The following is a 138743-nucleotide window of genomic DNA, read 5'->3' as shown; positions in this document are numbered from 1 at the left end:
CCGGGGTTGCCCTAGCTCTCTGCTCAGCCAGCTCGCTGCCGGGCTGCGAGGGGCACGGCGTGGGGTGATGCTGGGCACAGGCCACTGGTGTCTGCTCACCCCGTGCCTCCCCCGGCCCCGAGCTGGTTACAGAGTTTGGGGTTTTGAAGCTGTTCCTTCAAGGATAAAAATAAGCTCTGGAGTTTTTAAGGGTTTTTTTTTGGTTTTGAAGAGGTGTGGATGCTTTTTTTGCTGTTTCCTTCCTGCATCCCCATCAGTCTCTCCAGCTGGTTCTGCATCCTGCAATCAAACTCTCGGTCCTAAATGAAGTGCCAGGGAAAATCATGGTGATGGGCAGCAGCCAGCATGCAGCGAGCAGCGTGGAGGCAGGACACGTGCTGCTGTGCTCCCCCGGCCATGGGTATCCGACATGGGCCGTATCCTGGGCCACTCCATGAGCTGCCAGAGAGTGCCAGTCCAGCTGATGTCCATCTGGCTGCAGAAATGAAGACAGGCACACTGTGCTGTGAAGGGTTAAGCTACAGCTCGTTCCACTCAAGAGGAGCATCCTACCACTCTGAAAGCTGCTTTGCCAACAGTCAGACCTACGCATGATGCAGAAACGTGCCCTGTCGCCCAGTCAAGCCGAGGAGGGGGTGGCCCATGGACACTCAGCTCTGACCCTCTTCTGCCTCGGAGTGGATGTGGTCACACCTCGGTGAGAACTGGTGTGGACCTTGCTCCCGCAGCACTGTCTTCAGTCCTCAACCACAGCAGCAGCTTCGCTAAACCTATGGATTGGGAGAGAAAGCCACGGGTTCCTGGGTCCCACAGAGGACACTGCCTTTCACTCTCCGCAAACCTAGGGACGGCTCTTTCACTGGCCACCTTGGAGAGGATATGGGCTCTGCAGCGCTTCTGGTGAGGCAGAAATTCCTCCATGCCCACAGCAAATTAACGGTTTTACGAAACACATCAACCCTGGCAAGTGCCGTCTTATTATATATTCAATTTGCAGCACCAACGGCAGGAGACCTTGTGTGTCACCTCGGCCTGTGCATGCTCTCTGAAGGCTTTACCCGCTTATGAGCATCATATATTTTATTTCAAAGTGACTGAGGAATAATCAATACTCTGCCTCCCTTCTCCTTCCCGGAGGTGCAAAGCGAAGTCAATCAAGGGCAAACGGCATCAGAGCTTTCCTCCCGGCCACATCATAACCGAACCTCAGCACAAAAGGTAATGTGCAGCCACAGCTTTGTTGCAAATAGCACGTTTAAACAAAGCAGTAAATAAAGCTGGGGAATGCAGACTTCTTACCAAACAGCCGGGGCTGTCCCGCAGGCGAGGCTGGTGCGGACGTAACGCCAGCGCTGCTGCGAGCGCTCGGCGCTGGGTGCTCAGGGCTTCTGGCGGTGCTCAAGAAGCCATCAAGTGCTGTGAGCTGCTTCGGTTCGAATCCCCCACCCCACCGGGCTTTTTTTGGGAAGCATCCATCTTGCTGCCCAAATCCTGACGTCTTCAGGAGGCATTGCTCAGCTCTGAGAAGATGCACCCAAGGGGGATCTGTGGCACTTCAGCACAGCCTGGCCATGGCGCCTGTCCCCAGGGATACCCAAACCCATGGACTTCAAGCGATGTGAAGGGTTCGACCTGCTCCAGGCTGACTCGGGCAAGGGATGAGCCTCGCAGGGGTGAGCCCTGCCGAGCACATGGGGCGGCTCCAGGCCCCAGGTGCTGCTCAGGCCACGGAGGTTCCTTCCATTATCGCTTCCTATTGTCTCCTCCTGTGAATTGTGCCTGAAACTGGGACTGGGGCAGTCCCGTAGAAGTAAGAGGAATGTGCATCGAAGCGCAGAAAGTGGGAGTTTGGAGATCCTGCCTGCATGGTTCAGCAAACAGCGTGTGGGTGGCAGAAGGAGCAGGGGCCGGGTCTGGCACTGGAAACCAAACCTGGGCAGCGGGGAAGTGCCACGACAGGGACCTCCGAGGTGGTCCCCGGGAGATGCTGCAGGTGGGTACCATCCCTGTCCGATGAAGGGGTCGGCAAGGCGATGCTGTGAGCTCAGCACGCTGGGAGTCTCCGTGTGGAGGCACCGTAGTGACCTGCTCCGGCACCGCGTCACCGTGGCCGCCCCTGTTGGATTCGAGTTTGTGCACGAGGGAAGAAGCTGGGGTGCAGAGAGGAGTGGTGATGCCGGGGACGCTGGAAGCTTGGACGCAACCCTCCTGAAGAGGGGTTAGATCGGGGGCTCAGGGGCCCCGGGGTATGAAGCCTCATCAGTCGGGTGACGCGCAGGCGGCCGATGCTCAGAGCTGGTGCTGAGGGTCACCATCCCCTCCGAGGCAGGGGCCATGGGCGTTAGTTAAAGTCCCACTCCAGGAGCAGGAGATGGGGGAGTTTTCCTGCAACCATTTCTGGGGCTGGGAGAGGCAGCAAGAAGAGGGCTCTGAGCTGGGAGTCCCGTTCTCTCCAAGAGTAAAAGCCTCTGCACCTTTTCTTGCAGAGAATTCAGCAGTGGGAACAGGAGAGGGGCTGAATGGGGAGGCAGCACCCTGACACCGACACCGCTATCGTGGATCAGAGGAGACCCATGTAATTGCTCGGAGGCGGGCACTGGGACGTGCAGGGCTCTGGCCTGGGGGACTGTGGCTGCCGGAGCCCAGGGGCTGCAGTTGTGACCCACCCTGAGGGCTGGTGGATGCAGGGGCTGCTCCCCTTCTGCCCCCAAGCCGAGAAGGCAATGCGGAGCAAAGGAGGCGCTCACCCCGGCTCGCAGGGTCTCACTCTGTGTCCCAGCAGCCACCTTTCCCATCCCCTGGGGATCTTACAGCAGAGCGGGAGGCACCCCAAGAAGCCCCCTCCCAGAAGAGCCCCCTCTACCCCCAGGCTCAGGCCTGCCTGGCCGTGGGGTGCTGGTTGTTGGGGGGGGGGTGATGGGGAGGATGGTGGGGCAGAGAGCCAGGAAGCAGGGCACAAGCCAGGCCGGGGAGGGGATGCCAGCAGGTACCCAGGGGGTGCGTGCCCAGGCAGGGGTGCCCGGGAGAGCTGCCCAGAAAGGGGGTGCCTGTGGGGTTCCTGTGCAGCGGGTACCCGGGAGGGGTGCCTGGAGAGAAGGTGCCCCTGCAGGGAGTGCCCGGGGAGGGGGTGCCCAGGAGACTCCCGTGCAGGGGGTACCTGTGCAGCGGGTGCCCGGGGAGGGGGTGCCCGGAGAGTACCCATGCTCGGGATGCTCATGCAGGCTGTGCCCGGGGGGTGCCCGGGGAGGGGGTGCCCGGGGAGGGGGTGCCCAGGAGCTGCCCGTGCAAGGGGTGCCCGTGGAGGGGGCGCCCGGGGGTGCCGGGGCGGCGGGACGCACCTGTTCCAGCGGGCCGCCTTCCGCCGGTAGTAGCGCAGGGCTTCGCGGGCGGCCAGCAGCGGCTCGGCGGGGCCCGGCGGGGCGGCGGGGCGGTACAGCGGGTGGGCGAAGAGGCGCCGCAGGGCGGAGGCGGCGCGGGCGCGGGGCGGCGGGGCGGCGGCGGCGGCGGCGGGGCGGCGGCGGCAGGGACAGCCCGGGGCGCCCGCCGCCAGCTCCCGCCGCGCCCGCGGCCAGAGGTGGAAGTAGAGATCGGCCGCCAGCAGCGCCCCGAGCAGCAGCAGGACGGCCGGGCGGTCCCGGCGCGGCCCCGGCATGGCCGGCGCGGGGAGCCGAGAGCGGCGGGCAGGGACAGCTCCGGGCGCGGGCAGCCGCCGCCGCCGCCGCCTGCCGGGGCAGGGCGCACGGGGGAGCTCGAGCGGCGGAGCCGGGGGGTGCGGGCACCTCGGGGCGGGGACCGGGCAGGGCGGCTCGGGGCCCGGGGCGGGGGATCCGGGACCGGCCCGGGGCGGGGGATCGGGGATGGGGGACGGGGTGAAGGTCCCGGGGAGGGCCGCGGGTCCGGGTCCGGCTCCGGGGCGGCGGCTGCCCCGGAGGCGGCGTGGGGACCGAGCCGAGCCGCCCCGGGCTCTGCCGCCCGCCCCTCGCAGCGGCCGGAGCTCCCGGAGCCGCCCGGCCTCCCTCCGCCTCGCCCCGGGCGGGCTGCAGGCTCCCCCCGCCTGCCCTCACCCTCGGCCCCGTCGGCGGGGCTTTGCCCCCTCTCCCGAGGGCGGAGAGTCCCCGGCCGGCAGCTGTGGCAGGAGCTGGAAGCTGGCGGGTGTCGCTGCTGCAGGTGACTCAGGGCGGTGTTTGAGTCGGGGTGCGGGGATGAGGTGCCTGAACACCTCTGGGTGTCTGCGGAGCTGGGCTTGCAGCCCTTCTGCGGTGCCCTTCGGCACATGGTGCAGCCTCTGCTTTTATTTTCTTAATTACTAAAATAATAGTCGAGGAAACTCCTCCCTGCAGTTTGCTGGGAGAGGCTTGGCAGTGGGGATGCGCTTGGGCTGGGACCCATCGAGCTCACCCTGGGGGGAAGGAGAGCACCGCTGCGAGCGGCGGGGAGAGCCCAGCAAGGAACAGGTTGAGGAGCACCAGGCCAAGGGAGGGAACTGGAGGAGAAACTGGCTGTAAACAAAAGGAGCGTGACTAGGCTAGCCTGGCTCCAGTGCTCTCCTGAAGGGAGAACAAAAAATAAACTGCAGAAAGAGGGAAAAGTCAATTACGTTTTCAGCTGGCTGGAGCAGAGTTCAGTTTTGCATGCAGCAGTGCTAAGGGAGGCACTGGGAGGTGTGCTGGGATCGGGGTTTTGGGGCCGCACAAGCAGACATCAGTAGAGCTCTTGGCCGAGCATCTGTCCCGGAGCCTGGGATGCTCCTTTTGCCGAGGAGGGGCAAGGAGATGTCCCCTGGGCTGCCCTGGGTTATGGCTGCAGGGACCTGGAGCACATCTGTCCCCTCAGGCTCTTGATCTTTGCAAGACAGGGGCTAGCTCGTGCTCTCATTTAGAGATGCAACTTCAAATCTTTTGATATTTGAAGAGTTTGGGTTTCAGCTTTGGGGGGCTTGCTCTAAGCTTTTTTTCTCTAATACCAAGTTTTAAGTATTTTCCACAGTATGTCAGAAAAATCATAAGCACAAACTGGAGCTGGTACTTCTATGGACCAGCAAGGACCAGTGGGACCAAGTGATAAGCTCCCCATGCTGCTCTGCTTCTGCTCAGGGACACTGACTGTGCCCGCACTTCCATGCCCTTTGAGGACGAAATTGGTATAATGATTACACTCGCATTCCTTTATGCTCTAAACCAGACAGGAGGTATCAAGAGGGAAAATTTTAGGGTCCTGCCTGTATTGGAAAGGCTTGGGGGCACTGGGTGGGCAGGGGCTCTGCTCAGAGGCACTGGGTTAGGGTCTTCAAGACGGGAAGGGCTCCCACCAGCTGATCCTCCTGATATCGAAGGAGAGAAGAAGCTTTCAGGACATAAAATCGGATGTAAAGAGGGGAAAAATGATCGCCAGCTCGCTGGCCATGTTGCTTAGGAGAGAGCAAAGGGGTGTTGTGCTGCAGCGGCACGCTCTGCCTGGGGACGCCCCGGTCTTCAGCCCTTCCACGGGCCAGGCAGCTTGGCCGCTTCCCCAAACCAGCCTCATCATAAGCCTGATAATAAGCAACAGCTTGACACTAACAATAGGATGATTCTTTTTTTTTTTTTTTATTTTAAAAAAGATGAGATGAACCAGCTGAAGTTAACAAACTCTGGAATTCAACAAACCCGAATGAATCACCAGGAACAAACACTGCTCTGTGGCTGTCAGCCCTCTGAAGGGCACTCATTGACTCACTTTAAACTTAAAGAGCAACTTTTGACAAACACTCCATCAAAAAACTGGCTAATACTTGCTTTGCTGTTAATCCTCCCTGAGCTGTTTCCCTGTTGCTAATCTCTCCCAGAAACCATTGTTAAATCTTCCCTGGTTTGCAACGCTAATTCTGAACAAATGCATCAGGAACAAAACATCAGCTGGGCCTGTGTCTTTGTGTTATTTGCATACTCCACAGGAAGATCGTTTTGTTTTTTAATGAGACTAATTAAAAAGAAACAAATAATAAATCAATCCCATTAATCTGTAATAAATTGAAGCACTACGGTCCGTCCCAAAGCGTTAGTGACTGCCAGCTCCTAACACGCTGGAACGTAAAATCGCTCTTCTCATTATTTAAACCATCTCAGCGATGCTCCCGTAATGCCAGCGCTACCGGGGCTTTGCCGGCACGGCCACCAGCCCAGCACCGCTTCCCCGCTCAGCCCTGGCTTGGCGCCCCGTGGGAGCAGCGGGATCTCGCTGGAGCTCGTCTGCATCCCACACACATCCCTCAGCACCTCACCGTATTCCGGTTTCTTGGCTCTTTGCTTTCGCTGCCAGGCTGTACCTGGGCTGGATGCAGCCGCTGTGGCCCCTGGGCTGGAAGGTAAGCACCGCTTCCCACCCTGAGTCTCGGCAGGGCTCATCCGAGCAGACTGGAACGGGTAGATGTGTTCCTAAAATTAACTTGCAAAACCTGATTTGATAGGACACTGACAGCTAAAGCGGAATCAAATTATCATTTGGAATTACCGTGAGATAATTGGCCTCATTTGCTATTTTAAGATGAAAAAAAAGGCTCCCTCTTCCAGACAACTGCAATGGAGAAATATTCAGGCGTAGATGATGTCCCAAAACATATCATTAAAGCTTTAAATAAATGTATGATGACATCTCGTGTTAAAAAAGACTTCCTTTGTATTTCAGATAGCAACCAGCCAGGTCATTTTCAAAGTCATTTTTTAATAAACAAAAGATATTCCTCTTCTTTTTCCAGACACACAACTTAAAATATCTGGAGATGTACGTATGTAATTTGAATTCTTTCACACATTATTGATTTAAAAATCATCTTCCTTAGAGACGTGTCTTACTTGCCAAAAGGTAAATGCCTGTGTCTGCTGCTTTTTGTCTTTTTTACTCTACTTGAAATGCTACAGAACTGACCCAGTCCCACCCCGCAGATTACAGTGTTTGTAAAACGGAGAAAGAGATGAGAACTATCCCCTTCTCGTTGTCTCATTAATTACGAGGATTAAATGCCAAGGCAGCTACACACCATTATAAAGAAAATAAAAATATGAACTGGAGGAGCCAAGTTCTGCATTTGCTGCTTCACTATCAAGATGTGTCTGAGCACATCGCAGTGCGGGAACGCCAGAAGCACATCCTGTGCCTCCAGTCCCAGTCCCGGCCCAGCTGGTCCGGTCGGGGTGCAGAGCACCGGGTCCAGCTTCTTCCTCTTTATACACCAGAGCTGCTCTGTGCCGGGGGTGGCCCTGGTTTGAGGGAACTGGGATGTGATGAGGAACGGGGAGATCACGGTGCAGCAGGGAAAGGGGTTTGGTCTGCACATGGAGCTGCTGAAAAAAGGTGATTCCAGTTTGTATCCCTGGTGGGGAGGGAGGAAAACCCACAAGGAGCAAGGGAGCCTGGGGTCACGTTAGCACAGGGCTGGAAGTAGAGGCAAAGCCTCAGCTTGGACCCTCCCAGGGAAAAGCCAGGCTGATCTGCAGCTCTTCTGGAACACAAGTTCATGTCTGAGGTCTTTGCTGTTTCCTTGACCCCATGACGCAGACGGTTTTGGCTGCCCCCGTGGCTCCGTGGCCGGGGCTCTCTGGGCTGTCCCTGTATGTCTGGCTGTTCCCTCCCATCCTCTGCAGGGCTTTGGCTGCAAGTCCCGGCTGGAGCCCGATGGGAGCCCCTCCAGAGCTGGCCACCTCTGCTGCCCTCCTCTCGCATGCCCTTTCCACCCTTAACATGATTCGGGAGACGGAGCTGCTGGCTCGGGCTCCCACCCGGCATCAGATGTTCAGCGGCTGCATCTGACCCGGACGTTTGGCGAGGGAGGGCTGCAGATAGAGCACAGATGTGCCGGCTGCTGGGCTTGGGGCTCAGGGAGGTGCCCGAGACCCTTGTGGGGCTTCATCTCCCCTTTCCCCTTTGCTCTTGGGGCCGAGTGCCCGCTCACAGCCCGGCTGCCGGACCTCAACCCCCCGGCTGGCAGCACACGGTGTGAGTTCCCCTCCCGCCTTCGGAGCAGCGGATCCCCCCTTTGCCAGCTGCAAAGCCTCCGGCAGTGCAGGCAGGGACTGCAGGCAGGGGTGGTGGGCAGGGGTCACTGCCAGCCCCTGGGGTGGGGGGAGGAGCCACGGCCTGGGGGAGGAGCCATGGCTGGGAGCCCCACCCAGCAGGCGTGGTCAGGAAGGGCCAATCAGGGAGCAGTGCTGCCTATAAAAGCCCTGCCTGTGAGCAGCTGGGGAGGGCAGAGGGAGTTGTGCTGGTGGCTCTTGTTCCCAGAGCATCTTTCCCAGCCTGGGCGCAGCCTTGTGCCCTTGCAGGGGCTGGGGTTTATTTCCCAGGGAAGAGGGAAGGCGAATGTCACCCAGGGTGTTCGGTGGGGTCCCCTCTGCCTCAGCCCCCCAGGGCTGGGGGTTTTTCACCACCGGGGTTGTGTGAAATCCCTCCCTGGTCTCTGCTGTGCTGGTTTGGTGGGGGAAGTGCTCGCTGTTGCTCTGCTGTCTTGCGCTCTGCCTCAGCTTGTAATGAAAAGTGGAATATTTGGGCTAAGTGCTTAAATTAAGAACACATTTTTGTTAGTTAACAATACAGAGAAAAGCCCTGGAGACCCTGATAGGGCAATTAGTGCCTCTCCACTTGCATTGGAGATGAATCTTTTGAGAGAGGAAGCCTGTTCGCTCCAGAGGATTTTTTGGTACAAAAATACAAATATAGGGTATAAAAGGAAGCATTTAGAAATATGCAAAGTAGGAATGAGGTCTGAAGCCTCCTTTGCTGCAGGGCAGGGAAGGCAGAAGGTGAGACGTGCCCCAGGCACAACAGCCCCTGAAGCTTCGCCGTCCAACCTGCCAGGCCCTGGCAGCAGCTCCCATCAGCTCGTCGTTTCATTTTCCTCCTCCCATCTACCTCTCCTGGCTGCTCTTCAAGGCTCATCCCCTTGGCCTCAGCAAGCTCTCAGCCTCTCTGGGCTTGGGAGGCTGGGCAGTTCCCATCCTACTTGGCAATTAGCTTTTGCACTGCTAAGCGCAAACAAGATGAAACCACCTTCACGGTCCAAGAGAGCAGCTGTTGTGTGCTGGGGTCATTTCTGGGCTGTCTCTTCCAGTGCAGCTTTGCTTTTCCCATCTCACCTCTCTCCCTCTAAGTGTCTCTGAAGCTGGGGTGTGTATTTAGAGCAAAGCCTTGGGTGACTGTGGCAGGTTCCTATGGTCAGTCCCAACACCAGACCATCCTGTCCCAGGATGGTGAGCAAGTCATGAAACCTTTGCCCAGTGCACGGCCTCTGAGAAGGCTCCGGCTGCGCTCCCTGCGCTCTCGTCAGAAGGCCGGCTGATGGACACCAAACCTTGGAGCCTAAAAAAAGGTTTGTAACAAGCAGAGCTCATGGAGAAAGGTGGTGGTGACCTGCATGCAGCCCAGCACGTGGGCAGGGCTGCCTGTTCTTGCTGCTGCCTGTACAATCCCTGCAGAGCGGGTGACATGGGCTGTTTGTCTTGGACGTGCTGGGGTGGACTGGAAAACAGCATTGACCTCTTAAGTAGCACTGGGGTTTTGGCCGTCCAGCCGGTGGCTCAGCTTGCGTTGAGTTTATGAGATCTGATGTCCAAGATGATAGTAAAAACAAAACAGCCGGACTTGCTGGCTGGCGTTGCCTTTGCCAAGGAGGAAGGGAACAGCGTGTCTGTGTCGCTAAAGGTTAAATAACAGCACATCACATTTCTTTCTGCAAATGGCGCTGGGCTGTGTGCACGCATTCTTTAATCAGTATTTAGTTTGTTGAATTACTTTTATTGGTAGTTAACTGTGTAATGGTCTCAGTGGAACATCTGGTCCATGATTTGAAAAGAATATTCTTCAACCCTTGCTGAGTGCAATTATTTTTGGATACAAGTGGAGGCTTTAGAGCCATTAAGAAGATAAAATGCAGATTGTTTGCAGAGTTTTTTAAATTTTAATGGCTTCCAAAGAGAGGAACTTTTATTACTTTTTTCTATTGTTAGCAGACAGTGCAGTGGAAACCCAGCAGAAAGGCTGGGAAGAGGCACAGATGTTCCCTTTGCTGTTGGCTGGGCCAGGCACCCAAACCCAGGGCAGAGGGTTTGAACCTCCATCCGAAGCTGCTGTAACATTTTCCAAATCTTGCAACAGATCATCTGCCCACCAGTTTCTTAGTAAAACCACTGAGGGTTGGTGTGGGACTCCCTATATAATGATTTAAAAGCGTGTCAGTGGATGGGACAAGGATTGTTTACAAAACAGAGAAAATGAAGGGCTTTGCTTTCTTCCATTGATGGGAAAATCACAGATAGATCCCAAACCTCTGACGCCCAGCCCAGTACCAGCTCATCCAGACCACAAAAGAAAATAGCCAATCTCCATTTTTTGGGCATAGAAGGCTGTGACAGCAACCTTTATCCTCGAGTATACATTATCAAAAAAAAAAAAAAAAGGCATTAATTTATTAGTAGATAATAAGTTATCTCATGAGTTAAATGTAGTTTGTACATTATGACCCTCCATGGAGGAGGCTGGCTGACTCCTCTTTGTCTGCAAGAACAGTGCTTTAAATTATGAAACTATACAATCTTGGCTGCTGTTTGCTATTACGATTGTGCATCTTATCCCAGTGAAAACCACAGGCAGACAGGCTGTAAAATTACAGCTGTTTTTTAGTAGGAAGATAAAGTGAAACTGTTAAACCAAGTAAGGATGGATGCTTTTAGTTTATCCTGGGGACATATTGTTATAGGCGAGACCATGGATTTGAGAAAGACCTTGGATGGCATTGGAAGTGCCAAGGGATCAGTCATGGGATGAAGGAGAGACTTTGCCTCTGTGTGTTTTCCGATGAAAAGGGCACTGCAGAATGAGATGGGGGAAAATGATGGAGGAGATGGTGGCTCCCCAACCCTCCCCTAAAAGCTTAAGAAGAAAAAGGGTAAAAACCAGCCACAACCTCAGGGTTGTGTGGGCACTTTGCTTGTGGCTGGTTCATTGGTGGGGGCATCTCTGCCAAGGCAATGGTTGTGTCAGAGCAAGGTGTGATTAAGGGCAGGAGATCCTGGAGCCCTGAACCTCCAGAATGCTTCAGACCTCATCTGTGGTTGCATGCAGAGGCAGGCTGGGGGCAGAGCTGGGTCCCCCAAACTTCAGTCTGAAGTCAACCATTTGGGTTGGGGCTTAGCAATAAGTTTCAAAAGGAAAGACTATGCCAAATTAATAATAATACTCATCATCATCATCATCATATCATCATCATCAGTGTTTCGTTCCAGCACCTCTGTATACCTTGATTTTTTGGAAATGCCCTCATGTTTCAAAACTGCAAGGGAAAGAAAAGGAAAGGGAGCGAGCTTCTCAATCACAAACTTTGATGTTTTTCAGTATTGTTTGTTTTACTGAGGGGAGTGGGGAAAGCCCTTTCAGCTTCAATCTGCAATTAAATTGATAATTACAAAGCACCAGTAAATTGGGATGGTCAAAACCAAACTGCAGCAGCAATCTGCTGCTTCCCGCTAAGGTGAGGATGCTGTAGGTGTGTGTGGAAGCACGATGTCAGCCGGTGGGGAAGATCCTTCCTCTTCCCAGGCAGCCTTTGTGGCACCATATTCCTGCTCAGCTTTTCCTGAACTTTTTTTTTTTTCCTTTTTTTTTTTGTGTTTGTATTTGTTTTTCCCCCTCCTGACCATATTAATCTCTGCCACTGAACTGGGGTCATCTTAACCTTGGCTCGGCGGCTGGCCGCCAGGAACGGGCTGTTTGGCAATAACTCTTCTGGGGGAACTCTCTTTGTGGACATCGTATTTGGTAATAGAAGTAGTGATTTTGGAACAAAGCACTTGTGTAGGGAGCTACACCACAAGAATTTATTAAATAACTTATTCTGCAATAAATGCAGCATAAGTTAAAAAAAAAAATCAGAACAAATGGAGGAGCTGGGAAGGACCTCAAGAAGACAACTGCTCCATTTCTAACGATGCCAGAATAGATGTGTTTGCTGGATCTGGGTGATCGACATCCAGATTGATTGCCTGCTGGCTCCTCCTCCAGCTTTCTTGCCATCAAAACAGCTTGAACTCTTTGGGCCTTAACTGCTTGTCAGCTTTGCTTCCTGTTTTCTCACTTTGTTGGAAGTCAACAGTAATGTAGGAGTTTTTTTTTTTTTTACCAGTAGGATGTAAAAGAAGGAGAATCAGTGAATCTCTTGCACTAACAGAAAATTAACGCCCTGCTGAAGAGCCGCTGAGCCTGCATGTGTTCGCCCGGGAGGAGCCTGTGTCTGTCTTCAGCACAATCGTGTGTTCAGATCAAATTAAGATGCAATTATGGCACTGGGACTTCTTGTAGGTTCAAATGTCTCTGTATAAAATGCCTCTAGCATTTTAAACGTGGGTTCTTGAGCCAGAAAAATGATCTTTGACTTCATCTGCCCTCTAGTACTGCTTTAAGGGTCAGTCATAGTTGGTTCATCCCTGCACTGTGGGGGATGCAGAAAACTTGCTGTCTTCCTGGAGACCCAGCAATAAGATATTTTTTGAAGCAAAAATAATCAGGATCGTCTTAATGAGGCTCAGACGGAGGAGCCTCTTATCAGCAGAAAATTCAGCTGTTATTCAACTCAGTCCTTCCTTGAGTTCCTTATTAACCCTTAGCCACCACCAACGGGTGAGCACCAGGGCAGGGAATACCGCGTGGAGCAGAAAGTGAGTTGCTGTCTGAAGGGAAAAGGTTGATCTGGAGAACAGGGTGAATACAGAAGTACCTGGACTGCTTACAGCTGCACTGATTTTTCAGGTACATAGTCAAATTAGCAGGTTTTCCTGATAGCCCCTGAGAAAAACACTTGAACAATGCTGTTGACTGAAGCAGGTTGAAGCGCACAGAAAAGGACCAGGATGGGTGTGGGGGTGGCTTATGAAGAGGAGACATGGGAACGAGGTGGTAACCTCAGCCGGGTGAGCTGCCATCTCTGCACCTGGTCTGGAAGTTCTGGTGGTTAATCCTTGATTCCTACATGGCATATTTTGCTGGGATTTAGGGCAATATTAATCACTTCCAGCTATGCCTATTTCTGCTTCTCTTTCTGCACTGTGTCCCTGTTTTGGGTGCTGCAATGAAAGCCTGGATAGCCAGGGTGCTGCCAGGGTCTCTGGACAGGGCCTAAGGAGGTCACTTTTCTCCTCTCCTAGGACCTCCAGGAGTGGAAAACGTCTTTGACCTTGTTTCTCTCCATATTTTCAAGCCTTTGCAGTCCATGGGAAAGGACATGGATAGACTTCTCCACCCAAGCACAGTGTGCTCAGTGGAGGGAGCCTCGGAGAGAGGTGATGCCAATTTTAGTGCAAGTTTCTGCAACAGAATTAGATCTTCCTGAGCGCACACTTAAATCTTAGCAAATTATATCTCAGGTTAAACTGTTTGTTAAAGTGCCACAGGGGAATTTCAGGCTAGCTATGTACATCATCACAGGAGATAGGCTGAAAATTACAGTAATTTGGAAAGAACATGGATTTGAATCTTAGGGCCTGTGGTGAAAGTCAATGCACAATGAATTATTCCACTTAACGATTCATGTTCACACATGGATTTAGCTGGAGCCAAAGTATTCCTGTAGCATCACATTTCTCCAATGAGCTACTGGGCGTAACACAAGAGCTCTTGCAGGGAGGTTTGTGCTTGTTCTTGGGTTTTTCATTTCTGCCTTTGTTGCTCATCTGGAGGGAAATGCCTATGAAATGGACTTGTGCCTCTGCTGTGTGCAATAACCACAGAGAGGGAGTATTTCCTCCTGCCCTTGGTAGTTAGTCTTCTGTGATGGTGGGAAGCAAAAGGCTGTGGAGCCCTTGTCGTTTATGTCCTGGCTGGTGGAACTGCAGAGCCACATTCATATGTAGGGATATCTAATCTTCATATAAAAAATGGTCAGGGAAACTGTTTAATTGGCAGTGAGAGAAGTCCCAGCTGTTCCTGCAAACTGCTTAAATTGTCTCCTTGCATGCTGCTGCTCCAGATGTTCCCCTGGGTCTGTGTGTCACCCTAGAGCGATCTCTGAAGGCCAGAGAGTGATGGGCAGAGCATGACTGCTGGGAGAAGGACAGATTGGGCTCGGAGGGGTGAGGGACCTCCCCTCTACATGGGTGCTGGTCTCACAACAAGGCTACCTCCCCATACTCTCTCCCATGTTCCAAATTTGATCAAGAAAGTGGGATCCTTTGGCTCCTCTTTCCCGTACACCATCTCTCTGCTCCCATGAGAGGTGTTTTAGGTCACGTATGAAAATTGCCTTCAAATTTTGATGCTTGCTTGGTGGAGATGGCTGGAGTTTAGCATGGTTTCTGTAGCACATGGTGGGGTGGAGGTCAGCAAAACCTCATCAGCTCGATGCACGATCATCCTGGCCTGAGTGTGAAAGCAATTCTTATTGCATTTCTTATTGCACTCCTCCAGTGTGCAGGGCTGAGGTCCTCGGCTCGGCTGATTTTCTGTCTCTCAGCACCAACAGCTAGAGCTCTGGAGGGAGATTTAGCAAGATGTGAAGAAGTCTGCCACACTCAGGAAGATTTTTCTCCTTTCCCCAGTCTTGCATTTAATTTAAAATAAGTAATTATTAATGCCAGGGTCTCTTCAGTCTATGTACAAATGAGATACTGGGAAAGAAGGAGCTATGAGATCACCAAATGACCATTTTGTCCATCTCTGCTGCTACTATGCACACAGAGGCATTTGCAAGCACTAAGAGTTTTAGAGAAAGGTTTGAACTGTATGTAATTTAATAAATATCCATTATAACCAACAGAATCATGTGTATTTAGCAGTGAAAAATCTTGAACTTGGCCTTATCCTTTCTGTTTTGCCGTGGAGCATTCAGTCATTGTGTTTAAGTCATGTGCTGGGGATGCCATCCTGTGTGGGATGTTTTAGCACAGTCAGGAGGTTTCTGTTGATGTGATTTTTTTGGTGGGAATTGCAGTCGTAGGAGGCCTGTGTTGTCTGTGCAACAGCTTTGGCTTTGCTGGATTTGATCTCTGAGGACTTGGAAAGGTTTCTTTTTGAGTGGGTTCAGAGGTTGATCTGTACCTGCCTTGTGGGGAGCACAGCTTGGGGCCTCCTGCTGTACAGGCGTGAGTCGATGTTGTTGACATGGGTGAGTTGTGGCTCCTGGGCTGGTGTCATCCTCAGCGTCACCTGCGCCCAGGGTTGGTGTCCATTTGGTCTCCCCGTGGACAGGCTCCTGTGAGCATTCCCGTCTCAGTCCAGTGAAGGTACCAAGCATTTTAAAGAGCTGAGCTTGGCTGCAGAGCTAACCTGGCTTGTTTTGCCAAAAATAAGTTATAGAGGAAACCAGCTGATGTGCAAAGATGTGATGAATAGCTGCAAGTAATAACCTTTCCTAGGAGAGCTGGGAGGTACAAGAGGTGTCCATTTTTGTCCTCCACCCTGGCACTGCATTGCATTGGTTGGACGGGGCCTCTCATCGTTTCCAAATCAAAATATTCAGTACTTTTTCACTGCACAAAACATGAACATTTAGTCCGTGCATACAAAGCGAGATCAAAATAGCAATTTTTCCCCTTGGCCGTGGTGTGGGTGCCCTGTTGGCTCTGACTCTCATGCTCTGAAAGCTCTTAAAAACATCTGTGAACCAAATGGCTCAAAGAACAGCAAGAGAAAAGACTCAATTTTAGTTGTGGTTAAAGTCTTTTTTTCCTTTTCCAAATTACCCACCTTTCTTCCCAGCCCTCAGCTCGCACTGGGGCTGATGGGTTGTTTTGAGGGTGTGCAGCAGGTAGCTTGGTGAGGAAAGCCTGCGCGTGTCTTTGCTCTATTTGTTGCATGGGGCCTCCACAGGAAAAATATTAAAGGTTTGTTGATAGAAAAAGGTTGAAAATTACTGAATATTTGCACAGCACTCAATTGCTGTCCATCTTCCCCACCATTTTATTTCAACGCAAAGAGCAAATAACTGTGTGCAGTGATTGCGGCTATTGCTGAATTACGTAGTTATTCATGACATGCAGATTACAGGGCAGTAATTACAGCTGAGGTTGCTGTCATTTTACTAGATCCCTAAGTACCAAGATGTCATAAGCGCTGGGGTTTTTTGCTCATATGGCAATGTTTAGCTTTAGCTGGAGACACAGTTAAGTAGGGTGCTTTCAGAATGTGTCTTAACTGCCAGGGAATCACAAGTGCAAAATCTCCTTGAAAATAAGGTGACAACTGAATCTTTGTTTGTCTGGACTGAGCTTCTCCTGTTATATTCTGGATGTTATTCTGAGAGCTGGCACAGGCTCCGAGGGGCATTAGCAATGCAATGGGTTTGGCCACATCCGCTTTGTTGGTTAGGAGCCCTTTGGTATTTGGGTGATGGTGGAGAGGAAGGGCTGAAGATGGCTGGAGTGGAGGCTGGAGAATTAATTTGTTTTTACTCACCACAGGATCTCACATCAGCAGGTAATCTTTTCTCATTAAAGACAGAAAAGCTACAGTGCAGAAAGGTGCATTAGAAAAAGAACTCTATATGCTTATCCAAGGGGAATTTGGTCCTGCAACTTGGCATGGCTGGCCAGGGGATGGCTGCTTGGGCAGCAGGGCAGGGAGCTGGCTGGTTGGGAGGCTTAGTTGTAAAGACTCCGTGTTACAAAGCATTTCCTCGCTCAGCATCTGGGAGGTCATGGGTAAGCCCTCGTGTAAGGTTGGCTCCTGCACCTCTTGGGGGACAGGAACCCACAGGGAGAGGTGGTCATCACGCATTTGTCTACCAGCATCATTTTAGGACCCAAGTGTGTGGGTGTGTATGGATTCTGCCTAGGGGAGCATTGCCAGAGTGCATTTCTAATTATAGCTAATTGCAGGGTTGATACTCTCTGGATTTGGTCTGATACAAGTCAAATGATTTCCTGTTGTTCAGCACTTTACAGACACGCACCCAGAGGCAACGAGATGGACGTGTTTTCTGAAGGCATCCAGCTGGGCAAACACACACTCTTCCCTTTTCTTGCTGTGCACGGACGTCAGTGGAGCAAAACACCCCACCGCAGCCTCGCTCTGTGGTCTTGGGGGATGTTAACGCTGGATTTTATTAAACAGCGTAGAGGTCTCTAGACCAGGTGAAATGGTCTGGCTTAGTTAAACTGAGTGCTCGTGGGAGGAGCAGGGTGACTTGGCCATGCTGGGCCCTGGGCGTCTGCGGTCGGACCTTTTCAGGTTGCTGTCCCAAAAGCACAGCACCTTTCTCTGCACAGCCTTGCAGCTGGTGCTGCTGACAGCACTTCGCACAGACACTTAGCAAAGCTCTGTCACAGGCACACTTTCTGAAAAATGGGAGTCAAAATATCTTAACTGTGTTCCCTGCAATGGGACTTTGTGCATGAATTGCTGAAATATTTACACAATGCTTTTAAAGTCAAATATTGTGTATGTTCTAAATTTTATCCTGTCATTAAATTCATACTTTAAAGCCCATTTTTAATGTCCCCTAATGGGGAAATTAAAAGTCTATTTCATGTAGTTGATATACTTGTAACACTGGGCTGTCAAAGATCCCAAGCGATAGAAGGGGAACTTCTTAGCCCAGGTAGTGCGTACAGAAAGAGATGGGCAGATCTCAAACACAGAATGGATCAAAGTTAAACAAAGGTTTCAGAAGAAAAGCAGCAGCTTCTTGAAAGGAATGTGATTTTTCCTTTTTTTAACTTTGGCTTTCACACAAGCTAGGATCCAGAATGATGGTTGCATAGCCCTTAAGATGTTTCAAACGAGCGGTATCTAGGAAAAAAACATCCCCCTCTCTCCCAGGCACCCTCTGCAAATTGAATCCACAGTACTGAAAACCTGGAACTGATGCTGAGCATTTTAATCTTACCAAAAGTAAACAATGAGCATAAATTTACATAAAAATTGACTTTTAAAATTATTTCATTGTTAACATTGTAAGTGACACTCTAAGTATATTCTGTGACTTTGGGTCTGCTCAATGCTTTTTAAATGGATGCTGCTGTTACAACAGATGCTGGTCTTTTTTTTTTTTTTTTTTTTTTCAGATGTTTGTAGGAAATTACATGGAGAAAAAGCCCTGCTTTAGGAAAAGCCCAAAGGAAAACAGAATGAAAAGAAGGAGCAAGTTCTCCAGGCACTGTTGAGTCTGGAGGTCTTCTGGAAGTCTTCCTGGCAGGACACGTTTCAGCAAGGTCAGAGGGTTGGGAGCCTGGGAGGATGCTCTCCGTGATTGCCAGGACCTCCAGAGGTGAGCACATGGTCCCAGATGGGTGGCGTTTGCTGGCACTGATGGTTCCCAATGTTTGCTCACCGACTTTTCTTCTTGCTAGTCTCTTCTTCAGCTTGTTTTCCACATGTGAGAAAGCGCTGGGAAAGAAAATGGGAGTAAAATTTGTTTGTGAGGGCAGGGACTGAATTAAAGAGCAGCCTTTGCGGGAGAAGGGCCTTGGCAGCGAGAACGGGATGGAGCTAGGCTGAGTGAAGGCTGGTGTGTCACTCATTGCAAATGGCTCTAAATTATCAAACCTCCAGCCCTGTTCAGTTATTGGATGAAACATTTCCACTTGTGGTGGAGAGCAGCTCATATGAGATGTTTTAAGGGCTGCTTCTGATCTTAAAACCAATGAGTCCCTGAATTGCTATCCAAACTGAGAAAAACATCCTTATAGCTACACTGGCATTTCCCACATAAAAATGTACCGAAGTATATCTAAGCACAGAGTCTGCTTTATCAGACCTTTGGAGATTACTTTTATCTTCTTCCCTCTATTAAATATAGCTCAGCTCTGCTGCCTTGCACACAAATAAAATTTGCTGGCTATTACTTCTAGGAATCATCCATTAAGTATTTTTAAAATGCTGTTCAGCCGCGTGTTTGCCCCTGTGTTTGTGCTAGATGGGATTGCTGCTGTGTAATCCCCAGCATCCCCTGTGCACGATGATTATTTTTTGGCTCATTTAGGAAGTAACCTTCACTGCTTCACCACTTTGTATGTCTTTTAACAAATCTGAACACGTGGCGTATTCTCTTATCTCGAGCTGTGGGGTTTTGCCCTTGGCTGGAAGCATGGAGTGGACAAGGTCAGAGAGAGGGAGATGGTCTCACCTGGTGGTTTCTCTGGCTGGAGGTGCTGCTTGGTGGGTGTGCAGGGTTGCTTTGCACAGTTCCCTCTGAAGAACTGTGGCTGGGTGATGCTGATGGGGTTGAGGGATCAACACGTGGTAGCTGGATTTCGGCACAGAAAGGGCAGGGTCAGGGGAGCACAGCTCAGCATCCCTCTGGAGTAAGGATGCTCTGCTCATCTCCTCCCGAGGAGAACCCCCGAAGGGAGGAGGAATCGCATTTATCCAGTGCTAAATGGTATATGACTCAAGCGAAAAAAAAATCACACCTCTTTATTACATAGATTTATCTTGCTGTGTTGGGGCCTGACAACCACCACCAGATGCTCATTTTCTCAGTTGCTTTATTGGATTCTGGGACATCCTCGTAATTGCCATAAGTGGGAGATGATTCCTCAGCATCTGGCATGTGTTAATACTGATTCAGAGCGCTTATCAATCCACTTAAAGAAAGAGCGTACGTGCTCAGTGTGCAGTCAGAGGCAGCCTGGAAAATTCTAAAGGATTATCATTTGATCCTATTTTTTCCTTCGAATTGCTGCTGAATGACTGAGTCCTTGCCACTGGACCCTGCTGCAGTTTGAACAGTTAAAGTTGGTGAGGCATTGCCCAGATGTCATCCCCGTTTCTGGTGATGCCCCATTTCCCCAGCGTTGCCCCCAGGCTGTATTTCAGGAGCTGCTGAAATGCTATCTAAGCACAAATTACCCCTCAGCTCCTGAAAAGTGCATTTAGCAGTTAAAGCCCAATAAAAATCTTCCAATAAGTTAAAACTACTTCTGTTTTAATTTCGGTTTAGGTTCAAAATGTCTCCTGCTCTCTTTGAGGCTGCAGATATCGATGAGCACAGCTGCTTGGACACTTTTCAGCTGGGCGTCTTTTAACGGAGGAGGGAGCACTGCTTGGAGGTCTACGGAGACAGTGAAGTCTCAGGCAGGTGGGTTTCCCTGATCGTCTCCGGGTGAGGAAAAGGGAAAAAAACTAGCTAAAAGCAGATATTTCAAGAATTGCTCCAAAGGTGCCGTTTTCATTCCAGGTAGGAATAAAAACATGGGGTTTAGGCAGTTTTTAAAATTTTTGTTCCCTACTTCCTTCCTCTGAGAAACGTGGCAGCGTTTGGTCAAATGAGAGTTCGTGCTGGCGTGCGTGCAGCAATGCCGGCAACCTCCCATCTTGCAGGCAGAGCTTTGGAGGTGGAGGTTTTTGAGGGAGACAATGGTGCAAAACAGTCTGTTTGAACAAGGGAATTAAATATTTCCCCGCATCGCTCCTGGTTGAGGAATGCTGCTGGGTTTTGAACAGCATGCGAGGGCAGGGAAAAGGCATTCTTCAGGCTCGCAGGGCTCCAGCGCTGTCTAGACTTCATAATGCAGCGGTGCACACCGCCCTGCCTTGAACTCCTGCCACGGCGTCTCTCAGCGCGTCCTATAAATGGAAGCTGAGAAGCCTTCCCTCTGCCAAAGCCTCAGTCACGCTAATGAGACCCTAGTTCCTGTCGAATTTGGCATTTTGTCCCACTAAACCGGTGAACTTGCAGCAGGTGGTAGCAAAGCTCATTTCCTAAAACCACATCCTGCTTGAAACAAAAAGCCACACCTGATCTCCCGCGGCGGGGAGATCGCATCTTCCTCCAGGCTAACGGAGATGCCCAGGTGTGGGGATGGATGCTCCTGCACAGGGAACCTGCAGACCACTGCTCCAGAGGTGGTCTTTGGACCGACACATCGCTTTCGAGTCAAATCACTGTCGAGTCATCTTAGAAAAGTGACACTCGCTGCTCAAAGCCCGTCCCATTGAACATGGCACTGTCTGCATGAGGTTGCAGCAAAAAAGCGCAATCTGTTCTTTAGATGTTTCTCTCCTATCTGGCTCCATGAGTCTGTTGGCAGAGCTCGGCCGTGCAGAGTTGGTTTGGGTCGCCCCCAGCATTAGGATGCATTTCCTTCTCCACCCTCCTTTCTCCTCTTTCTGGGATCAAGTTTCTTGCAGCTAAGCATGCTCTTGTCTCTCTGTATTTCCTACTGAAGGCTGAAGCAGGGCTTGGTCACCTCTGTTTTTCTAAACCCAGCCCAAGTAATGAGCATCTGCCAGGAGGCAGAGGTTTTCCCTAAGCTCGTGGTTTGAATAACTCATTCTTCACAGCCTTGCTCCTCAACTAAGTGCACGCTGCCCACGAGGAGTGGGAAGGACATCTCTAACCGCTGGATGCTGCCCCTGCGAAGCCCACGGCAGCACATGGCCATTAGCACACAGCGTCCTCGCTGGCCTGAGCAGCCCCGGCTGACGGGAGCACAGCGTTGGCCAGGCTCGCTGCCTTCACTCCGGCACCAAGTCAAAGCCTCCTCATTTTGCTCTCACTGGAGTTTGGGTATGACCTTTCCCATGGCTTGTGGAGTGGAGAAATGTCCTCCCTGCTTTTACCACCAGAGAAGGTAATGAAGTGAGGGTGCTGAACAAAGCTGGGGGCGTGGGGTTGAGGCAGAAAATGAACCAACATCTTCCAAGTGCAGCACTCTCGTGCCAATGCCTTCCACCCCTGACTCGCAGACACCGGTACCTGGCACAGCGCTTCCCTAAACTCACCTGACAGGCTGCAAGCCCAGAGAAGCATCGCTGCTCCTATTAGCGGGAAATTAGGATCTTAGCTGTTGTATTTTAAAAGAGCTTGAAGTTTCTCGGAGTGCTTTGTGGTTTGTGTGCTGGCATTTTTGGGTGCCTGGGAAGACACTCCTTGGAGAGCATCAGTTTCCAGAGGTTAACTCCCAAGAAATGCAGATCTCTGCTTCTTTGTGGGAAAATGGAGGCAGCTCAGATCTTTTGTCATTTTGGTGAATGCTCCTGCCCTCCATCTAAAGACAGTACATTCCTGTGCAAAACCGTTGGCTGTAACTGAACAGGCAGAAGTGAAATCAGTGAAATTCTGCCTAGATCCCAGTAGGAAGTTCATCCCCAATATGAATTTGAATTTTGGATTAACAGTCTTTTCAGACCTGCTGAAACTTCTGGTTTGCGGTATTTTGCCTCTTGGACTGACATGTGACATGTGGGTTTTGCATCAGGGACTAACATGTCAGGACCCATAATGAAATCTTGTTGCCCATAGGAACGGGCTAGTCCAACTTGCTATGGTGTTAGGTCTGTCTACCCCAGGAAGGATGGAGGAGTGCCTAGACTGAACAGAAAGGTGGTCGATTAGGGCCTTGCATCTCAGATGAGCAGTCAGTTCTTAATTTACATGCAGGGAAATGGGCACAGAGAGCTTCTGTGCTAAACTCTGTAACAAATGCTGAGAAAACCTGCAAAGTCCTGCTCCCATTTCCTGCTCTAAATCCCGCACAACAGACCCTGATATCCAGGGCCGGGAGCCAAACGCTCTCAAGTCAATGGAAAGATTCCCCTTGACTTTAATGGTCTTTGCATGAGTGCCTAATTCCTTCCTGTTCACAGGCTCTCTTGGACCTGGTTATGGAAACAACTGCAGATATAAAGTGCTGCAGTGAACTGTAAACGCTTCAAAGCAGTGCGATGGCAGATTTTGCTGTCCTCCCAGACGGCTGGAGTGGGTTTTGTTTGACAAAAAGCCTGATATATGTTCTTCCAGCCAGCGCCGTGGCTACAGTGTGAATGAGTGTTTTAACAAATATATTCATGCAGACAGGGTTTGTGGTCAGCCCGCTGGGTTTGGAGCCAAGCTCTTCCCAGCAGGACGGGAAACGCAGGGAGCCTGTGTCCGTGCTAGGTGAAGCTGAACCTCCGCAGCTTTGACAGCCAGCAGCTCTCAGAGCTGTGGTCTTGGGTCTTGCAGCTTCTGGGGATTGGTTCAATTCCCTGCCTGCAAAGACCATGCCACTGGTAGAGACTAGATGTTGCCCAATTTTGTCAGTTCTTAGTGAAATGTAAGGTTTTTGCCCCAGACTGTACCGCCGCTGGCCACTCTCCCACCTTGGGCAGGGCTGGCATCTAAAACTGCCGAGAGAAGGACATGAGACCCCAGCTCAGGGATGCACTTGCTTAACTATAAAGATGTTGTGAAGGCCCAGTCCCATTCCTGCGCTGAGCACTCTCCCACCTGGACCAGGCATCACACATGTGCCATCAGCCCACCCCACGTGGTGGAGGAAGCTGAAGGCATCATCTCTGTCACCTTTGTGGCTTGCTCCACGAGACTTTGTTTGGCAAAACTCATAAAGAGGTGCTTAACTTTAAGGACATAGGTATGTTTCACTGACTTCCATGGGGATAAACCACGTGTAAGTGTTGGGCTGGGGAGGGATCTTGGCTGTGCCGTGCCATCAAGGGGTACACAGGATTTCATCCCTGACACCTGGGACTATGGACCAGCGTCCTGAAGCATGAGATCTCCGTGCTCTGATCAAATCATACAAGGAGCAATAACAGCAAACAGATTATTTAGTCTTCATAAAGCCCACAGACACCATATCTGACTCTGTTAGAGGTATAGTGACTTGCACAGGGGATCTGAGTGTTTGAGAAAAGCAGAAACTGTTTTCTGATGTGGAAGGTTACTCAGCTGACTCTCAGGGGAGAGGAGGCTGATGATGATTGCTGTTTCTTTCTCTATCCCCTAGAAACTTTCTGGATGTAGTTAAGGGTTTAGGTTATTTTACTTGGCTGTTCAAACTCCAGATAGGCTTTGCTGTTTCTTTTTTCCACGCACCCAAAGGCAACTGGGTGCCTGCACCCCCCACCCGCCCGTCCCTCACTCGTACGCAAATTACAGCGGGGCCTCAACGGCTTGGACACAAATCCACACTCCTGGAGCCACGTTCTGCAAGAGGAACCGAGACCTCACTTTCGCAGCTGTGCATTCCTGAGATGAAAAGGGCAGCTCAGGCCCAGGCTGTTTCGTAGCAGAAAGTCAGACCTGGGCAATCTATGGAAAAGTCTGGCAGCTGCAGGAGCCGTCTGGCTGCTGGAAAAATCTGTAGCTAGTTCCGTTGGGGTCCCCTTTTGACACCCTGATTTGGGGAGCGCTCCCCCTCAGATTTCTAAGATTTTGAATGCTTGCCCATCGGTCTCACTAGAAACGTGGCTGTATGAAGAATCCCAGTTCAGAGACGTAAGAATTATAAAGTGCTGGTCTGGCTCTTTTGGAAGGGTTATTTGCTTTTTAAAGTCATTGACTGCAGCCTAGGCTGATCATTCTGTTGCAGAGGAAAAGAGGCAGCAGACTGAGACGTGGATGAAGTAATGAGTTCATCTCTCTGCAGTTCAGCCAGGTACACATTTTTTTCCCCCGGAGCTTAATTAAAATGCATACATCTTTCCTCACATTTTTATGAAGCTCAATGGCAAATAACGGTCACTCTCTAATTACACCAACATTGACTTGTTTTCATGGCTGAAAAGGACAGATCCAAGGGCAGTATTGTTCCCCTGCATTTGGTTACTCTGGGATGTGCTATCTCCAGCAAGCAGCTAGAAACCCAGGTTTTGTAATGTAGGCCAGCACTCCCAGGGGCTGGACTGTGCTGGTGAGAGAAGGATAGACTTGTCCAGTGGAAAATATATGCATTAGTCTGGGCTAGCTGATAAATCCTTACCCGGCTGATGCTCTTCCTGCTCTGTTTTGCTGGCATTGGCACTGACCTCATGGACCTCCTCCTCTCTGGGGTTTGGAGCTCCCCTGGTTGGAGGAGCAGCCCATCGGCCATGGCTTGCTGCCTGCTCAGAGCCCCCTCCTGCCTGGACTCCTCCTGGTGTCCCCAGGGCTCACTGAAGAAAAAAAAAAAATCCAAGCAAGTTTGATTGAATAATGAGTTAAGTTTCTTTACCCAGCCACAAAACTGGTCATATATAGCCAGAGCAAAATTAAACAGGGGCCCTCCTGGTGCAACAGAATCGTCCGTCCTACAAAGGAAACCACCAGCTCCGTTGTGGGAGGGATGTAAAGTTGTTGATGGGAACAAGCACACCGTGATGCTATGGCTTCCACTCCACTGTGATTTCAGTTACTCCAGACTATGATCAGACCAGTCCTTATCCCAGTCTGGTTGGCCACTGGCATCAGTAGATGCTGGTGAGCGTGGCTGGCTGATGTGCCTTGTAGCAGGCTTCACGGATGGTTGATGCAGTCCCAGAAATATCCTTGTGCTCCTTTGTAATATCTGTCCAGCATGGTTGCATCCTGCAGGGTTATTGGTTGTGAAATGGCTGGTTTTACAGTGATGTTTTTAAAATAGACAGCTCTTCTTAATATGGAATTGGTTTTTACTAGTATGAATTTTGCAGCATTCTGTTCTGCTTGAAATTACTGCTGCTCTGACATGCCAAAGCTCAGGATGTTTTGTTCCATTTTCTTGTCTAAACCTGACCAGTCCCATGAAATCAAAATCTAACCTGAAATACTCAAATTTCTCAAATTGCACTGCATACATGGGAAATGAACACATTTAGAGGTGTTGCCAGGACGGTTGCACTGTGAGAGAAGGTTATGCACTATGAGAGAGCGTGCAAGTCCAACGTGACTCCGCTGGTGGGTGGTTTGGGTCTCGGCCAAGGCAAGGAGGTTGGAAGGAAGCATGTGGCTTCACTTGGTCGCTTTGTGGCTTGACCATCTGCAAGGAGAATGAATAGGCACCATCGCTCACATCCACCCTCTCCAATTTAATGCATGCCTGGAAAAAGGCAGTGGTAGGTGCTGTCTGTATAATAAACGGCATTTGTGTGACAAATGGTGCATCTCTAGGGCTTTCCTTTGCAGACTCAGAAAGTTGGGGCTGGAGTGATGGGAACAACAGAAGAGGTGACTGCAAGACCAGCGGGTTCAATGAGCTTAGCTCGGCTGCCTATTCTGGGCATGAGTTAATCAGCTATAATATGTGAGGTCTGCAAGGCATGGTGATGAACGGGAGCATACGGAGGGGGAAGGCTATATAGTTAAAAGAGCATTGGTGATAGCACAAAAGTCCTTCTGGCAATGTGACTTATTAGGCTGTGATGGTGTCTTTCACATTAAGTGGCAGATGCCTCATCATACACGACATTTAATGCAGGATGAGAGCAGTTTCACTGTAGGAAACCATTCTCTGTCTGCAAGGAAGGCGCTGGGCAGGCTGGACCAAGCTGGCAGTGCTGGTTTTGTGACTGCTGTAGCTTGCATCACACTCGCAGTAGGAAAGGGAATTTTTAAAATCAGATTTTTATTAGGTGCCTAATTGACTCATTATCCCTGCCCCTCCATGCACACACATTTGCTCTGCCCTGAAATGTGAGCTAAACAAGGCTGGCGAGAAATGTTTTCTGAATATAGCTGGGGAGAGAGAGGACTGAGGAGGGTGAAGAAGGAGTGAATTCATGCCATTTTTTAAAGCAGAAGATTGTAAAAGACTAAAAAAATATAAAACCCATACAAAAAATAACAACAACAAAAAGAAGTTGTGGTTTCTTAAGCCAGTTTACATTCCTGGAAGTTGATGGCGCCCTGGATTACTGTTGTTTTTTTAGACCTCCTTCAATTTTTTTAGGATAGTTTGTCTGTAGTGTGGGTATGTGTGGGTAGAGAACTGGGGAATATGCAGAGGGAAAAAAGCTAAAAATGGGCAGGAACAGGCTGACTGCATACACTTTTTTTTTTCCCTTAAGTGAAAAAAAAGAGCTTGAAGTTGTTAAAGATTTAGGTGTGTAGGGTGGAGCACAGGCATGGCAAAGGAATTCGATCCTGAAGACCATGTCTAACGCAGGATCTTTTACGCTTCATTAAACATCGTGCCTCCTCGGCTATGGGAGAGCTGTGTCTCAGTTTGCAAACTAATCAATCCAGATTTCTGATTTATGTCCCTTGAAAGCTGCCTTGCTCTGCAGAGAGGAGAAGGGATGCAGCCAAGCTGTCTCAGGCCAACACGCTGGGAGCGTGACGGTACGGTGGTCGTGCAGGTCTTGTATCGGTGCCACCAGGAAATTTGTTTCTTTTTGCTGTCCGGTTTTGGTGTCACATCTCATTTTGGCATTTTTGCTTACAAAACAGTCGTCTTCTTCAGAAAGTATTTCTTTCTCCATGTTACTCATGCTTACACCGAGCTGAGCCCCACCGGTCTCCACGGGATGCTGCTGCTTTGCGGGAAGTCCAAAAAATGGAGAGTTAGCGCAGCTGGTCCCCGAGCGGGACAGAGGGAAGGTGGGGAGTCAGAGGGCCAAGGTCTCCGCCCGTTTACGTGAGTCTGTAATAGCCAGAGCACGTTCTGGCTCTTCTGCTGATTTCCTGATGGTTGCTCTGGATTTTTGTTGCTTGCACTAAAAGAAGGGTCCGGTCTGTAGTTTGAACATCTAGAGGGAACTTAGAGAAAAAAAAAACAGTTGTTGCATTAGTGTCTGAAGGAGAAATAACTTTGCCCACTCTGCCCGGGTGTGCGATGGTTTCCTGGGGAGAATGGCTCTGCGCTGGCGGGGGCTTTGGCTCGGGCACCCAGCGGCCGTGCCCTACCCGGAGGTGGCAGCTGTAAGAGGTGCGGGTGCTGTCACTGCCAGGTGAAAAACACCCATTAAATTTTCACTCCAAGCTCTTCTCCACTCTGAAGCTCTGTAGACGTGCCAAGATCACAGGTTTTTTTCTTCCCTGTTACCAAAGCAGAGACTGACGTTCCCAGTAAGTGTATCCAACAGCTCTGTTCTTTGCTCCTTTCCAATACAATAAGGCCTTACTGGAAAATTTCAGACTAGCTCTCTTCCTTTTTTTCTCAACTGGAAGCTTCCTTTTAAAACATTACTGTCCATATTATTTTTTTCCCCCAGCAGGTTAATTAATACTTGATTAATCACCTCCAAAGCTAATGGATATTTATCCAGATCGTGAAGGAAATGAATGCCTTCTATAAATAACTGCAGCAACACTCAGTAGCGCTCACTGACAACGCATCTTTATTTATGCTCCCTCTTCTTCAGGAAATGAACTCTGCTCGGCTCTAGAGGAGTTAATCCTAACCTTTTCCCAGGGTTGGTTTTGCACTGGCCTGGCTCAATGTTTTCCTACTTGAGCTTTACTTTGTAAACACGGTGCCTTTTTCTGAGGGAAAACGGCAGCGTTTGTGGAGGGAGACCCAGACAGCATGGTGTAATCACTCCAGCCAGGGCCAGCAAAGGCCATTTGAGACCTTGGGTGTTTTCATGGGCTGGGCGGTCTCTGGCACTCTCTCTGTTTAGTTTTGGCTATTGAAAAGAATATTGGAGAGCCCTTTCTGAGTTCCCATCTGCTTCAAATAAATGGTGTTTATTGTCTTTGTCTCCAGCTATTGTCATCAGTGACCTTAATTAGGAGCATATTAAAAATCATGTCTAGTTTGTCGCTCACGCGTACAGAATTAAAAAGTAATTATTTACTTTTATTGTTAACTTGCACGTTCCTTCTGGGTGCTGCTCTGCGTCCACGAGAGCATCTGGCTGCTGCACTGCAGTAAAACCTGGTGGACAGCTTGCCCTGGGGTCTGCAGGGTGGACTTTTTGTCACTTCAGCAACGACGCTTGTTTTGAGGCAGGAACCGAATGAGGTCGCTCCTCCTGTATTGCTCAGTCTCTTGGTTTTCATCACAAGTGATGCAATTTGTGAGGCTGCCTCCAGGAAGCACCAGCCTCTGGAGTCACAGGATTGTGTAAAAATCTCAGCTTTTCTTCATTTTCCTATCCCTCATGAAAATGTGAGCTGAAAGCTTCAAGCACAAAGGAGCTGCTAGACATTTTTTATGATACTTTTAAAACTCTATGCTGCTTAAGATGAACTTCCAGGTTTTTGTTTTTTTTTTCAGGGACATTGGCTCATGAATTTTTAATTCTTGAGCTTGGCAGCAGTGGTTGAATTATAAACAGAACAACTGATTTTAATGAGTGTAAGATTAATGCAGATGAGCTTGGCTGAAACTGTGATCCAGCTGAGGAGAGAGGATTGTCTCACTTCACCTACCAGCTCCCTCCTCGGTGGGCTGTTATGTTGCAAGCATTACCATAGCAGAGCATATTCTCATCACTGGTCATTACCTGGGTGAAGGATGCTCATTAAACAGCCCGGATCATACAGGATATTTTGCATGTTAACCCTTGGCAGCTGCCCTGGACCCTCAACAGTCCTGCAAGGCGGACTGTGGCTCTTGAGCATGCAAGCAGGGAAGAAGGGAGGGTGTGGATGGATGTGCACTAATGGAGGAGAAACCTGCTTTGGCTCTGGGTCAGTGTCCGCTGGATGGGAAGGAGACGACTTTTGGCTGTTGCGTGGAGCCACCAAGGCTCCAAGCAAAGTCATGGTCTACACCTGTTGCCTGTCCTTTGGTGGAGAGGTGTTGGTTTATTTGTTTCATAAAGTGCTTAGCACTCTGCATCATATAAAGAGCAGTTACCAAGATGAGAGAGCCGGTGCCCCAGAACACCCCTGCACTGGGCAGAGCTCTCCCGCTGCCCCAAGTAACCTGTCAGCTCAATGACTTGCTTTCCTATACACCTGAAATTAGATATTTGTATAGTGAGTGGTTTTATTACCTGAGCAATAAGGAAAGATGGGGGAGGCTGAGCTGAACTAATTTTATTTGATTCTGTGGGCAACTGGCAGTTTTATATCTCTGTTTTATTTTTTTATATGTTTTAATCAGGTAGTGCTTTCAGAGATCACATCGCTGCAGGTTTTGTCTGCTTGGGCTGTCAAGCAAATATAGCAGGAGCATTCATGAGCGGAGTGTGATGAACCATACATAATGAGGAGTCTCCCAGGAAAGCATCAGGGGAAAGTGGAGGAGAAGACTGGCCTGGCCGTCGGTGAGCTCACCCGGTGAATGGTGTCCGGCTTTACAGGGACCTCCTGCCTGACCACGGGTAAGCCGCGGCATCGCGCTCTGCTTCAATATCCCACCCTCAGAGTGCAAAGAAGAGCCATGCAAGATGTATTAGCAGCCCCCAACCCAAGGGCTTCTTGGTGTCTGCATGACCCTTTGCATCTTATGGGGATTAAATGATCGGACAGGCTGCTCAGCAAAATAGTGGAACCGCAGAGGAAATGAGGAGGACATTATTATGAGTCTGTTTTGCAGCCGCAGTTTTGCAGATCTCAGGGGTCTAGTAGGGAAATCTGTGAGGGCAAAGGGATACCTGGGACAAAAGTGCTGTACCCCAAAATTAGAAGACCCTGAAGACAGCATCCAAAATAACAGCACACTCACTGTGCTCTTCCCAGGTGCTGGAGGGCCAAGGATGTCTCTGTGCTGGGGCTTGGGAACGCACACGCGTGGGACTGCCCTGCAGTGGGAGGCATTTTTCTGAAAGCTTATCCTGAACTTATAAAGTTTTTTTTTTTAGCTTCAAAACCTGTGTATTATAAAGCAAAATTCCTCATGTTGTTAGCATCACTTTCAACCACCAGCAATCACTAGATCCTGAGTCTGTTGCCAGCGGCAGCGCCGCCGATTTACCTCGTTTGCTGCAAGACTAAAGGACGAGCCAGTTTCCCGCTTTGCTGAGCTTCCCATATTGCCTCTGCTCACGAGGAAGCAAAATCCCTACAAAAATTGGGCTGCCACCACATCAGGAGACTGCCAACAACCGCCTCCAGGTGTGGCTGTCTTGGAATGCATTTAAAAACCCACCCTGAGCCCATTTCTCCTCCTCTGCCATTTTTCCCAATACATTTTTCTCCCCCGGCCTGAGCTCCTGGCACTGCCTTGCAGGGGCAGCCACCCTTTGCTGCTGGCTGGGTGGCCGGTGGCGTGTCTCGTGCCAGAGCAACCTGTCCTCATCCGCTGACATGCTTTGTTCGCCGTGCTCAGTTTTGCTCCCCTGCTAAACCCATCGCACTGCTATTTTTAATACCAAGGGATAAACCTGCCTCTTTGCTGCATCTTGCACGCGTTGCAAGCGGCACAAGGTATTAAGTTGAGCATGTCTGTGTTTAGCACCTGCCAGGCGGGTCCCGGCGAGGAATGCATCGGCTCTTCTGTGTTGCCAGCCCCGAATTACAGCATTTCTTCTTCCTCCAGGGGAGATGCCTTCCTCGGCTGAAATGACAGCGCCAAATTTTCCCTGCCTGACAGAAGGTTGGGGTTTTTTTTACTTGCACTGAAAAGCAGCTCCTGAAGCAGAGTTAATTCATCCCGGTGCCAGAAAAGGGGAGGAGGCAATGCGAATGTTGCTGTGTCCCAGTGTCTGCCCTGGTTTGGTGCAGGTAGCAGCAAGCCGTGGCTTGGGGGGACCCCTCCAACCATGGGTGCTCCTGGGAAAAGTGGGTGCCACTGAAATCTGCAGCACATTTTGTTCCCTTTTAGCACACCAATTCCCTTTATTTTTTCCTGGGCTCAACTTGAAGTTTGTGCTTTGTTTTTTTCATTTTTGTAGGGCTTTTATTGCCATGACAGGGATACCAAGGTGGAACATCGGATCACGGGGATAAACACGTCCCAAAATAAAGGGTTTGCACATCCTGTTTTTAAAACTGGTCTTGCAAAATGTTCAAAAGCTTTTCCACTTAGCTAGCATTTCAGTGTCCATAAATGGCTTAAACTTTTCCTAGCTATTGTTAGTGGCAGTATCTATAACTCAGCGGCTCTGATATTGCACATTCAAAATGAGGAAGAATAAATGAATACATGAAGTAAAACACAATGGCTCAGCTACGTTCCCCAGTGTTACGCTGGGAAAAGCTGCTGACTACACGGCCCAGGAGCTCCTGTAGTTATTTCAGGGAGAACGGGTTGCAAACAAGCCAGGAAAACTTGTACTCTAGGACTTTACCCTCCTGGGACGTATCCTGAAACGGACAGGGTGCTGGCCCGGGATGTGAGACTGGGTGAGTTTTGTGTCTTCACAGCTTCAGTGACATGCTCCAAATGCTTGAGTCAGGACCCTGGTCCCCAGTGGTCCCCACTGAAGTAACTGGAAAAAGTCCCAGTGCTGCGATGGAGTCAGCATCCCTGCGGGTCTCCAGGTCAGGATGTTAATGACATCTGGCTGACGGCAGGATCAGAGCAGCTTTAACAGCCTTACCAGGCCCACGGGGCTCCCCAAGGGCACTACTCCACCGCAGCATCCCTGCTCAGAGCTCACAAGAATTGCTCTGCCTGGAGCCATGCTGGAGAAGAACAATTTATCCATGCTTTTTCCTGAGGTTTCTTCAACAAACAAAAAACACACATGCATTTTAAAATGTTTTTTTTAGACTCTTTGAGTCAATTTCTAGAGAAATTTCTCCTGCAGCAAGCAGCCAGTGCTGGGAGCTGTCAAGGACCATGCCTGTTATCCCTTCTATGTGTGTGGCTGATGGAGAGGCAGTTGGCACCCAAATCAGCGTCCCACACAGTGACGGTGGAGCCATCAGATCCTGTCCCCACCTACCAGGAAAGGAGAACTTGCTGTGAAATGTTCTGCTTTGCAGTACTTTGCCTTTGGTTAATGAAGAGTGGCCGGAGAAGGGAACTGGCACCGTGCCATTATGTACCGGAGAATTACCTCTTCTTTGGCTGGTTGATGGGTTCCTTCTGCTTTTGAGAGGGAGAAGCCCCATGGCCATGTGGGCCATATCAGCCACTGCCCGTGGGCTTCTGCGTGGGGAGAGTGCCACTTGCTGTCGGGCTGGGGAGGCAAGGCATGCTCTGGCCACACGCTGAGCCGTGGTTAGTGTGGTACCCGTCCTGCTGCAGCCAGGAGGAAGCCCCAGAAGGTAAATGCTAATTTATGCTGCATACGGTCCCTATTAGACCCTGCATTGAGCAGTCAGTAACACAGAGGTCATGTGTGGGTTGTGCTGGGTTTTACTGAGTGTGAAAGTGGGGAATAGGCCAAATATACCCATAAAAGATCAGAGTCGGGTGCTTCATTGCTGCAGTGAGTTAGGAGCGTTTCGAAAGGGAGGCATGTGTTGGGCTGGTAACGAGCCCTCCCTTGGTGCAGGCAGAGTGTTGAATGGGTGTGAAAACTGGAGGCCAAAGGCAGCAGATGCGAGAGGTGAAGAGGAGAGTGTTTGCAGCTGGGGTACCGGGGTGCCCGAGGCAGTGCCTGCTGCAAGGGACCCGTGGCAGAAGGATGCTGCTAGGCTCCGCGCTGGGTGGTGGGTCCCAGCCCACCCAGGATGGACAGCAAGCTGGAGGCTATGGATGGCTGCAGGGACAGGAGAGGGTGGCAAACCCCTCCTAATCTCATCGAAGAGGTTGAAGTGGACATTGAAGGATCCTAGCAGCAGTTTCCAGTTAATGCCATGCACAAGACTGACTTAACGCCAGCCGGGGGGTTGGGTTTTGTGGACTGTTTTTCAGTCTCGCCCAAGCACTTCTCACCCTCCCAGATCCCAAATGATGATGCTGTGCTGAGGCCAAACATGACATGACAGGAGCCAAACCATGACGAACTCAGGGACCCGCAAAGGTGGAGAGTTAAAAGGCACTTGGGACTTGTTTTCCAGGTGAGTTTACGGGATGTTGCTTTAGCCTCACCCTCTCTGTTTACTGCAGGGCACAAGTGGCCTCAGAATTGGTCCATTTGTTTCTTGTGGCTTCTGACACCAGTCTGGCAGCAGAAAGGCTGGAGTGTTGGACCTGTGGCTGTGTTTTTCCAATGGATTTAGGAAGCCAGTGACTAATGTCATGGTAAACAAGCGGGGCTGGATGTGCTGCACTGCTCAGCATCCCGCTGCTGCCGGCATCCATGGTGGGATGGGCTGTGGCAGCTGGTGGCCTGTTCTTGGTTTGGGAACAGGTTAAAATAACAACATGAGGAGTAAGCGAGGCACTGTTGGTGGGTCTCACTGCATTGCGATCTCCTTGTGCTGCAAAAATAATGGAATAGGGATGTGTACCCGGCTCCTTCCTTAACACCTCCTGAGCCCTGGGCCAGCCATGGCACTGTCCCCTTCTCAGATCCCAGAGGATGCTGCAACCCCCTCACTGCAAGGACTCGTTCTTTGCAAGGCACAGCACAGAGAAGTTAAGGTGTCTCATTACAGAGGAAAAGATGTGGTTCTGCTTTAGTCTGGCTGCATGTGGAAGAGCCCTCCCTGGTTCTCGCAGAAGGGCTCCTCTCTCCTGCAGTTAGTCATGCAAAAAAGATTTCTGAAGAGTCTGCTGGAGTCTCTCCCACTATGTGCATTTGTACTGCAGTAACAGTCATTACTGGCTGCAATTGCAGATTTTTCCATTATTAGGGGTGATATGTGCACATGTTCTGGCCCCCTCCTCCTGTGTGCAGGCACCAGCTGACCCTGCCCTTCGGTGTCTGTAGGAGCAGTCCGTGTGCCAGGGGCAGCGCAGGAGCAAGGAGAGTCCATAAGAATCTGTCCCAGCTAGATTGCCAGCTTTCTCTTGGGAGAAAACATCTCTCTGGTGCCTGAAACCCCCCCTTGTGACTTATGACTTCAGCAGATTTCTTCTGAGGAAAGTCTTTATGAAAGAAGAAATAAAGGCAGGCTTTGCAGTTCTTCTACATGCAATTTTTTAGACCTGGTTTCTAAAAAAGCAGCGGGGTCCAAGGCAAACGCTGGGCAGCATTGGAGAGAGCAGCCTGGAGATTGGTTCATTCTTCACTAACCGCGGACAAAAACATGTGTGGCGTGTTGACAATTAGCAGGGCTCAAATTCTGCAGTTCTGTTGAAATTGGACCGTTGTCTTGGGAGAAATCCCTCTGGCGCTGCTGGTGGGAGTGATGGGGGTGGCTGACCTGGGGGGTGGAGGGGCTGTAGAGAGCACAGCACTGCGAGGCTCCGTGGGTCACTGCTTCTTCATACCTGCTGCTATTGGCAAGCTTTAACATCCTGGTGTATGCTGCAGATGAGCCTAAGAGGAGGCAGGGAGGCTGTCACATGAGCACGAGGAGAAAATTCCCCTTCTCCAATGTTAGTCCTGGCTGCAGACATGGCTACTTCAGCACAAGAGCCTACAGGCAAGTCTCCAAGAAAGCACTGCAGACTTGCAGCACCTGAGGAGGTAAGAAAGAGATAGAGAAGCTGTGATTCCTTCCTGCTGCTTGTAGCTGGAGGTGGCTGCAGGGGTCAACCCTGTAGTCGTGGGAAAATTCAAGTCTGAGCTGTGTGGCTTCATCAGATCTGGACTTTGAACATTTACTCTAATATCTATGTAATGAGAACAGCAAGAAGCTATCACGATAGCTTCATGAAGCTAGCACCAGCAGTCTAAATACGGCCCTGTCTTCCAGCTGCTCATTACTGCTGTCCTACCCAAGGGCATGAGCCTAGGGAGGCAGAAAGCCCCAACCAGCCAAGCTTCTGCCTGGAACTGTTCGCTTTGGATCATTACTTATTTATTTCTTTTTACACCCATTTTCCAGCAGAATTAAGGGCAGTAATGGGAAGAGGCCTGTAACACTGCCTGCACAGTCTTAAAATGCTTTATGCTCATTGCAGTTCTCATCCTTACAGCACCTTTGGGAAGACAGACAACATTAAAATGCCCATTTTACAGCACCATGCACTCAGCACTGCTGAAAAAGAAATCCTTAGTAGTGTTGGCTCTGGACACAAAATATGAATATATGTGAGTTGCACGTATCCAATCTCATTGCAGTGAGCTCAAGAAGATGCAATTATTCTTATTTTTATACTCATATGTGATTTAGAGTGACTAATGGCTGAGAATTCCTCCCTCCTCCTAATTGTCTGCAAAAGGAGTGATTTCAAAGCAAATAATTCTAGCTACTGCCAAAGGGAATAAGAGATAAAAGCAACTCCTATTACCTCCAAATGGCCCCACATGTGTTCCTTGAACATAGCAACAGACACAGTTTGTACTGGAATAATGCATCAACTATATAGTTAATCTTTCACCCAAGGATCTAAAATTGCTTTCCAATGAACCGTTAGCTGAAGGATCCCCACACAGCCCTGATTAGATAGGTGTGAAGACATGGAAGTTGTGAAACAGCCCAGCTTTGTAGCACTGGGAGGGAAGAGAGCTGTACTGTGATTGTGCTCCACAGGGAAACTACAGCTGGAGGAGCTGAGAAGGGACAAGTAGGTCAAGCCCGCTGTTTTGAAGATGTTTCGGACACATCACAGTGATGCTACGGCCTCCTGCTCTGAGCTCGGTGCTGTCAGTAGCCAAATGAGGTAGTTTAAAGGCTGCTGGATGGCTTTCTATGCGGCTCTGCAGAGAAATGAAATACCCTCAGCGAAATGGTCTCTAAAGGGAGTGTTGCAATGCTATGCAAGGACCCAGCAGCTGTGCTGGGACTACCAGCCCAACAGAAAATCAACTGCTAACAAGACTTCTGCTAAGATCTGGGGTGGCCCAGGAAATGGGGCTGTGAGTGGAAATGTTTGAGAGCCACCACTTTCAAGTCTGCAGGACCACAGATATCTTATGCCTCATCTGGGTGTAGGCCACCTCCAGCTCTGCAGGAGCAGCGGCATCATGATGGGGAGCATCCATCGCAGAGTCCAGTGGTACCATCTGGGGCTTTTGGAGACCTAATTCCCAAATCCCAGCCTCCCTTCTGTGTTCACAGCCCCTGCCACCAAGCCAAGAGACTCAGAGACAACCAGTGCTGTGGGCTAGCACTCAGCATGAGTCCTGGCAGCAGCTGGATATGACACCTTGGGCTTCACCCACGTCTACCTCAAAAATGCTTGGACGGGGGGCAGCACTTGGCCAGGCTGACACATAACAGCTCCAAGGGCACACGGCACGATCCTCCTCCAGTGACTGGGAGATTCAGGGGCCAGTAGTCATCAAAGCACTTAAACACAGGCAAAGCCTCCTCAGCCGTGTTGTCCACCGGTGTCCTCAGCATCTCCCCAGCCTGGCCGGGACCGGTGCTGCGCTGCCAACCTCGCCGGGCAGAGATATTACGGGAAGTAATTTTTTTTGGCCTTTTCACATTCTGAGTTTGTGATTCAGTTATCAACTGTTGTTACCGTCACATCTCTGGCAGATCAAGAGAGGACCACTGCGTTAGTTCTGTGTCGCCAAGGAGAGCTTAAATATTGTGATTAAAAAATTCCAGTCTCGCATAGCCTACTCAGACATGCAGGAAGAAACCTTTGCAATTAGATTCCCTGTGCGCCAGCAGGAGGGCAGAAGTTCCTCCTTTTTTTCTCTTTTTTTCCATGACTATATTCTTCTGTGATTTTAGAGCAGCAGGTAAAAAAAAGCCTGTTTGATTTTCTTCATTATGCTAAGCCTGGTTTTACTTTCTGATTGATAAATGGCACAGAGATTACCTAGAGATTTTCAAAGATTTGCTTTCAAATTTTATTTTTCCTGAGCCTCATTAAGCTTGCAGGTTTTATCTACACTTTGTTCTTACGGTAGAACGGCATTGCCATATATTAAGAGCCATATTTTTTCATTTGAAATTAAAACCAGATAGATGCTTCTCCTACATTGCTTTCAAATCCTATTTTAAAAAATATTGATCATGTGTGTGTTGTTTTTCTTTTCCTCTGACCCTGCTGGCTCTGTAAAGGACAGTCACTAATGAAATGCTTTCAGTCCTGGATCTCTGTGCAGTTTTGTAGATTTAGGAACAGATTTTAGAAAGTATAATGTATAGATAAAAGAAAAATGTGGTTTCCAACAGAGAGACAGGCAAGAAAAATGAGATTTAAAAGCAGGACCTCTACAATTAGGGGGTACAGATCAGCTTAGACATGATAAGATAGCCCATGATGTGCCTAGGCACATCTTTCAGGAGCTAAATGCTATTAAAAGATCGTGTCTTCCATGACTTAAGGAGAAATGGCCAAAAGTCATCTCATGGCTGAGACCCCCCAGGCACAGCCAGTGCTGCTCTCTAGGAGAGGTTTGGAGGAGGGTGGTAGGGGCTGGGCATGAGGACAACATGGGGGGGGACACACAAAAGCCACCCTAACATACCTGATTGATGGTGTTTCTTCTGCTGGAGCCAAGAGAACTAACCCACCTTCTGGGTTTTCCAGGTGTGCATCTTCCTCTTTCTGTGCCCATCCATGAGCACACAGAGGTCTTGGAGCAGCTTGAAGATGTGATGAAAAGGTCTCCTTGTGCCACCTACCTGGTGTGGGGAACAGATTCCTTATGCGCGTCGGGATGGTGTGACAGTGCAGGAGCTGGCTGTGTCCTCTGAGTTTCTGGGGAAGATGCTGGAGATAAAAGTCCCAAGGCAAGTTTCTCTGCTGCCTTGTTATCATAGGAATGGGAAACATGGGTGCACAGAGTGGGGTGAGGACAGACCATCCTTAGGGTGCCACTGCACCAACCCCAGCCACGCTGGGAGCACCATGACCCAGTGCAAAGGTGAAGCCCTTCGTGCTCGGACCAGCCCAGACCTTTCTCCAAGGCTCAAGGCAGTCCTAGTGACATTCTCCTCCAGACATGGCCCCAGGAGCTTTGCTTGAACTGGAAAGCAGCTCATTTGGAAGGGTTTTCTGTAGTTCCTCCAGACCCACTCCACAAGCTCTAATAATAACTAACTGCCTTTCTATTTATAAATAAGAACAGCAGTGAGGAACTGGGCTCACGTGGCTAGGGCCACCGCAGCCCCAGTGCTCCCGCACCACACCACGGCTCTCACCCTCTGCCATCGAGCTGTTCCCCTCCGCTGTCCTGCCGGAGCCCCAGCAGCCCTGCCGTCGTGCATGGGAAAGGGCGTTTCCCAGGGCTCTTTCCTTTGGATATGCACTTTTTTTTTTGCTTGTTGACAAGGGAATATTTTAGTTTTAAAAACAGGGCTTGTTTTTGTAGCCGTTCTTACCCCACTTTGTAAAACAAACATTTCCCAAGTGCTTGATGTTTCAAATGATGTTAGTGTTACTGGAATGTCAGTGTGAATATCAGAAAATGTATTTTGTAGTGGAGCCTGGGGATTTTGTGCTGCCTGTCTCCCAGCGGTCAGATGTGGTGCAGAGGGCCGATGGATCCTCTCGGCCGAGCCAGCTGGATGTGGCCTGTGTCGGGGCTGAGTTGGAAACGCATTTGGGTTTAGATTAACATGCTGTAGCCCAAGGCTAGCTCTTGCCCAGCCTGCATGCAAGAGGGGAACATCACCTCCACTTCGGCTGAGTCAGCTTGAGCCGAAGCTCGAGTCAGGCTGAAGCTGCCTTTGCTGGCTCCGGTCTGACGGGGACTGGACATCTGCAGCCAGCTCTGCTTCTACTCACAGCATTGCCTCTGCTCCCCTTCCCGACAGCGTCGAAGCCTGTACCTGCACTTCTGGGAGAGGCTGGAGAGAGTGTTTCCACTAATACATCCTCTCACTATCTCTGCTACATGCAGGATGCCAGATTTCATGAAAATGCTCTGATCTATTCTGACAAATCCTCTGTTCCTAAGTAGATAATAACCAGAAAATCTTCCTAAATAAATCCTGGTTTCGGATCTGTGCCCACACTTGTTATTCCTTTCGTACCAATTAACTGCTCCTTCTTGCCCTGAATTGGGACATCCTCAGCCCCTCGAAGGAGAAAGGGGGCACAGATTTATGGCTGCTGAAGTCAGCATGGGACCGGGCAGAGTTTTACAACTGTAAAAAATGAGAGTCTGATTTAGCAGCATTAATGCCCAAGTGACCAGAAACCCTCTCCTTGGCTAAGCAGAGATTAAAGGTGGCAGATAGCTATAATCCCAAACTGCAGCGGAAAGTGCTGGGACAGCTTTTCATATCAGTAGTGCAACGAAGCTGGCACGTGGCTCTGACCTGGAGGAGAGAAAAGGAATATGTTAGAATAATACCCGTTTACTTCTCCTCTCTCTTCAGCATCAAGTTGATATAGTTGATACTGAGACCCCCTTGGCAGAGGGGGGGTCTTGGGCTCCATCTCCTCTCAAACTCGGACCAGGTCTGGTGCTGCTGGCGAGGTCTGTGCAAGTACTGAACAAATGAAACTTCCTCGGGGAGGTTCACCGCGGACATGTTGAAGTGAACATCCCTGCTGGTGGTGGCTGCTGCATCCCTGTGGACAACAGCCACGTCCGCAGCATCTGTGGTCCAGCTTTTTGACCTGCTTCTTCCATCTGCAAATCCTCAGTGTGCATCCAAAGCCATCGGACAGCGAGAAAGCAGAGCTGCAGAGCGAGGCTCTCGCTCATAAGAGAGGCAGCGGTGCCACCTTCAGCACAGAGCAGCCAGGCCTGGGGGGGCTGAGCCCCCCTCTCAGCGGCCGGGGGCTCTCCTGGCTGGGCAGCGGTCACTTGGGAACTGGGGCTTTCCCTCAGATGGGTGCCTCGGCAGAAAATTGGAAATATTCTGATGAAAGATTCTGCTGCTGTTCTGTTTTCCCTAAGAAAGGAGAAACTCTGAGCAGCCTTTTTTTGAGTGATACAGCATTACCTGATGAGTTGTCCTCAGATTCAGCCCAATCCTTTACGTTCCTCTTCACCTCCCGTGTTTCTGCCTCTGGAATCTGTGGGTGCTCCTGCCTTGCTGGTGCTCACAACCCATGGCCCTGGGATGAGGGTATCACCAGCTCCTGTCTGGGAAATTAGGGTGTAAGTCGGTCTTGCATCAGAGTCCTAAATCTTTTCCAGGCTGGGCATGATCCAGTTCTTCATTGCTCTCATTTCTCATTAATGCTGTCTCTCTAGTAGAGCAATACATGGTGGGAGCCATACTCCTTTGGGATTAGGGAAGTATTTGTGTGAAAAAGCAATTCTGAAACAAGCAGGCTGGGATGTTCCGTCTGCCCAACCTCCTGGAGCAACATACTGGGCCAGGACTCAAGTTGTGGCAGGGGAGGTTTAGGTTGGACATTGGGAAAAACGTCTTCCCCGAAAGGGCTGTCAGGCCCTGGCACGGGCCGCCCAGGGAAGGGGTTGAGCCCCATCCCTGGAGGGATTTAAAAGCCGCGTAGATGTGGTGCAGGGCTCAGCGGTGGGCTTGGCAGCGCTGGGTTAGCGGTTGCACTTGATGATGTCAAAGCTCTTTTCCAACCCACCCGATCCAATGACGCAATGCAGCCCTGCCGCTGCCGGGGTGCTGGGGGCGGGGCTGTCGCGGGCGGGCCCCGCCCTGCAGCGCTGCGGTGCCGCCAGCAGGTGGCGCCGCCCCAACGGCGAAGCTGCGGGCGAGCGCCCCCGGGCCGGGCCGGGCCGGGCCGCCGCGCCCCCCCGGGAGCGGGGAGATCCATGGGGGCGGCTCCAGGAAAGAGAAGAAACGGCGCCTATTTTCTTTCTCGGAAACCCATTGTGCAAAATCCTTTCGCTTGCGAAAAAAAAAAAAAAAAAAAAAAAGGGGCACAAACCACACATTTCATTTGGAGAGAAGGGAAAAAATGAGCACATTTCCCCCCTTTTGAAAACACGCAGCTGTCAGGACATCCACTGTCTTGTGTCCCCATGGCCTTTTCGCATGAGCAGAGCCTCTGCTGACTCCTGTTCCTCTGCCTGGTGCCCTCGTTCACTGCCCTGATATCCCATCTGTCAGTACATTCCTTAAGGAAACATCATTTACGGCTTATATCATATTTATAGCCCGCAGCTCGCAGAGGTTTTCCCTGGAAAAGCAGACGCAGCAGCAGTGCGACGCCCGCAGCTCTCCATGGCTGAGCAAGGAGAAGCTCGTGGCCCCTGAGCCTCCCACTTGCAGGTCTCGATCTGCTGATTTCCAGACAGGATCTAATGCATTTTCCTCACAGGGCACGTTTAGCCCGTCTTCATTTGTGGGAGCACTCTTTAGGTGCTGAGGTCTGAGGTGATACAGCTGGAAATGGCAAACCAGTATTTTTTTTCTAAACACTGACAATTTTCCCTTTCTAGCAAAGGCACAGAGGATATAGAATCAAGAGATCAGTCATTACAGACCAGAAAAAAAGATTTGCTTTCAATGAAACACTGACCTGCTAGAAATGTTGCACTTTGAGAAAATTATTGTCTATATTTCACTTGAATGGGTGATTTTGAAATACAGTGCTATTGTTGGTAAACCATATACCATATCACTTAGCTCATGCCCAGTTTGTAACCAAAAAAAAGGTGATTTCTTCCCAGGAAAGAGTTCCTTCTCTCCCAGTTTTCCATTTTCCCTTCTGAGTTTACATATCAAAAGTAAACCGAAACAGTCAACAGTGACTTAATGGGGTCCCAAGCATCTCCTTTGGCCCCTTGTTGGGGTCCTTTGAGCACAGGAGCACAAGGACAGGGCAAGCGGCTGCTGCCGCTTCCCCGGCTGCTCCCTGGCTCAGGGGTCCCCAAGCCTGAGGGGCTTTAGCAGCTCCCCATCGTGGCTTTTTCTTGCATTAATTTGTCCAGCACTTTTTAAAGCCAGCTCAACTTTTAGCTTTCACAGCATCCTCATGGAGGCAGCTAACTACATGTCATGCCCTCCGATCTCAGGCTGGAAGAGCCAGTGCAGGACACCCCCATGCAGGGCATACAGGGAGGACAGGGAGCTGCTGCTCTCCGTCTCTCCCACTCAAAATGTCCCCATCTGTTTGCCCCTGTAACTGCTACGGCCAGTCTTCCCGGAAAACCCCAGGACAGCAGATAGATGTTCTGCAAATGCAAGAAATCAGATGTAGAAGATGTTGTGCAATCATTTGCTCACCGGAGCTCATTTCTCGCTTTTCAGTCCCTTGTGAGAGGCAATTACAAATCCCCATGTGAAATGTGGTATAGCCATGCTACATCATGTTGGCAGGAGTCTTCTGTCCTATCCTGAGAGGGAAAAAAACATAGCGGTTCCAAGGCCAGTTATTTTTCAAATTAAAGCAAAAAAAAAAAAAATTCTTGCTTCTTTTTGTTGTTCTTTCTGAATTCCTGCTTAGCATCCTGAAAACCCTTTAGAGGATTTGCATTTAGAACATGAAATGAATTTCTTACAGTAAGGCCAAAGAAAACCAAGGTGTGTGGGTGGAGGAAGCTGTGGCCCACACCAGCAGCCAGCGCCAGCAAGAAGATGTCCTCAGCTGCCTAAGGTGAGGCCGAGCACTACCTCAAATCCTCCTTGCATCCTATGGCACTTGCTTTAAAGTCAGATAATAAATGTTTGCTGGGACTGGGAACATAGGGAATATTTCCAGTGCAGCCCAGTGCAGACCTTGCTTCTTAGTCCACCTGTGGACACAGCACTTAAAATGCTGAAGAAACCTAAAAAGGACCCTTTACAACTCAATCCTGACAGTACTCCCTCCCTTTGCTGCTATCAATTACCTCCTTGGAGACCTGCTGAGCCTGATGTCTGGTTGATGGAGGCTGGGATCCCACCATGGTCTGGGGCAGGTGATGGTGGGCAAAAATAGCTTCCTTCACATGCCTGGATGGGAAGGAAGGTGTCTTAGGTCATCTTGGCCGGTTTTGTGGTTGGAGGAGCTGATGGCTGGGCTGGGTCTTGGCTCTCAAGGCTGTGGGACACGGAGTGAGAAGACTGTTGCAAAGAAGAAAGTTGCTCAAAGCGAGGGCCAGGCTGGTGTGGCTGCCTGCAAGAGAGCTGATTATTTGTAGGCATTATAAATTCCTATAACTGCATCCATTTACCTGGGAGAGACAAGGTGGTTGATGGTAGTGAGAATTCTTCCAGCAAACCCACGATATTTTACTGCCACAATGACATAGAAGGACCTATTCCAGCATGCCCCAAATCCATGGGAAGGATTTGCCTTTGGCATCTGGGCTCCCACTGACATCCATCAACCATCTCTGACCCAACCCAAGACCTCTCCAGGGACATTAATTACTGGACTAGATGATTTCTGATATTTTCAAATAGCCAAAATTCATTCAGAAAAGCATAAGACCCTGCAGGAGGGATGTATTTGGTCCCCACGCCAGTGGCATCCACCACGACCACAGACACACAGGTATGTTTCTAGCTCATCTGCTGCAGAGCCAATGTCCTTCCTTACCTGTCCATAAAACACCATCTGACATCTGTGCCAGGATGAAGATGCACAGGGACAAACAGGATACCTCCATTTTGCCTAGAACATAAGTTCATGAACTTCTGTTATCATTCAGGCATGATCTAATTAAAACATCAAGACTTACACAATCATCTCCCTCTCTATCCCCCTCTTCCACTCTTCTAAAAAACTCTTCCTGCTTTTTCCAGCTGGACAAGCTATCCTTCCGTCTGCTTTGAAGTAAATATTTTGTTGGGTTTGGCTGCTATCACAGCCACACATAGTCCTCTGCCTGATATTTTATCCGTCTGCTGCTAAAGGACTAGAGAATATTTTGACCCGAGAGTCTCAAAAGGGTTTTGAGGTACTGAGTAGAATTAAGGAGTACCAATGCAAGAGAAAAATCTTCTTCTCAGCTTTCACATGCACAGTAATTCAAGCTGAAATGCCTTAAAAATTAAATACTCTGAGAGATGCTTGTTACGACATCCTGGTACTCGTGTGCTGCAAACTGGAGAGCGTACGCCGGTTCACATTAGCTGAGGACCTGATACACCCTGTTCACCCCCTCCACGGTTCACATGCCGAGATGTAATCCAACACTGATTTCCTCTTCTGTCTCAAGCGAATGGAAAAAGAGAATTGGACTCTCGCGCCATCGAGGTTGCCAACATCTGCCTTGCCTCATTTCTTCTGCTTGAAGAACATCTGGCTCTGCTCTGGGACAGCCACGTGTGGCCGGTTGTGTTGCACAGGAATGGGCTACGCTCACTGTGATAAAGCCTCTCACGGGTCTGCTGGCCGGAGCGCAGTGTCCACCTGGCTGGAGATTCTCCTGCCCTCGTGGCATGGGAGACCGCGTGTTCACGGTGCCTTTCCTTCCAGAGCAGACACAAATAATTTTCTGTCTGACGGTGGTCCTGTCTCCTGGGTTTTTTTCCCCCGGGTTGCTCTGAAGAAAGGATATTTTTTGTTCAGTTGAGCTATGAGATCTGGAGGTGCCTGCCTGGGAGAAAGCACACATGGCTGTGGCACTGCTGCTGTGCAGGGGGGATACAGGAGGGGCTGCGAGGACGGCACAGGACTGGGGTACGTTGCCTTTACCCCGCAGGGTGTCTGCAGGCAGGACACCGTCTTGTAGGCCACCGTGGCCAGCCCTGCTATGGGCTTCCTGCAGGACACCAGTCCTTTGCTTAACATCACTCAGTTTTACCCTCCTCCTACTCCGCAGAAGTTTGTCTCATAGCTACTTTGAAGCCTGTATCGCTGCTTTTTGTGAAGTTCCTCGAAATTCTCAGAAATACCACTTTTTGTTGTTGCTTACTTGCACTTAAGGGGAGTTGCTTAACTAGCATTTGGACTAGACAACGTTCATATCTCTATCACAGCTGCGAGAGGATGAGGAGACCTGGAAAGCCCTGTCATTCCTGTCCAGACATTTTTCAAATACCCCTTTGCTCCCCAAAATCTTGCAGGGTGAGATGCTGTCCCTGAGCTCCCAAACCTTGAGCATGCATGTGCCTTGCTCCCCTGGTCCCCAGCATTCAAAAACTACCAGCTGGCACTGTTTTTTTCACCTAACCTGAAAGGCATGGGCTGCTCTTTGCCGTTGCTCCAGGACGCCTGTTTGGGGCATGGTGCCTGGGGACCAGCGCTGGAGGCGGCTGGTGGTGAATGGCCCTTTGTGAGCTTTGTCGCTTTGCTACATAAAGAGAGCATTATTAAATCTAATAAAGAAGAATCTCCCTGTTAATAAGACTAAGTTATTGCATGAGTTACTGCAGGAAATGTGCAGCATCCGCAGCAGGGAGCTGCCTCACCCGCTTTGTGCTGGGATGATGGACGCACCCTGCAGCACGGCTGACAAACTCTGGCTCAGGTTTATCAGCAAAGACACCGTGTGCATGGAGGGCTCGTGCTGTGCTGGAAAGCAAGGAGAATAACCAAAAAGTTAGGCCAGTTTTGGAGCTAGTTTGCATGCTGGAGCAGGGTGCTTCCCACTGCGCTCCTGTCAGCCCCTGCACTCGAAGAGCAGGTAGAGTGATTGCAGCTGCTGGGGGATGGTTTTCCCCTGCAGCCCTTCAGCTCAGGGCAGGGGAAAGGAGAGAGATGGAGGTGACCTCTGAAGGGAATATCTAAGAAGCCGGTTCATTTCTAGGAAATCTCTCTCTTGTTCTTTTTTTTTTTTTTTTTCCAACAGAAAAGCTAAGTCCTCATGAACTTTTTGAGAACTTTTGTTCATTCCCTCTTGCCAGCTAAGCTCCACTTTGTGCTGGTGACAGAACGCCTTTCTCCAAGCGCTGGCCACAGGCCAGGACCTGAAAATCTCGACTGTGTGCTGCCACTGCCACGAGCCCTGTCCCCCTTCCCTCCAGGCTGATGCAAAGCCCCAGCTCCAACCAGCTCACCTTTGGGGGACTCTCTGTGGGTCTTTTTCCTTCTCCTCCTTGTGCAGGAGATGATGGAGCCAGCTCTGCTTGCTTCATATTCCCCTGCAATGGAAAGCCCCAAATATCACGGAGAATAATCTGTCAAACCTGTGGTAGCAGAGGGTGAACTCTGAGAGTTGGTGGTAGTTACTTAGAAGAAAAAACGGTGCAAGTGGTGTTGGAAGGAATAGCCAAGGCAGGAGAGGCTCTTCACCCCAGAGAAGGAAATGCAATTGCCGCAAGAAGATTTCACACCTCAGTCCTGCTCTCTGCTTTCTTGTCTTCCCTGCATCCCAGTGCACGCCTCTTCCTCTCTCCAGCTCCCAGAGATGCTCTCTCTGGGACAGGACTTGTTTGCTGGGGCTTTTATTTACTGTTTTGTCTTTACATCATTCAAAGACCTCCAAAGGGACCCGGTCCCCCTCATGCTGTGTGGTAGAAAAGAGATTTCCCAGTTAAAGAAGCAAAGGTCTGTGTGTAAGAGCAGAGGTACAGAGGGCAGACGAGAGGGAAGCCAGTGTGTTTTACAAGTCCACTCAAACCAGCAGCCACCACAGCAGAGGGGCCTCTCTCACCAGCAGCATCTCCAGAGGCGCAAACCACGAAATACTGATGAAAAAAACCCAACAGGACTGGATCGTATAAACTGTCATTATATCAGGAGGTTCACGACTTGAGCTCTCCACCACCGCTGATATCCCCAGGACACTAAATAAAACTCTTCCCTTTCACTGAATTCCCATTTCCCAGAGCTGAGTGCATGAACAGGTGACTGAAATGTTGGGTGATTTCACTTACCCGTTTCCCGGGGGTGGGGAGTAGAAACAGAGCTGTTGTGCAACCAGGAGGGAAATAATCACGATCTCTCTAAATATGTGTCCTCCAGCTGCCAAAATATGTTTTGAAGCTGAGTGGGGAATGTACACAAGCAGTGATTGCAACACAGCCACGCTGCAGATTAAGTAAAGAGAATTGGACTTCATATTTTCTGTGAGAGCTTTAACCTTTGCAAATGAGCTGGGCACAGGGATAACCTGTGCCCGAGTTGTCAGGAGGAAAATCATAGAATAGTTTGGGTTGGAATGGACCTTTAAAGGTCACCCAGTCCAACCGCCCTGCAGCGAGCAGGGACATCTTCAACTAGGTCAGGTTGCTCAGAGCCCCGTCCAACCTGACCTTGAATGATTCCAGGGACACGGCATCCACCACCTCCCTGGGCAACATGTGCCAGTGTTTCACCACCCTCACCATAGAAAATTTCTTCCTTATATCTAGTCTAAATCTACCCTCTTTTAGTTTAAAACCATTACCCCTTGTTCTGCCACAACAGACCCTGCTAAAAAGTTTGTCCCCATCTTTCTTATAGGCCCCCTTTAAGTACTGAAAGGCTGCAGGGAGGTCTCCCCGGAGCCTTCTCTTCTCCAGGCTGAACAACCCAGGCTGGTTTCCAGAGGTAGGAATGACAACCACTCGCCCCAGCGTGGAGGGAAGGCAGGGGTGAGCACGGTCACCGAGCCAGGCTGCCGGTGATAGTCAACGCGAGGGACTACAACTGCCTGGCAAGCAGCCCTGGGGCCTCTGCAGCCACATCCATCCCCAGGGGAAGGGGTTTGAGCTGCTCAGCTGTTCCTGACGGTCCACAGCAATGATGACATATGAGGGTGTAACCGTGGTTTCTATAGAAACATTTATTGGAAGCGTATAAAAATAGAGTGCAAATTTCAATAAGATGTATTTAAACACGTAGTAGGCAAATAGTCCCACACATTAGTGGGAAAGGAGCCCAGAATGTTGGCAGCGTGTCCAGATTCCCTGATGCACCCAGATCCACCGAGCAAAGCAGAGCCTCAATCCCCAGAGACGGGTTATGACCCTTCTTTCTGCAAACCTTTCTGTCCCTCCGCTGCGCACTGCTCTGCTTGACGAGAGCTCCCACCAGTGCAGGCACTATTTCACCAACCAGCCATTGGAAGTGCAACTTGGGGCAGGGCTCAGCGTAGACACCTGCAGAGTCCAGGTGAAATGTCTTCTGCATCGGAGAGGAGCCCTCAGCCCATGCTCGCTGGAAAGGCAGAGCCTGTTCCTCCTCTTCGTGATACGCTGATAATGGTAGTAAATATGTGCAGTATCACATCAGTTAGGTTAATACTGAGTAATGTGTAAGTGAACATCTTAGATCTTTAACAGTCCTCCTGCTGAAGTTGTTTCCATTCGAAAGTCCCATCCAAAGTCAGATCAAAATTATCCTTTTCCTGCTCCCGGGAGAGTTCCAAAAATACCTGAAATGGGCAAGATAAAGCTCTGATTATTTCTCTGACATTCACTAGGCACTGCGATGCTCCTTTACAGGAGGTACAGCTCCGCAACCCCCATGAGAGGTATGTGAAGTAGCTTTATGTGGGGAGCACATATGCAGTAGCCGAGACTCCCGTGATCTCTGCTATAACCTGCTGAGAGGCACTGGCTGCCCATAGGTATATCCATAGAGTAGGTTTTACCCACCAATGGATTGACATAAACATTCCTCATCTTTGCCACCAGCCTTGTGCAAGCAGCAATAATCTGCTGCTTCAGGATCAGCCATAGAGGCTGGGCATGGGCATCTACCAAGGGCATCCATCGCTTGGATGTGCTGTGTGCCTGTCTCGGGTGAGTGGACCCATGCAGCAACACTTTGCCTAGGTTTGTTCCCACCATGCTAAATCCCAACAGTGAAAAAACCCAAATGTTTTTCACCACTTTCCTGGCAGAGAACCCCTCGCCCACCACCCCCAGGCAGTTTTTTGGTGAAGCAGCCTTCTGCCACTGCACGGGCCCAGGTCTCGTTGCAGCTTTTGTTCCTGCTCACGCCTTTACAGCATGTCTAGCCTTGAAATCACATGCCTGAGCCAAAGTATTCAAAGAGAAGCTGTACTCCTCGAAGCTGAAGTTTCGTTTGGCTGTGGAGAAATGGAAAGAGAGTTGGAAATTAGCAGTCTGTGTTCCACCTTTTCAAAAAGTCATCTTGTTTTGCTCTTACCTTCTTCTAGCTTGGAGAAAGAGTGAGACAGGGGCAGTGCATCTTCCATCGGAACCTTGTAGACCAGCAAAGAGGGGAACCTTGAAGAACAAGAGGAAAAGAAGATTCTTGCTCTGTATTGAGGTTCTGGGATCAAAACTTTATGTCACGCTATGAGTTGGATGCATGGACGTTTTGCAGCAGGGTTGGATGTGGTGACATTATCAAATCAGATCCCTGTATAGAGACTCTGAGCTATTTGTCCCTCTCCAGCAGAGATCCTGTGTCTGACCATCACACTGGGCACATTTTTAGGGCTGAGGTAGTGTTGGAGCCACTGTTCATCCCATATTTTATAGTTACCGCTCCTGACGGGCTGCACTTGGGAAAATCCTCAAAATCTCAGCATGGAGAAGATCAGTGCACTCTGGGTCCTTGACCTTAATTTCCAGTAGATAGCCTTTGCCAAACTTGTTCTTCAGGTACTGAATGGAGCCAATGCATCTGCAGGGGAGGGAGGAAAAAAAAAAAGAGATGTCAGTGTGAAACCATTGATGCCCCACCATCTGCTCCTTCCCAAATTGTGCTGCTGGCGAAACCATGGGGAGCACTTCATAAAACCCAGGGTGATGGGCTCGGGTAGGTGAGGCCAGAGGAGAAGCCCTGCTGCTACATGGACCGAAGAGGGGCCAGGAGACATTTCCCAGCTCAGCTGTGCACCGGCCATGCTGCCACCCACCGTAGCTGCCCGGACACCATGATGGCCACGCGGTCGCACACTGCCTCTGCCTCCTCCATGTAGTGCGTTGTCAGAATGGCTCCTGTCTCCTTGGTTTTCAGGGCAGCACGAATCATTTTCCTGAGGCCCAGAGGGGACAAAAAAAAAAAAAAAAAAAGAAAAAGCTAACACTCCCTAGGAATATCAGACACTTTTTCTTATACCTTTGTCCCTCCAAATGCTTCTCCCCTAAAACAAGTGTAAAAACTTTACATACAGCAACTTTAGACTGATGTGCACATGGTTATACTTTGAAATAATGACAAAAAGGAATATTTTTCACTCAGGTCCATTTGTGGATTCTTCCAAATCCCATACATGACTATCCTAAAGTTTGCAACAAGGATGAAGGTAAAATGTTTTTTCTCTCTCCTTGCTCATGCTTCAGCTAGAGAGAACCAGGAAAATGGAGTTTCCAATAAAACCATTGGCACGTGATGAGCAGCACTAACCGCAGATGGCAAAACACTCTTTACCTAACCTCAAGCATCTACTTTTGGCTTCCAACCCCTTTACCACCATGGTGGCTCAGTGCCTGGGGTCCTACTCACCAGACACAGTGCTGCCCATTAGGGTCCATGCCAGTTGATGGCTCATCCAGGAGCAGGACCGCAGGGTTGCCCAGCATGCACATTGCGAAGCACAGCTACAACAGGGAAAGGGGTTTGAGTCAGATCTTTTGCAGTCCCTGGCACTCTGTCTACAAAGAGCTGTGGATAGCATCGCTCCATTTATGGGAATCAAGGTTCTGATTTATAGGAAATGTGGTTTTGGAAAAGGCTAATTTCCATCACCCCACGATGGGAGAAAATACAATGCTCTCCTGGGTAGCTCAGAGCACAAGTATGTCCCTCTGCTCACGGAGGGGATTTTTGATTTGTGCTATGAGCATTGCAGTGCTCATTATAGGTAAAATAAAACACACCTTTCTGGTTATCCCAGCAGATAATTTTCTGGTTTTTTTTTTTAAATAGTCTTGAAGCTGCAGAGCATTCACTATTCTGTGGGGAAAGGGAACAAGTGAAAAAAGAACATTTCTGTTATTCCCAACACAATACTCTCATCAAGGATTCCCAAAATGATAAGAAAAAGGAACTTTCTTCCCCTTGCTCTTGACTCCTGCTTGTTTTCATTAAACTTTTATTGTGTTATTAAAATGTAAGTGAATATTTGAAGCAAAGTGTACTGAATAAGCCACAAGCTCTTTTCTGAACCCATCATTAGCATCAACAGCATTATAAATCCATTCCACCTCGCCAGTGTCAGCTGAGCAGGCAGTACTTAAGAACCCTTTCTTGTAGCACCAAACTGTAACATCAGAGATTTTAGAAATGCTTCCTAAAGATAACATATTTAAAAGGACATTAGTGGTAAATTTATCCCCACTAAATGCACTTAGGCAAATTGGAGATTTTCTTAACCCACTCGCTTAATCACGGCATTTAGCATAAAATCCCTTTTGCATTTCCATTTCCTGAGTTTCTTTCAAAGTTGCCTCTGGCTCACAGTGAATTTTGACTTTCTGGTCCCCTCCCCGTGCCCTAGGACTAGGGGATAAAACATTGACCAACCCCAGGAAACAATTTCCATCCGTACCGGTTGACAGCAGCAGCCGTATCCTCCTTGCACACCCCTTTCACGGCCGCGTAGACCCACAGGTGCTCGTGCACGGTGAGGTCTGGCCAGAGCGGGTCCTCCTGTGGGCAGTACCCCAGGAAGGCAGGCGCGTGGTCCTGGAGGTGGGAGGTCGCTCCATCGCCCGTCTTCATCAGCACCTGCACAACCAGGCTGATCATTTTGCCCTCACACAGCCTTGCCCAGATACAAGGGTATGGTTCAGAGGAAGACTATGGGTTTCATTGGGATTTAGGCAAGGAAACTCAAAGAGCAAGGGAGTGATTTTTCAACCCTCATTTACTTGGTTTCTAGATATAAACATGGGCAATTAGGGTAGATGTAACTGCTTGTCAAAGTTAGAATTAGCTCACAGGTTTTTTTTATTAATACATTGTTTAACTTAATAGCACAATGCATTCAGTTAAAACCTTGATACCTATTAATAATGCTTTGAAAAAAACTATAGCTTAGCCGAGGTACAAGGTTTGCACTTGCACTTTTATCATGGATCTATCCCTTTTCTCCAGATGCTTCCTACCTGCCCAGCAGTCAGTGTCGTCTCTCCAGTAATCATTTTGATAGCTGTGCTTTTACCAGCTCCGTTGGGCCCCAGAAGTCCTAATACTTCTCCTGGAATCAATACATATAATTTCTTAGTAATACTTCCCATTCAACAAATATATCAGGCACAGCCCATTAAAGAAAAAACATAAAAGAGAGCATGCTAATATCAAAGACCATATAAAAGTAAACAGTATAAATATACGCTCTGGGAGCCCATAACATTTCAACTCTAACTGATGCTGTGAGTCTAAGCATTGCTCCAAGGCCACTCAGAAGCCACTGCTGAAATGGATCCTGGAGAGAGGGGGCTATGTTATTTTAGATAACAGAGAGTCAAAGGTAACTAATAGGATGCATCCACATCATGTTGTTCATTAACACATCAACCACAGACTGAATATGCCTTAGCCACAGAGCAAATAGATTTGACCTTTATGTCCTTGCTCAGATAACTGAAAATCTGCAGAGAATTAACTCTGCATTAACTCCCTGTATGATCAGGGGTACAAAACAGGTCTAGGAGAACAGTTCCAATTCTCACCTTTTTTAACACAGAAGGAAATATTTTTGGTGGCCATTTTCTTCTTCTTCTTAAAAACGGAACCAGCTTGCTTTATTTTATATTCCTTGCACAGGTTGCTGACAATAATGACTGATTTCTGAAAGCGAGGAGGAAGAAGAAAGATCAGTCTATTATATTGGATAGCATTAATCCTTCAGGAATATTTTTCCATTAAAAAAGGCAGAAAACCTTCTAAAGATCTTTGAATTTGTTTCATAGTTTACTGAGAATTTGAGGTGCAACAGGACACTATTGTCCACGTTCCTCTTAACAACTTTCTTCTCTATCCTGATGGGACCCACACTGTACATTTGGGAGTTTGATTTTCCCAGTGAGAATAATACAGCCAGAGCACTGACTTGACTTATTGATACTTGGTGGTTTGATTTTCACCAGTGGGCTTCTTACTGGTATAAAATAAAACGAGAAGAACAACACTTAGTCATACCTCCTCCTGACTCGGAGCTGCTATGGCATTTCTCACTGCTGTTCTTTCAGCTTTAACATCTTCATCTTCCTCTTCGAGCTCCTCAGGGTGTTGGTGGCTGCTTTCTCTTCTTGGGGAAATCCTACAAACCCACCAGATTCGTCTTAGCATTTTGTTCTTTACCCTTGTTCTCCTCCAATGCATTTTGGATAGATCAAGAGTGAATGTCCCTCTGGTTCAATGTTTCTTGTGGTTTTTTAATTACTTATTATTATTTGTTTTATATTTATAATCTTTCTATGTTTTACAAAGAACCAAACTGGTGCATCCACACAGCACAGACAACACCATGTGGAGGTACTAACAAGCTTGAGAGCTGTTTTATATTATCATATCACTGCAGTATTTAAGGGGCTATTTTAGTTATAAAACATCAACAGTATTAAAAAAAATATTTAAAAATAAGGACACAAAGGCAATGATATCTGATCAAAATGTTGTCTTCAAGGAAAAGCACTGTGGTAGGAGTTTTGACCTTGCATGTGCCTGTGGTGCCTGTGTGTTTATACAAACCTAAATATTGGGTCCTTCCTCAGAACTGCTCTTCCATATTTTATCTCCAAATATCGAAGAAGAAAAATGAAACCCACAGAGTGGATATAAGGCTGAAAAAAAGAGATTTCCACATTAACATCCTTGCCTTTATCCTCCTATGGCTGAAACTGAGAAGTCCATTAATGTCTAAACTCAGGGTAATCCTGAAGGCTGTGAACCCTACTATCACTTACCAATACTGCGAAAAATACCAATCATAGAAGAAAAACACAATTCATAAAATAACAGGTCAGCATTAAGTGATCTGGGCTTATTTCATTTTCCCTTCCCCATTTCAAAGGAGCGAGGTTACTTTTGCACGGGTGTGTGTGTGCGTGTAATCTGTCATCCAGACCCACTGAGATCCTCCTCCTGCATGAAATGAGCTCAGGGTTCTTGCCTGCTTCCTCATAACTGAGGATGGGGTTTAGGAGACACACATTCCTAAATAAAAGTAATCTTAGAATTTTTCTTACTGCAAAGACAGCTATTAGTACATCATTCCTTGGAGCCACACCAAGTATGTCAGCGCCTTCTATAAAAATCTAGAAGAATAAGAAAAAAAAAAATACACAATGAAGACCTGTAATTCTTTAGTATAATGCTGGCTAATTTTGGAAGGATTAAAGCAAACAACAAATACTTTGAAAATGTACAAAACCTTCTGATTAACCCAAAATATTCACCATAGAGATGAACAAATACAGATGTTTGAATTTGGGCATCCCATTCCTATACCAGAAAATGGAGGTTATGGCCTATCACAGGAAAACATCCAGTGTCCTCTCCTTTGGGGTCCCAGCAGAGAAGAGGTGGAGGTGAGTGGGACAGGACAGAGGAGGAGTCTCTTCTATTTGGACTTCACTCCTAAGTCATTTAAGCCTCATAAACAGTCTTGCACATAGGTGGAGGGTTTTCTTAAATTCTTAGCTGACTTTCTACAACCACCCTCAGCTGACATGGAGTAAAGCACCTTGTGAGTATTCTTAATTCTTACTCAGTTTCCATGCAAAATCAAATGCATAACTTCAAATTTTCTCTTATGATTGTTCGAGACAAGTTGCTCAACTCTGCATGGAAAGAATTAAGAGTGCTTACCTATCTACAGTCATAGCTCAACTGCACGAGAAGTAGCCCCTAGCCATAATGAACAGCTGGAAAAATGAGATCTGATCTGAAACGGTCATCTAACGATGCACTCTGGCCATTTGGAAAATACCACCTCTTAGAGGAAACTAATGAGCCTTCCCAGAACGCAGCATGCGGTTACCACCAGACTTTGCTCACGAGGACATATAGCTGTGTTTTATGGTGGGGTGCCTCTCCTCGCCCAGCACCACCGCTTACCTGCTGGCAGTTGCTCATTACACCCAGCAGTGGGTACACAGGAATCAAGAGAGACATAACGTAGAGGGAGACACTAGTATTGATTGAGAAATCCATGACTCTGCTGATGATATAAGAAACAAAGCATACCTAAAAATAAAACAAGAGGGTAACTTAGCTGATGGGAAGGGTTATGCTCCTCACTGGTCTTAAAAATTGTGTGGGTCTACCTTTTCAGTTTCCTGATGAATTTCTAAAAATGATCAAGAAATATAAAGATGAGAAACGATAAGGGTTCAGGAGGTCCTCAGCCATTTCTGCTTGATGGTAGGCTGCTGGTTTGGGTCAGCTGGGGAAACTCCTTCCCAGACACAGGGCTGCTTCGGGCAGAAGAACAATACGGGATCCCGTCCTGTTCTTTCCCATCCCAAATAACCCACTTCCTTCCAGGTCAGGCTCGGGCTATCTGCGTCTAACCTGATGGCTCATGTCTCAGCACCTTATATCTCTTGGATGTGAGGTGTTGAACAGAGTGATAAATAACTTTTTTGCCTCCATTCCTGCACCAGCTCAGGGTGGATCCGAGCATTTCCCCGTGCCACAGCAGGATTGTGGGAACAGAACATGGTGAAAAGAGCTTAATATAGAACTGACTGCTATAAAACACGTGCCCATATTTATGTTCTACCTCTATACTTGGTGTTTTGACCTCTAGTTTATCCTTAAGATCACAGAATACATTTCTGTAAATGCTACAGCACATTAGCTAGCCATATGCTTACCACTATCAGGATAAAAGACCAAAAATCACAGTTCCATCCTTTGCGAAAGACGAAGGAGATCAAGTAGATTAAGAGAACGATAGAAATTCCATAACCAAAAGTACCCAGGATCTGCAGCAAAAAAAAAAGGGCTTTCATGGGAGAAAACAGAGTGATCTAAACAACCAGAAACCTATATATAGCAATGTGGTTCAGTTTAAACAATCATACATTAAGATCAGGGTATTCAGAAATTACCACAATTTTACTGCTAAGTGTAAAGGAGTATATTAAGGCAAGATTTATTGCCTTTTATTTCCAGCTGGGGAAACCCAAATGATAGGAGGTGAAACAAGGAGAAAGTCAGTAAGCATCTGGGGACCCAGAGGTGTGCCAGCACCATCTGCACCCACGGTGCCTCAGCTACCTGTACACATGCTCAAAATATTACCCCAATCACTCCCTAGTGAACCAGCAATCACCAGGACAGAATATACCAGCAAGAAGAAGCTGTCGATGTTCCTGGAAACATTGTTCCTCAATGCAAACTGAAACCCGAACATCGAGAAGAGAAGGACACAGCACAGTGGGACATCCACCAGCGCCTGGCCGCACCAGTATGCCGAGGGAAAGAGCCCCGAGATCCGCAGCTGGGCACGAGCTCCCACCTGGGAAGGCACAATGCAAAGGGCAGTTTATTGTTGGTGCCTGGTTGGCCAACTGCACCCATGAGAATGGCTCTAGGAAATAAAAAGCTAACAAAAAGCTGTTACTATTGCGATACTGGGGTAAAACTCCACCTCTTTTTGTCTTTAGCATTTTGTGCTGGCTGCAAAGCTGCTCATGGCAATAGAGAGAAAAACACCTCAAGCTGCCCATCATATTCAAATGTCCTTATGGCAATGCAGTTGTAACCCCTTCTGCCCACCCAAAATCTCCTCTGTTTCAAAGAATTTACCTTATAATCCTGCATGTAGCCCATTGCAAAGTGAGGAGGAAAACCAGGGAATAACAGCAGCATATAAACAAGGTAAAAAGAAACAAAATAATCCCAGAATTGTGGCTCATCTATCTGAAAACAGAAGAACAAAAGCATTTGTAGAAAACATCCGCAATGTAATGGCTAGATGCCACAGTTCATCTTACTGCATTTCTCATGAAGAACAGGGCAGTATGAACACAAAGTGGGATTTGAAACCAAATATTGGCAGGAGGAAGTGTTTCCCCAAACCATAGCCCTGCAAAATGCTTGCCACCAGTGAGATGTGTGGTGCAGGTCTCACTCCTCTGTCCCAGACTTGTGGTGAGCTCTCTCTTCTGTCAATTGATGGGCCACAGCTTGAATAACGTGACATAAAGAATAAGGAACCTCCTGAAGAAACCCTCCCGCCACCCTCTCCATTCAGCAGCCCTCGAGACTCACAAGGGAAAAATTAACTTCAGTTTTCCTGAAGTCAAACATGATGGTTCCAGAGCCACCACCGAGGAAGGTGGGTCTACAGGTTCAGACAGCCCCACATGACTTCCCATTAAAATCTGATGGCTTACTGAGACCTTAAGCAGATTTAAGAACTATTTTCTGACACCTTCTGGCTGCCAGGCTCTGACACTTACAGAGAAAAATGGATGACTCCAGATCCGAATGTGCACGGTGGAATTGAGGGCTCTCAGCAGAGTGTTGCTAATGACGTTCACAAGCACCGGGAAGCAGTTGATGGCCTCCATGTGGCATAACACGGTAAACCTGTAGCTCTTCAAAGAGCAAGACAAGAAGATGAAAACTCTTGGCTTTTGTCATCTGCAGGGAAGCAGTAGAAAAAGAGTACGCCAGGAGAATCCAGGCCTGAAATAATTCATTTTGCCTATGCTTTGTTTGCTAAAAACCTAATTACTAGGTATTGGAAGTCTGTATAGCTGTGCTACAAAAATGAAAAGTTTGAGGTGGAGGATGAGGGAGACAAGGTCTCCTCTAGCATGTAGTTTACTGGTTAAAACACTTCCAAATCTTTGTACCTGTGGGCTTTACTCAATAGGACCATCCCACAGGTAGAGCTGATGGAGGCATTTTGCTTAATTATTCAATTGTTGGGAAGAAACAGGAGGAAGAGAACAAAAATCCTCACCTGGCCTTTGCGAGACACTTTTATAGCCCCATTGTGCTTTAGGTCCTCTGTGATATTTTCCTCGCTTATTTCCACTGTGAGATCTTGGCTCTCGAGCTTGTGGATAAAGTCTTCAATGCCTGTGCCTGGTGTGAAAGCCAAAAGCAGAGGAATCATAATACTGAACAACAAGAGAGTCTTTGATGGTTTGGTTTTGTTTTTTTTTTTAAATCCATGACCACCAAACAAAACCAGAGAAAGTCTAATAACTGTGGATGTCAGACAGCACATATACGGTGGATCATTGCACATTGATTTATGTGAATTTAATGGATTTCAGTCTTGACTGAATCTTGCATTGTCATTTTTTTTTCTGCCTTTCCTGAGTTACTACAAAATGTGTTTTCCTTGCTGATGGTCTGATGAAGCCAACAGTATCATACTTTGGCAAAATAACATAAAATAATATCCACTCATAGGAATGTTGAAGGTAAAATTCTGGAAGTAGACTGTTAATTTGACTCTGGATTTGGGACAGGGAAAGAACTGCATCCCTTGTAATCCCATCTGCTACAATATCCCTTTTCACATCATTGCATCAGGATCTCACCAGCTGCTGAAGCCAAAGTAGGCTTTATTCACAACCCCTTAAAAATGACAATTTCCATGCTCTTCTGTCACTGAAACCTTCATCCCTTGGATCCCATCCATCCCACAACCATCTGCTCTCTCCACTTATTTTCCTTTGCAACAGCAAGAAGCCCCAGAATAGGAAAGGATGAGGAAAGGCTCGTTCCCCTCACCCGTGTTGTTGTGGACCAGGAGGCTTGTTGTCTCCGAGTGAGCCCTCTTCCCCAGGGGCAAGAAGTACCGCGCAGACGAGAGCTCCCAAGCACTCACGCTCTGCCAGGCAGCGACCAGGGACAGTTGCAAAACCAGAGGAAGCAGAAAAACCACATAGAGCAGCAAACTACATTAAGAAAGAGATGAATAAACACTTTAAAAACAGATATTCAGCAGAACGCATTTGCATATTGGGAATGGTATACTTTAGTCAGGTTACCCAACACTTTTTCTGTTAAAAATTTTTTGGTAATTTTATTTTCAGAAGTCTCAAACCTTGATCATTCACAAAGGCCCTCAAAATTTAGCAGCGAGAGGAACTCAGATCTGGAGTGCTCAACTTTTTAGGCCATGAAGTGTCTTTCAGACTACCTTAAGATATAAGTTTTTCATAATTCACCATCTCCCTTCTGTTTCTTGTGCCCCACCAGTAAACGCCAGCATGTGAGACTGAAGAGCAATGGGGCCAAATTATTCAGACAATGGCAACATGAGAGATGTTTAAAAAAATTATAGAGGAAATCTGAAAGTAGTGTTTTCCCCTCCTCTCTCTGTACACACTAGTTTATTTTAAAACTTCCTCCTCCACCTGAAATAAAAGTGTTTCTAAATTATTCTTTTCTTCAGAAAGAAAATGGGTTTCCCTTGCATAAATCACTCAGTATAGAAATGAAAATGCACAAAAGGGAGATTTTATATTACTGGCACTGGAAAGGAAGCTTTCCTCTCCTCTGAGTGCAGATTACCAAGATCATTCATAGTCAAGACCTGATATCAATTAATCCAAACTGTCATCAAAACAGGGGGGTGAAAATTGTCCCCCCTGCTGTGACTGTGTCCAGTTCCAGATCTGCAAGAGAGAATCGCTTTGGTACTTACATTGACCGCAGGTTTTTCACCGAACCCTTAAGCTTTAAGAAATGCACCCATGCCATGGCAGAGACCTGCTGCCTCCAAAGAGCCAAGCCACTGACTGCTGCCTTCCCGGTGTCTGAGAGCAGCAGGGAGCCTGGCTCCATCTCGTCGGGGCACTGAGGTCCTGCTTCTGCCCACTCCTCCTCAAGGACGCGCTCATCTGCAGAGAGTTTTCCACATGCACATTTATGTCTGAGACCAGCTTCTATGTTGTAACGTGTGAAAAATTACGAGCCACCTCTTAATCAGCTGTTGGAGGCATGGCCAGGTGTTATTGTAAAGTAGCTGTTCTCTTTGGCTATGGATTGTATATTTGCAGCCACGATTGTACCTTCTTGATCCATGGTGGCTTCTTCCTCCAGTCTCAGGAAGACATCCTCCAGGGTTGTCATGCTAACTCCATAGTTGATAATTCCCTGGTCAGAGCAGCTGTCGAGGCCACGGAACAGATCTGCAGGACAGAGATAATACAAGTGATTTCAAACATAAGCATGTATCTCCACACCAGACTTCGATTCAGCTGAGTCAACCTGACTGGAGCACCTCCAGTCACAGAGGAAATGATAAAGCAGCGAGCTGCCAGGATGCAAAGGGTCTGGAGGAACACAAAACTGCCAGATGCATAGCTCATTGAAGATGTTTTTCTACTTAGCACCAACATTTCAGACTCTGCATCGTCTGAGGCAGCAGGGCTGTGGGACTGTCAGACTGAGTGTGATGGACACGGTGAGTGAGGGTCTGCCTCGTGCCACTGCGGGTATGGCGCGGTATTGGTGGTATGGACTTTTCTCTTGTCACTGTCTTCTCTTTTAACAGAAAGAAAAATAAACTCTCAGTAGCACATGTAGCCCAGTTTAGCCTGCTAGGTTCTTCATTACAAACAGTAGAAAAGCATTTGTTGTACATTTTGATCTTAAATGTATGGATGCTAAAATTGTGGGGGGAAAACCAAAATGCAACAGTTCTAAAGTCCTTATGTGACTCCTGTAGAAAATCTCCCTCTTCATTTCTCTTTCCCCACATTGGGGATTATTTTTTCTCTATGGACAATTCTCAGTTATTTTAATATACATTACCTGGGAATTTATTCACGTTTTCTAATGGCAGTTTATATCTCAGCTCATATTGACTGTGTCCTGAGAATATGATATTGGGGATGTACCGTTTAACCAGAGATGTCACCTTCTCTAAGTCACAAGACTCACTGACATGGATCCTGTTCAGTTGAAAGAAAAGAGATGCTTAGTTTTGGAAAAAACAAAAATAAAAAAAGCCCAAACAAACAACAACCACCAGTGTATTTGCTAGGATGCATAAAAAAAAATTCTAGCATACTTCATTTATTCCTTGCTCTGGAGTGAAGTGCTGTTTCAGTTAATTTAACTGAATATTAATTCAGTTAATTTTCTTGTTTTGATGACATCTGCTCTACGGTTTCCCCCTTACAGTCATTCTAGTGGCTCCTTGTACATGCATGTTCCCAGACACCAGTTGTTGGGGCTGAAGTAGATACCTTAAATGATAGCCAATCCCCCATTTTTTTTTCAAGAACAGAGAAGAACCGACACACTTCAGCCTCCCGTGCGAGATAAAAGCCTTGCGGTCTAAAGAAAGAAAAAGCCAAAGGAATTTATACTGTAGAGCAGTTGTTCCAACCTTTTTTCCCAACTGAACCTCACATGGGCTTTCTGCTCCAGGGTTGTTCTGCAGAGGTGCTACAGGCTGAGCCTCTGCTTACCTGCGAGGATATCGGCCTCATCCATGAACTGGGTACTGAACAGGATCACCCGTCCAGCTCTCTGCTCCTTGAGGAGGCTCCACACTTGGTGTCTGGAAAGAGGATCCAACCCAGCCGTTGGCTCATCCAGGAACAAAACCTGCAGAAAGGATGAAATCAGATATTCCTCATTGCCGGAGCAATTGCGCATCTGTTGGGTTTGGTGTTCCCCTGAAAGCCTCAGGTCCTGAAGGCAAGAGACCCAGGCCACCTTTTATGCAAGGGCAGCTATTCTGGGAGCTGTGCAGAGGTCAGGGAATGATCTATCTGCTTTAAAACTAGGCTAGCAAGATAGGTTATGAATTTAATGAAATGAAAATATTAAATTTATTAATAATTATGAGTGCTTTAAAGAGGTCTGAAATCACGCACGAACTTCCAGCCAAGTACATGCATGAGGTTTTAGTTATTCTGGACCTGAATATTCCCTATGTTACAGAGCCGTGCCTGCTGCTTTACCTGGGGGTTTCCAAGCATGGCTATTCCAATGGATAGCTTCCGCTTTTGCCCGCCGCTCAGTTTCTCAGCTTGAGTGTCTTGAATGTTACTGATATCCAGCAGTTCCAAAATGTTTTGCACCTAGAACAGCACAAGGATGTCCATTCTCGGCACCAGTTGTCCTTCCATCCTTTATTAGCCATGAAGGAGATCTGGCTGGGACTGGAGGCAGTTTCTAAGAGCAGGTACTGAGGTCTACCACCACCAGCAGGAGCAACCACTACGGGGGCTGCTACATCCCCTCTTCTCCTTGGGTTGAGCAGAGGAATCTCTGTGGTTGCATCAAGGCCACAAGCTTGCTTACTAACCTGGTTGAAGCTCGACACCAGCTTCGATTTTCAGAAGACGCAGCTGGGAGGACCCTTTGAGCTTCCCAGTGCAAAAGGAGTCTTTACTGAAATGTGGGGTTTGCCTACAGCCTCACGTTGCTGTGCAGTGATGCTTTTAGGGGGAACACACACTTACCTCTCGCTCTACATCTTTGGACTTGATGCCCTTGATTTCTGCAAAAGTTTTCAAGTTTTCTTTCACTGTTAAGACTTCAAACTGTATGTTGAATTGTGGGCAAATGCCAATCATCTCTCTAATCTCTTCCCTATCTCCTGTTTCAGAGAGTTTGTGGTTGTATATGGTTGCAGAGCCTGTTTACAGGAATAAACATGATGAGGTGAAACAAACTGGTCTTTACAGCTTTTGAATCAAGCCCACCCCATCCCACCATTTGCCGTCCTACCTTCAGAAGGCAAAGTGAGTCCACTGAGCACGTTTAACAGTGTTGTCTTTCCAGCCCCACTGTGGCCAAGTAAGGCAGTGATCTGACCCTCGTAAATATTTAAAGACAAACCTAGAATGAAAATAACATCAAGTTTGGGAAGAAATGAGGTTTGACTTGCCTCTACTCATTATTGAAGGCAAGACAAGTCAAGAAGTATAAGAACTAAGTAGCAATAATAAGCTAAAAGTGTGTTAAGCAATGTGGGGCAAAGTTCTGCAAACCTGTAACTAAAGGCATAAGAAGCTGCTCTGTATTTAGCAGAAAAGACAGAAATACAACAATAGAAAAAAAATCTTTCTTCTCTTTAGTCTTATTAAAAATGGAAAATCAGTAAAAACTGAACAAAATAATAATCAGTCACAGCAATTATTATTTTACATAAATTTTCAAGCAATGCAAGTGTTGTTTTATTTCTTTGACTGACTGAAATGTTTGCACAACTGTTTTTCCTCATCTTTAACAGGAATCAATATCACAGCTTTCATACCTCTTAAAGCTTCTGTCTTCTTGTCCTTCTTTTTATATGCTTTTTTAATATTGTTGAGTCTAAAAGGAAGGTAAGGAGGATATTATTTCAGGATTCCTGTAAGTACATTTCCCTGGTGCCCTTTGTCATTCTTATGTGCCTTAATTTAAAATGACAGAAATGGCATGAAAAGTAAGAGGCACTGGGAAGCAGCCCTGAGATTCAGCAGGGTTTGGCATGCTCTGTACACAGGCATGAACATCACTACCTGGCACGCAATACTGGACCACCAAGCCTTGCAAAGACAAGGTCAAGCCCATTACAACAGATGGCTGTTTTACAACGGGCTGCCCTCCATGTTCTCCTTGTTGTCCCTAATGGACATTTAACAAAGTCCACAGAAAAAAAAAAAACCAAAAACAAAAAACAAAAACACCCCCTTTTTTTTTTAATCTGAATTCATCCGAATTTCACCATTAGTGACCAGCCTGAATTATCTATTTATCTCATCTGCATTTTATCTCTAATTTTTCTCTGTGAAACAAAGTGTTTGGCAAGAGCCTCATGAACACAAAAACTGCCTGTGTAAGTCAAACCAAAGCTGATGGCAGAAGTGGTGGTCTGTGGGAGCATTAAACCCAAACTACCCAACTCAAAAAAGCACGAACAGCAATTCCTTCTCCCTTAACCTGATGGCTTCCTTCCCCACGAATTCGAGGGGCACTGGCTCTACGTCATCACCGAGGAGCTCCTTGGGGCTCGCTGCAGTTCTGCGCGTCTCCCTGGTGGAGCGTCTCCTGCTTCGCACCCAGTACGAGGGCTTCAGGCAGAAAAAAGGGGGATCTGGGATGCCGAATTTGCCTGACGGGAAAGCAAAGATGACCTGTCATTAACCAAAGCCACAACCAAGACATCATCCTAGACTAAGCATTTAGGAGGTTCTAATAAGTACTTGGCTGCCTCAAAATTGGTACTTTGTCCAGTTTAAAAAAAAGAGGTTTGGAGCTGGGGTAGACGAGGCAAGAAGGTTGGCTTCAGGGCTATATCTAATGAATTCAGTATTTTACTTAATGAATTAAAATATTGTCCCACACATTATTACACTATTTTTTTCATAAACAATTCAACAGCAGTATAATTAGGAAAAAAAAAAACCAAAAACAAAAAACAACCAAACACTAAATACTTTGTTGTCTTTGATTTGGGAATTACCAGTGTGTGCCAGGGGCAGAAAAGTCACTCAGTGAGATAATACATTTTTTTAGCCCAAAAGCTCTTTTGGTTGACTCGGAGAATGGAGCAGCCCACCGTTTCCTTGAGGAGCTGTTACACACAATCTGTATAAATCAAAAGTATAAAAGAAGAAAGTATGATCATGAGCATAAATCATACCTACCTGGCAGAACTTTGTCGAAATACATAGCTAACAGCATGTAAAGGACTGAATCAAAGACCAGCATAATGTAAGTTGAAAATAAAAAGTATGATTCCTCCATAAGGTTAGAAAAATAGAAACCCATTCCATATTTTTCTAAATGGAAAACCTGAAATAAAGGATAAAGAAGAATAATTTTCAGGCTGCAAAACTATGCACGTGCCATCAAACCATGGATGCAATTGACTTTGTTAACCCAGAAATCATCTGCAGTATTGATCAATTTTTCTTCTTTTCTTTCTAGTGAGGAAGGGAAATAAATTTACTCCACACAGAGTTCTTGTATTTTCATTCAGAATTTTCCAGAACAATCCAGAAGCAGAAGAAAAGATCTGATTTTTATAGAAAATCATTCAAGAAACATGATATTGGCACCCTTGATGTGACAGTCACGACGAAGACAGTATAATTTTACGTAGTGATTGATTTAACCATATGGTAAATTAGCAGTAAACTCAGTTTCTTTTTCTGCTGGTGCAGAAATTTCCTCTTCCAGGCAGATTTTTTTATATATCAGGAAATCAAATATTAAATAACTGGAGCTAGAAAGCATTGCTCAGAGCTATGGAGATATGACTGATGGAGAACTGGGAAACTGCATAGAATTATCCAAAGCGGGGATGGAGGAAGGATGGCCGCAGCAGAAAACTCGAATTGTATTTGCACAGTCTCTGTTGCCAGGAAGAGTCGCTGCAGCAAGAGGGAAATGACCGGGCGGCGAAGAGCTGATGTCCCCGAGTCAACTCGCCGTCTGCCTGGGGTCCAGCCCCGGAGGATAATGGTGCTGTTGTGTGCAGCAATGGGCTCGCTGGGGTTTTCTCGGGTTCATGTGGATGCTACAGAAGTGCACAATGGCAGATTATTTTTGAGGAGGCCTGTGCTTTTCTTTGCATTCATTGGCTTTTTAAATAGGGGAATGGGATGGGGGCATTGGAGCCCCTCTTTGCTGCCCAACAGCAGCTCAGCTTGCATGGAGGTTTCAAAACAGGACATGGATATGAATGAAAAGTACCTGAAGATTTTACAGATGTGAAAAAGCTGGTCTTTTGAAGTGAGGGCTATGAATTCCTATGTCTTTCTCTATTAGCAAAGTACGCCAGGGTCTTATATTGCCACTGCCTGTGACAAAACGTACTCTGTCCCCACCGAGAGGTCCCAGGACAGCAAGCTGCTGGGAAGGTTCAGCTGCAGAGATGATGCCCCATACCTTTGCAATGCCAGCATTAAATGCAAAAGGACAGAAGAGACCGAGAAACCACTTCAACGGTTCTGGAAGATTTTCTATCAGCACCGCGAGGCTCAGGCATCCGAAGAGAAAGGTGATGAGGAACCCCATGGAACCAGCAAGTTTGGAGGTCCTTAAGAGGGAGCAGAGCATGAAAACCAGGTGGATCTGTAAGAACAGAAGTTTCCTTCAACCACTGAAGGAAATAAATATCTTTAACAGTAGCACTTCCATTTGCCAGGCAAAGCGATCTCTGGTGAGCTGGGCCCATGTAATAAAATACACTAAAGTCCTTCTTAGTGGGTCGATCTGAGCTTCAAATGAGGTCTTTTGTGGCCAACCTACTGCCTGTCAGACCTTCAGGCTGTAATTCAAATGACTGCTGCTGAGTCAGAGAATCCACTCAGCTATTTCAATTAGTACGACCATACAAAGGATGATACCATCCTGAGCACTGTGCAAAAGGCTCTGGAGTAATGCTTAGGCTCATCAACATAGTAATAAATCACATGGTGAGAAAATCTGGCTTTAAAACCTGACTTACACAGGCTAGGCCATACAGGAAAAACAGCAGTAAGATTGCAGGGAAGCTGCTGTTGTAGAAAGCATCCTGCAGCAGGAGAGCTGTCAGCAGGCAGGAGAGGACCATCACGTAAACAGCATACAGCAGACTCCAGGAGAGCCTGAAGATGGAAAGGTAGCATTACATTTTCGTTTAATTAAGAACTGTTGTTACAAGTTCATCTGCACGGCAGAACCATTTTAAATTAAAATATTAAGTATTTCCCAGAGTCAGCTCATTCACATCCTCTGCAGAACAGAGAGCGTGACCCACCTTAGGAGGAGATACCCAAGGAAGAAGAATACACTGCTGCCATGCTCAACCCTTCTGGTTTGTTCTTAGAGTACCAGAGAAAACTTATTAACTCATTTAACTTATTAACTTACTGCGCAAGTGTTCAGAAGTATACTGATTTTTTGCAAACAGATACTTTAATTAAAAAAGAACTCACCAAAATGCAATATCCTTCAGCCCCATCATCTTCATCAATACTTTGAGCTGCTTCTTTTCTCTTACAACATTCATTGATAAGAAATACATGAATGGAGAGAAACACATCACGATAGTAATCATGAAATAACCGTAATCTAATGTAATTGAGGAGGTGACACTCCGGGACTTCATACGGACACCAGCAATTGATTTCATTTCTTCCCAAACCGAATGATTTGCCACCACCTAAAGGAATTCAAGGTCAACATCTCAGTATTTAATTTATTTTCTACAGTGAGGTATATTTATAGAAATAACCTTCTGATTCATCATCCCTAGATTTACTTTTTAATGCAGCTTTATAGAAAACATCAAGAAGTAATGCAATAAAGCCCTATGGGAAGGGCTCATCTGACTCACTTGTGTGTCTGCACCTCAGCTAGACTCCCTGCCTTGTCTACTGAGAGAGAGGAATCCCTCAGCTCATCCAGAGGCAAGGATCCAGACACACAAATGACTCGTGCTCCCCAAGGTCCTGTTTCTCTCCTCAGGGATGAAAGCAGCCTGGAGAGCTGGAGGTGCACAGCCAGGTGGAATGACCCCTACCCTGGTATATTTTTGAAGAACAATTTGGAAAGGAAGGACAAGAAATGACAGACATGCCTACTTTGAAACCAAGTCATCCAGCAGATATTCATACCACCCCAGTCTCCTGCAAGAATTTCCTTTTCCTTGGAATCTGAGAAATACTCTAAATCAAACAGCAGTATTACACTTGGTTCCCAGCCTTTAAGTGAAATCGCCATTTTGAAGAGAAACAAAAGTTAGTACAAATTTTCAAAATTAAATTGAAAGCAGTCATTTTTCTGCAGGAACTGCCGATTGCATTCAAGTTCTCACTGTCACTGCCAATAATACTCAGACAGTTGAGCATTTTAAGGTAATTGTTTTCCTGCAGAATTTTCTGACAAGCCTGTCTCTTGCTATTGTCACAGAACAATTTGTCTTTTCTCGCCCAAGTTTAAAATAAAAGGACACCTACATCAGTTCATAAATTTGATTTACCTCTATAATAGCAGCATCGATGCTGGACTGCAGGGACAGGAAGCCTTTGTACCAATACCTCGGGCTGTAACAGTACCGCGATGAGAAATTGTAACAGTTATCTGCAAGGAGGAAAGGTTAAGGGCATCACAGGTAAGACCAGTGAAATGTAATTGGTTTTCACTACAAAAGCTGATGATAAGCATGCATATGCACTATGGGAAATTCTTCAAATGGACAGTGGCCCACTGACAAAAAAACATTAACAATTTATTAAATCATTTAACATATATAGATTATTCCAACAAAGCAGTGCCTGTCCATGCCGGGCAATCACCCACCCATAAATTCTCATTTTTTGTTACCTATGTATCCAAAGTTGTCATTTGGAATAACCACATTCCCAGTAGGAAACCTGAGGTGATAGGAGACGTTGTCTTTAAATACAACCCCTATAATTTCATTATTCGAAATCCAGGCTTTCTCCAGGGCTCTCTCATTGTCCAGTGCCTCTAGTTTTATACCTGTAGTTTGTAAGAAAAATATTGCAATGAGCTTCTGTAGGTCTGAAAATGTGTGCACAGGTACTGGGTATATATTCTGCTTTTTTAGCATTGCAACTCCTCTTTTCCAGTTCTCCGCACTGGGCAGGGTAGTGCCTTTAAATACTTCATATTTTACTGGTTGGGAAGAAGTGAACCTCAAAAGAAAGAACTAATGTGTCTTAATAGTATTATTCTACAAAGGCAGAGGTTTACAGCACAGAAGCACACACTGACCTCACTAGTAATTTAAATACCAGAGAAGAAATATTTGCTAGAATGGAGTATTTGGGGTGAATTTTCTTTACTGATCGAAGATACTGGAGAATCACTAAGACATAATGTATAGCAGGGTAAACAATGACAAAGCTAAATATTTAAAAGGCAAAACATACCTATCATTACAGAGTTCGAGGCCACTTTATTCATGATCTGCCTTGTGGTCACAGTGATGGGTGTAAAAGCGATGGTGACCCCGGTGGCATCAAAGGCAGGATCATCTAACTGCCCGAGGTAGCTGTAAGGCACTTCGGGGTAGTGGATGTTCATCATGAACGTGCACACTATGAACATCAGTGGCAGAAAGAGCAGAGACAGCATCCACTCCTAGGTAAGGGGGAGAACGGAGAAGAGAATGTAATAATATAACAGTCTAAGAGCATGTTCTCTGTGGGATTAAAATATAAACAAGGGGCACTCAGTCACACCGGTTTCTTAGATGTCAACTAACTAACAACGTCTTTGCATTGTGCATGTCACCTCAGTAAATTACTCTGCTCAGAGAGCCCATCTGTGCTCTCGTACGTTGCATAAGAGACAGAAATATTACCAGATAAAAAAGGAAAGTCTTGTAAAGTGTTCATCCCAGTCAGGGCTTTTCAAACTTACTTTAGTGTTCAACTTTACAAGATGAAATCGAGGTATAGGGGCAGGCAGGGATTGGTTACTCTTCAGTAGTTAGTTTCTCACTTTTTTCTTTTTTTTTTAGCTTACCTGAAAGCTCTGCATTTTCATCCTCCACTTGATAAGTACATTTTTCCACAAAAGAATTTTAGTTTGCTGGAATACACTCATATTTCTCTGAAGTGTCTTCATCTTTGAACCTACAAACAATTTTTTAAAAATTGCTTTCAGATACAACAAAAGGTAGAACAGCAGTGGCTGCTTCTATTTGCACAGTCCTTGCACATGTGCACAGTAACACTGTCTTTCCCTTTTTACTGCAAGACAGAGCTGCAGCGACTCAGACCTCCTGTGCTGAGCACAAGCCAGCCCTGCAGCACAGCTTCCAGCAGCAAGGGACCAAGAGACCTCAGTGTCCTCAACATACTCCCAATCCTTGCAGCTCAGCAGTAAGACACCAGTTATAACCAGAATTTCATGCTTCCATGCTGTAGCACGGTAAGGCTGGAAGGAGTTATTTATGAAATAAAAAAGGGAAAATCAGACTACATGACTTAATTGGCTTGGGTAGCCTTCATATCCAAGAAATAATGACAACAATATGGTCGATTAAAATCACCAAAATCTTTTTGCATGTAATTTTAGCGTGCTATAGGCTTCACACCAAGGCGTGTTGAGCAACTCCTGGCTGTGATGTGAGCTGAGCTCATACGGAAAGCAGTGTTGATTGAAGGCGACTCGGAGCTACAAGAGAACAAATTCTTGGAAGTCCGTTTGGAGAGCTGTCGTTGTCGGGGATATTAATGGGAAATGAGAGAGACACAGCCATGAGCATGCATTGGTGTGTTACTCCAAAAGATGTGCCAGCATCCTTAAAAAGATGTGGTCAAACCAAAACAAGGATTTCTTACCTGGATTAACGCTGGTGGTGGAAACTTAAAAAAGCGGGCATAAAGCAAGCTGTCAGAGTAACTTTTTGTCCTGGTTTCAGCTGGGATAGAGTTAATTTTCTTCTTAGTAGCTGGTAGAGTGCTCTGTTTTGGATTTAGGATGAGAATAATGTTGATAAGATACTGATGTTTTGGTTCTTGCTGAGTAGAGTTTACACCAGTCAAGGACTTTTTAGCTTCTTGTGCTCTGCCAGGTGCATAAGAAGCTGGGAGGGAGCATAGCTAGGACAGCTGACCCAGACTGGCCAAAGGGCTATTCCATACCATATGACATCATGCTCAGTATATAAACTGAGGAGAGCTGGCCGGAAAAAAAGGGGCGATTGCTGTTCAGGAACGGGCTGGACATCGTCGGTGGGTGGTGAGAAATTGTGTCATATATCACTTGCTTTACATTATTATTATTGTATTATATTATTATTATTACTACCATTCTATTTCATTTTACTTCAATTATTAAACTGTTATTATCTCAACCCACGAGTTTTTCTGACTTTCACCCTACCAATTTTCTCCCCTACCCCACGGGGGGCGGGGGGTGAGCGAGCGGCTGTGTGGTGCATAGTTGCTGGCTGGGGTTAAACCACGACACTTTTGCAGATGAGATATGTCCATATTAACATCAGTAAAATAATAATAACAACTCCAATGGGACTAAGTATTCAAATGCAAAAAGGTTACACTCAGATAGCCAAACTGCTCTGCTGTCACATATGTAGCTAAAATATGCTTTCATACAAGATCTTGATCTTCTCTAAGTGAAGTCTCAGGTAGAAATATCAGAACATTTATAGACCTAATCCTTTCAAACCTTCCTGTCATACAGAAAGAGGATTTACGTTGTCTTCTTCCCTTTGGTGAATGATGCCTCACGGTGCTGACAGGCAAGACAGAGTTCATCTTCTTCCAAAGATTTATGTTCAGCCCGTAGGGGAGGCACGTCTCCGCTGTAATGAGGCAGCAGGCACCGAAACGCTGGACAAGTGGCTGCAACAAATGGCCTTCCCCGAGTGCACACTGCCAACACATGCACTGGCACGGGACCTCGGGAGGATGGGGCAGGGGCATTGGCTCAGCGGCAGAAATCTGCTATTTTGCCATCACTCTCTGAATAGATTTCTCTTACAGACGATCTCACTAAATCCAGGCATACAAAAATTTGAATTTAGCCTGTGCTAATGATCTCTAGACTTCCTTGAGGAGACTGTGAAGTTAAACTTGCAATTGCTTCGTCACTTTTTCACCTAACAAACAGAAGCAAGGTGTAAGACAGCAGGTATCACCCGTTTGCATTTCCACAGCTGAAACGGGATTTGTGTCACAGCTAAAGCAGGTTTCCAGTTTGTCCTTCATTTTAATAATCACATAGAGTAACCTTGACAAGCTGACACACGGCTGGAGTTTCAGCTTCACACCCAGGAGTTCCCAGGTGGGATGGAGAGCTGGTGCACCAGGTACCCATCATGGATGTCCCATGGGTACCCCTCCCCATCACCCCTCAATGCTGCCTGGCCCCCAGCCACACTGCTGCAGAGTTTGGGCAGCTGGGGGAAACTCAGCAGAACTGATCTCATTGCTCCTTCAGTATTTTAGGGGGAAATTTTAAGAGTGTAAGATGGACAGAAGACTTTTAAAATTCAGTCTTTAGCTTACACTGCATGTAGGGAAAGAAATCTGCTCCTCACATGCACTGGATTACTTAAAATACTGAGCTGAGCTGAACCTACCACATCCTCTTAGCACTGAGAAACACTAGAAATACACCTCTGCCATAAACTGAGCTCTGTTTGTGTGTTATTTCATATCAAAGTAAGGTTAAAAAGACTCTGTCACCTTTAAATGGTCACTAAGCTTAATCACAAGCTTAATTCAGCCTGTTAGAAAGATGCCCAGTGTCGCACCTACGAATTCATACTCTCACCCAGTATTATTAACAGTGTTACTAATTCCTGGATGTTTTCATACCTTTTAAATAACAATTTTTGTTTTAAGAAGAATGTTTAAGCCTTACCTTAACAGGAAGGTTTGAAAGGAATCCAGAGCTTGTCCTTTGCAGCGTGCCTGTGACAGCGGAGAGGGTGAGCCTCCCTGGGATGCACTTGCCAGTCGTCCCAGCGGCTCTCAGTGCTCCTTTGTCCACGCACCCGCTTTTTTCACTCAGGCACTTCTGCCAAAAGGCATTCCTCACACCATCACTTCGCTTTTCCTGGCTTCCTCCCTGCTTCCTCCTTGGCAGATCTTCAGATTTATTTATGTTATAAAAAGCAAACAGAGCATATTGTTGTTGAGTTGCTGGAGCAGATTCTCTGAAAAGTCACTCAGGAAATTCTTGAGTCTTGGCCAAGAGAAGAAAAATGAGCCCAGCAACAAACCACACAAAAATCCTTTCTCTGGCAAACTCAGTTATGTTTCTCAGTGCAGCAAGAGAGGCTGAAGTCAACAGAAACATTACGGCGCACTGCTGAAGGCAGAGGAGCGAGCGGTGACTCTCGCTCATCTCCGAATGGCAAAGGTTGTGTTTGCAAACTGTTTCAGTGCCACCAGCCCCGGTATAGGAAGGGCAGTGAAGCACTGCCTCCCGGATAGGAACCACTCTTCTGATTACAAAACATACTGTAAACGTTAAAATAAGCATCTCTTGACTGACTCTGTGCTTCTAAAGGGAATGGGTTTGATTTCATCCCCAGGCTGAGAGTGTGGCTGTGGAGCATGCCTGCCCCTCCGTCGCCCACCGCAGCATCCCCTGCTGCAGCAAGGATGAGGAACCGATTGTGGAAGGGAAAAGCAACCTACTGGGACAGAGGCCGGGCTTGCAAACGCGAAGGACCTGGATCTGCTTCCCTTTGCTCTGTCTAGTGGAAAAAACCCCATCCCTAACATTTAGATAACATTCAGATGTTTCATACTCCAAAGGCGTAATAAGTCAGGCCACAGAATCAAGTTCAGACCTGTCCCCAGTACATCTCCTAGGTATACAAACCTTCTCCTCCCCTTCCAGCCCCTCCTCACAAAGGGGCGGGGGGAAAATAGAGCAGAGAAATGGATACACTGGGTCCCGGTCAGTGAATCTCAAGCAAAGACACCTCCCTCCCTATTCTCCTTGACAGAGACACCGATGTTTGGAGATCCATAGGGAGAGCAGCTCTCTGGGTGGTGTGGGGTGGCTGCTTCGGGGCCTTTTCCTGGCAGGAGCAGCCCATCACCGAGCCACGGCAGCCACCTGCTGGTACCTGCTTGCCCGCATCCCTGCCTGCATTGCCTACACACGCATCTGTGGCTGCGTAATCCACCTGCATCAGCCATGCCTGCATTGCCCATACCATACCTGCCTCTTCTCTACCTGCATCACCAGCATCACCCACATGAACTAGGGGAGCTCATGGCGCGGGTGAGGGTCTTGCTGCTGTGTCTGGCCCATGGGATGGCACTACCCCTGTCCTCCACTGGGTCCCCAGCCCAGCCTTCCCCAGAGGCTGGGGAACAGGGTGACAGGGCACCAGGGGAAACACCTGGCTGCCTGAATGTAGGGACTTTCTACTTTATTTAATTTTTTAAATGTATTATTTAAATCTAGCCCTGGCAGGCAGATGCCCAAGAAGAGATGCTGATCTGCTCAGACAGGGTCACGGTGCTGGTGCTTACCCGATCTTCCCACCAGTGCCCCCATCCCTCCCAAACACCCAGAGAGGATGGGTGCTAGCGAGGAGCCCGCCCCGTCTGCCTGACCACCAAAGCAAGTCAGACACACATGCTGTGGCCAGAAGACCTGTTCAACCTACTGTCCTGCTTCAGCTTTACTTTAGGTCAAAGCACACCTTATTTTGACTCCACATAATAATTTTTTTTTGAAAGATGGTGATCTAAGAGCTGCCAGTTTTCATTACACTTTTCCAGGGATTGCTGAGTCCTTTCCGCTCTCTGTGTCCCCAGTGGTGGGGACCAGAGTTGGGCCAAAGGGGCTGAGCTCGAACTCATAGTGACAGCAGATTTTTGGGTCAAAACACAGCCCTGCATGCCTCCCCCAGAAAGCACCATCCCTGTTGGCTGCGTGACACCAGCCGGAAGGATGCTTCTGAGGACTGAGTGAGCCAAAGCTCTGCTGTCCTCCTACCATGGATGAATGAGGGTTTCAGAGCCTCCTCTGAGTTGGCACATGATTCTCTCCAACAACTGGGCCCCCAGCACACGCTGCGGTGCCTGCCTTGGCACCTGCAGTTTATCCCAGCAGGGTTATTCCTCAGCACAGCAAATCTTCACGAGTCAGTCTGAGCAGGGGTACAGATGAATGGCAGGCAGATAAAGGCTTTATTTATTAAAATAATAATTCTTTTTTTCTTTCTGAGGCAGAAAACCTACAAGGCTGTATATGATGTGACACAGGTAACCAAGTCCTAGGGCTGCATCTGATCACACATATCAGTAACACTGATGAAATACGCTGAATATTTTCCTTTGTGGCTTCAAGGGCTCAGGGGTGAAGTGTTCTTCGCTCCACAGCGCCGTCGGGCACCGCATCCAGATCGTGCTCCTCTGGGTCCTGGGTGAGGTCTACAAACACCTGCAACACGTCGCAGCAGAAGCAACTCTATTATTGCCAAGGACTGACAGTATTTATGCTGGTCACAGGCTGTTTCTTTTTATACAGGCAGTCTCTAACCTGTCACTTCTACATCAACATACCTGTTGCAAAGTGTGCAATGACAAGCTGTACTCCTCAAGCCTGAAATTCTGTTTAGCTGTGGAGAGATGGAAAAGGCATCCTTAAAAAACAAATCCATATGAGCAATTTGAAAGCAATCGCCATACTTAATTGATTGTTTCCTTTTACCTGCTTCTAGCTTGGAGAAAGACTGGGACAGAGGTAGTGCATCTTCCATTGGTATGTTGTAGATGAGCAAAGAAGTAGTCCTGGAAAAGTAATTAAAAAATGAACTCATCATTTCATGCCTCAGCACCAAGGTTTAGGGGTGCTTGTAGGGTTACTGTACACTCCCAGGTAAATTATTGAGCGAGGTCAGCAGGAGCAACAGAGCATCCCAGCACAAGTAAGGGCTGGGTGTGCAGCCCACAGGGTAGTGACCTTTCTTGCCGAGCCGCATGCGGGAAGAAGCGGAGAATTTCAGCGTGGAGAGCATCACTTTGCCCCGTGTCCGTCATTTTGATTTCTAGGTGGTAACTTGTGCCAAACTTACTTTTCAGATCCTCAAGGGAACCGATGTACCTGCAGAGGAGGGAAAACAGTGCTCAAATCTTCATAAGCAGCAAATAAAACAATCACTGGATATGTGCAGCACATGTACGTCCTCTTGTCTGCTTATACTGTGCTGCTGAAACAACCTACCTCCTCACAAAACTACATTTGTTACACACTTGGGACAAACCAAACCAACATTTTCTATTAGATTAAGAAGAAAAAACAAACAAACAAAAGCAAAAAAAAAAAACCCAGACTAAAAACCAGGTGGCATCTCGGTGAGTGATGCGACCCTGGTGCCCACCGTAGCTGTCCCGACACCAGGATGGCCACCCGGTCACACATCACCGCTGCCTCCTCCAGGTACTGCATGCTGAGGATGGCTGCCCGCTCCTTGCCTCTCACGGCGGTCTGAATCACCTTCCTGGGAACAGAGAGATGGCAGTTAATTCCCAGGAACAGCCAAAGAAAATCTCCTGGTTTATGTCTTCCTCCCAAAAAACAACTGAAATGATAAAATTAAAAAAGTGGTTGACTGTTTAAAAGATGTCAGTTATCTTGGTTAAAGATGACATGTGGATGCCAATGCTATGTTGCAATTTGTCACGTCAGCATCCCTTCAGATTTTACACTTTCAGTGTAAACTGTTGATGAAATGCTAGAGCAAGCGCTAGGGGTGAGTGATGAAATGAAAGAACTACCTATGCTTTTTTCTCATGCTCTGAGGAAAACAGGAATTTTTGTCTTTTGCACCAAATGCATGGGTTCAGATGGAGTCTGCTTAGATTTTTTGGGTGCATTACCATTAAGATTAAATCTGATGGTTAGCAAGGACTTACTGCCTGCTGAGTAAGGAGTTCAGCAAGTGGCACCCAGTCCTCTGTGCGTTAGGAAAAAGGGAACACACAGATGTACTCTGTCACCAAGTTATTACAATTGTAGGGGGAAGACCCACCCTGTTAAATCTATTATACGCTTCTCAGTTCTGCTAAAATGGGGCTGCTCACCACATACGGCGCTGCCCTTTCAGGTCCATGCCTGCGGATGGCTCATCCCAAAGCATGACCGTCGGATCTCCCAGGACGCTCAGCGCAAAACACAGCTGAAATGGGAAAGACATTGAGGTCAGGTCAGGTCTGCTTCTACTTTACTTGCAAAACTGGCAAGTTGTCCTGCTACATCTTAATCCCTGTGAGTCTTTCAGAAGCTGAAGGTCTTGATAGCAAAAAGCAGGAGGAAGAAGGATTAAAAAACAAAAACATCTCAGGTGTTCTTAGTTAACATATTAGTCTCCCCAAACCAGCTTTCACCAAAACTCCCAAGCCTGCCAAAGATCTGAAAGTGGTTTTCCATCCCATTAACTGGCAGATGCACACGATGGGGCATAAAGAGGTGGTTACCTTGTAAATCCAATTTGTGGTTAGCATTTATGAAGTACACAATGTGGGAGAGGGGGGAAAGAGGAGAGGAAGGATCCTGCCAGGCTGGATTCAAAAGCTATTGATGAAAAAAATCATGCCAGGAACCCACTCTGCTGTATGTGTTTCTGGGTTCAAAACCATAAGGATCTTTCATGAGCACAGTGAATTTCCAGAATTTTTTATTCAACTAAAATTTTAGGCTTCACTCCAAGAAGAAAATTTCTACATTGTGAAACAAAAAAATAAAACTTTTACAACATCAAGGACTATATTCTGCTCTCTCTGACACCAGGACAAGGAACCCAAGGCATCCTTGAGCTTGCGTGAAGGTTTTCTGTGCACCGAGTTCAAGGAAAAAAGAGCAGGATTTGCTCAAGTAGCAAACACAAATCTAACACATACCTTTCTGGCTTCTCCAGCAGACAACCTCCTAGCTGGGGTTTTTAAGTGCTTCTGGAGATCCAAGGCCTTTGCTATGCTGTGAGGAATAGAAAGGAAAAATACTGAAATGACCATCTCTGTTTGCTAACACCATGGTCAGGGGTACTGAGGAACTAGAGACTAACGTACTTTTTTTGGCTGATATGCATCACCTTGGGTTACTTGGTGATTTTATTCCTAACTCAGGTGGCAAATTAAAGAATACTTGCAGAAACTCAAGACAGTAAGTGCCACTAATGAGAGAAGCAAGCTACTAATGTAACTGGCCATAAACTGGAGCAAGTTTAAATGTTTTCTGAAGTTTTCTAGACAAACTAGAGTGAAAAACTTCATAGATAAGGGATTGAGAACAGTATGAAGTAGCAGATCTTATCAGAAAGAGGTCCTGTTTCTCCAAGGTAAAGATGCACTGAAGGTGCTGCCTCTAATTTGCACTAGCCAGGTTTGTTAGCGGAAAAAACTTTCCCCATCCTATACCTCTGCAAAAAGAACCAAAAGCTAAAATCATCTGGCTTTGTACCGGCTGATGATAACAGCTGCATCTTCTTTCCTCAGCCCTCTCACGGCAGTGTACACCTCCAGATGCTGGTGCACCGTCAGGTCTGGCCAGAGCGGGTCCTGCTGCGGGCAGCAGCCCAGGCGCCCGGGGCTGCCCTGCCCCGGCGGGGAGGCAGCTGCGTCGCAGCCCTTGAGCAGCACCTGCACAAACACACATGCCTCTGTAGTTGTAGTGTGCAATTCTCGGTGAATCAATAAGCCTCTTGGAAACACGGTAATGTTTTCTTCTGTTCTGTGAGGAACCTCATTAGCACATGGGAAAGGAAGTCCAGCATCTTTGGAGCGATCATCTCTATCTACTGTGACTTCTGCTCACCTGAATCCAGCACAGCATTTTCACAAAACCAAACAGTATTTACTACCATAAAACTTTGGGTAATAGTACCAACATGAGACTATCTTTTCCTAGTAATACTTTCCTATTTCAAACATTCAGTCCCAAATCTGTAACAGCAATGGTATTTCCCCTCCCCCAGCACATGTCATTAATCATCCTGCACGTAATTAAGTGACAGATTGTTACTAGCCCAACCCTGTTCACATTCGTTTTCAATTTCCTGGCTTTGCAAGGCTGTTTATGAAGAATGTTTGGTTTGTTGGGTTTTTTTTTTAAGATGTCAACATTTTTTACAAGGCTTGTGAAATTTCACAATGGGTTTCAAATGCACACCAAAGATTTTGTGTAGCTCAAACCCTTAAATCTGTAACATTGATTTTGATGAAAACGAGAATGTGCTTTGAGTAAATCAATACGTTCTTCTTACTTCTCTAAATACTCAGGGTTGCACGTGCATAAATTCCCTGACTTAAGAGCTGCATTGCCAGCTTGCCTTATCACATCCTTCATTTATAAAGGCATTGAGATCAACCCCCAAATGCTCCAAAGGAATCACCTACCTCCCCAGCAGTCACCGTTATGTTTCCAGAAATCATGTTTATAGTTGTGCTTTTTCCAGCTCCGTTGGGTCCTAACAGACCTAATACTTCTCCTGGAACAAATATGCAAGAACTGTTAATAATAATTATTGTTAATAAGACCTTCTTCCCTGTGTGCTAGGCAGTATCTAAAAGTATAGTAGGAGAAAGTGTTGTTCATTAACTTATCTCAATAAATTAAAACCATGAACACAGGAGCACAGGTGCGTTGGGTCTGGTTGCACATAAGAAAGTTCTAACAAAAATATGGTCTCCAAATGTGACCCTCACATTGGGTTTTAGTCATTTATAGGGGGTGCAGCAAAATACTTGAACCTTTTTTAACACTAAAAGAGAGGTTTTTGACAGCAACTTTCTTCTTTTTCTTAAAGATGCAACTGGCTTTCTTGTCTTCATATTCCTTGCGCAAACTGTTGACAACGATAACCGACTCCTGTGAAGAGATGACGTGGGAAATAAAAACTCTCCTCTTGTCCCATGAGACAGCTCATCTGTTCTTACCATTAAGTATGACTCTTTACCGAGAAAAATTCTATATTAAAAATCCAGGAACCAGAGCAAGAGAATAAAAAAGGAAAATAAGGAGAATTGGAATAAAAATTTAGTGCCAGCTAAACTCCCTCTGCTGCCAGGGGGACCGTGGGCTGGATGGCGAGATGTGCACTTGGACATTGGGAGATCAGTACATAGTAAGTGCATGAGCTAAGAAAGCAGAGACAGACCCAAAGATGGAGAATGAAAAAGAAAACAAGCCAGAAGGCTGGGTTCACCTCCTCCTGCTGCAGGGAGACCATCGCACTCCTCACCCTCTCCCTCTCCGCCTGGACTTCTGGGGACTCCTCCCCAGGGTGGTCCCTGTTCTGGGGGGCGACTGCTCTCCTCTGCTGGATCCTACGGGCGGAGGAGGAGAGATGGTATCACTGGGAATCACTTCCAAAAAGGCTTGGGTTTACAAGTTTGTTCCCGGGGCAGCGCCAATGCAGCGCCCCACAAAAATTTATTTGAATTCAGTGAGCTGTTCCACAGACAGTGTTTGCTCAGGTATTTATTCATGGGGCAGGGGGGGAGAATCCCACTGGCATGCATAAGAAAATAAAGGCCAGCTTTAGCTTTTCTTTTGTCACTAAGTATTGACTGGTCTCCTGCTCAACACATGCCAATGATCAGTTCAAGGAGAATTAAAATACATGGGGCAGGTTTTCAAAGCTATTTGGGCATCTAATTCCTACCTGAGTCACATTTGTTAATGTTTGACAATTTAATATTTTTTACAAATCTTCTCCCACATGACTTAGGTGCTCAGTCGCATGCTGTTGGTGACAGATAAGCAGAGGGCAGGTAGCAGACGACCCCATCCTGACAAAGCTTTAGGGTAAGTCTCCATCCTGCAGAAAGCAATACTGATGCATTTGAAAAGGAGTTAAAATGCTGGATTTAAATTTGTAACTATTAATTTAGTCAGCTGTAGTGAAATGTCCTGAAACCTCAGCTATGAAGCTTAATAAAAAAAAGCTTAAATCACATTTTTTTATTCTCTCCAGGACATTGTGGTTCAACTGACCTTTTATTGCAACACACTGCAATTTGCCTCCAGACACATTCAGGAAAACTCCAGTAAGTAAGGTCGGAAACTGTAATGACCCAAAGGAATAAAAAAAATCCCTCCCTTCGTTCTCAATTTCCTCCCCTCCAGATAAACTGGTTAAAACTAAAAATATGAGTTTTATCCACACTTTGCTAAATGTTTTTAAGTTCACTCCTGCTGTCAGGGGTGAGCCAGGAAGGTCTTGCCTGGCTGTGCAACACCAAGCCCACCCTGCAGACCGGGATAAGCGTGGCTCGCAAGGCACCCCGGCACCCGACTGCCCAGGACACACCTGAAGACGGGATCAAGTCTCGTAACTGCTTCTCCATATCTCATCTCCAAACAGCGCAGGAGAAAAGCAAAAATCACACAATGGATGTAAGGCTAAAAAGCAATAATGAATTAGGTTTGTATGGAGACAAGGTAACAACACACTCCGTTAATTTTAATTATAAAGGGATGCAGGAACCTCTCTCATTTACTTCAGCTATTGAAAAGCTCCAAAAGGGGAAGAAGTTAAATTGATGCTTCGCATACATTTTCATCTCATATGCAGATCATTTGCAAAAGTCTTGACTTCATACTGCAGTTTTAGCTCAAATAATCTCCCCCCCCCCCGTCATCCTATAGTATAAGAGATCACATCTTTCTTTTGTAGAAGCAGCATTAGACTGATTAGTTGATTAATAATATCTCTGCCTTATACATGAGCTCCACTTAATCCCCCCCCGCCATTTTCCCACATATGGTACAGCATCCAGGGGTCACATGAGACAAGCCTATGATTACTTGGATGTACCTCCCCTGCCAAGATTTAATGTGAAACTTTGACCACATAACCCATGCTTTATTTATGGGGAGAGTTATACAAGCCCAGCGCAAGTCCATTGCATTAGAACAGTCATCCTTTCCAAAACAACCGTCATCAAATTGCTCCTTACTGCAAAGACAGCTATGAAGATGTAATTCCATGAATCAAGAAGACCGTTATTGTGAAACAATGAGAAACGCTACAAGAAAAAAAATCAGATGATTAGAAAAATTCCTTAGCACGCTGTGCCTCAGTGCAGAGTCAGAGCAAGTGCGGGATGTAGGGATGCTTAGATTTTCTGCAGGATGGGATTAAGGAGCTTTGATCTGTACTTATTTTTTTGGGTTCATACTGCCTCAAAGAGCTGTGTCTTCCTTGGCTACCACTTCCCTGGGCAGTCTGTTCCAGTGCCTGACTACCCTTTCAGTGAAGAAGTTTTTCCTAATATCCAATCTAAACCTCCCGTGGTACAACTTGAGGCCATTTCCTCTTGTCTTATCGCTTGTTACTTGGGAAAAGAGACCAACCCCCACCTCACTACAGCCTCCTTTCAGGCAGTTGTAGAGAGCAATGAGGTCTCCCCTGAGCCTCCTCTTCTCCAGACTAAACAACCCCAGTTCCCTCAGCCACTCCTCATATGACCTGTTCTCTAGACCCTTCACCAGCTTCATTGCCCTTCTTTGGACACGCTCCAGCATCTTGGTCCCTTCTTTCACACCCAGTCTGGACCTTTTCTTCTCCTGTTGTCTTTTGTCATTCTTTGTCTTTTTGACAGTTGGCACTTTGAGAAAGGGAATTTGGAAAGCGCCTCTTGCTTTTCCAGTTTGTACCATTAGGACCATTATTGAATTTAGTAGGACATGTTTACTTACTGGTGTAGAGAACATCAACCAGCCCAACAGTGGAAACACAGGAATCAAAGCAGAGAAGGTCAAGTAAAGGGCATCGTGTAGGTCACTGAACGTATAGAGAGTGAAATTCACCTGGAATAAAGCAGAAAAACTATTTCCAATATTAATGTATTATTGCTAAAAAATAGGCTGTCACTGATTTGGGTTATTCTGCTGAATATCAGCATATTTGAAGTGAAACCTCAAGTGGCAAGATGTGTAAATCAAACGCGTCAGAGTGCAGATTCACTTCACTTACCAGAACAAAGATGAAAGACCAAATGTAACGATTGCTTCGTCCCGTGCGAAATTTAAAGGCAATTAAATAGACGAGGAGGACAAGAGATACTCCATAACCAATGACGCAAATGATCTAGAGAGAGGGACTGATGTCAGTGACCAGGAGATGGATGTGGGTGTATGAAAACCTGCCTAGAGCAGCCCGTTTCGATTAAAATGTTTAATGCAAAAACTCACTGCGAAATGAGGGAGGGGGATTTTTGTCTGCCTGTTTTCCCACACACAAAGAGCTCACCAGGAGCAGCATGGTGCTGGCCTGCAAGGGGCAGACACGGCTGAAAAGCAGCATGATCCCGAACATGAGGCACACCAGGGTCCAGAAAAGCGGGGCGTCCACCAGCGCCTGCCCGCACCAGTATGCTGAGGGGAAGAGCCCTGCGAGCCGCAGCTGGGCACGAGCCTGGAGCTGCAAAAGCAAATGAGAAAAGGGAGGTGAGTCAGCAGAGCCCAAAACATCATTCCTGCTCCTCCTCCTCCTCCATTACCCTCGCTCCTTCCTTCCCTGGCTGAGCCTTCCTCTCCCTTCCAAGCACTTTCAATTCTTTCTCAATTTTACTGTTGTTTAAAAACACATCATTCTTAAAAAGAAAAAAAAAAAATCGTCCTGACCTCAAACTCTTTATTAACACCCAAATTGTTCTGAGCCCAAGCTGATTCCCTGAGATGCAGGGTAACACGCTTTGGTACAACGTTGTACTTGTGTGGCTGTATTTCTTCTAGCATGCTACCTAGAAATACTGGCCAGCCCACCGGCACACAAACTGCTATCCAGAGACATCGCATTTGTATTCACTTCTTGTATAAGACCACTTTCAGTGCATGCTTTTTACCTTGTAATCCTCCATGCTGCTCACTGCAAAGTGAGGTGGCAAACCAGCAGCCAAAATCAGCAGGTAGCTGAGACAGATGAAAAAAAAATCGTTCCTGATTTCTGGGCTTTGTATCTGTGGAAGAGAAATTCAGAAGTCATCAATGATCAACAGCTGCCCAGGGAAAACCTGGCTGGCTCGACGCTTATAGGATGGTTAAACACGCAAGTGAGCAATAACACTAACGATAAGTCATTTGTGTTTAAGAACACAAAACAAGACAATAAAAAAAAAGCATTTATCATCTTAAAATTTGCAAAAAGTATTGGAATTACTGTAAATTGTTGAGGATAGAGACCAACATTTGATGCTGATTCTTGCCTAATGGACGCTGAAGAAAGGTAGGGTTTGCAGGTGTTACTGTTGTAGTCCTTCCATATTGCCACATACCACAAGCTTATATGTCTTATGGCACTGAAACCCTATAGAGCTCAAACACTGCAGAAGAAATTCTAATTAAATAGCCCCAGTATTAACTGCTGAGAAATGCCCCCCAGGAACTGGCCAGCACTTGGACCACTGACCCCAACCCTTGAAGGCTGCTTGTTCAACGAGGTTTCCAACCCATCCAGCCTTTATCACTTCAGCATGGCTATTTCAGTTAATTTTCACCAAGAAAGGCAGGACACTTACACTGTAAAAGGGCTCACTCCAGACGCGGATGCGCGCAGTGGAATTGAAGAGCCTTAGGAAGGTGTTGCTGAGGATATTCACAAGCATGGGGAAACAATTGATGGGTTCTGCACTGCACATGACCGTGAATCGGTAGCTCTGAAGATGTAAGAGCAAAAGATGTTACCTTCGTGCCCGTGAGAGGAGGAGCTGACCGCAACAAGGGGTTTAGAGAAAAGCAGTGACAAAGGCAATCAGTTTTATTGGTGGGACCGCGGAGACCTGGAAGTCTGCTAACAGGTACCACGAGCAAAATGATCGATAAAGACAATTTCTGAAGAAAAGCACAAAGACTTGTATTAATGCTTTCCTCTAAAGATCACAGTAAAGAAGCATACAGTGTAAAAGAACCAGATATAATCCTGGTTTCCGACAAACAGGATTACTGATATTATTTAATATGTCAAACAAATATTATCCCTTTTGCTGGTGTGTGTATTTCCCTGTGCTTCATTTAAACACATTTCAGAAAATCCAATTGATATACAGGATGAAAGAACAAAAAAAATACCACTCACCTGGCCTTCCAGGGATATTTTTATAGCTCCATTATGTAGTGGAATGCTTGTGATGTTTTTTTCAAGAGTTATTTCTGGGATTATGTTTTGACTCTTCAAAGCAGAAATGAAATCTTCAATTTGTGATCCTGAAATCAAGTCAAGAACAGAAATTAGAATAATTACTTTTTTTTCTTTAAATATAAACATTTTCCTATAGACAAGTTCCCATTCGCAAAGCAGAGATATATTAAAAAAAAAAAAAAATCAGTCAGAATCTAAGCAAACCTATATTTTCTCTATTTTAATTAAATCTGGTTAAACACAATGTATATTTCCACAGTTAATTTATTGCTTTTTTTTTTTTTTTCCCTGGATGATTATTCTTCTAAATGCCAGCTACTCCGTTATCAACACTAAAACTGGATTTGCTTTTGCTCAAAAGAAAACACTTCCCAAAGCCACAAATATGTAAAGGAACGTACAGAAAGAGTAAGGCAAGGTTGGTCTATCAACTCTAAGAGGATTCAGAGTGGTGCAGAAAGCGAATCAACATCACATGTTCTTCTTCACCTGTATCATTGAAGATGAGAAGATTTGTCGACTTATTTTGAATTTTCTCTTCAGTGGGAAGAAAATACGGGCTAGCTGTGATTTCCCAGTTGCTGGAGCCAACCCACAGTTGAAATACAGTGAAAAACATAAGCATTTGAAGAATAAATATTCCAAAGAACAGCAACCTAGATGGAAAAACAGACCACAAGTGGGTCCAGGGGAACTCCGCCTTTAACAAATTGTGTGATTTATGTTGAGAAAGGCAAGGGGAAATTTAGAACTTAAGCAATTAAGAGCTCTACCAGTAAATTCTAACTGTCCTTATTACTGCAGCTTTTAAACATTTCCCACCTAATTCTTAGCTTCCAAACATCTCCACCAGTATTAAAGCCTTCCCTCAGTCACTCAAGGGAACGATCAAATCCTTGGGAAAGCACCAAGCCAGCATGAGGGCTGCAGAGTAGGTGAGAGCTCCCGTACTTACATGGACCTGAGAAGCCTTCCTTCGTGCTTTAGTTTTAAGAAGCGCATTCTCATCACAGCACACACTTGCCGCCTCCAGAGCACCATCCCGCTCACTGCCGCACTCCCTTCATCGGAAAACACCAGGAGGCTTTGGTCCCTCTCCTCTAGGTCTCCATCTTCTGCGTGTTCACCACGAGAAATACCATTATCCACAAAGAGTGTTCAAAGGACACATTTTAATCGCAAACAATCAACAAGGATCTTCTGTTCTGAATAGAAGAATTCTTTCATTTTTAGCCAGGAAAGAAATAGGGGCAGAGAAAAGGGGCCATAAATTAACAGGCTGCCCAGGGAAGTGGTTGAGTCTCCATCTCTGGAGGTATTTAAAAGACAGGTAGACGTGGTGCTTAGGGACATGGTTTAGTGGTGGACTTGGCAGTGCTGGGTTAATGGTTGGACTTGATGGTCTTAAGGGTCTTTTCCAACCTTAATGATTCTATGATTCTAATTTACATTGGTGAATTCAGACTGGCTGAACCTGGGCTCGTATGGCAACACATCCGATATCTTCACTGGCCTTGTGAAATGCCTTCTGGCTAGTTTATCTCTTCCCACCTCCTGGTCTGGGCAGTATACCCTTCGAAAGCAAATACCCTTCCAACATCAGTCTTAATTCATGTGCTTAAAAGCCTATGGGAAGTTGAGACTGAATCATCTAGACTTCTTCAAGAAGATATCCTTCACTAAAGGAAAGCTGAATACAACGGCAACTCTTGACCTACCGAAACCTACCAAAATTCACATTTAACAGAAACTCATTAGATATTCAATTAAAACATATATAACCTTAACTGTGCCACACTTGCAAATAGGAATCAATGTTTTACCTTCTTGACCAATGGCTTCCTCGCCCTCCAGCTTCAGGAAAACATCTTCCAGGGTTGTCCTGCTAACCTCATAATTAACAACCCCCTGCAAAAGACTGCTCTCGAGATGGCTGAACAGATCTGCACAATAGAAACAACCAGACTCAACACAGCAACCAAGGCTAGTGTTGAGCAGAAACTCAGACTGGCGTGATTAACATTGTACTTTCTAGCAGTCACATCATTCATTTCCGTAACTTAAAAGCCACGGCAAAATTATTGTGCTCTTTAGAGGTAAGTAGAAAATTCAGATTTCTTGATTACCATGGGCCTTCCTGGTGGGAGAAATCTCATCCTGAAACCAGAGGAGACTCAGTGCATTTTAGCTTGTAGATTAGTTGGTGGATTTTCTTTTGTTCATCTGCAGTATTGATATTACCATGTCCATTAGAGGCTTTTTTTAAGGCTGATGTTTATGCAGCTCTGGGCTTCCTAATCCCATGCAGTACGGACAAGGAAATGGAGTTATTCCCTTCACAGCAATTTTGCTTTCTGCTTTTCCCACCACTTGGTTTCCCTTTACAACCCTGACGCAATGACAGGCTTTTCTTACCTGGGAAGCTGTCAGTGTTTTCCAGAGGTAGCATATAGCACAGCTCACCCCCCTTCTGTCCTTTGGGCACGGCATTGGGGATGTACTGTTTGACCAGGGATGATGTAAGCTCAGGGTCACACAGGTCATTTATGCGCATTCTGTTCGTATTAAAAAGCAATTGCTATAATATTAAATGAGAAAAAAAAACGCATGCATCATCCATTTAAAATACAAAGCCCGCGGTTGTTCTTCAAGCCATAGGGAAACCTCCAAAACTGGGCAACGTTTCAGTGGGAATTTTTATAGACCTCTGCAGTGCCCCTGGTTTTGCCATGCATGCGAGAAATAGTTGAGGTTAAGAATAATGATCCTGGCCAATACTGCTAAACCAAGAACACAGAAATTAAAATCTAAAGAAAAACAACTTTACATTAAAGCTGTTGTATGTCACTCTGGCACCACAGAGTATGTGGAAATTGCAGTTCATCTTACTCTGGTCCCCTTTTGGCTGCGAAGGAGGTTGCAAAGTCATGTTAACTACATGCTCAGAGCTTTCAGGATTGGGTTCCAAAGAAAAGCAGCTTGCTATCCAAAGCAAGATATTTCTGGCAGCCTCAAAAGTTTTCTAAAATGAATTGTCAAGATTTCTATTACTCTATATAGAAACTCTATAGAGACACAGACTCTACAAGAAAATACATCAACTAGAAGCTTTTAATAAAAAAAGCGATGACCAAAAAGAAAAGGATTTACCTTAAGTGATAGCCAATTCCCCATTTTCTCTTCAAGTACAGAGATGAGCCCACACACTGTAATCTCCCATTTGAGAGAAAAGCTTTCCGATCTAAGGAGGTGTGAATACAAAGTATTTAGGGGGGGATTTACAACAGTGCAGTAGACTGACCTCACTCTGCTCCTTCTGAACTCAACATTTTTATAATGAAGTTGAGAGGAGTAAAACCAGGCCAGTGCTGAAGGTTTTTTTTCTTTTTGAACTGCTGCCTTTCTCCTAAGCATCAATGTTAATCTTTTAATCATGTATTCTTACAGGCTTACGGAACATTTCCTATGCAGCCTGGGAGCAATAAGGAAATAGGAAATATATTAATTCAAACAATATCACTAATTTGTGTGGGTGCTGCTACTGGTACATCCAGATAATAAGCAATTGCTTCATCCTGAAGCAGAGCACAAGCAAGGTCTTGGAAGAGCACATCAGTCCAGTTTTAGCCTTTGCTCAGCCCAGGTTGAGTGGTCGCTATCAGACAAAAAGTGTTCAGCGAGCACAGACTGCAGCGTGGCAGGACCCATATGTGGGCTATGCAATGGGAAACCCTCATTTTCAAACCATAGTCAACCACAGTGTGAAAATCTGGGCTCACCAGCCTGAGCATCAGCCTCCTCCATGGACTGGGTCGTGAAGAGCGTCACGCGTCCAGCCTGGCGTTCCTTCAGAAGGCTCCACACGTGGTGCCTGGAGCAGGGATCCAACCCAGCCGTCGGCTCGTCTAGAAGCAAAACCTGCAATGGTGAACAAGATCAGACCTCCATGTGTCCAAGATGGCATTTCCATGTTTACATCATTTCATTTCACGCTTTTGATGATCTCACTCTAAGACTAAAATGCATCCTCAAACATAAGCCATTTTTATTGCTCTTTTTCCTATTACAATATTATTACCCTTTTCTTTTAAAATAGGGTTCTCATTGACCTAGATTCCTTGATCCTTCCAGCAGCCAAGTGAATTAGTAGGTCAGCAGACTTGGAGTGCCAGGGGAAAACCACAAATGTCTGCGTGCCAAATCGGAATGCAAAACTATACGCTGAAGCAGTACATGTTGTGTGTGTGTGTAAATGTGACCGGGCCCTACCTGGGGATTCCCTAAAATTGCAATTCCAAGAGACAATTTTCTTTTTTGTCCCTCACTCAGAATATCAGCGTGGATGTCCTGAAGGTCGGTGAGGTCCAACATCATGAGAACTTTCTGCACCTTGGCAATACACAAAGAAAAGAGCAAGATTTCCAAAGCACTGGTCACATTTTAATTCATACATGGCTACATACAGTACAGGAGATTATAACTTCAAGATTTTAAAATTATCTACTTTAAATGGATTTGCTTAGAGATAAGTACTGCAAATCTGAATCATAACTCTTACGACATGAGGATAAGAAAGAATTGAAAAAACACTTCTCCCCTAAATTAGCGTTGTTCTCATTGCTGGTGATAATCTTTTATAAAGAAAGCTCAAAGTGTCCAAGATGCTGTAAAACAGAGGACAGTGACTGATAAGCACATACCAACCTCTTGCTCTACTTCCTTCCGCTGAATCCCCTTGATGTGAGCAAACGTTCTCAGGTTTTCCTTCACCGTTAAGTTTTCAAAATGCAAATTAAATTGGGGGCAAATCCCAACCATTGCCTGAATTCCTTCCATATCCTGTACTTCAGCCACTTTGTAGTTGTATATCATTGCAGAACCTGCACATAGGAACAAACAAAACAAATTTCGTCCTGTACAGTGTTTCCCATTCATAAGGGGAAAGCAGCCTGCTGTGTGTTCATACCTTTGACATTAATTTCAGCATTGTGTGTGTTTCTCAAGTGTTTAAAAAAAAAAAAAAAAAAAAAAGGCAAAACAACTTTGTGTTGCCCAAAGCTTTAATATCATTCAAAAATATTCCAGAGCACCAAATCTCTCCCTTAAAAACTAAACCATATTTCCTATAGGTATGCAGCTCATGGAAAACATCAGGCCATCCAGACGGAGAAATAACTGTCTGTGTATGCTTGCACACAGGAGCGTATCCACAAGGGATGCATTAGCCCTGAAGCTCGTGTTGAAGGAGCAATCTGCAATGACAACGAGCCAGACTGAATAACTGAGGGAAAACTTGTTTTTTTGCATCTTGTCCCCCTCACACTTGAAAAAAACAAACAGCTTCTCCTCTTCAGCATTCAGGTCCATCATCTTACCTGCTGAAGGCTTGGAAAATCCACTGAGCACATTTAAGAGAGCACTTTTTCCAGATCCACTGTGACCAAGTAATGCAGTGATCTGGCCTTCATATATTTTTAAGGATAAATCTAGAATAGAAATAGGATAATATTAGGATGGAAGTTTATGAGAAATAGACTTGTACCTGCAGCTTGCTGCCAAGTATGGCAGAGGAATGACATTTCTTTTGAAGCTGAGAGGCAAAAACACAGATCCAAAAACATGGGTTGGATCTTCAGAAGTTAGGACTAAACTTAGTGAGGAACTTGCAGTCATGTCTTGATTGAACTGAGGGAACAAATGATTAACTTTAAATACTTAAAGAATTTTGACTTCTATTTTCTACGAGGTTCATAACCTTTTATTTTAGCATGGCTCAAGAAAGAGTCCACAGAAAGAGAAGAGCCCACAGCCTTTCCAATGCATGAGATTTCAAGAGTTATTTCAAAGCAGCCAGACTTTGCTACCTCATTTCCTTTAAAAAAAAAAACAAAAACCACAACACCTTATTTTGTATTTTTGTGGGTCGGTTGGGTTGGATTTTTTTTAACACAATATAAACCTCTGAGACCATATCAATATTTTCACCGTCGATTGGAGTTCTTGTTAAAGAAAAGCATTTAACAAATATCCCATGACTATGCCATGACTATGCCAACTACTTGCATACCTGCAGTTGGCAGATGTGCAAGTGCGTGGAGAACACTGGTCAGCCAGTGACAGCAGCCTTGGCTCTAGCCAGCGACCAAAAAAATAAGTTTTGTTTGCCCAGAAGAGTTTACATTTTGAGGGCGAGGTTTGAGAGGTGATTTTTATAGTGGTGCATGGCTGCAAAACCCACAGCTTTTAAGGAGACTTCTGCTGTTGCAAAAAATAATAAATAGTAATTTTCCTGGAGTGAACAGGTAGATAACAGCCTGGTAGAAATTTGCCAGTAATTTACCCCAGCAGAAATAACCATTGCATAATGCATTTTAACAGTGCTGGAGGCAGAATTAAGTACATCCAGTACATTTCAAAACAGTTTGGATTCATATCTAGTGAAAAAAGAAATTAAAAGAATTCCAAAACCTCTCTTACCACTTAAAGCTTCGGTTCTCTTGTCCCTCTTCTTATATATTTTTTTAATATTGTTTAGTCTAAAGGAAAAGTAAGCAAGCCATTACTATTGAATCTCACAATTTTGGCATGTTTCCTCTGCCTCAGAGTAACCTTTGAAAACTATTGGAAGAATATTTTCAAGCTCCTCCTCAAACTGGTCCTGCTCATTACCATCAGGGGTTAGCGTAATTCCATCTGAAGCAGTTGCTTTATATAATTAATTTCTTGTACGCTTAAAGGCAGAATTAACTAATGTACTTTTCTAAAAGATGTTTAAAAGCTTTCAAAGTCAAACTCAAAGAATACTTAGTGAATGAAGTGGGAGGCCCTAGGGAATGAGAAAACACATGTCTATATAATTAAATGCGATGACCTAGCTATTATTTTAGCAGATTTATATTTGCTTTCTAGTAACAAGCAACAGGCAGCAACAGCAATGGGCCAAACTAGCCCCAAAAGGATGTAAATAACAGTATCTTATGCAGCACACTCCAGCAGCAGCGTTCTTAAAGATGATGGTGAAGGGGAACAGGCTCACTGCTGCTGCTCTGCAAAGATGAAATTGCTGGGCAGCAAGTCAGTGCCTGGCACGGAAGATGCACCATGTCCACTAAATGTTCAAATCCAGCTCTGGAGCAGAATGAAACACTGAACGAACCCTCCCTTTCATGTATTTGCCATTAACCTTATCTGTATATGTTAGACAGCTCAGTCTAACAATCGCCAGTGCAATATGGCTACACTCTCTAGAGTCAAATATAACGTGTAGCATTATATTTTTCATGCCTACAAGAGTCTTTACCTGATTGCTTCCTTCCCATCGAAGTCTGGAGGCATCGGCTCAGTGTTACTGCTGAGGATAGGATCGTGGCTGCTCTCACTGCCAGCTCGCACCCCCACGTACCTACTCCTGGGCTTGAACCAGTATGATGGTCTCAGGAAGAACATAGGTGGATACGGTACTCCGTACTTGCCTAATTCAGAAACAAAAAAGGTGAAATGCCAACCAAAAAATGTTACGTGTCAGCTCAACCTTGATAAATGTCATGTCCAGCCATCTCTTTCTCTACAGCTGCAGAATACCACCTTTTAGCAGTGTAAAAGGATTGGTAAGTTCTGCAAAGTCATCCATTCATCCATATCTGTAAATGCAGGTGAAGCACAATCACAGCAAAGACCTCATGTACCACCTCTTTGGCCCAGATGTTATAGGAAAATCAGGTCAAGTCCTACAACATCCTTTTAAACCCAGTTGTTAGGGCTGCTGGAGTAGATATAAAGGATCTCAGTGCCTTGCTGCAAGATTTAATGTTCCTTTTGGAGCCTTTTGAGGCAGGGCCAAATGAATTAGCTACATGCACCCAGCTTCTGGGAAAACAGGATTCTTCCCAACCATTTTTTCCCCGAGCAATGCAGCAAATGCAGTTTTCAGCCCCTCACATAACGTGGCACGGCTCATTGCTGTTAAGATACCATTCCACAACCTGACCAGCTCACTACAGGACGCCTTTTTTGTTGCTCCGTGTACGTTACAGCTTTCTCAGCTCTATCCCACCACTTCTTTGGCACCTTTCCCCCTATGAGGGGAGAGGATTATAGAAGAAAAATGCAAGGAAATTTGTATTCTTTACCTGACATTTCTACTTACCAGGCAAAACCTTATCAAAGTAGATGGCCAACAGCAAATACAAGACACTGTCAAGGGTCAGTATGATGTATAGGTTAAAGAAAGGGTACAATTCTGGTGTAAAATCTGGTCCATATTTTTCCAATTTTACCATCTAGGGGGGGAAAAAGCACAAGTCAGATGCAATACTTCCTTTAGCCAGAAATACTACATGCAAGTTACTGCTGTGTCATCATGACCATTTTCACCAGAAACCCATGCCTGCTTGTGATCACAACGCTGTTTCCAAGCAGGGCAACACTTTAGTATGACCACAAGTATCAGAAGTGCTTCCGTAAGCTGAATTCAAAATCATACAAAAGAAGTTACTACAGCAGAAGCGTGATGCACACAGTATTTGCTGGGGCAGCACTTCAAGACCTCATGGTTCTTGCAGATCTTGGTACCCACCAGACACATCCCACTGCTGCAATAATTTTCCAGAGATCGAAATTTATTGTATATACAGAGCCAGTAAAATTCGTGGTGCAGCTGAGAGTCTAACTATATTTGTTATGAATTAGCATGTACCTTTTGGAGTCAAGTTTTCTTTTTACAAAGCATCTAGGGCAGAGGGACACGATTGGGTCGTTATGGCAATGCAAATTGTGTACGGCAGCTACTGTTAGCTGGCAGAAGTCTGCAGCATGTTTGCTGCAGGCTGAACTTTTATAATGTGCTGGCTTTATTTTGAACATACCTTTGAGATGCCAGCTGTAAAGGCAAAAGGACTGAAGAGATTAAAAATCCATTCCAAGGATGCTGGTAGTTTTTCAAACAATGTCAAAAAGCCCAGCAATCCAAAGATGATGTGAAGGACAAATCCCACGAAACTGGCAATGTTTGGCTGCTTTAACAACGAACTGAGCATGAAACAGAAGTGAATCTGCAGCAGAGAAAATCAGTAATTACCAGGATGCATTTCTGCTGGCAATTAAGGAAAAAACCAACATGAAAATCCAACAAGCAACATTAGAGACCCAGCTGAATTTCAGTTGTCCCCTACAGATGCACATGGCACATCACAAGGCTTGCGTATTTAGCAGATAGTTCTGATATTTAGGGCAGGTCTATAGGGGCAGACAGATCAGATCCCTCTCGGCCTCCCGAGGAGGCTGGATGCAGGGAGGAAGCCCTGGCCCCAGGGGCACGCAGCAGCAGCCTTCCCATTAATGTGGGTGTTAGCACCTCTCTCTGATTTCAAGTCAGGATCTCCCAAAATGTAATAGGAGTGATATATTAGCCTACAAATTATAACAATAAATCCCAGTAGCGGAGAAGTTTTTGTTACTATCTCATATAATGCCCAGCCCTAGAGTACTCTGTAGTCTTTGAGTTTCAGATGTTTTGATTAGGAAATGGAAAAAATGGTGCATTAGCTAAGAACACAAAAGCAGACTTACAGACGCTATGCCATAAAAGAAATAAAAAAAATATATTTCAAAAAAGTTGTGATCATGGATGACTCCTCTAATCGTGATCAGTGTCAGCAGACTTGCCGTTACTGCAATGTAAATGGTGTACAGCAAGCTCCAGGATAACCTACAAATAAAAGCACTGTTATTTTTGCCTCTGTACTTGACAGCACATGCCATTACATGGCCAGTACAAGACATACTCTTCTTAATTCAAATAATTCTTAATTCCCAAATACACTTCCATTTCCAGTTTCCAGACTGGAAAGGTGCAAATATCACTGTCTTGCACCTATCCAAATCTCTGCAGACGCAACGATGCCAGCAAAGAGCCACAGGGCATCTAAGCACAGGCTCTGCAGCCAGGAACGCTTATTCTTATGCGTTTCCTAATGATGTGAAATACTCATGTTCAGAAGGCTTTGGAAGCCTGTTTTGATAGACCCTATGTCCTCCTGTGCTTCATCATTTGCAGTTTTCTCCCAAATCTGTTGTTTCTTCACTTTTTGTGTTCTTTGTGTGTATCCACTCAGTTCCTGGAGGCAAGCAAGAGCTCAACACCAAGAACCTTGCTTACACGCATCTCTGCTGCATGAAGAATGCTCTCTCTCCGTTTTTGGGGAGGAGAGCAGAGCTAAGTATAACAAGCAACAACAGAAATCCTGTATCAGAGCAATGTGCTTGGAAACCGAGGTCCTCCAGCAAACAGTGTGTTACAGATAAAAGCAGGAAAGATTTTCCTTCAACAACACGCACAATTTGGCTTCAGAGAGCCCAGACGTATGGTTAGGCAATTGCAAATGACTGCTGCTGGGGAATTACTGCTTCTCAGCTGAGCAGTGGTACCAGACTCACATCCATCCTGCAAGCTAATATACAACCGGTATACATAAGATAATTCCTGTAATTGCACAGTTTATTTCTATGAGACTTACCAGAATGAGATATCCTGCAAACCCATTGCTCTCATTAATACCTTGAGCTTCTTCTTCTCTCTTATAACTTTCACTGATAAAAAGTACATATAGGGGGAGAAGCACAATATAATGTAAGTAATGAACCAAATATAATCCAATTTATACAAAGGTTTGATCAAGGGTGATTTCAGACGAATGCCGCTAATTGACTTCATCTCTTCCCAGACAGAATGGTTTGTCTTCATCTAAAGAAAAGAAAATAGCCATTAATTTGATTTTCTCTAATGAAACAGCCAACATAAGAACAAACAGATTTTCATAAGCATTAAAATTATTAGTTTGTCAATAACAATGTTACATTTATAAGTGGCAAATAACCTCAATATTTAGTATCCTTTTATACTGCCTTGTAAGAAACACTAACGCTGCCTTGAGCCAGGAGAATGATCTATCATACTTTTAACTCTTGAATCACACTATGTATTTAAAAAATTAATGATCACAGAAAATGAACTGGTTTGGGTTTTTTTGGTTGGTGGGTTTTTTAAGTTTACAGATAATTCTGCAAAGAACAGAAAACATATTTTCCATCATGATCATCCTTACTTCTATGACTGCTGCATCAATGCTGGACTGCACTGATAGGAAACCTGCATACCAGTACAAAGGGACTTTGCAGTTACTTGATGAAAAATTGGAGCAGGTATCTGTGGGAAAGAAAAAAAAAAAATTAAGAATTTGACCTATATAATTCCGTATATGTGTGTATATATATGCTTATGTACATGTGAGGGGTTGAAAATGTACTTGACTTAGGAGAGGAAATCAAGATTTAGTTTTACTCAGCCTTTTTTCTGGAGCAGCCATTTTTCTCCAAAAATAACGTGGTACTGGGAGTTGGTGGCTTTGGCTCCCTAGGCCACCTGATGTGGCACCAACCCTGTCGTCACAGCGCCATGCTCAGCTCTCCTATTTTGGCAGGAGCCTGGGCTCAAAGTACAGCAACCGTAAACGTGCCCAACGCCAAAGGCAGGAGAGGAGCACCCCTAGGAAAGCCAGAGCAAACTGGAGCTGGGGCCACATCTACACACTGACTTGTGTAGACAGAACAAATAGCCTCTCCATCGTTTCCATTTTCCAAGACCAGTTCTTAGCAAAATACTTTTTTTTTTAGCCCGTCAACTGATGAACTCACATGATTTTTATATCTGATAATAAGCTTACTTTTTGTTTTGGATAGTTTACTAATTTTAGTCAGTCAATAGGGGTGCATTTGATCAAAGTAGTAGTAATGTGGACAAATGTGTGTGCAGGTTTATGTTTTAATATATTAAATATATGTCCATGCGCTGTATGTTAGAAGGACATTAGTGCACACACCATGCTCATTTTCAGGGCATGGATTTGACACGGTAAGACACAGAAGGGAGAGCGACAACAAGGATTGTGGATAATGTGTATGTGTTCTTAAAAGTTTTTTCCCTGACATTTGTTTCCTTCTAAGTGAACAAAATCTCAAATTCTAATTAATATAATTCTTGAAGCATTTAGCACATACAGCCTTGATCCCTTCTGAGTGGCATGGCATCACAGAGATCCATCTAAGCATTTTTTAATGTAAAATCAAGTTATCTGGTTTGATTTATTTTGTTACCTATGTGTTCAAAGGCATCATTTGGAGATACCACACTGTAGCCTTGAAATCTGAGACGGTAGGAGAAGTCATCCTTAAAAACAACACCAATAATGTCTTCCTCCGAAATTCCTCTTCTTTCCATTTTTTTCTCATTTTCCACCTCTTCTATTATTATACCTGTCATTAAAAAAAAAAAGAAAAAAAAAGAAAAACAGAATAAAACCGTGACAGCTGAAACTTCGATTAGTCTTGCAGCAACATAAAAATGTGCACCGGCCACAATTTGTACCCTCAAAAATTGTATTGTCCAAATCCTTTTCTCCCCCCGCCACAATGAAGACCAAGGTGCCCACATGTGTCGGGGTGGGTTCAGGCACTGCAGCTACAAGGATTTAAGAGCAGCGTTACCTGTCATTGCAGAAGCCGAAGCCACTTTGCTCATTATTCGCCTGGTGGTGTTTGTTACAGGTGTGTATGCAAGGGTAACTCCTGTAGCGTTAAAGGCAGGATCATCTAGTCGTCCGAGGAAGTCATAAGGGATTTCTTGCCGCGGGCGGTGGAATATCATTGTTGATGATGTTTGTATTATTAAGAGTAAAACCACCAATGTCATCCATTCCTAGATGAAAGGAAGGAAATGTAAAGGTGAGTGGCAGCACAGTGAGTTGGAGGTTGGGTGGCATGGAAAGTGTCTTCAAGGACCTTACTCATCCAGCACTGATCTGGCTGCACAGTCTGGCTCCTCCAGCCGTGAATGCCTGCCTTCTGTAAATGAGGAAGAGCTGTTTCACAGGTGTAATAATTTGGAAACATGAGGAATGTTCCAAGTGAAAAACATGTTTTCTTAGTACCAGAGCCAGTGAGGTCTGCTGATTACTTTACACCAGTAATCGTGAATTGGACATTGTGTTCTTCTGGACAGTGCAGAAATGGGATCAACAACCAAAAGCAACAAACCGGCTTTGTAACAAGCCCTTATTATGCCGTGATATTGTAGTGTCAGGGGAAGAGGTGTAACTGCTGACATGTTCCAGAGAACCGCATTACCAGCTGAGGCTTCTCATATATCACCTAGTATAAAACCAATGCAATGTAAAAATACTTCGTAGTGGAAATCCTAACTTCCCTTTGGAAGAACCAATACTTGCCTGAAAACTTTCTGTCTTCATCCTCCACACTAGAAGAATATTTTTCCATAGGAGAGCACGGGTTTGCTGAAATATTTTTGAGGCTCTCTTGAATATCCCCTGCATTTTTCCAGCTAGGATAAGAAAGAATATCATTTAGAATAAACCAAATCACTGGGAGTTAATATATTTACTTAGGTAAACAACACTTCAGAGGAAGCCAATAACATGCCAAAGGTTAAGAGCTTTTCTCCATTTTACAATTTGGACAACCGAGGAGAAGTTCGAAGGAAATAGTCCAAGATTGTGCAAGGGAACAGAGAGCTGGGTTGGACTCAGCTGCCTCTTCCACGTGCACAGATTCATCCTTCTTCATCCCAAAGAGGCTTTGTAGAAAGAGGCATTCAACTGGCTATAGTTTAATTCTTCATCCACATGAAATTAACAGCAGAAAAGCCAGTCCGTCCTGTACTAAAAATGTGAGAGGATTGAATGGCATATAGAAAAAAGAAGATGTAAATTTTTATTTTCTTTTTTTTTTATGCAGCTATTCAAAATACATAAAACATACGTGATCTACAGCAGCGTTGTCAAGTCCAGCTCCTGAGTGCAGTAGCTCTGATTTACGTTGCACACACAGCTGAGCCTCAGATCCTGCCTTTCTTGCAGTGAATTTGTGTCTCGCCTTAGACATGCAGTTTGTTGGCAAATCACCGCTCATCTGCTCTAGATATTGTAACTAGACCCTGAAACATCCACCTTACATACATGCCTTCTCCCCACATCATCTATAGGGGGAAGGCAGCTGCCACCCTGGAGGTGGTTAGATGCTAGAAGTAGCCTAAAACAGATGCTGCCAACATCTCCCTTAAGCAGGCTGGTAAGAAACCAATTTGTCATGTTTTCACCCAAACGCTAACATAATGAATTATAACTCTAGTATAGCTAGAGCAGGGCAGCATTAAAACACCAGTGTGCTTCTTTATGTCCTCCTAAATGCTGAGCAGGGAGTATTTATTGGGGGATATTTTTTATGGGGAATATTTATTTCAACTCCAACTTTGATCATGTGGCCAAGCAGCAAATATCCTGTGCAAGAACAACAGCAATTTCAGAGTGACTGGTTTCACGACCTTCCCAGAAGGAGAGCAGGGGAGGGAACCTCAGAACATGTTTTTGTGTTTTAATCCTTTAAAACGGCTGAAACATAAAATCAAAGCAACCTCAAACACATTGTGCTCTTTTCCCCTTGGACATCGTTTCCTGATTTCGTGGATTGGGCAGCTGGAGTTAATAAACGGTTCTACTACTCTGTTCCCCTCATTGTTTGTTTTTGGAAGAATTAAATATTTGCATGCTCCAGGGGCAATGGATCCAGAAACCCTATTTACACTCTGACTGTTAGCACAAGGCTTATCTCCTCGGTGCTCTGCTTTCCCTGCCTGGAGCTTTCTCCCGTGCTTCCCCATCGTAGCCTACAATGAAGGTTAAAGGCAATTAGGAAGGGATTTCTAGGAAGCGCTACTTTTTTTGCCCAGGTCTGGATTTCAGTCGTTGTGAACCGAAAGCAGCAGCCCAGCCCGGGATGTTGGGGCTGTAAACAAAGGTTCACGTGTTTGGATAACATGGAAAACATGATGGTCTTGTAAAAATGGCACTGAATCTCTACAGTCGCAACAACACTTCATTAAAAAAAAAGAGATGGAGCAAATCTAAAACTTTTTTTAAAATTCCAACTAATTTTCTATCAGTTTTAATCTTATTTTTACCTTTGTAGCAAGAAGAAATTACTCCTGGAAGCTGAAACACGAACCCAGAAAGTTAAACAAATGATGCTGCCTACAAATGCTACACAAACTTCATCAGGAAGAATTTCAATTTCAGTTAGATATCAAAAGACACAAAACGTAAGCAGGAAAGGTGCCTCTGCAAGACTTGAGATTCAAACCTGCAGATTCAGAAGACAAAACCAAACATCAGAAATGTATTTGGAGGCAATGGTGTTTGAGAAGCCTTAAACCACTAAGAGCATCACTTGTAAAAGTGGGTGTCTCTGGAAGCATTTCCCTTCCGAGGGCTCAGTAAATCACCCAAACTTCTTGCTCTCCAGGAACACGCTCTGCAGGCATTGCAATAACTTTTACTGGGATCCTGTGTCTAGCTCTGCTGTACCAAAGGTTGTCCCAGGAAGGCATGTCCCATATAACCACTTTATTTATCTACCGTTTCAGGGATTGCCTATTTGGCACCTTCTCAGATTTTTTTTTTCCCTCTAATGAAAACTTAATAAAGCATATTGTGACTAACTCCAAAAAGCAAGTTGCTCTTCGGGAGTACTGGCAGGAACCTCTCGATGCTGGCTACGAAGACAGTAATGTGCGATGCATCTTGTGCTTCCCAGAGGAGCCGCCGGCTTTCCGAGAGCCAATGATTAATCCCTGTGCTTGGGGAGCGGAGAGGAGAACGTGCTCTCTCCATACCCTCCTGTTTGCCAGTTATTGCAAACACAAAAAACTGCATCTGGCCCCTACGCAGCCCTGTCTTTACCTCCTGACAAATACGAGACGGATTTGTACTGACTCCACTCTAACACACAGTTTTGGAAACAGTTCTTTTTCCTACTCTCAAGTCAAGAAAAACAGCTCTAAGCCTGCCCTGTATCAAAGTTCAACACTTTAATTCATACAGAGACGTAAAATTTGGGGGTACGCGTTTTTAGAAGCTTTTATTGGTGACAGCAAGGCTGGAGGAGGGGGAGCAAAGGCAGGGATCGATGGCTGGGAGGATGCAGCGCTCAACCTGTGGCTCTTCGCCTAGACCCAAAGTACATCAGTGGTGAGAATCAAAATCCACGTGCATCCAGAAATGCAGAATATTTTTGCTCCTTTGCTGCTTAAACATTTTGATGCGAAGCTTAACGTTTGTCAGAGAACAGAGCTGGAAAGTACAGCTCTTATGCATTACACTGCGTAACACTGTTAACGCAGCTTAACACTGTATTAAGATAATAAGGAAAAAATTAATCACCAAACACAACCCCTGCATGAAAATGCCCTAGGTATAATTTTTCCCTTAACAAAAGAGAAATATGAAACTCCTTACCTGATAATGTGTTTTCCATTAGAAATATGCCTCCTTCAGCTCTGAGATGTCTGGGCTCTTCGTCTCTTTGCAGTCCTGGAGAGGGTTCAACGCTGTAGCACAGCCCGATGGCCATGCCCCTCTCCAGCCTGACGTCAGAGTCCGGTCCTGGCGGTGCAAACGCTCTCAAGGCTTCTGGAGCAACAACCCAACCAGGGAGCAATACCTACAACCAGCTGGCCTATAGCTTGCGGATATTAACACTACATTTTGCAGTATTTAATAGGACACGTGCATTCTGTGCAATATAACAGCATGTTTCTACCAGGCTTACAAGTCCTGGGGAGAGCCGCAGCAGGAGACCTGGGTGCCACGAGATGGGGCGAACGCGAGCTCCCAAGCGGTGGCAAAGCAACCTCGTCCCTGCCCGAGCTTCTCTGGAGGGAAAACTTCACCACCTTCTCCCCGTCCTGCTCACAGCCTGAGCCAGCAAGCACTCCTTCCTCTGCAGAGGCGAATCCTGCATCCGAGCACCAATGGGATTTTTATTTCTTGTTTCTCTTTTCCCCTTTGTTTTAATATTTTTTTTCTCGTTTCCACTCCTTTTAATTGCTTTTCCAGCAGCTGTCACACAGCTGGAATCAGGATGGAGTTTGTTCGGTTTTTTTTAAAAAAATAGGTTTCCAATGGATCTGCATTCAAAACAGGGAGGTGAGGAAATCAGATAAGCCAGGAAATCCAAATGAGTTGGAAGGGTGTGCAGCCACACGACAATTCGAGTAAAGGAATTTGTCTGTCCTGGAACTTCAACAGCTTGAGGACTCTGCAACTGATTTGCAGAGCTGACTAAAACCACAAAAGCCGTCTGGTTGTTGCTTAACAAAAGGCCGTAGCTCTTCTGCAGCTGCTGATTTACTCATTTTCAAGGAACGAGCTCACTGAGGAGAGGAGCAGAGCCTTTTCCTGCATCACTTCCCATTGGGCAACAAGCGAGAAATGGGGAAGGCAACTTGTAACCGCAAAAAAGCACAGGTGAGATGCACTTCACTAAAAAAAAAATACTATGTTTCTGACACATGCCCTGTGCCATATGTTGTGTGCTGGCAGTACCTGGCACAGCGCGGAGCCCTGGCACACCTGCACGTTATCTACAGAAAATGCATTTTAACATAAAAATGACACCTGCTCCGAGCGCTCCTTGGGGTTTCCCCTCCTGGGTACTGGGTGCTCCTCCTGGCTCTGCCGCTGAAGTGGGACCCCAGTCCAAGGCAACCCGTTGGGGCTTCACTGAAAAGCAGCAAGAGAGCACATAGCAGCTCAAAATATCATTAATTAAATCCTCAAGTGGTTGCTCCACAGGATTTCTGAGAAGGAGACTCAGGACCAGCTTTGGATCAGCCCTGACACCTACCAGGAGGAGGAGAGGGGCTGAGGATGGAGCCAGCATCCTCCGAGGGCAACAGTCGGAGCAATGCATTTCAGGAAAAGGGAGAACTGAAAGCCCCAGGACACACTTATCAAGGAGAAATTCAGCATGATAAATTAGGGACTTTCTGAAGATCTCTTAAAGGAAGCATTACAAGGGAATGGATTAATTTTACAGCTTAAAAAAAAAATAAAAAATGGCATGCTGCCCTTAACACACCATTAAAGAAAAACTAGTATGAAAACATGGGAACTTCCACCAAGTTGAGGTTAAATTTCTTTGGGGTTGTTTTCCTCCCCGCTGAGGGGTCTGGGGAGACCGAGGCACAACCCCCTTTCATTTTGGTAGGTCCTTAGCTGGCCCAGAGGGCTGGAGGTGCACCTCCTGCTCGGCGGCGGGTCGCGCCAGGAGCTGGCAGTCCCGCACGGCAGCTGAGGAGCAGCCAGCGCACTTCATCCCTGGAGACCACGGTTTCGTGTTCCAGCTTCAGCCAAACCCCTCACCAGCAGCATTTCACCACCCCTCGCACCACAGCGAGCACCCAGCCAGCCACCCAATGAGTTCATCTTGGGCATGGATCCAACCAGAAATATGAATTTTTTTTTTTTTTGGTGAGGTTAATTTTCAAGTGGACCAACATGATTCATCCCTGCAGATGCACGACGCAGCGTGCCAGGAGCACGCAGCTGCCGCGGGGTCACTTCTAGCCTGAAGTTGGGCTGAATTAATCTGGCTGCAAAACGTGACACAACTGCGGGTGGTCAAATCGCAAGTGTTGCAAAATTGCAATTCCCTGAATTAAATTAAAAATATGCAATTGCTGCAGCCTGACACCCCCAGCCATGCCAAGAGCCGGGGCCCCCCCGTGCTCTGCCCAAGCCCACTCTCACCTGCAGGCCCTGGGTGCTCCAGGGAACAGCAAAGGCTTTTGAAAACAGTCCCCCTATTTCTAGCACATCAAAACACACGCATGATAGCGACGCAAGCATTTAACAATCCAATCCATCTTTATTTTGGTAGTACTTTCTGCTGGAAAAGGAAAAACCTCAACTTCGCTGTATTTGTAAAGTGGTAAAAGAAAGACAGGTGTATAAAATAAACTGCAAATGATTCAAAGTGCCTGACGGCAACATCGGGAGGAGCGTTACAAACGTGTCACCTTTCGACCAGATACCTTCTGTTTCTGCCAACAGAGTACTGGATGTCAGCTACATAATAGACTTCACTCGCTATACAGAGATATTTTTAAATAAGGGCTTTTCTTGGTAATGTAAACAAAATCAGACACATTAAATTCCTCCATAGAAAAATACAACCTTAGAGTAACACCACAAAGTAAATGCATCTTCCAAGTTTTGGATATACGAGCTAACCATTTCTCACAACAACCCTGCAAGGTAACTAAAACCGTTACAGCTGGGAACGGTGGCACAAACTGAACTGATTTGCCCCAAGTCCCAGAGCCAGCCCGAATCCAGCTGCCTCGGCTCTGTTTTATCTCCTAGAGCACAAACTGGTGCGGCTGGGATTTGGCATGTCACCGATAACAGCTCAACAAAGGGACTTAAAACCGCACGAATAAAGCTCTCGCATTTCCAGGGGATTCTCCGGTTTAATTTCGCATGTGTTTTTCCCTATTCTGGCAATTACAGACATCACATGACACTGTGAAAGACTTCTGGTTACAATACATTCTGATTACAGTGATGTTTTGGGGTGGCATCTTACGCCACGTTGACACATGATGTCACCACGCCAAAAAGATCCCACCACACCGAAAAGATCCCACCCAAACACTCCGTTAACTTCATGAGCCAAATTCTTTGTACGTGTAGCTGTGTAAATACAGTGCCACCGACCAACTGGGTTACTCCAGGGTAAACAAGAACAGTACCACGCTGAGCGAATCTAGATGCTACTGGAAGTCTTCGTATGATCCATTTGAAACATTAGAAAATAATAAACGATTTGAAATAGGGTGATGTCATCCAGACAGTATCGAACTACTTCACAGACTATTAACTCTGACTATAAGTTAAAGAATAAAATTAAGACATCAAGCCTAACAGGTCACAACTGTACGTTCGGAAGTTCGCATGGACAGAGCGTGCTGGGCATCGCTGGACAGATGTGCAGATGACACTCAGCTGAAAAACCGTTTACAAAAAGAGATGGAACTAAGAAATGTGGGATCTAGAGAAGATGCACTTAGCTTGTATGTACAGACACGGGAAAGTATCGCGAGACAAAATTCTTCATCCCACCTTTGCTCAAAATAAAGGAAAATGCTGAGACACTGGCGAGCAGCAAGGATGCAGCTGGGAGCAGCGGGCTGGGGGTTCCCAGCGGCTAAATAAAAGGCCGCGTAATCAAAAGAGCTGAATTTTGGTCATTCTTCTTTTCTTACAGGGAAGCCTCAGCCCTAGAAAGGTTGCTACTGGAGCTGCAGTTTAGAGGCTGGTGCTGTAATCCTGTTCTTTACCTCCGTTTCGCTTCCAGCACAGGAGAGTTGGGCATATGCAAGTACCATGGCTCAGGGCGCATCAAACCGGGCAGATTCATGGCCTGTGCTCTTGAGGGGAAGGGACCTTCCCCTGGGGAAGCAAACGGGACCTCCAGGTGTTTCTGCAGCTCTTGGGCTCAAATCTAAACTACAAAACAAAATCTGTACGTTCATATGCAATCTACAGGTACAAAAGAGGAAGCAAAAGTTGTACATAAATAGTTCACATCTCCCCACAGTAGAGTAAGAAACGAATGAAAACAGATTTTGGCTCAACGTGATGATAAACCGTTATCAGACACATACCATACCTTATTGCCTGATAATTACAAACAGTTGGGACACAGAACTCCACCTTAACCCACATTTTTTTGAGTTTTTGCAAGACAAACAAAGGTCTTTTCTAACTTTAATGTGAAGATATATAATCGATATGACTTATGAAGCCAATGTTTCGATATAAATGCATCTCTCTATTTGTTCATTGCAGAACACAATGAACTGTTAAGCACTCTTTAATTTCACCTTATAAAACTAAAAAAGTGATGATAGCTTTGTGTAGAAAAAACAAAAAAATAATATATTTTCAACATATATCTGTCATATCTTAGGATAGAGGATCACATATTCTGCTCTTAGTGCTTCTACGCAAACCAAAGGCACCGTTCCTACTGATGAGGTTGTGAATTTGGATCTTATTGTTTTGGGTTTACGAAGGTGAACGAAAAATTGCCAGGCCAGGACAAAGCAAATGTTCCTGTGCTGAGCACACTACTGCATTACTGCTATCACAACAAAGACAGATTAGGACATGCTGTTGCATGTACTTATGAATTCACTGCTGAGAAAAATGAAAACTTCTAAAAAGGACTGTCTCTAAAAACAGCTGGCAGGATACACATCGTTACACCCAACAAAAGAATGAGACTGTTTTTAATGAAGACAAGAAATACTCATATCTCTGGAAATCCTGTAACTACACAGTTATGTCTCTGTACTTTTACCAAGCAGGGGAAAGAAAGCATCCACTTCTGTACACCCCCTTTAACCCTACAGTGCATGCATTACAAACATCAGTGCCACCCAGAACGGCAGCATGAGTTAGCCACATCTGCCAACTTGCAGTAGAAAGGAATATAAGTGTCAACAATGCCATATTATATCTGTAAATGAATATTTTCACATTGGCTGGATACGAAGCTAAACTCGCAGTGTAATTCAGGACCCTCTTTGTAGCGAATACAACTACTGTGGAGTGGTTTTTCCCCGCTCTTCTAAGCAGGTGCATCTTCTAAGCATAAGCAGGGACTGATCAGCCGGTGGGGGAGCAGGACCTTGCAGGGACACGTGTCTGCACGGCACCTCGTCGGGCTGGCAGCAATGCCCAACTGAGGGCACGGCAAGACCCTGCGAACCAGCGAGCGGGTCCCGTGGGGCGGGATGCTCCAGTGGCAACTGGTTTTGCTCAAATGCACGATTTCCAGTAAGGACAGCCCAACCTCAGGCACCCAGCCCTGATGCCGGTGCAGCATGGCCGAGGAAGTCAGGCAAGTGCTCCTGCCCAAGCAACCAACACCAGGAGATGGCCGACGGTCGTGGCAGTATCTTCTCACTCAACACAAACCGGTAAACAGCGAGGGGAGAAGGAATTTCAGAACAGCCAGAGTAATGGTGGGGATGCTCACTGCTTCCACCGCTATTGTGGTGTTATTCCTAAGGCCAGGATGGTGGAACACGCTCAGTGCTTCCAAAAATGACTCTCCTTGTCCATCCCAGCTCCAATGTTTTCCATGCACACCCCCCAACATGTGTGCAGAGGATCATCGCTTGCACAAAACACGAGCTGTTGAGCAGATCTGGACTGTAAGGAGCTCAGAAAACGACTCGGTCTTCCTGCGTCCTCTCCCACCACAGCGTGCTGTTCAGGGTGCCAAAGCTGCTGTCCTCCTCCTCCTGCTCTTTAGCAAGCTCCACAAAAACCTGGGACAGACAGAAAGGATATGAACACGCCATGCTTCTTGTAGGAACTTCCTTGGTCACAAATAGAATTCATGGTAAAAATCTCACGGATATGGAACGTATTGCTTCATCTCCGAGTAGGAAGTTTTTAGTATTTTGGGTTTTTTCTCCTTGCTCCTACCCTCCTGCCTCATTTCAAGAGCACAATGAAAAGGAAGTTGAACCAAATACACGCTGAAGGACATTTATCGTCAGCAATAACTAACCCAGAATAAGCAATAATAATCCTTAGCTTTACTCTCCTTCCACAGATGAACAGCAATGCCTACCTTTTGAATAAATCAAGAGTGGCATTTCCACTAACGTCACAAATTTATTTTGCTCCAGTCACTGCAGCTGATGCATCTTATTTTCAAAAGAAAGGAGAAAATGGGAATAAAGAGAGGAAGAGAACTGACAGTCCCAATTCACTTTGGAAAAGGGGACTTCAGTTCCCCAAAAATGCCCGAACAGGCAACAGCAGCGGCCCCAGCTGCCTGAAAGCCAGGCACAGGGGACAACCTGCCTGCACAGGGCTCATCTCCCCCTCCATCCACTACGATTCTACGACTTGTCCAGACGGGATGCGCGACTCCTATATGGCAGGGACAAAGTGAATCCACCCTGGACGCCTGCGAAAACTCCATCAAAAAACCTCCAACAGCTTTGCCTGGCAGGGTTTACTTCCAACAAAATATAATTTGCTTTAACATACCTGTTCTAGTGTTGCCTGAGAAAAGCTGTACTCCTCAATGTTAAAGGTGTGTTTTACTGTTGAAAGAATTAATGAGAGAGCATATTTAGGGATACTTCAGTATCTGACACAACTGGATTTAAAGCATTTTAAGCTGGTACAATCGCTCACTCTTGATTTCACAAGAAACAGAGTTGGGGACAGCAATAATAATGGAAAAAATACATTAAATAAATTTGGAACAAAAATGCAGAAGTGCCGCTGCATGGCAATGTGTCAGTTATGGGAGACAAAATGATTTCTGTATGTGATGCGTGGCAAGTGCTTAATTACCTTCTTCCAGCTTGGAAAAAGAATGTGAAAGCGACTGTACATCTTCTTTAGGAATTTTATACGCCAAAATAGAAGCAAAACTGCAACAAAGAAACACAGCAAATTTAGGTTCAGGTAAAACTACACAAAGCAAAAATATTAATATCCAAGTGAATGGATTTAAACTGATTTTCTGAAGGTTACTCCAGGCAGTTTGGCTAGTCATCATCATATAAGACAACAGGAACGATGCAGTTCCAGGAGACCAGCTGGTTTATAATCTGTCTCAGAGATCCAGGTCCAGGTATATCAGCTGAGACCCACCTGAGACTGCTCTATAATTTATATGCTCTTCAGCTAAGATTCAGTCATTTATATTCTGCCTATAAACTCATGAAAGAAAAACTGCTGCCCAGGACTCCCAAAGTTATGAGGTTTTGCCTTTCAAATGACCTCAGAGGGAGGGCACAAGATCTCTCGGGACTTTGCATCATCCAGCAGTTCCTGCAACCCAGACTCCAGAATACGGAGCTGCTTTACCCCACACATTTGCTTCTGAAAAATAAACTCTCCTCCAAATCTCCTGCATTGAGGAATGCTCCTTACACGATGCCTGCAGTGCCTTTTTTGGAGAGTCTCATCAGCAGTCACCAAGCCAGACCCTTGAGTTCACACGGCAGAAATTCAAAGCTGTTGGGAGAAAGCCAACCAACCCACCCTCAAACTTTGAGGGACACCCAGAAAATGTTCAAGCACTTCTAGATAAGGGCCAGTGATTCAGATTTTACCCCCGATCGGGGGGCCCGATCAAGGAGGAAGCCTCCAAGCAACAGCTATGCAGAAATTGAGTTTTGCTTCCTCCGTGCCGAACATCTGCACGCAGGGCTCACAGCCACCGCCCTGGCAGCTTTGGCTGCCCTGCAAAACGCTTCCTCTTTTTTTTTTTTTTTTAAGCTACATGTAAATAGTTTTTGTAAATTTTAGTATCATGGCATTCCTTACTCGGTTCCAAGGAGCTGCTGAGAAATCAGGGGTTTGTATTAATATCAACGTTTTCTGTGTATTTGTTGAAGTTTACCTTTCCTGACGATTCGCGTTTGGGAAGATGTGCAAAATCTGGCTCTGCAGATACTCCACCTGCCTTACATCGGCTGTTTCTTTTAATTTCATTTCCAAGAAGTATCCTCTGCCAAACTTACTCTTCAGGTGTTGGACAGTACCTATACATCTACCAATTGCAGAGAGAAAACAAGAGTTGTACGTGTTATACCACACTCAAAAAGCAGCCTAACTTCTAACAGACCCTTTTAGCAGTTTAATTTTGCTCCAAGTTTAAGGTGCAAAAAAATTGTCTACCTCTATTTTCGAAGAAATATATTCTAGCTGACAGCTGTCCTATCCTCCCTGCCACAACACCCGCGCGCAGGGGAGGGCTCCGGTGGTACCTGAGCTGCCCAGACACCAGGATGGCCACGCGGTCACAGACAGCATCCGCCTCTTCCATGTAGTGAGTGGTCAGGATAGCTGCTCTCTCCTTATTCTTAAATGCTGCTCGAATTGCCCGCCTACAAAACATAACAAAAAAAAAAAAATCCCTGAATAAAACATTTAAAACATTTGGCACATAAACAGTAAATCTTGGGTTAGTAGGACAAGAGGACTGTGATGGTCAAACACAAAACCCTTTATTTCACGTACCAATACTACTCCCACAGCAACAATTAACATCTGATTTTTTCGCGATTACTCAAACCTCATACTCAGATGACTCAAATCTCATACTCCTTACCATTATTTTAAAGATTTCTTTTGACTTTCAAGCTTTTAACCTCCAAGCTGTTCTGGGAGAGGACACAGAAGAAGTGCACCTGGCACTAAGGCAGTGTTGATTCCCTGTCTATGGCTCTCCCTAGTGTTAACAGGGATAATGCACACATAAAATCAGACAAATCCCCAAAGAGAAACGAGCCTGTGGCAAACACAGCCCTGGTGGCACTCACCACATGTGCTGCTTGGCTTTTGGATCCATCCCGGTCGATGGTTCATCCAAGAGCGTGACTCGTGGGTTGCCCAGCATACTCAGGGCAAAGCACAGCTGGAAGAAAGGCAAAGGGAAAGAGTAAGGACACAAGGGCTGCTGGAGGCACCCAACATGGCATCTTGAAAAGCTCCTCCATACCTTGCGTTTCAGCCCTACGCCCAGCTTCTTCGTTGTCTTCTGCAGGTGGTCTTTTAAATCCAGGGCACTTGCGATGCTGCAGAAGGGGGAGGACCGCATGTGAAAGAGGGTAATGGTTCAGCTTCCCCCTCATCACATAGTATGCAAACAGTCTCATTTGAAGAACTCATTTGTATACAAAGTATAAGAAAAACAGAACAATAAGCAGAACGGGAGCTGGGCGCTTCCATACAAAACCACCTCCCCCGTAGAGGAGCCCAGGGTGACAACCTAGAAACAGCTCCAAGCCCTGGCCTCCCCGTCCTTGCAGCCCCTGCAAAGGTCATCATTACTTTAAAAAACTTTAAAAAACAAAACCAAGACCCAATACCAGTTGAATTTTGTGTGGCTGAATCTGTATCTTCTAACCTACAAATTCACGCTTGCTGAATTTGCTGAAAAGATCCAATAAAACATAAATGAAAAAAAAAATTGCATTAGGAAAAGTGAAAAAAAAAAAGGCTAAGAAAAATATAGCTAAACCTTAAACATTTTATAATAAACTACTTACCGTTTTATGACTTCCTTAACATCAGACTGACTCATTCCTTTGATAGCACCGTAAATTTCAAAGTGTTCCTGCAATGTAATATCTGGCCAAAGTGGATTCGTCTGAGGACAGTACCCCACAAATTTCACTGAGTCATCTTCACTGTTCAGGCCAAAAGAATAATCTCCCATCAGAACCTGCAAGAAAAATATAATATTGAGTAAGGTCTATACAAGTTTCAGAACTGTTTTTGTAAACTTTTAGCAAAATCCACTTGGGAATGCTTGCAATAATAATAAAAAAAAATAAATATAGATTCATTTTCTATTTAGTTTGTAGCCTGCAACATACCTGCCCACTGGTTGGTTCAATCTCTCCAACAAGCATATTAATTAACGTGCTTTTCCCAGCTCCGTTGGGTCCTAACAAACCCAGTATTTCTCCTAAAGAAAGGACGACACAAAACATTGCCCATGAGGTCAGATAAATGGATTCAAGATTGTTTTTGTAAATAAAACAGCTCAACAGCAAGTAACTGAACTCCAACCTTTTTTTAGACAGAGAGAAACATGTTTTGTTGCCACTTTCTTTATTTTTCTCCCCAGAAGAAATTCCTTTCTTTCATCAAACTCTTTGTGCAAGCTGCTGACCAGGATTGCTGGCATCTAGTAGAGAAGACAGAAATGGCTGCAGATCCCAGCAGCTCTGGGAAACATCTCAGTTTGGGTTTTGGGTAGTGCCCATGGGCGCACGGCATTACCTCCCCGCTTTTGGGGCTGCTCAGTATTTCTTGGACTCGCAGCCTCTCCGCCTTCACGTCTTCATCTTCGTTCTCATCATGCGGGACGTCTGGGAACTTCCAGGTTTTGGCTTTTGTAAAACATTTTCTAATGGGAAGAAAACAATGTGACGCCTCTGCTCGGCATTCAGTTGAGATTTGCTCGCTGCTTTGATGCAGAAAGCAATCTGTGTTTGCCCCAGGAGTAACATATTTATGCAGCACATCTGAGAAGGCCCAAAAGAGCAAAAAGAGCCGTCAATGACGACAACTATGTCATCTTTATGCTGAACTCTTTGTTGGGGTATGGCATCTCTAGCCATGCAATGGGAAAGTTCCCCTATTTTTTATATAGGGGACATCCTCACAAAATTCCTGATTTTGCACTGATATAACTTAACAGGAAGTTAAAAACCTATTTCTGCACTTTATTGACTAAATTTCAGACAACTAAAGGTAGGAGAACAAATTCTTTAGACACTTGAGATGGGATATAACCACAGGTAGTTTATTTTCTGCAGTATCCCCCATAGCTATACACGGCATACTCCAGTTTAATTACCAGCATCGTTTCTCAAAATGGCTTCTTTAGACTATTACTTTTTAAAAGTCTGTTCAACAGACACACCTGAAAAACAGATCCTCTCTAACTGTCCTCCCTCCGTTCTTCAGCTCAAAACATCGCAGTAGGAAGAGCCACACGACACACTGCAAATAGGGCTAGAACAGACAAATACAGTTCTGGTTACTTGGAGCGCTGCCAGCCCTCCAAGGCTGGTGATCCTATAGGTGACCCTATAGGTGATCCCACCAGTGCAATGAGTGACAAGAAGCACCAGGTCTTCACCACCACAGAAGTGCTGATGTTTCAGAGAAGATTAGATATACCATTACATGCTGCTCAGTGGGTCAACATTGAGGACACTGAGACCTAATGGCAATTATTTGGTTTTTGGAGAGAGAAGGGACTGTCCCCTGCTCTGGAGTTCTTGCTCCATCAGCACAGACTCCCATAATAATCAGGATTAATATCGGCACCGTTAGTAAGACTACTGAAGCAGCAGATGTTGAGCTGGTGGGCACAGCAGCTTTTACTGATACTGTTCGTGCTGCAACAGGCTGCAAAGCTGCAGGCTCCAGCGATGCTGAACATTAAATCCAATCTTTATTAACAAAGATGCCTGAACAGAAGGGGCCTCCCAGCAGGAGTTAGCAATTCTCTACAGCAAATCTGGCAAATAATCAAATAACCATGCTTACAGCTATAACTGCTACCAGGAGCCGGTCCCATGGGTCGTAGTATCCTCCGTCCTTTCGCTTGCCTTTCCATGAGACCTGACAATGCAAAAAAATACGTTCAGCTAAACAATCACCTACCAGAGACTGCATATTCTATAGGGCACTTCACTCTCAAATCAGCCATTTAAGTTACATTGCTCAAGCCCTTTCTGAGCTCTGCAGAGACCCTGCTTGCACAAGTCTGAGGCCAGTAAACTTCCATCAAAGTCCCAGGGGCTGCTCCTGGTTTAAAGCCACCGACTCCCAGCTAACCCATCTCCCATCACTGGGTTTGCCAAGTCCATAGGCTGAGAAATGCATGGTTTTCCTTTAGATATTTAACGAAAGACTTGCTTCTTTCCTCATTTTAAAACTGCAACACTTTGCTTACAGGAAAAAGGTGACTCTTCAGCAGCAGTTGCTATTCTGCATGTGTTAAATGGCTATGGATGACATTACACCACTAGGCAGCTGACTGCTATCATTAAAGACACCCACCCAACCCCAGCCATCTACAAATGCTCTGGAGAAGACATCCTGTGCCCCCTTACCTTTATAAAACAAATCAGACAGCCAATAAGGGGATAAATAGGAATGAAGATGGAGAAGACATAATGCAGGATGGTGGTTACCAGGTAATAGTCCAGAAAAAAGGCCACTTCAGTGACAACCGTACAGAGCAAGGCTGTCTGTACAAAAGAAAAGGGAAAAAAGAGTCCATTTTCATTCAGTTCAGACTCTCTAAGCGTAAGTTATCTAATCTGAGGGACATTTTTTAAAGCTTTTATCATTTAGAATATGGCAGTAATACAGAGACATTGGTAAATGTTTCAAATTTCTTGTGCATTAAGGAGACGCGGTTAAATAAAATAACTGGGAAGCCTGTTGTGGCTCTGGAGGTAACCAATCTTCCCAGCTAACTGAACTCAAGGTAAAGTTACTCACCACTGAAAATATAAATGACCAAAACTCTTTCGTATTCTGGACTTTTTTAAATGTGAAGGAGACCACGTAAGTGAAGAGCACGACTGATGGGACATAACCAATCAGGCAAAAAATCTGCAAAGATAGGAAAGGTTTCTCAGGAAATGTACAGCAAGAACCCAGGGGTGAATTTTTTGTATCAGCTGGAATTACTTTAGTGTGCTACGTAACTCTGGATTCATCTTTGCCACTTATTTTGATATAATTTGCCGCCTTGGTACATACAGCATATACTATTCGAGACACAAATAAGAGAGTACATGGATAGGCAGGAACCTCACTCACTCAGTTGCCTTTAAACTATTTCCCACTGTTTTTTATAACACAGGCTTTCATAAATGTTGACCTGAAGATTTTGGCAAATATTAGGAATTCCACCCTTCAGCGCTAGCCTTTTCACAAAAATTAAAACAAAGGTAGATGCACTGATAGAAAAATAGCCCTGCAGTGCAACGGTCACATCCCAAGCCTGATTAACTCAGAGCTTCTGGGAAAGCAGCTAGGAAAATCTGATTCTTCTCAATTACAGCCAATATCTCAGGGAAGCCCGCTCTGAATATAAAAAGACATGAAGGCTTGTAATCTCTTCGATTTCATCATACGCTGCAATTCATTGCGGAGCTGGTCTGTGTTCAAAGTCACCGTAACCTTGTCATTAGCAGCACGCCGATGCAAATGGAGCAATTATCAACTGGCAGCAAAGAGCGCAAGGCAGACTGAACTAGGAGGGCAAAGGAGGACAGAGTATTTCCTTGGAAGATCCTGGTATTTTAAAGCTCCATTTTATTTCAGTTCTGTATGAAACTCCAAATTTGAGTATTTTTTCCCCACAGAAAGTACTACTATTTTGCCTTTGGTGCAGCCTGACTGGTGCCTCCATGCCAGCAGCCTTAATTAGACATTTTTCCTGTATATCGGTTGGAAAAAGTCTGCTGAACCATCTAATAAAAATAAGCACTTCTGGAAAATAACATAACCATGCTCTCACATCCCCATGTGTGCTCCGGTCCCCACCGCACTCACCACAGCAAGGAACTTGCCAACGTAGAAATAAACGCCGTAGTGAAAGGCGAAGAGGCTGCCTATCATCAGGACAAGGATGGAGAGAAACAGCGGGAGGTCGACAACGGCTTGCCCAGTCCAGTAAGCTGAGGGATAAAGCCCTGCTATCTTCAGCTGCGTGTACGCTTTGATCTGCAACAGGAAAAGAAAATGCAACGTTAATTAAATGTTACTTAAAATTAACGTTATGCTAATCTGCCTCGGTGTGTCAGCAGGATCTTGTTTTTCCTTCTAATACACTGCTTTTACACTGACGTGGCATCAGCGTGTTACCCAGTTACTGCTGATTTTAGCTGCCAAAGAAGCAAAAAGCATTTCCACGGAAAGCAAAAGGGCTGTTCCCAAATCCGCTCTACCCCAGGCAGCAAACAGCAGTCACATCCATACTGCCTCTTATGGCAAAAAGACGCTACTTGAAATACCTCTTAATGCCGAGGTTTTTAAGTTCCTGTGCAGTCTATGAACCCACATCTGGGAGTTTACCTTATGGTTTTCTGCATTGTCCATGGCAAAATAGGGTGGCATTCCAGTAATAATGATTCCCAGTAACACAGCTTCAAAATAGATCTCTAGTCTGAAAATTGTGTCTGGAAGATTCTGAAATATAAATCAGATTTCTTCAATACCAAAATGGGCATGACCAAAAAAACGCATTTAGAATCAGAACATGACTGCAAATGCTAAAACGTATATTCTGTGTATCTCAAGATCATCTGAGCCGCAGCATGAGGAAAAATACCTATGGAAGTTTTTGGAGTATTTATAAGAGTGTCTAATAAACTCCTAGAGCGTTTCTCTCCTGCAGCAGGTCCTCTCCTCTCCCAACGGCCACCCCAGCTCTGCCCAGGAGGCAGCAGACCTCCAGCATCCCCATATTCAGCCTCCAAGAATTGCAAGTAACCTGTAACAAACCCGTAACAAATTCCCAACAGGACATCCTCTTTCCAAACCCCTTTTTCCTCCGCTTCCACAAGCTGCGGAACAAAATCCTGGCACCTTTCAAGTCCTCCTCAATTCTGCAAAGGTCCGTACCACCAAGGACTACTCCATGGGCTTTGGCTACTGGGGCCAATCCTTCCTAACGGTGCTGTGCAGAGCATAGCCCTTGCTGCTGCAGACAGTCCCAATCAGCTGCTCCCTTCATTTACGGCACGTTTTTACACTCCCCCCCTCACCCCAGGGACGCTTTGCCACGCACCGCGTGTTTAAGGGTGATTTTGGCCGTGCAGCCCCCGCTGCAGCCATGGGTGCTGCTCACCTGAACGAAGGGGTTGCTCCAGATTTGAATGCTCTCTGTCACATTTAAATTGCGCAGAAGTAGATTGCTGACAATATTCATCAAAACTGGCAGGGAATGCACCATGGTACTGTTGAATATGACCGTGAAAACATAGTTCTGGAAAGGAAAGTGTTTGCTATGTTAATTCTTCTGCATGAAGGGTAATATCCTGAGAGGGCTCTCCTATGGGCTTAATTAAACCTGAACATCAGGAAAAATCTTTGCATAATAGAGTATGCTTTGCAGGAAGCTCTGGGCTGCTCAGGGTGGGTGTAACATGTAACCTAGTTCAGGAAAACAGTCATGCTCATAGAGAACAAATTATTGGGAATAAATTCCCAGAGTGTTTTATGCAACTGTGACAAATGATGCTCCAGACAATTACAGTCTGAAAAACAAAGCATACAATGACCTGCACTCCTATGTTCTTGCTAATGCATTTAAAAACCAGACAGGCAAAAATTTACATTAGCTAAGGGCTGCGCTGTCACACTAATATTAACAGTTTGCAATGAATAAAAATGGGAACAAGACACAGAGCTGGCATATTGCGAAGCAGTTCCTTTGCTGGAGATTAAATACGACCCCGATGTTCAAATCTTTCTGATGCTCCTTCAGTGACCACGCTGAAATGAATACTTACAATCCAAGAAACTCATTTTTCTTTACACATGAGAGCACCATGGAATTATACTTTTGTCAAATTGTATAATTCAGCCAGCATAAGTAAAAAAAGAAAAAAAAAAAAAAAAATAAAAAGAATTTCTATGCCAGGTCTCCTGTGAAGTAAAACATGTCTCTTGGCTTTTTGTATCCTTGTGGGAAAGAAAGGGGGATGGAAGTTTTATTAGTCTACCATAATTACCATTATGGAAGAACATTTATTTTGGTAATATTTCCATTCTGTTAATACAAGTCCTCTTTGCAGCCCTCTTCTATAAGCAATATTACATTATATTATTTGATTACACGACTCAATACGTGCCTTTCAAGCAAAAGTACAACAAACCCAGCCCCTAACCAGCTGCTTGTCCGCTCTTTGGGATACGACCGAGCCAGTTTGTCCGTCTTACCTGTCTGGATTCAAGGTCAAACACGTTTAAAGCTGCACTGTGAGGTGCAGCTGAGACGTAATCACTGCCATTGAACATCTCCAAGAGTACGTTCATGCTCCCAAGAGAGCGGACAATGTCATCGATATCCGATTCTGGTGTAAGACAGAGAAAACAACATGATTACTCATCACCATCTTGGAGTATTTTACACAACATTATTGATGAATTTTCCCACTGATCTAACCCTATGATGAAAGATCCCTGTTTCCCTACATGTTGTCCCGATCCAAAGTCGGGGGAGGTTTCGATACGATCCCAAGGACGAGATTAAGACGCAACACGTGACCACCAAAGAGAGTCCTCTGTTATTTTGAACAGCACGACTGTTTTTATTGCAGCTTCCCACTCAACAGCCTCCAAAGCATTCAAGAAAATTTTTTGTTTATATTCTCCAATTAATTTGTGCAAGTCAAATGCAGCAGCGAGGAAGCGGAGTTGCCAACAAGCATTATCAGGATACTCAAAGCTTCAGTTGAACAGAGGATTAGCTAAGAGAGCAGGACACCAGTGGCACTTTGATACAGTGTCCAGAGAAATTAAGTTGTATGAAGGACAAATTCCCAATAGCTCAAACAGATGCTTGTTTCTATTGTTTGGATCGCTGCTACGTGCTTTTAAAACATCTGAAGCTGAAACAAAAAGGAATTTTCCAAAATGCTTTGTAGCAGGATTTTAATGTTGATGTATCTAAATGTCTCTCTGGCCAGTTCCTTCATACGGGTCATCTTTTGATATAGCAAGCACAAGGCTGTGAGACACAGGAGGAGAAGGAGGAAGATCTCTGAACCAAACCCTACGGCACAAAGGATACTCACTCTCTACCATCTCTGGGTACTTGGAAACTCCTCATTTGGGTTAATTTCAAGGAAAAAGTTTGTTCCAAATCCCCAAAGTAGCAGACACTATCTTTCTCCACCACGTGAAATGCTATCTTTAAAGAGAGAGGTGGAGACAGGAGCTACCCCCACGGAGCATCTCTGCTCTCCTACCTGTGGAGTTCTGCAGCAGAAGACGACTCCTGTACTTGTGATAGTCCTCCCCGGGCTTCAGCAAGTACAAATCAGGGGAAAGTTTGATAGCAGCTACAGAATTTTTGATGATGTGGTGTATGAAAAACAATAAAATTTGAACTACAAGAAAAATCAGAAAAAGCAACAACCTGAAAGAAATAAAAGTTTTGGTTTTATTAAAATTCAGCAAAAGCCAACCCAGTTTATGTGCATGTTAAAACAACATCTCCCTTGCCCCAAAAAAGCATGTATTCAACAGTAACACTTATTATTGTTGAAATGTAACTATGGGAAAAAATTAATCGCATCATGCCGTTTCACTGGTATCATTCCAACAGGTTTTGAGAATTTTGTATGTAAGTGAGAAAGCCCCAATACTTACATAACTCTCACGCATTTATTTTCCCGCTTGAGACTAAGAAAGTGAACTTTTGCTATGGTGGAAACCTGCTTCTTCCAGAGGGCTGTATTGCTCATTGCAGGCGCCTTCGTCTCCGAGAGCATCAGGAGGCTCTGCTCCATATCGTCAAGGGATTTTGTATCCACCTCATCCTGCACTTGCTGGGAATTGAACACGCTATAATCTGAAAAAGAAGAGAGTAAAACTCTACAAATCTGATGCTCTGTCAAAGCTATGCGGTTTGAAATGGTAGGGCTGAAGAAAGCTGGGTGGCCATCAATTCCTTCCCCTTGCTATTGGGGAAACCATCTCATCTCATCCCCATCTCTCAACCCCAAGCTCAATGACTCCAACCCACCCCAAATCACCCGCACAGCAGAGCCTTAAGGCAGATGATACAAATTTCTGCCACTCAAAAGGTGCAACTTGCCCCAATTTCCTATCATTAGCCTATGTATGCACCTGTGTTACTCAGCACCAGCATATTCAGCTGTTAAACCCTCTTCTACCCACGCAAAAGCTTTGTGGAGCAGGATACTTTACTAGTCTGTATCACAAAGAAAGCTCTAGAAAGATTAAGACAGCTTAAACAATTCAAAGTTGACATCAAAAGAGGAACTGATTCATTCTGGAGTAATATTAAGCGGTCCCAACTTTTCATTTGAATTAGAAGTTAATTTAAAGGAGGGGAAGAAAGACAAATTCAGCTATTTCAGCCTTAAGTGCAGGCTACTAATAGTACTGTTCACGCAGAAGGCTGGAAATAAATTTTATACTGTGCATTTACAATTTCTGGAAAGTAAGCTCCATTAGGTAAATAAAGCACATTTTAAAAAGCTAGCCATAAAAAGTGCAACTGTAAAGCAAAGAAGTTAGATGTAAGTACACTGGATGAAAAATTAATTACTGCAGAGACAGCCAGTAAAAAGCTTTTCCCCTGGATCCTCCTAGAATCACTCCCCACCCAACTCGTGGCTTTTGCATGTTTTTCATGTTAAATATTTCAAAAGCCTGGAACGCCGTGAGACTGCAGGAGCCCCATGCTGCTGGATGTAGCACTCTGCGAGAGGATTTTTTATTCTTACCTCCATAGCAAAAGTTCTGGCAGTGACATGGCACGGACAATTCTACACTAATTGAAACTAAACCAAATATGAGGGAAAACAGGAAAACAGCCACGGTCCATCCCACCTGCTTGATCGATCTCTGCCTCAACTTCCAGCTTCAGATAGACATCCTCCAGCGTTGTCATAGAAACGCCATAGGTGATAACACCCAAATGGGAATGAGTGTCGAGGTCAGAAAACAAGCCTGGAGACAGAAGTGAAACATACTGGTTGCTCTGAAACAGGATTACACCATCTTCCTGAGAGACCTTCAAGCCCATCGGAGGCATCCCTAAAGCCTTCTGCACGGTACTCTGAACAGCAGGTAACGTGCAAATATGGTTGCTTAATTATGAAGACACGGGTCATGGCTTGAGAACCAAGGTTGGGCTAAGCTCCTTTTAGCACAAAACTTCAACCTCTGTGGTCAGGTGTGGGAAGTGTGGCATGTTTTCCCAAAGCTGTAGTGTTTATGAAAACCACCTCAGCATCCTAGAGCTCCTGGGCTCAGAGCTGCCTCCTGGCTGGCTGCGAGGGCTCCTCTCCGGGAAATGCCACACACAGGGACTGCAGGACGGCTCATCCTACCTAGATCCTTGCCCAGGCACAGGGATTTTACAAATAAAACCACTGAGTAACTTTATATATATATATAAATACCCAGATCTGTAAAGCCAGCTTAACTGGGCAGGAGATCCTGGACAGTATGCACAGCTTGAAGACCAAACTGATGTTCAGAGTGAGAGCACTTATTAGCACCTTGGGATATAAAATGCTATTGGGCTCTCGCCAGTCCTATGAAGTGAAGGACTTGACAAAACGAGGAGTTTCAGAGCCAAGGTCACATTGAAGGGAAATGCAAATGCGTAAAACGGGAAGAGCAGTCAGATACCCAGTGATGCTCATCAGATCTTCGCAATTTCTTCTGCCCCAGGGGCTGAGGCATTTTCCTAACCTTGGCTTCTCCTTCAAACAGTTCAAGGGAATTGAGGATGCCTGTTTTTCAAAAGTACACACAGTGGCTGCTAAAGGTAAAGCTAATAAATTATTAACTGGTTAAATGCAACAGGGAAAAAAGCATTTATGAAATACGAGCCGCATTCACATCAGTATTGATTCTCCCTTAGCTTTCCACATAGCGCAAAGGACACACCGTTTCTTCCATTTTCTCCTGGAAGATGAACAAGGAGCCCTGTGTAGGACGGATCAGATAATTGCTGCCATCTAGTGAAACCAACACATCTGTTCCACGCTCCCTCTCACCACTGAATTTTAAGGCAGTGACACAGTGCTCTTTGTGGCTCACAACAAGGGGGATTGATTACTGTAGGCCTTGGGGCTTTCTGGCTTCCCGCTGGAGGCCAGCCCTGCTCATTAAAATGCTCTGCAATAAGATGATGCTTCTGCAGGACGAGGGGACTCTCGGATAAAAGGGTCTCTTCACCCTTCTGCTAAAGGCACCTCCCCAGCACTTGCTGTCGGGTACCCGCATCCCTCGTAACACACCACAACCCCCGTGGAGGAGGCGACGAGGTCCTCGCTCGCCTGAGAAAGACCTCGCCGACTGAGTATCAGCTAAATCCGCAAAACAATAAATACGTATAAAAACACATAAATGCAGAAGTGACAATTTAACAAGAATTGCAGGCTACAGCCACGCTTGATGGATTTCTCTTCTGCAGCCATTCAACCCTGCAGCAGAACAAAACCATCAATACCTGCGAACTTGTCCATGTCCTTGAGCGGCAAGGTGTACACGAGCTGCTCGTCATTCTCCTGGATCAGGCTGGCTCCAGGTATGTGCTGCCTTATCAGCGAGGTCGTAGCTTCCGTGTTGCAATAGGCATCGATGTGCATACTGAGAAAACGCACCACAAGAAACTGGGGTTTTTAAAGCTTGCTTTTCTCCTTACACCAGCATCGGAACTAGCAGCCAGCAGAGAACCAAATATTCAGTGTGAAGATGATAAAAGGATCTTTTTTGGGGGTAAGGGGTGCTATCTTACAGATTTCAACAGAAAACAATAAAAAAGATACACGATGCCACATAACAGGTATCAGACAAAAAGATTACCTCAAGCGGTAGCCAATTCCCCATTTGCTTTTGAGAAAGAGAGACGATCCAAGGCATTTTAACATCCCTTGAGAAATCACAGCTTTACGATCTAGAAACAAACAAACAAAAAAAAAAATCAGAGGACTGCTCATTTCCTCCAAAAACCAACTATATATTTCAAATAAAGGCATATACCACGGTTAGGGAAGCATCGCTTTTTGCTCTATACCATGACTGTCGCTCAGGGACTGGGTACCCCGGGCGGTACCCAGGGGGTAGCGGCAGGACTCACCGGCGAGGATATCCGCCTCGTCCATGAAGTGGGTACTGAAAACGGTCACGCGATTCGCTTTTCTGTTTTTCAGGAGGTTCCAGACGATGTGCCGCGAACACGGATCCATACCCGCAGTTGGCTCATCCAGCAGTAAAACCTTTGTGCAAAACCAAGAAGCGTTTGCAAAGCCATATCCACGTGCAAGGTATTGACCTCAGGAAATCCCACCTACGTAACAGATACAGGGCTTTTTGTTTGAAGCCTGCTAGTTAGTCCTCTAAAACATATAGGAAACATCCTAGAGTAAGCAAGGCACCTGTCTTCACTACACTTTGAATAAATTAATCTCCTGTCGTGACAAATGGAAAAATCATATAGTAAGTTCATGCCACAGTCTGTTTTATTCTGTTTCTAACACAATTATGTTTAGCTATGGATTCATTCCTTCTATTAAGGGATGGTTAAATATACACACATGCTTTTAAAATCCCAGTGAACTGTCACACGCATCATTTTTAACTACAGATCTAAAAGCAGTCCCCATTCTTACAGGCCAGAAATAATAGATCTGTAACACAAAAGAGCCCTCTGGCTCCGTCCCTGCTCCAGGTGCCTGGATGGCTTTGCAAGGCAAGGCTCTGACAGTGTCACTGTTGGGGGCTAAATGTTACCTGCCAGAAACAACATAAAACTTGTCATGCTTTTTATTTCACAAAGAGATCAAATCCAGAGCTACTGCCATTAGCTAAGCCATTAACACCCTCGAGCATAAAAGCTGAGCTATTGAAGTGATTTTAATTGTTTAAACCACAAATGAGGCAGAGGGGGGAAAGTGACAGTTGCTCACAGCAATAATTTCTGCATCTTACATATTATTATATGCATGAGTCGGTTTTGACAAGAGACACCAACCCTTCGGTGAGTCAGTGACACCAAGTCGGGAACGCCTCCGCCACCCTCACCTTTGGGTTCCCGAGAACAGCAACTCCCACCGACAGCCGCCGTTTCTGCCCCCCGCTTAGTTTTTTAGCTTGGTTATCTCTGATAGGCTGCATATCCAAATCCAACAACACTTTCTGCACCTTTAAAACATAAGAAACGCATTTATTGTTAAAAAAGCTATACATTTTTTTAACTAGATTATTAACAATTGACATTCAAATTAACTGTTCCTAATTGACAGTGTATTCTGTACCTGAACTGCGCACCCTGCTAACGAACCTGTACATCCACAGCAGGGTCTTAAGCTCCAGCAAGCCTGAAGAAGTTAAAAGGTATCTATGCTTGAACACAAATGCTAGGATTTAAAATGTTTCACGAGCATTTTAGTTTCCTAGGAGAATTTAACAGTTTATCTATGTAAAAACATCTGTCTGTACTCTGCCTCCTTGTTGGTTATACTGCAAAGTAATATTCCCCTGCAAACTTGTAGTAAGGAAATATCTGTACAATACAAGGCTATTTTGCCCTACAGGCTAAAAATGAACATATCAGATAGTATCTGTGCCCAGCTGACTTACCTCTTGTATCAAATCATTCTGCGGGATTCCTTTAATTGCAGCAAATATGGAAAGATTCTCCTCCACAGTTAAGATATCAAAGTGTATGTCGGACTGGGGGCACACACCTGCTATTTGTCGCACTTCAAGCATTTCATCGATTTCGGAGACTTTGTGCCCATAGACAGAGACAAACCCTAAAAGAAAAAAAAAAAAGCCAGGAGCCATCAACTGAGAAGTTTTTTAGAGCCAGAGAGCAGGATAACATGGACGTGAATCTAAAGTGGACTCTTCCAGACATTATCCAGAGAAAAATTTGGTGCATGCTGAAATAACCATAAAGGTTAACAGCTTTGGTTTTCAAAAGCAGGGTACTCAAAATCTCCGAACACCAGAGAAGCTCACCGTCCGTCGGTGGACACAGCCCGCAGAGGATGTTCATCAGCGTCGTCTTCCCGGTGCCGCTGTGCCCGAGCAGAGCCGTGATCTGACCTTCATAGATGTCGAAGGATAAGTCTGGTCCCCGAGGCAGGCGCAAGAGAAAGGGGAGACGTTAGCGATGTGCTCGTGGCACCTGGAGCCGGCTCCTACCGCAGAGGTAAATTCAAATACTGACATATGGGGTATGCATTTACTCTCCGTTCAAAGGGACGCCTTACCTCCACACCCCCGCACGGCACGGGGCCGCTGGGGCTGGGACAGCCCCTGCCCTGCCTGCGGGGTGGCTGCGTTTAAAAGCCACAGGGGGAAAGGAGATGAAAAGATCAGGCAGATGGGGCAGGGAAGTTCATATCACTAACAACATGGGCAGAGGAGGAATAACGGGGATGATGCCGGCAGGCTTGCTTTAGTGATGGAGAGGCTCCTCTTTTTGGGGCACCATTTTAAACAAGATTACTGCCAAAGCGGTGAGAGAAGACACACACAAGCACATCTGGCACTCATGCTCCAAGGTCCCACCCCACTAAAAGAAACGAAAAAGCCCAAACTGAAAAACAAAAGACCACTCAACACTTCAGCTATTGCTCCTCTGCATCTGATAAGCAGCTAAAAAGCTAAAATGTTCTTACTTCTGAGAGCCTCCACAGTTTCCCCCTTTTTCCTGAATGTTTTCTGAACACAGCTGATTCTGAAAGAAGATAGGTCATTTTATAAACTATTTTAGGATCTTTAGATGTCATTTTGAATGACCAACGCTCGGCAACAGTCACAACAAGACAACCATGCTAAAGTGGCACTGGACACGTTAAAGACCCATAGAGGCAAGTGAAGAGACAGGGCATCTTGTCACAGAACTTAGTCCATCTCCACCCATCAGAAAGTTTTTTCTCGTCACTTTCTAAGGTATTTCCCACGACGACAGACTGAATTATTTCAAATCTGTGTTTCTTTCACACAGTAGAACAATGCACTAGAGGTTTCCCAAGCTAGAAAAAGGCACAGCTACTCTCTGATAATTTCACAATACAACAGAAAACTCAACAGATAGGACACAGAAAACAGGTATTAGTACACCAGACTCCAAAAATGGGATTACTGACAGCTCTTCATCAAGCTTAGGCAAAAGAAAGCAGGTATCTTTCTCTCCAAGAAAGGTACAAACCTTCCTTCCAGCCCCACTTTTTTTCAAAATGAAAAAAACAACCAGTTTACCTGAAGGCACCATGTGAAGGGTGGTTTTTGGAAGCCTGGCCACCCTGAAAATGGGGATGGGGAGTGGATTACAGGTGTGAATAGCAGGGAGGAGAACTGGGTGTGAAAGAAAACAAAACCTGTACATGTAAAGATGACAAGACAGTGCAAAAATGATAGAGAGCTGGTTGAGGGATGGTATGGAAAGAGTCCAGGGTGGATGAATAATGCAAAAACGGCCACAATATTCTCATGTGAACACCAGGATTAAAACTGGACCCTTCAACCTATGGCAGATGCCCAAAGAGACATGGGTAGTGTAGACAACACAAGACTCGTTCTGGTCACTAAGCTCAAATACTTATTTGAGAGTAGTGGAGCCAACCAGAAGGAGGGAAGACGCAGAGTTCCTCCACTCACATCTGGCGATGCCATTGGAAAATGATGGAAACAAGGGCTAAAAGGAAGCTACTGAAAATAATATCTGAGACACACTAAAAATGCACGACAGTCCTGGTGCAAGACAACAGGTGACACAAAATGCAATGCGGAAGATGAGAGCATGGACATGTATTTTTCAGTTTTGTTTTACCCTCTTTGATAGGGCAGCTGGGTAAAACCACCATGAGTTCTCCTCTGGTCTACGGAGAACACAACAGCCTTCGCACAAACCTAGAATTCAGCTTTTTCTCCTCAAATGTGTGTTACCAGAAACTAAGCCCTCCCAGAAGAGTAGGCGTTTCAACATCTGCAACCGCTTACACCTCTCGTGGCCTCAGTGAAACTGAGGGAATGGAAAACCGTCCAGTTTTGAGAGGACTCCAACTGAAGGAATACAATCCACAAACAAACCCTTTCTTTAAGCCCAGTGATTTATCCTTGGAGAGCATCCATGTCGTTGATGATGGGGCTTCACTGAAAATGGAAACTAGCTGTGCTGTGTGTGTGGAGGACTCTCTGCAATGCATACCATATGCTATTTGAATCCAACAACTGGAGAAACAAGAGTGATTTTCAAATTACACATTAAATGTCAGGGACCCAGGTTTGCTAAACCCCATGTGGGACAGGGCAGGAATCGTACCTGATGGCTTCTTTCCCCTGAAATTCGGAAGGCACGGGTTCAACTATCTCACTGAAACTTAAACTGCCATTGATGCTGCTCTCGTACAACTCCTTGTAATTTTTTCTGTGCTTTGACCAAAACGAGGGCTTCATAAAGAAAAATGGCGTGCGGCGTAGTCCAAACTCCCCTGGATAGTAAAGGGAAAAAGACAACTTCTTAACAGTAACTGCAGATATTCCTTACCTTTTGGGTTTTAGATGTAAAAGCCATGAGCTATCCCGCTAAAAGTTTCGGAGCCAGCCCACACCTCCATTCTGGACCGATTTCATCAGCCAAGTTTACATTACCTGCATTTAAGCCACGGTTCCCATCAACACTGCTAGGAGGTTCCTGCTTTGCTACGTATTTAAATATATACGCAAATCTCTTTCTATGCAAGAGAAATCCCCAGTGCTGAAAGAACAGTGACTTAAACACAGGCAAAATAAAGCCAGAGAGATCAGAGGCAAAGGGAGCTGAAGGGCTTAACCAGGCATTAATCGCAAGATTAACAACTTTATTCTATATTTCATGTTAAACTACTGCTGTCACAAGGAAAGGTCTGGAATAGGCAGAGTAGTCTTTAATTTTCAACCCTGTAAGAGCAAATCGCGAAGGCCAAGGCACTGGTTAACCCAGTAAGAAGCTCTTCCTTTAGAAAGAGGGAAACCAAGTTTAGCTGGCGCACCTAAAGGCCATCAGTCCTAAACATGCTAACACCCCTCCTCACATCTCACAGCTTTAACAGAATATAAATGGTTTCAGCTAGAGGTATTCTGAGTCACAGTGTAAAATGTATTTGTAAACAGCAGCATCTCCTTTCTCCACGGTTGAAATTAAGTCAGAAATGCCACCAGCGGCACCAGCCGCGTCAACCTGGGGGGCTCAGGACTTCAGGAATTGGTGATGCTAGCACAGTTCAGTTCGATTTTTCTCGTGAACATACCTGGGATAACCTGATCAAGGTAGACAGCTACAAGCAGATAAAATATGCTATCCAGCACCAATAAAATGAGAGAGATAAAGAGTGGGTAAGGACCGTGATTTAGATTTGAAAATGTTGCACCATCTTCATAATCTTCTAGATGCATGACCTGCCACCAAACACAGACAAATGGAGACGTTACACACCGGCACTGTACCAGCCTGGAAAGGTGCGACAGCACGGTGCAAAACTTAGCAACAGGAAAAAAATAAAAAAAAAAAAAAAGAAAAAGTGACTGAGTTCACAGCAACAAGCACAAAGAATAACAGTAGCTTGATGGTGCACTGTATTTTACTTGATATTAAATTGTCGTGGGAAGCTATTAAAACAGGCATTTTTCCCCCACCATCATCAGTTTATGAAAAAAAAAAATATTTAAGAATATCTACATCACTACCTATTTGAAAATGATGCAAGACAAACGAGCACGATGAGGTTGCACTCAGGGGAGTAAAAGGTTATTTACCTGCGCGACACCGATCAAGAAGCTGCACTGACATAAGGGGCTGAGAATCCACACGAAAGACTTGGGGAAATCTTCCAGCAGGACAATATTAAGGCCCACAAAACCAAAAGCCAGCGTGGCCAAGAACTCCACTATACCCACGTGCTTTGACTTTTTAAATAGAGGTGTCAGCATAAGTGCAAAGAAAACCTAAGGACAGATTAAAAAAATACAAGGAGGTACTATATTAAAAAAAACAATAATACAGGGTACAGAAAAACTAAAGTAAAAAGACCCTAGCTTCAATTTTGCCTCTGATAATCATATAATTTTCCAGGTATAGTCACTACAGCGTTCACCCGCATCCCACACTGTCCTTACAAACAGACCATCGGGAGGCACAGATTTCCCAAAGATGCCAGGTGACAGAGCACAGAAAAAAATTATAAAAGAAAAATAAGGAGCTGTACGGCTGAGCGTGCACATACACCCTGGTTAGCACACCTTCTGTAAATGCTAAACAGTAAACAAATAACTACTTCTGCATGGGTTGCTTATGAACTCAGACAAGCAATGTGCTGTATAAATGAATCCTCTGACCTTTAATTAGGGTTTTAACATTACACTAGATAGTAACAGCAAATGTTTAGAAGAGGGCATGGTTTTGGACTTTGAAACGGTGCTGTACAGACAGTGTTTTCAGTTCAGAGACAGATGATTATAAACTCAGATATTTCAGTAAGGAAAGAGATGGCTCACAGTGACAGTCGAGACCTGTGCAACATCCCAAACCAGAGCGGACCCAGGGAAGGGGATGGGGACAGGTAAGAGACCCACCACCGTTTGGTCCTGCAGAAGCTACATTTGTTCCGAGTGCTTTAGTAGAGAGAACAAGATCAGATGGGAAGGGAAAAAAAACCCACAGGGATGGGACGGCCAAATTCAATGAGACCAGGAATACTTACTGAAGAGATTCCATACAGGAAAAAAAGGAGAAATATCACAAAGGCACTGCTCTGGGGAAAGAGGGAAGAGGCCGTCGCAATCACCGCCATAAGAATGGACATGACAAAAATCAGGCTCATGTAGAGCAGCACCCAAGAAAGCCTAGGAGCAAAAGGGGGAAAAAAGAACAGAAACCAGTCAATGAATTCCCAGCCTGAATTATTCACACACAAAAATAACTAAAACTACCATTCTTTAATATTCCAGACAGCTGCACCGAAGGACAAGCTTGCAACACAACAAGAGCCCCCAGATAAAAAGAGCTCTTGTAAACATTCCTGTAATTGTTCTAGGCATTAGAGCACACACATCAATACTCACAGCATCAAAAAGATACACAATTAGATGATTCATGATTTTTTTTTTTTTTTTAAACTTGCATGATTAATTCTCTGGTATAACCAAAAGACGGTAACTGAGTAGTAGGTTTTAATAATTAAAGAAATTCTATTTAAAATTTAATACACTAGTCATTCCAGTGGCTGGGCAGGGTAATAAAATCCTTTTCTTTTTAAAAACAGAGTTGCAAGTCTGTGAGCAATTCTGACCTCAGGAAACAAGGGTGGTTTGTGTACAGGTAGTAAAAAATGACACATCTTCCTCAGAAGCAAGCTTCTGAGTTATATTCAGCGGCCGATCACAGCTGCATTACCCGCGCGCCTTTGCGGATCGCTCCCATTTCACACTGGGAAAAGTACAACGATTTTCTCCCGACCAGAGATGCTCAATGCCGACGTGCGAGGGGCAAGTGGGGACAGCGGACCAACGCTGCAGGTGAAGGACTCAACTAAATAAGATTTGTCACCATGGGCATACCGCAAACAAACAGAACTGGCTGCCAGAAAAGAACTTGGGTGCAGAAATAAAAAACAAAAGCAACCAGAAAAAAATAAGCCAGACAACCCCAGCTGGCTGTTACGGTGCAGCAGGGAAAGATGCTAAAACGCTGGCAGCCGCTGCGACAAAGTGCAAAGCTAAACCTGCTTTTATCTCTGCAACTATCAGTGATTTCAAATTAGTACATCCTCCCATTTGGAAAAAAAACCCATTATATCGCATAGGACAATTTCCATCATGGTAAGGAAACAAATTAAAACCTGTTGCTTAGACTGCTCTGTCATGTTAAAATTATAGAGTAAGCTTCATTTAATTATGTGTCACAGAAACGCTGCTGATAAACTCTGAAGAGAGACTGCAGGTTACCTGTTGAGCCTCCAGAAAAGGAGGGACTGAGCCAAAAATATTTAGAAACAATAAAAAACAAACTACATAAAAATCTCACACATCATCACATTTAATCCCTCTAAGTCCAGCGTAACTTTACATGCATAAATGCAACAGTATTACTCCGGTATTTACTTACTAAAATATTCCTATTTTCATGATACTGCAAGTATCTCTCTGTTCGCTTTTACAGAGTATCTCACTTTTAGGCTGTTTTCAGTTAATGAGACTGAAAACAATTAAAAAACTGGAGGACGGGATAGAGGAGTTTTCCTAGAAAGTGTTAATTTTTAAATATTTCTTTATATATTTTATATTTCTTTTATAAAGAATGGGTTATACCAAACATTCACATACCAGAAGGCAGTGTCATGAAGTCCCAATATTTTTAAGAATTCCTTCAACTTCCTCTCCTTTTCTGCCACAATATGAATCGCCAAGTAATACCCAAAGGGCGAGAAAGCGATCACTAGGTAAATTAAAATGATCGCACGAGGAAAATTATCTATTTCCACCACCGCAGCCTCTCCCATGACCATTGCTCTTGTCAATTCAAGTTGTTCCCAAACCGATTGATTCGTCTTGAGCTGCAAGGAAGAGAAGGAAGAGTTATTTCTGCATCACTCCCGGTTTTACAGCCCCATCCCATCCCGCGGCAGCGACCCCGGCTCAGCCCCCGCGTGCCAGCGCCTCGCACCGTGTGCTCCATCCCCACTGCCAGGGAGGGAGCTGGAGACCCCGAAACCTTCCCGTCCCCAAATCCCAGTCCAAAAGCAGAGGAACTGGAGAACATCTGAACACCTGGAGATAGAATGAACAATTTTGCAATTCCTATCACCTAAAAAGATGAGACTTGCTCTCACTGCGAGCAGCATCACGGGAGAGAAATAGGGAAAAGGGCATTGCTGACAAATACTGACAATAAAATAGTAAGGCAAATTCTGCAGCCCCTTTTGGTACAGAATCTTAAATAGCATTTTGGGGTGAGCACTGTCAAGCCTTCCCATTCTGACGATGGCTGCGATTATGGTTCAAGCTCATTTGGACACAATGAAGACAAATGTCGCCATTATTCAACTGGACAAGAACACTTCTGTACAAAATACGGAAAAAACCACATGAAATATTCTGCCTGCTCATTGGATTCAAGCTAATTTTTGATATGGCATTTTACACAATTAATAGACAACATCACAAAACCACTCGGAGCCAAGGCAGTCCACAGATTTGAATCTCCTTGGTCTTATGTTACTTGTTCAGCGTTACCTGGATAATCGCAGCATCGATGCAGGCTTGCAGAGCCGTAAATCCCGAGCTCCAGTACGTTACCGATTCGCATCCTTTCCGCAGGTTGGAGCAACTGGCTGCAGAATAAAGCAGGGCATTTTAAAATGCAAAAAGCCAGAGTTACAGCTGTCCCATCCCCAACGTAAAGATGGTGCAGCTTGAGGCAATCCCTCATACATGGTGGAAAAAACTTCCAAAAACCAATATACGCAACATCAGGCCAAAAAAGAAAAAGAGGGTCTGATTTTTCAGTTTATCCCCTTAGAGAGTACATATTAGAACATGCACATTTACCTCTCGACTCCATATAAATGGAAGACATAGCGACCGAATCGGGAAACCTCAGCTGGTAGGACATGGCATCGTTGAACACTACACCCACAAAGTTGGAGGGTTTAGAAGCACCAGCCTCTTGCAGCTCCTCTTCGCTTAAATACTCCTCTGTGATGATGCCTGCGAGACAGAAGAAATTATCGTGTTGATTTAGGTATCACCACAGCAGGAAGAAAAACTGCAACACTGTTTTAAAGAAGTGTCATGCTAATCATAAATGATTTATTTCGTTTTGGATAGATATAGGGTTGTATTTTTGTCCTAGTAAAGGAAGTATTTTCCTGGACAGAAACCTGCAGGAGTGTCGCTCGGTAGCAGGGTGGGTAATTCAAATCTACCTCCGAGTCTTTCCCTTTTTCCCCCATTTTTTGCTGCTCCCAGAGCTTCTGTGCCCCAGTCCTCCACCGGCTACCCAAGAGTTTATTCTCCACCACGAGCTCTTTTCAAGAAGGGCAGATTAAGCCAGTGCAGAGGGCTAAATATATGAAAACATGGTATTTTGCCACTGACTTCAGCAGAGGACAGAAGGAAAATGGGCTGCAAAGGTGGAAAGTGGAACCGTTTGCTCAAAGCAGCTGAGGGCACCCGTAAGGAAAATGCAGATCTCGGGCCGGGCTGTTTCTGCGCGGTACCTTTGAAGCATGCATACCACAAGGAAGAGAATCAAAGATACCAAACTAAAAATACATCAGAGTGGTTTGCAAGAGATAAGTTCCCGCTAGATGTGTCAGCTGTGCAGGCAAAGCACTTTTAAAAAAAAAAAAAAAAAAAAGAAAAATTGCTTTCAAAAGGTGACACGGTGTTAATGGGAATCGCCATTGAAAAAAGAAAAAAAGTGAGATGTTGTTTTCATAGTAACAACAGCACAGAAAATGAGACCTAATAGATCTGCAGGACAGCATCACCTCCTGAATTTGCCCCAGGACGTCACCGAACAAGCACTAGTTAGCCCTAGAGACGTTCAGGGGCCTTTTGTACTTTGTATTTGGGTCCTCCAAAAAGCTTTCCTGCAGCCACATAACACTTGTTGGCTGCAACAGGAGAACATGAGCCACTTTGAAATGGCAGTGCCAGAACATTTGCCAACCAAGCAAAAAAAAAAAAAAAAAAAGAAAAAACCGCCTTCGCAGTCTGTTCTCTCTGCGATGGAAAAGAAATGCTTTTTTTCTAGCAGCAGCAGCAACAGTGAGCTCCCTTTTCAAACACAAGCCACAGCATGAGATATACTGAGAAAAATAAAATGCTTAGGTTCTGAATACCATCTTCGAAGTTATCAAAAGCCACTTTCTTCATGATTTCTCGCGCCATTGGGGTTGGCGGTGTGTATCCGATGACAAAATTCACCAGCATGGAGGTATCCAGAGTGCCGAGGTTGGTGTTGGCGACCTCGCCGTATTTTCTGTGCGGATGCATCATGCTCATCAGAATCAGCCAAAACAAGAAAAACAGTGGGAAAAGAACCTCCTGTACAAAGAAAGAAAGAAATATGAGAACTTTGAAGAGCAGTCATAGGAACAAGAATTTCCACAAGTTTATCTTAGTTACACAAAGCTTAAATGCGGGACTGTGAGTTTAATTACTTGACTGTAAAGTTCCCTGCACATTTTCAATGCAACAGTAATTTCAATGCCAAATCGTTCTCTTGCACTGAAGCAGGATTTAATCGCGTGCATTGGTCGCCTGAGAAGCCATTCTAAGGTACAAAGGGATAATTCTACGTGCTTCAAATATCAGCAAACTTATGCTATTTGGAAAGCAGCAAAACACAAACCATGAACCATTACACCAGTCTAGCCATGCATTGTACTGTCTCTTCTTCACCTCAAAATACACCTTAAAGTATCATACACATCACCTACGCACAGGGCTAAAGTGTTAGAAAAGATAAAAATCTTTTGGAGAGGTCTAATCTCGCTATACTGCTCAGTTAAGGGCACAAATGCCTTTAAAAGTGCACTAAGATTGCAATATTAATTCAAGGGTATTTTCTGGATAATGCCTTACACATTAGGATACATTTTCAACCAAAGGATCACAAAATACCTCCTGAAAAAGCCTATTTCAACCCAAAATTCAGAGCAGACCCTGAAGCTTCAGAAACATTACAATAAAACTGAGCATTGCCTCTGACTCAGGAGCCACTCAAATGCAGAATAACTGCAGACACGAAGACAGCAGCAAACAAGCACTCCACTTACCTGCACGCTGCTTTTTTTAGTCCTACACTTAATAAGACAGTTCTTGAATAAGAGAGCTCTGGTTTGCCTCCATACTCCTGCTTCTCTTGGAGTAGCTGGTGCCATTTTTCAAGACTAGTTTAAAAAAAAAAAAACAAACAACAAAACCCAAATCTATATTAAATGACAAAATAATTTAAAAAGCAAAAGCCAGGCAGTTACAGCATTCAGTATCTCATTTTTTATATTTTTATATAAATTATTCATTTTCGATTTTTCATATTTTAAATGCCTTCCAATATACACGCTAGATGCTCGCTACATGAAGCCGTTGGCAGTACTCATTTGCAACAAGAGAGCTGGGGACACTGGCTGGGAGAGGCCTCGGGATGCCATCTGAGCACCCACCCAAAGGCAGGACCAGCTCTATGCAACCTCCCAAGACTCAAGCTAACCTGGGCTCATCTGCATTTTGCTACATATAGATTACAAACCAAAGTATTTATCTCGGAGCACAATTCCAGTGTCCATCACGTGAGCTCAGGGCAGCCAGCCAGACCCATGCATCGGAAAACAAGAGCCATCGCACCCCAGGCAAACTGTTCAATTTACCGTGAGTAACCCCTTTATCATTCCAGAGCAGATCCAACACTACTTATTTTCCTTTTTTTACCTTTTCATTAGGCCAGCTGCACAGCACAGATAATCTTTTGGGGAAAAAATAAAATTGAAAATGCTCTTCTAGGAGACAGCACCCCATTCCACCAGGACGTACCTGGTGAGGGACGCCAGGCTGGGGAACCACCGGGCTTCTATCCCCAGTTTTGCCACCACCTTCCCGTCTGAGGTTCGGAGTCACCGGTCAATCTGCATCTCTCCCCGTTTCCTCACCTGTGAAGCTGAAACATAATCGTGAGCAGAGAGAGCAGCAGAACTCGCCCAGGTCTGCGTGCCACCGCCCCTGCCAGCTCCCCGACGGCTCCGGCCACAAGCCCCCCCTGCAGCAACGCCCACGGGCCACAGGCGAACAACCGAGCCACTTCTCAACATTTCAGCCAAAACACAGTGCAGGTTTTAAGAATTTATCCATATTCCAGGTTTTACAGCTCTCAACGCTTACTCAAAAAGCGGACTGATGGTTTTGGTGACTGCCCATTCAGAGCAGCTCTGTGGCAGGACCCGGTTTCCCCTCTATCTGTTAGACAACACATGGCTCAAGCTTCCTTCCCTATTTGCATTTTAATATGGAAATCTATTTTTGGAGCGCAGACATCGTCTAACTAAAGAAACACACGAGGCTGCTCAGATGTCAGCACCGCTGCTATGAGCTGAGCTTGAAGAACTTCAAATACACAACCTGCTTCCCGGCAGACAGCTCCATCAGAGCCTGCGTTTCTCTGAGCGCAGGAGGGAAGAGAGGAGGGGAAAGGCGGTCGCAAGCAACCGAACCCGCAGCTCAGGGCCGCCTTTGCGGGGCGGCGGGGCCCCCCCCGGGGCAGTGACCCCAGCAGGCGCAGGCAGCTCGAGGACCTGCCGGAGCCGCAGCGGCACAGCACCGAAAGCAAGGGCTTGGGAAGAGATCCCACCTAGAGCCTGGAGTGCTGCTGATAAAAGCCCATTGAATCTACTCCAAAAATAAAGCAAAATATTTTCCTTTGATTAAACAAAAACAAAACGCAAAATGCTTAAACATCAACCTATGCTAATAACTAATTCTTGCAGGAAAAATGCATACAACTCCTTTGGATGTTTTCAAGCAAGAAATGCTCCAAAATGACAGCCGTGTGTTGTAAAAATAATCAAGAGCAGCGGCTATTGCTTACAGGTCGTAAAAAATAATGTGCTTCTCCCCTCTGCTCACAGCATGCCCTGTTAAGTGCTTGAATTTCCACTGTTTGCTTTCAGGAGCAGATTTCAAGAGCCCTTACAAGAGGAGAAGCTCCACCGAGCTCCTTGCTGAACGCTACGCAACCGCGTTAAAGCGGCAACCCCTTCCCTCAGTCACACGCCTCGATGTTACTGAAATCCAGAAAATTGGCAAAGCTGATTTAATCCCATTCAATCACTAATGCCAGTTACCGTTTCTTTAATTATTTTCTATCCAGTTAAAAAAAAAACAACCCCCAAAAAAACCAGTAATACTTCCACATCTTCACCGGAACGCTTCCATGCTTTAATTTATATCAGCTAGGTTGGAAGAAGGGTCATTTTAAGAATGTTAATTAATTTCTTGATATTACACCTGCCATCTCCACATGAGCTGATGAAGCTACGTAACACGCAATTACGAATACTGAAGAAGTATCACTTGAATGGTGAAAAATTATATCTGGGCAAAAAAACCCAAACCCTCCTAGAAACTCCAGATGAGGAAAATGAAGACGTAGGCTGAACAGAAAAAGAAGCTGCCAAGACATTTATTTGAATAATACTGGACAAAATGAAAATATTTTTAACCTGCGAAAGTCCCCCACAATTTAGCCACTTCCTTACGATCTCGTACTGACAGAAGTGGCTGAAACACAACTACTGGCGGGCGCCTCGATCAAAGGAATCCCAAGGAAATGACTGGGTTTGTACTTTAATTCCACATCGGGGGTGCTAGGGCTTTTTACGGGGGGAAACTACGATCAGATGATACTTGGGAAGACCTCCCTCGCTTCCCCAGATATCAACCTGACAGCGGTCCTCAAGGGTCAGTTTATGTCATTTAGTGCTGCATGTCGTGTTTCCCTTGGTTTTTAAGCTAAAAAAACAAACGGGGGGGGGGGGGGGGGGGGGAGCCTCAGCTAAATGAGCCGTGGCTTGAGGGGAAAAACCCCAATTCATCAGTGAACACCTGCAGAAGGATAAGGCAAGATTATAGATCTTGCTGCAAGAAGACAATAGCCTAAATGATACTTAAGGAAAAGTCTGATGTGCTTTTTGATGGTCTTAAATTATTTAAGCTAAATGCTTTATGTATGAATTTTTAAAAATAGGCTGATTTTTCTTCCTTATCTGAGCCCCGGGGGAAACAGCCGCGTCTCGGGCTGACGAGCACCATGAAGCCCCGCGACTGCAGAACGCTTCCCTCCGAGTCATCGCTGCTTAACGGCAGGGCGAGGAAGGGGACGGCGCCAGGGCCGGGCCGCTCCGGCCCCGCTCCGGCCCCGGCCCCGCTCCGGCCCCGCTCCCGCCCCGGCCCCGCTCCGGCCCCGCTCCGGCCCCGGCCCCGCTCCGGCCCCGCGCTCCCCGGGGACCCCGCAGCTCCAGGCACGGGGGGGGGGGGGGGGGGGGGCACCCCTTCGCCTTTCCATTCCTCCCCTTTCCCCCCGCCCCAAACCCTTCAAATGTCGGTTCCTCACCGTTTTTTGCCCAGCCACGAAACCTTATTAAATAGATAAATAAATAAGCCAAAGCATTTACTCTAGAGTAATGACGCGCGCCGCCAGGTACAGCACAACTCCTCCTCTTCCTCTCCTCCCCTTCCCCTTCCCGGTTTGCCCAGCTCGGGGGGGCCGCTTCCCCCGGCCCGGCAGCCGCCCCCCACCCCCGCTCCCCGCCTCCATCCGCAGCGGAGCGCGGCCGGGAGAGGCCCCGCCGCCGCCCCGGCACTCACCGGCCCGGCCCGGCCCCGCTCCGCCCCGCCCCGGCGCAGGGCGAGGGGCCGGGCTGCACCGCCGCCACCACCGCCCCGGGGCGGAGCGGGGCCGCCCCCCGCCCCCGGCCGCCCGGCACCGGGGACCACCCCTTCCCGGGGACCGACCCCCTTCCCGGGGACCGACCCTCCTCCCGGGGACCGACCCTCCTCCCGGGGACCGACCCCCTTCCCGGGGACCCCCCTCCCGCCCCGGCCTCCACGAAAAAGATTGGAAATACGGCCCGGGAGCCCGGAGATTCATGGTTGGGTGGGAGCCGCCTCGATACATCCAGTGCTGCCGGTTCCTGCCTGCGTCCAGGTCGCCAGTATTTTATTGCATTACTCAAAATATAATTAAGGTGTTTAAAATTCTGCCTTGAATACAAATGCTGAATTCCCGTCGTTTATGTGTGTGGGTTCCTTACCTCAGCAGCTCGAGGGTGCGCGATGTTTCCCACCGAGTGCTCCTGTCGCCCTCGGGACAGGCCCTTCGCCTCAGTCCATGGCGGGCCTTTTGCTGACAAGTGGGATGTGATCAAAAACACTGAGATCTCAATTATCCTGTTCCTGGTACCGCGAGCGCAATCTGACGTGCTTGTTTTTCTAAATGCCTCCTGCAAGTTGCTGGGAAAGGCTGAGCTGAAAATGAAACAAACCCAGAGGTGTCGCTGAGCATCTGGAGTCCTGCAGCAGGGATGCTGCGTGCGTGCTCGGGAAGAAACTCTGCAGCTCCTTCTGCTCCGGCGAGGACCGACTGCTCGGCTTCCTGCAGAGCAGCACAGCAGCTTGGTGGAGTATTTGAAATTCCTTGTCTGAGCTGGTTTCATGCACCTGAGGAGCTGCACGAGCATCACGCACGCCTGTGCTGAAGCGCAGCTCTGTAACGACAGCATGGACTCAACACTTTTACTTGGAAAACTGAGATCAGGAGACTGTGTCCTCATTCGGAGAGAAGAAAAGGGTCTCAAAGCACAGCATTAAGTGGAAAGCACGGTTTACACGAGTAGGTATGCCGGCCATGCAGCAGCCTTTGCATTCACACCTTCACCTGCAGCGATGATTGGAAATCTCCAGGATTGAAGCCCCCACCCTGGTCCCCGGGCCCTCGTTAGGCACAGGCACCCTTTGCCGCAGCCCCAGAGCAACAGAAATCCCATGGGCCGGCATGGAGAGGTCCTGGGGAGGAGGTTTTGGGGAGGAGGTCCTGGGGAGGAGGTCCTGGGGAGGAGGTCTTGGGGAGGAGGTTTTGGGGAGGAGGCTGCTTCCACCAGATGTCCCCCAAGAGCGGTGTGGCCCAGCAGCATCGGGTCCAGGCTTCTTCAGATACCTCACATACAGAAAATGATCAAATCCCACCCGATCTTTATGCTAGCACTTCCTTCAGGGAAAAAAACATCAGAAAGTCTTGCTTTAACTGGAAACTTTCTTTTTTTCATTAGTTTCCAACTTAACAAAGAGCATTAGATACAAGTACTCTAATTA

At 45.9% G+C, this 138743-nt stretch overlaps 4 protein-coding genes across 7 annotated transcripts in view; all 4 read right to left on the bottom strand.

Annotated features, from left to right (window-relative positions):
* FAM20A (FAM20A golgi associated secretory pathway pseudokinase) overlaps positions 1-3652 on the bottom strand; it is a gene marked incomplete at its 5' end in the record, with an annotated part of 16139 nt that extends 12487 nt beyond the window's left edge. The window contains one exon of the mRNA XM_082326523.1: positions 3339-3652. Coding sequence (XP_082182649.1) covers positions 3339-3652 — 314 coding nt within the window. The remainder of the gene's footprint in view (positions 1-3338) is intronic.
* Positions 3653-48059: 44407 nt separating this feature from the next.
* LOC309597254 (ATP-binding cassette sub-family A member 10-like) lies at positions 48060-69608 on the bottom strand (the record flags this gene model as incomplete). Its single annotated transcript, XM_082326496.1, has 38 exons — positions 48060-48549; positions 49154-49209; positions 49290-49369; positions 49632-49772; positions 50008-50127; positions 50598-50692; positions 50972-51047; positions 51643-51821; positions 52202-52293; positions 52769-52886; positions 53238-53358; positions 53790-53881; positions 54287-54355; positions 55158-55286; positions 55919-56029; positions 56395-56565; positions 56856-56969; positions 57512-57649; positions 58021-58145; positions 58803-58969; positions 59722-59917; positions 60089-60208; positions 60834-60973; positions 61271-61361; positions 61496-61634; positions 61994-62113; positions 62498-62673; positions 62766-62876; positions 63295-63353; positions 63963-64134; positions 64670-64817; positions 65916-66101; positions 66478-66616; positions 66947-67173; positions 67993-68093; positions 68337-68495; positions 68909-69119; positions 69507-69608. The coding sequence occupies 38 exons, from the start codon at positions 69606-69608 to the stop codon at positions 48451-48453; spliced, it is 4890 nt and encodes a 1629-aa protein (XP_082182622.1). The 3' UTR covers positions 48060-48450.
* Positions 69609-74685: 5077 nt separating this feature from the next.
* LOC309597253 (ATP-binding cassette sub-family A member 9-like) lies at positions 74686-97355 on the bottom strand. The gene is made up of 37 exons (XM_082326495.1): positions 97165-97355; positions 96775-96933; positions 95727-95827; positions 95139-95365; positions 94192-94330; positions 93489-93674; positions 92771-92903; positions 91925-92096; positions 91102-91160; positions 90000-90110; positions 89329-89504; positions 88894-89013; positions 88404-88542; positions 87775-87865; positions 87040-87179; positions 86448-86567; positions 85580-85739; positions 85114-85280; positions 84562-84689; positions 84005-84142; positions 83333-83446; positions 82738-82908; positions 82462-82575; positions 82185-82295; positions 81443-81511; positions 80794-80885; positions 79687-79807; positions 79232-79349; positions 78878-78969; positions 77943-78121; positions 77384-77459; positions 76568-76662; positions 75865-75984; positions 75447-75587; positions 75195-75274; positions 75047-75102; positions 74686-74924 (listed from the first exon to the last, which is right to left on the bottom strand). Exons 1-37 carry the CDS (start codon positions 97322-97324, stop codon positions 74835-74837), a joined length of 4665 nt encoding a protein of 1554 aa, XP_082182621.1. The 5' UTR covers positions 97325-97355; the 3' UTR covers positions 74686-74834.
* Positions 97356-103390: 6035 nt separating this feature from the next.
* ABCA5 (ATP binding cassette subfamily A member 5) lies at positions 103391-137172 on the bottom strand. Of its 4 annotated transcripts, none has more exons than XM_082326732.1 (40): positions 137048-137172; positions 134415-134538; positions 133661-133774; positions 132722-132926; positions 131424-131582; positions 131109-131206; positions 130200-130429; positions 128579-128720; positions 127635-127823; positions 127130-127277; positions 126163-126331; positions 124517-124575; positions 123852-123962; positions 123468-123643; positions 122910-123029; positions 121966-122104; positions 121692-121782; positions 121336-121475; positions 119703-119822; positions 118494-118695; positions 118091-118260; positions 117060-117193; positions 115966-116103; positions 115191-115304; positions 114669-114839; positions 113607-113720; positions 113213-113350; positions 112644-112718; positions 112012-112103; positions 111366-111492; positions 111153-111270; positions 110957-111048; positions 110627-110802; positions 110077-110152; positions 109898-109992; positions 109343-109462; positions 108976-109125; positions 107919-107998; positions 107607-107662; positions 103391-106873 (listed from the first exon to the last, which is right to left on the bottom strand). In XM_082326732.1, the coding sequence occupies exons 3-40, from the start codon at positions 133763-133765 to the stop codon at positions 106766-106768; spliced, it is 4947 nt and encodes a 1648-aa protein (XP_082182858.1). In that variant the 5' UTR covers positions 133766-133774; positions 134415-134538; positions 137048-137172; the 3' UTR covers positions 103391-106765. The 4 variants fall into 4 exon arrangements, with proteins under 4 accessions (XP_082182858.1, XP_082182859.1, XP_082182857.1 ...); XM_082326733.1 differs by lacking the exon at positions 137048-137172 and adding an exon at positions 134997-135083; XM_082326731.1 differs by lacking the exon at positions 137048-137172 and adding an exon at positions 134760-134838.
* Between the last annotated feature and the right edge of the window lie 1571 nt (positions 137173-138743).

Source organism: Platalea leucorodia (assembly GCF_965183815.1).
Source record: "Platalea leucorodia genome assembly, chromosome: 14".
NCBI lineage: Eukaryota > Metazoa > Chordata > Aves > Pelecaniformes > Threskiornithidae > Platalea > Platalea leucorodia.
Note: the sequence above shows the minus strand (reverse complement) of the source record. Positions and strands in the feature narration are given on the sequence as shown.

What these genes read in the sequence shown, in the direction of transcription:
- LOC309597253 (XM_082326495.1), bottom strand. Translation starts at nt 97,324, where the DNA reads ATGATATTCCACCGCCCGCGGCAAGAAATCCCTTATGACTTCCTCGGA. An exon ending in CTTTGATAAGGTTTTGCCTG is followed by an intron (nt 92,097 to 92,770) that starts GTAAGTAGAAAT and finishes TTTCTGAATTAG; the next exon opens with GCAAGTACGGAGTACCGTAT. An exon ending in GCAGCTGTTATCATCAGCCG is followed by an intron (nt 77,460 to 77,942) that starts GTACAAAGCCAG and finishes TATTCCTCACAG; the next exon opens with CATAGCAAAGGCCTTGGATC.
- ABCA5 (XM_082326732.1), bottom strand. Translation starts at nt 133,765, where the DNA reads ATGGCACCAGCTACTCCAAGAGAAGCAGGAGTATGGAGGCAAACCAGA. An exon ending in TCCTGTATGGAATCTCTTCA is followed by an intron (nt 127,824 to 128,578) that starts GTAAGTATTCCT and finishes ATCTGTCCTTAG; the next exon opens with GTTTTCTTTGCACTTATGCT. An exon ending in TTCTCTCTGTCTAAAAAAAG is followed by an intron (nt 111,049 to 111,152) that starts GTTGGAGTTCAG and finishes TCCTTTCTTTAG; the next exon opens with GAGAAATACTGGGTTTGTTA.